Source organism: Balaenoptera ricei, chromosome 15 (genome assembly GCF_028023285.1).
Source record: "Balaenoptera ricei isolate mBalRic1 chromosome 15, mBalRic1.hap2, whole genome shotgun sequence".
NCBI classification, from domain to species: domain Eukaryota; kingdom Metazoa; phylum Chordata; class Mammalia; order Artiodactyla; family Balaenopteridae; genus Balaenoptera; species Balaenoptera ricei.
In genome coordinates this window covers 74,331,530-74,445,816 of record NC_082653.1, presented here as the reverse complement: position 1 = coordinate 74,445,816, position 114,287 = coordinate 74,331,530, and the positions used below count along the sequence as shown (strand labels likewise).

Genomic DNA, 114,287 nt, shown 5'->3' with positions numbered 1-114,287 from the left:
ACCCCCTTTTTCGCTGAGCTAACTCCCTTTCATCTTCCAAGACTCAACTCAGGAGACATCTCCCCCAGAATGTGGAACTTCCAGGGCAGAAGTTCAAGGGCCCCTAAGGCCAGAACCCCGCTGTCTATTTTGTTGAATAATTAGTTAATTAATCGCGTCAGGGAACCCTTCCCTGAGTACCCCAAGATGGACGCCCCACTCTGCGCTGCCCTCTGTGCCCCCTGCACGCCTTATCCACGCTTTGTTAGAGCTTCTTGAGGCAAGCATCATTTCTTATGCTCACTTCCTTTTCTTCAGTGTCTAACTCTGTACCTACCACAAAGGAGGTGCGGGTACGTGTTTTTTGAATGAAGGAATGATCGGGCGTGGCTTTTCACCTTGTGTCTCCTGTGAGGCCGCCAGGCCCGGCCCAGTGTCCTCTATCCCTAGCCCGGGTCTCCCTCCAGTGCCCGGAGCAGTCTGCAGCCTTGATCACTGCCGCCCTGGCACCACCCTCACAGTCCCTACCGCCTCCTTAGGGCCGCTCAGCCCAAAGCCGCTCCGGAGACGGCTCCGCCCACAGCTGGGGTGGGAGGGCGGAGGCAACGCCCACCGGGCCGGGCCGCCTGGGATTGGTGCGGCCGCCGATAGGAGGCGGGGACAGCGCCGGGCTGCTGTTGACGCTCTCCCGGCCGGAAAAGTCCAGCCCCGCGGCTGTGGAGAGACGCACTGCGCGGCCAGGCGGTGGTAAGTGCTCGGCGGCCGGACAGGCTGGACGGGCGGGACTGGCGGGACCGACGGGAGCGGAAGACGCAGAGGACCCGCGCGAACGCGCTGGGCGCTGCCCACGTCCGCCTCCGCCACAGGCTGCGCTCCGCCAAGGGCAGTGCCCCAACCCGGAGCCGGCCCCGCCCGGGGAACACCGCCCGGTGGCTGACAAGGTCGTCAGTCCCGCCCTGTCTTCCAGACCCGGAGGACCTAGGCTTCCGGACGGCAAGGAACCGCCCAACATGGCATCGGAGGTAAGTGGGACTTCGAGGACGCCGGTCCTCCAAGCCTCCAAACGAGGGGGAGGGGCGCCCTGGGCGCCAGTCGGGACAGTGACCTGCGCACGCGATCTCCCCGAGCCAGACCTGCCGCCCTCCATCCTCCTGGTAATTGTCCTCGCTGGCTTCAGGCAGTGGGTACCCCCTGGCGCACCTGCCAGAGCCCGAAAGAGAGCTTTGCCCCAACTTCCCGGTGTCCCCACCACCATCTGCTCTCCCCCGTCCCTCACCCCTCCCCAGGCAGCCTTTGTGGCAAACGCACCAACCCACACTGCTGGGGAAGGTGGCCCTGACCTGACCGTGATCTAGGCGGGGTAGGAAAGGTGTGGCCCACTCATTCAGCACCCTCACCTCTTCATTCCTTCCTCCCCGCCCCCTGCCCCCCGTCCTCCTGTCAGTCCCCATCCTCCTGTCAGTCCCCATCCTGTGCCCCTCTCCTACCATAGCAGTTGTCCCTGTGTATCAGAGTCCACAGGACTCTTGCGTGTGCTAAGAGCCAGGAGGTAGGGGACCGTGCCGTGTGGCCCCAGGACCTGGTGGCTTCCTCATTGGCCTCTCTCCCTCAGAGCCAGAGGACTCCTGGGTTCTCTTTCTGACTGAGTGGCAGGAGTCTGAGGCACAGGTTCCTTTCCTTGGGCCTCCGTTGATTTACCCGGCAGATGGGGATAATATTAGCTGTCTGCCTTCTCTGTAAGGTACTGGATCATGAGGTCATTGCTTTGAACTCTTCAGGTAAAAGGGGCTGTTTGCTTGATGCCAGAGAAGGGAACCCTGGGGCTGGGAAGCAGGAGGTGTGGGCTCCAGTCCCTCCTGGCCCCCATTAGCTGGCAAGTCACTTCCTCTCTGGGCCTCAGTTTGTTTATTGAATAAATGCGTTAAGACTGTCTGCCCTGCTAGCTTCTGGGTCATGGTGGAGGGCCCGTGGCAGGGCCTGGACTTTGGAGCCAAACAGACTTGGCTTCTGAAGCAGTCACTCGACCTCCCTGAACGTCTTTCCTCATTTGTAAAATAGGGGTAACCTCATAGGGGGGTGTAAGAGCATCTGGAGAATGCCTGGCACAGGGTGAAGCAATAGTAGGTGCTCAATAAATCATGGCTAGCGACACTAAGAGGGACAACGCCGGTATTTCCCGTGTGTTCTAAATTGGCTGTTGCTCTTTCACCCCAGCCCGAACCAGTGTCCCTGTCCCCTTGCCCCAAAGGGATCCTTCTGGCCCAGATGTGCCCTGGCTCACAGCAGTGCCCTCTCCCACCACCTGGCCCCTCCCTCAGTGCCCAGGTGGTGGCACGTCACTCTGACATCCTCCTGGGGTCCTCTTAAGACTGCCGGCAGGGTAGGAGCTTGGCCCCAATGTGGAGTGGGCTGCCTTCAGGAAACCAGGGCGCCAGGCGACCTCTGCTTGCCCCAGGCCATCCTGTGGGTTGGCACTAATTGGTTTGGCTGCGGCCCCACTTGTTAAATAGTTGTTATTACTAACAACCCACGAAGCGAGTCCAGGGGCCTGCTGGGGGAGGTGATGACAGGCCCCTGGCTGAAGGGCAGCCTGCCTCCCCATCCTGACTCGCTGGCCCTGACCCTCTGGCCCCGGTGGTCAGGACCAGGGCCCCACGTGGTGCTTTGCTGGAGATCTAGGCTTGGCGGGGCAGCAGGGGGTAAGGGGCAGGTCCAGCTCAAAAGGCTGAGTGGGGGCAGAGGCTACATCTGCAGGGCAGAGTCCTCTGGCAGCCAAGGCTGCTGGGCACTGAGGGGTCAGCTCACAGCCTGGGGCCAGAGCACGGTGGAGGGCCCGGGGGTGCACACAGGAGTGAGGAGTGGAGCTAAGGCACACCCTGACCCTGGCAGCCCTCGGCCCCTCCCTTAGCAATACCTAGAACTTACTGAGTACCAGGCACTGTGCTATGTATGCAGTTAGCTTAATCTAATGGCTTAATCTAACAACTCCATCAGATAGATGCTATTATTATTTCTATTTTATAAAGGGGCAATCCTGAAGGTTAGAGAGGTAATATAACACCCCTATGGTCAGGTGGCTAACTGAGGTCTGGGACATTGCAGGGAGACAGAGGAGAACATATGTCCCCAGTGGCCACTGTAAACCACCCTCCACAGAAAAGATGCCAGTGAAGTAACATTCCCATCTCCACCCCAGACCACTCCCCTCCTGTCCTTGGCTCACTGGGCACTAGGACTGCCCCTCAGGCATTCTGCGCTCCCTCCCCCATCTGTCCCATGCCCTGACCTATGCCCTCTTTCAAAACAGAGGTGTCTCTGTCCCATCCCTCTGCCCTTGGCTCCTGGGGGGCAGAGGGTCAGCTAGTGACCTCCTAGAAGGCCAATGATAACGGTGTGTCCGGGGTGCTCTCCAGAGGAGTGGGGGGTTGGGACCTTAGGCCCCACCCCAAGCTGGGGGAGGGAGATGCAGGTAATTTGAGACTGATGGGGCCCCTCAAGTGCCTCCTCACTTGTCCCTGCAGCAAATGTTCAGAACAGCGGAGCCAGCAGAGAGGTCCTGGTGGCCTGTGGGGTTTAGAGCAGGGCTTCGACTTCCGGCTGCCGAGGTGCATTCCAGGCTCTGCCACTCTCAGCAAGGGCAAGGTACAGATCTGCTCTGTGCCTCAGTCTTTCCTCTCTGTAGCAGGATAGTATTGGTGCCCAGTTCACAGCGTTGCTGTCTGCATGACAAGCAAATAATGGTGCCTGGCAGACAGTGAGAATGCGACATATGTTAGCCAGTATTATTGTCATTATCCCTGGTACATCAGAGCTGGATTCCAGAGTGACCTCTCACTTTGGTCAGTGGCAGGAAGGGTCCTAGAAGTTCTGCTCTGGTCTCAGGGGTGCCTGCCACCATCTCCCTGGAGCAGCGCCCCATGGTGGGAAAGAACCTAACTTCAGTGTCCAGCCAAGTTCCCACATTCACTCCCTCAGTGACTCTGGGCAAGTTCCTAACCCTCTCTGAGCCTCAGTTTCCTTATCTGTCCAGTGAGAATAACCCTGCCCGCTGGCTCCCACTGCCGTCAGATTTGATAACTCTCCTCAGGGCCCTTTGTGGGAGGTACTGTTCTCAAGCGGGGAGGAGACTAATTGCTCGTGCCCTCCTGGCCAGAGCGGGAAGCTGTGGGGTGGCCGGTTTGTGGGCGCAGTGGACCCCATCATGGAGAAGTTCAACTCGTCCATCACCTATGACCAGCACCTCTGGGAGGTGGACGTGCAGGGCAGCAAGGCCTACAGCCGGGGCCTGGAGAAGGCGGGGCTCCTCACCAAGACCGAGATGGACCAGATACTCCAGGGCCTGGACAAGGTACTCTCCACACCCCCAGGCCCAACCCAGGGTCCCTCCCTGTGGTCCCAGGCTTTCACCAAATCCCCGAGCGAGCGCAGGCTGCGGTATCATCCCAAGCCTGTCCTCTCCCCTCGTAGTGATCATATGCCTAGAGAGATGCCCTTTAACCACATGCTGTGCTGACTGTCTCTCGTCGTCCCTTAATGCCCCTGTGGTCCTGTGGCTCCTGAGCAAACGTGCTCTTGGCCTGTGATGCTCCTCGGGCGGGGAGCGCTGCCAGGACTCAACTGCTGATGCCCGCCCACCTGACCCCCGTGTTGCTGCTGTCTGCTACAGGTAGCTGAGGAGTGGGCCCAGGGCACCTTCAAACTAAACCCCAATGATGAGGACATCCATACGGCCAATGAGCGGCGTCTGAAGGTGAGGCCACCCCCCACCTCACCCCCCGCCCCTGCCCCTCCCCTCTCTGGGCCGCTTGGAGCATAAGCGCCATCATTCTGTTCCCTTCGTCACTGGGACCTCAGAGCAGGAGGCCTGAGCAGAGATGGCAGAGATCGGGCAGAACCAGGGGACCCTGGGGCAGGGAGGGAGGGCCACAGGCTGGGGAGGCTGTGGCCTGGGCTGACCCCACTGGGCCACAAGCAGGCAGACCCCGACTGCGTGCCTCCCTCCACCCCCAGGAGCTCATTGGTGAAACCGCAGGGAAGCTGCACACAGGACGAAGTCGGAACGACCAGGTGCCGCCAGCCTGCCCGGCTCCCCGCCCTGGGCCTTCCCAGCCTTGGGGGGTCCAGGCAGCAGAGCTGGGGCTCAGCAGCGGTCCTGGCTCCCCAGGGAGGCAACACATCTGTGGTCCCTGAGTGCCACATCCTCCTCCCAACAGGTGGTCACGGACCTCAGGCTGTGGATGCGGCAGAACTGCTCCACGCTCTCTGCCCTCCTCCGGGAGCTCATCAGAACCATGGTGGATCGGGCAGAGGCGTGAGTGTATGGAACACCAGGTGGCAGAGAGGGGGGCACGAGGGCAGCCAGGGTCTCTGCTCCCCCGAGACAGGCAGCCTGAATGCCAGACCTAGGTGGCAGGGGTGTTGAGGGTAGGGGGCCAGGCTCTGGGGTACAGGGGTACAGTCTGGAACTCCTGGACTGAGTGAGGCAGAGCAGCCAGGAGCAGGGATTTCTTGCAGCATCCCCGACCCCCAGCCAGCCCAGCTCAGCAGGCAGGGGGAGCTCACCCTTTGAGGGTTCACAGGCCAGAGGCTAAGGCACTAGGCAGATGGCCCGAAGCCTGAGGAAAGGGGCCAGCTTGCCTGGCAACCAGAGTCACTCCTTGGCCTGCCTGTGCCCATGTCCCCCGTCCCCACACAGCATGGCGGGCAAAGGACAGAGCTGAGGGCTGCCTCCCGCTGGCGTCATCCCAAGCTTTGGCTTCTGTGACATGACTGATGAGAAGTCTCTATTTGGTGTCAGAGACAGGGTTGACCCCTCCTCTTCCCCACCTCCCTGTGACCCCTGTTTCACTGACTTCACTGGGGGAAAACAAGGGCCCCAAAACTGTCATTCTCGGGGCAGGGTGGGTGTTGGGAGGATTAGGGAGTGACTGCTAATGAGGACAGGGTTTCTTTCCTTTTTTTTTGGCTGCGATGGGTCTTCATTGGTGCACGCAGTGAGCAGGCTTCTCACTGCTGTGGCTTCGCTTGTTGCAGAGCACGGACTCTAGGCGCGCGGGCTTCAGTAGTTGCAGCACGAGCGCTCAGTAGTTGTGGCGCACAGGCTTAGTTGCTCTGCGACATGTGGGATCTTCCCAGACCAGGGATTGAACCCGTGTCCCCTGCATTGGCAGGCGGATTCTTAACCACTGCACCATCAGGGAGGTCCCAGGGTTTCTTTCTTGGGGTGATGGTTGTACACTAAATGTACACTTTAAATGGGTGATTTGTATGTGAATTATATCTCAATAAAGCTGTTTATTTAAAAAAAGTAGAACCGTCACTCACAGCACCTCTGCCACCGCCCTGCCTACTTTAAAGTGCCCCCAGCTATTCTGGGCTCCTCTGGAGCTCCTCTCATGCTCACAAACTCAGCCTCTCACTGCCAGGTGGTACCTGCCGTGCACCTCCCTCCTGCCCTGGCCCCTGCCCAGATCTGCTGCCAAGGTGCAGAGGCCCCAGCTGAAGGTGTAATCTATACTTGGTCCTACGCTCACCCTCTGGACGCTCCACAGCCATGGCCCAGTCACAATGCCCCACCTCCTGACCCTTCCCTTACCCCATGTTTGTCCCCAGGAGATCACTTGGTCCCTTGTGCAGGCAGATCCTTGGTGAGCCTGCCCTGCTCTTCCCTACAGGGTCCCAGGGCCCCAGGCAGGCCTCGCCTGAACCCCCTGAGCCCCTCAGGCTCCCTGCCGCTACTCTTCCCCCACAGGGAACGTGACATCCTCTTCCCAGGGTACACACACCTGCAGAGGGCTCAGCCCATCCGCTGGAGCCACTGGATCCTGAGGTGAGCGGGCAGTGATGGAGGGGCGTGGTGGAGGGGAGGGGCCCAGCCCAGGCTGCCCTGACCCTCCTGCCTCCTGGCTTCCCACAGCCATGCTGTGGCACTGACCAGAGACTCGGAGAGGCTGCTGGAGGTGCAGAAGCGGATCGACGTCCTGCCCCTGGGGAGGTGAGTGAGGCCCAGTGCTCCAAGGGCGGAGTGGCTGCCACACAGTCAGCGTGGTCCTTGGGCTTCCAGAGAAGAGGAGGGGCCGGGGAGGGCGGAGGGGGCAGAAGCCAGGCAATCAGCCTCCCTAGTCACGGTGGGAGGGGGACCACAAATGGACCCTCAGCTCTAAGGTGGGGACGATGAGTGTGTCACAGCCAGGCCAGGGCTCTCCAGAGAGCCAGCCAGCTGCTCACATCGTGCCGTTTCCCCTGCGTGGGGACAACTGTCTGGCACCCAAGCCGACCAGGCCGCAGCCCTGGCAACCAGAGCTCGGCACAAGTGTGCATGCAGGTACGTGCCAGGGCGCGCCTGCCGGGAGCCCTGGTCACTCAGAACCCCTCCCGTCTCTGCAGCGGGGCCATCGCAGGCAACCCTCTGGGTGTGGACCGGGAGCTGCTCCGAGCAGGTGAGGCACCTTGCCCCTCCTTTCCCAGGAGACCACCCTCCGCACTTGCCAGGTCTCGCAGACACACACCCAGAGAGGGCAGGGGTCCGGGTAAAACTCTGGTCTATTATCTATGGACAGTGAGGCTGGAGAGGCAAGGGGAGGCCACGGGAGAGGTGCGTGGTGCCAGGGAGACTCAGGGCTCCCGCCTCCCTCCTGGGACCTGTACCAAAGACCTTCCCAACCTCCTGCCCCTCCCTACTACTCCTCCCTGAGAGGGGGTCGTGGGGGGGGGGGGCTGGGCAGCCTGGTTGGGGGGTGGGGGTGGGGAGAAGGCCCCTCCTCGCACTCCAGCCCAACCTTATTGCCTTCCCCTTCCCGAATTGGCCAGAACTGAACTTTGGGGCCATCACTCTCAACAGCATGGATGCCACCAGTGAGCGGGACTTCGTGGGTGAGTCCTGGGCGCTAGCCCGCCCGCCCTCCAGGGCCAGTCCCCTGCAGTGTGTGCTGCCTTTGTCCCCCGGCCCTGCCTCCTCTCCAGCTTCCTGCCACCCCCGTATGGCCCACCGGACCTTCTCCAGGCTGGGTGAGGGGCGAGGCCTGGTGACCAGACAGCCTGCTCTCCCTTTCCTCCCACAAGCTGAGTTCCTGTTCTGGGCTTCGCTGTGCATGACCCACCTCAGCAGGATGGCCGAGGATCTCATCCTCTATGGCACCAAGGAATTCAACTTGGTGCAGCTCTCAGATGCCTACAGGTAAGGCTGCGCCTGCCCTCCCCCAGCTCTGCGCCCACCAGCATGGCTTCTTTCCTCCTGACCCCAACCCCTGGGCAGAGCTGCCCAGCAGACCAGCCAAGGGGCACCGGAGCCCCTTCAGCCCCGGCATCTCTGTCTCTAGCACCGGAAGCAGCCTGATGCCCCAGAAGAAAAACCCAGACAGCCTGGAGCTGATCCGGAGCAAGGCGGGGCGAGTGTTTGGGCGGGTAAGCAGGGCAGGGAGTTGGGGCAAGGCCTCTGCGCTGAGCCGGAGGGTCCTGAGGGCAGGTTCAGGACAGGCTCCGAGGCCCAGCCTCTTGATCCTCCCTGTCCCCTTAGTGTGCTGGGCTCCTGATGACGCTCAAGGGACTTCCGAGCACCTACAACAAGGACTTACAGGTGCGAGGCTGGGCACCCCGTTGCATACGCACCACATACCAATTCTCGGGGTCCTGCCTCATCTGGGCAGGGGCCCCACAGAACTGCCACCTCCTGTCCTGCGCACCCAGCCCTGGGAGTGCTCTCCTCTCCCTTGGTGCGGGGTGTACAAGGTGCTGAGTGTTCCCAGTGGAAGGCAGTGGGGAGGCCTCACTGGGGACCGGGCTACTGGGCCCTTACCTCCTGCCACGTGCCTCCCAGGAGGACAAGGAAGCTGTGTTTGAAGTGTCCAACACCATGAGCGCCGTCCTCCAGGTGGCCACTGGCGTCATCTCTACACTGCAGGCAAGACACGCCTCTTCTCCCCGAGGCCCCTAAGCTCAGGGCTGGGATGCCAGGAGGGTGATCTTGAGAGGAGGCAAGTGTGGGTGGGTCCAGAGGCCGTGGGGCAGAGGGAGGGGGTATGTGCTTGTTCCTGCCCTGGGAAGAGCGAAGAGACACACTGCAGTAGAATGGAAGTGGGTTAGACTCAAGGAGCCCCATCAGCTGGCCTGGCCAGATTTCTTCTTTAACCATTTACTATGGGAAATTTCAGTATACAACAGTTGAGAGGCTGTATCATGAACCCTTACGTACCAACACTCGGCTTAAACAACAATCAACCCATGGCCATTCTTGCTTCAGCTGTCTTTACCCACTGCCCCCTCCGCCGTTGTTTTTAAGCAAATCCCCCTCATCATTTCATTCCTAAATAGTTCAGGATGTGTCTCTAAAGCAGTGGTTCTCAAAGTGTCGTCCCGAGACCAGCAGCGTCAGTATCACCTGAGAACTTGACAGACCTGCAACCCTAGGCCCCCCTCCAGACCTGCTGAAGCAGAGACTCTGGGTTAGGCCACAGAGATCTGTATTCATTATAAATCCTCCAGGTGATTCTGATGCTAAAGATAAGGAGGCAACCCCAGCAGCACAGCTAATAATTATCAATAATTATGAAATGATGGTTCAAGCAGAGGAAGCAGAAGAGGGTGGGTAAGAGGGGATCTGCCCAAGGCAGGGGACTTCCTGGCTGAGGGGGGGTAGGCCTTAGGCTGGCAGCTCCAGGACCAAGGGCCCCCCAGATTCACACTCGCCTGGCCTGCTGTCCCCAGATTCACCGTGAGAACATGGCACGGGCTCTTAGTCCTGACATGCTGGCCACTGACCTCGCCTACTACCTGGTCCGCAAAGGGGTGAGTGTGGGGCGGCCAGGGTGGAGGGGCGAGGGGGCGGGGATGTTCCTCAAGCTGGGGGTGGCGGTGGTCATGGTGGGGGGCGAGCGCCGGCACCCCCATCAGAACAGGGAGCTCAGGAAGCCTGCGTCAGCACCACTCTCCCCCCGCGCCCCCAGATGCCATTCCGCCAGGCCCACGAGGCCTCCGGGAAAGCTGTGTTCATGGCCGAGACCAAAGGGGTCGCCCTCAACCAGCTGTCGCTGCAGGAGCTACAGACCATCAGGTGCGCTCCCCTCCCCTCCCCTCCCCTCCCGGAGGCCAGCCTGGGCCCACCCCCTCCTTTCCCCCCAGCCCCCTGTTCTCGGGAGACGTGAGCCACGTGTGGGACTACGGACACAGCGTGGAGCAGTACGCAGCCCTGGGGGGCACCGCGCGCTCCAGTGTCGACTGGCAGATCGGCCAGGTGCGAGCTCTCCTGGGGGCGCAGCAGGCCTAGAGCCCTCCCCATGCCTCTCCCAAATAAAGTGGGCCCGAGAGGAGGCTGTGTGTGTTTCCTGCCCAGCCTGTCTGCCTCGGTGGGTGGGGATGCAGTAGGGGCCACAGAGGAAGTGGAGGAACTGGAAACGCATGGCTAGAGTCAGGGATGGGGAAGGGGGGAGGGGATGCGCATCGAGGCTCCACCCTGCGCAGGCCCCACCCCCTTCACCGCGGGCCTCACAGTGACTTCCTGCCTTGGGTGTCTTGGCGGGACTGGCTTCCTGGGAGCCCTGGTGGGAGCTGATGGGCTTGGTTAACCCAGTAAGCCCCTGTCCATCCCCCTTCCTTCCAGTGTCCTTCCTAGGCTGCCCTGCTCACATTCTCCCCTTGCTTAACGCACCCTTCCCCCGACCATCAGGGTCCTGTACCCTCTGAGGGGAATGGTGTATCTGGTGGTAAAGTCAGTTGTCCGGCTAGCATGTGATGCCAGGCACTAGGGGAGCTACATACACAGGTGAAGAAGACGCTTCCTCCACCCTGAAGAGTAACGTACAAATTCCCAGACACTAACCGTGAGGTGAGGGCCACGGACAGGTGGTGCCAGAGGGGCCTGCCCGTGCTGCAGTCAAGGGAGGGATGGTCTCACTGAGTCTGCAAAGAGCCCGAGGCCAGGCCTAGGACATGTAAGCATTCAATAACGGTGGGTGCCCAGAGCCAGCAGAGATGCAGAGGCCTCGTCTATACAAATCTCACCAAAATCCTGACAATAAAACATAAATTTCAGACGTTTCTTAACAACAAAGGTAAGCAAGCTAAACACAAAGAAGAATGAATAATTCCTCCTGAGCGATTCTGGGAGCAATGAAAAGACTTTGTAAGCTAAAGAACCAAAACTCCAGCAGTGGGGACACTACACCAAATTCCCCAAAGGGTGAAAGCTGTGGGTCACACATAGAATCTTCTAGAGTGGTGGTTCTCAAAGTGTGGTTCCTGATTATTATCATCATCATCTTCAAACTTGTTAAAAAGAAAATTTTCAGTCCTCACCAAGACCTACTGAATCACACTCTGGGTGGGCCCAGCAGTCTGTGTTAACAAGTCCTTCAGGAGATGCTGACGTGTGCTTAGGTTTGAGAGCCACTGATCTTCAGAACCTTGTTACACAAAGTTGCTGCAGACGAGCAACATCAGCCTCCTTGGGCCCCTGCCCTGACCTGCTGACTCAGAATCTGCAGCTCAACAAACTCACCAGGTTATTCTTGTGCACATTTAGAGTCAGAAGTGCTGATCTGCAGATAAACAACAAGGACTTATTGTATAGCACAGGGAACTATATGCAGTAACTTGTAATATCCTATAATGGAAAAGACTCTGGAAAAAAAAAAAAAAAAAAATATATATATATAAAACGAATCACTTTGCTGTACACCTGAAACTAACACAATATTGTAAATCAACTATACTTCAATTTTTAAAAATAAAAAAAGAAACCCAGAGGGGTCAAACAGAAACAAAATTGTAGGATTAAAAAAAAAAAAAGTGCTAATCCAGAGAATGCCTAAAATCTAGTCTCCGAAATGAAGGAGGGCCTCAGCCATCCAACAGCAGACAGGATTAAAATAACTAATACATTTAGCGCAAGGAGAACTGGAATAGAGGGAGGCAGGAAGTTGCTGCAATGCCTCCCTCCATCTCTACCGCCTCCATTGAGGGGGCACACCCCAGTCTAAATGGGGACTCTTTCCAGACAATCCTGTTAAAAGTGCCTCCTTAATTGAATTGCAGTCAGCCTCGCTGGGCTTCCCAATCATGAGACTGGCCTGACCAGAAGGAATGGCCTGTCCTAGCTCAGGAAGGGCAAGAGTTTGTGCAGCTTTTCTCCCAGACTCTGTCCATACATGACTGAGCTACTCCCCACATCTGCCTCTTTCTGTTCTGCTACAGACTGGCTACATACTTTCCTCTTGTCTACTGTGTTTTTAACCTCAGAAGCTGTTTACACCAAAGCTCAGTGTGACCTTGTATTGATTTCCTATTGCTGTAACAAAGTACCACAAACTTCATGGCTTAAAATAACATAAGGGACTTCCCTGGTGGCGCAGTGGTTAAGAATCTGCCTGCCAATGCAGGGAACACGGGTTTGAGCCCTGGTCCGGGAAGATCCCACATGCCGCAGAGCAACTAAGCCCGTGCGCCACAACTACTGAGCCTGCACTCTAGAGCCCGCGAGCCACAACTACTGAGGCCCGCACGCCTAGAGCCCGTGCTCCACAACAAAAGAAGCCACCGCAATAAGAAGTCCACACAATGCAACGAAGAGTAGCCCCCGGTCTCTGCAACTAGAGAAAGCCTGCACGCAGCAATGAAGACCCAACGCAGCCAAAAATAAATAAATAAATAAATTTATATATATAAAAAAAAACAAACACTATTTTATAATTCTTGAAGTCAGAAGTCTGAAGTGGGTTTTTTGTTTTAATTTTTTTAATTTATTTTTGGCTGCGTTGGGTCTTTGTTGCTGCGCGCAGGCCTTCTCTAGTTGCGGCGTGCGGGCTTCTCATTGCGGGGGCTTCTCTTGTTGCGGAGCACGGGCTCTAGGCGCGCAGGCTTCAGTAGCTACAGCACACAGGCTCAGTAGTTGTGGCTCGAGGGCTCTAGAGCGCAGACTCAGTAGTTGTGGCACACGGGCTTAGTTGCTCCGCGGCATGTGGGATCTTCCCAGACCGGGGCTCGAACCCATGTCCCCTGCACTGGCAGGTGGATTCTTAACCACTGCGCCACTGGGGAAGTCCCTGAAGTGGGTTTTATTGAGACAAAATCAAACCTCAGCAGGGCCATGCTTCTTCCAGAGACTAGAGGAAAATCTGTTTCCTTGTCTTCCAGTTTCTAGAGGCCATGTGCCTTCCTTGGCTTATGACCCTTCCTCCATTTTCAAGGACAGCAATGTAAAATCGTCAAACCTCTTTGACCCTCTGCTTCCACTGTCACATCGTTTTTTTTTTTTACTTTTTATCGACGTGTAGTTGAATTACAATGTTGTGTTAATTACTGCTGTGCAGCAAAGTGACTCAGTTATACATATATATACATTCTTTCTCTTTTCCATTATGGTTTATCACAGGATATTGAATATAGTTCCCTGTGCTATACAGTAGGACCTTGTTGTTTATCCATTCCAAGTGTACCAGTTTGCATCTGCTAATCCCAAACTCCCTCCAACCCTCTCCCATCCCCCGCCCCCTTGGCAACCACCAGTCTGTTCTCTATGCCCCTGATTCTATTTCTGTTTCACAGATAGGTTCATTTGCATTGTCACATCTTCTGACTGACCTTTCTACCTCTTTATAAGGACCCTTGTGATTACATTGGATCCACCTGCATAAACCAAGATAATCTTGTCTCAATATCCTTAACTTAATCACATCTGCAAAGTCCCTATTTATCATGTTAAGTAACATAGTTACAAGTTCCAAGGATTATTATTCAGCTTACTACATTCTGTCTGGCTCTCAAAGATCTATGTCCATCCCACATGCAACATACATTCACTTGATCCCAAGGTCCCCCAAAGTCTCAACTCATTACAGCATCAACTCAAGTTCAAAATTTCATCTAAATCTAATCAGCTCAAAAGTCCCATATCTCATCATCTAAAATGGGTATGACTGAGATTCTGGGTATGATCCATCCTGGGGCAAAATTCCTCTCTATCCATGAACCTGTGATTGTGCTGAGGATTAAATGAGTTCACACACAAAAATTCAAGACATAAGTTATCTACTCACTTTCTAAAGTAAGATGCTGGTTTAGGTACAGTATAACAGTTATAGACATTTCAATTTAAAAAGGAAGAAAATGGGAATTCCCTGGTGGTCCAGTGGTTAAGACTCAGCACTTTCACTGCCATGGGCCTGGTTTTGATCCCTGGTTGGGGAACTAAGATCCCTCAAGTTGTGTGGCGTGGCCAAAAAATATAAATAAATAAATAAACAAATAAATAAAAGGAAGAAAATAGATAACACAATATTGTAAATCAACTATACTTCAATTAAAAAAAAAAAAAAGGAAGAAAATGGAAAGAGAAAAGGAGTCACTGGTTCCAAGCAATTTTGAAATCCAGCCTAGCAAACTCCATTAGGTTTCAAGGCCTGGAAATAATCCTCCATGGCTCTCAGCTCTACCCTCTGGACCTGCACCTCTGGACCTGCACCTCCATCCTCACAGTCACCACTCCTTTTTCTTGAAGGGTAGCACATGTTTGTAGCTGAGTAACATGTAAGCATATTAGCATATTTCCTAATATTTTGAGAGAACTTTTAGACCTTTCTTTAATTTCCCCCTCTCTTGTTCCTTTTAGTCCTTGCCGGCAGAGTTTTTGCTGATATAACATCCTCAAGAACTTTGTGGGTCTCCTGTGTATGTCACAGGACACTTCACTGGACAAGAGAGTCCTCTTTCCTAGATAATCCCATCTCTATTCCTGGCTTCTGCTGAAATATCTGGAGGGATCCATGAGTCATGTGCCAAATCTCTTAAAGAGCACCCTTAACAGGATACTCCGGCCTTCTGATCCTTTCCAGGCAGTAGCAAAAGTTTGTCCAACCACACCCTAGGCTTTCTCTCTAAAGCATGTTTTCCTGACAGTGAATCTCCTAATTTTAACATCTTTTTGCAATCTAGATAGGCTGAGCATTTCCCAAATCATCAAGGCCTGTTTTCTTCTTGCTTACCAGTTCTTACCTCAATTTATGTCTTTATTCTTGCATTTTATACTCAAAGCTGCAAGAGATGCTGAGGAAGCAAGTACCTGGCAAAAGGGAATGAGGTTGTCTTATTGACTCTTATACTAAACTTTAATCATCCCTTGGGGACTGGGGCAGGGCCCACTTCACTGTGCCTGTTGTCTCTGAACAATATTAGGGTCCATAACTAAGGAAGAAGGGAGAGGAGCAATGACTGTTCATTTAGCAGACAATGGAGTCCAGAGTGGGTGATTACTGTCCTGTTGAAGCACCAAGATGGCACTGACATGTTTGGCAATCACAAAGTTGGTAGACTTCACAGGACCGGGGTCCGGTGTGGAGAGCCCTTCATACAGGGACACAGGGCACGGCTGGAAAGGCAGCCACCCCCTTGCCCATCACGTACTGCACGTTTGTGGGGACACTGGTGCTAGATCATTCGTAGACGACCTGCTTCTGGGCCGGGGTTTTGTACGTAGCAGAGCAGCTCCCTTGCTGCCAAACTTTTTTTTTTTTTTAACTTGTGATTTTTTTCTTTTCTTTTTTTAAATAAATTTATTTATTTATTTTATTAAAAAATTTTTGGCTGCGTTGGGTCTTCGTTGCTGCACACGGGCTTTCTCTAGTTGTGGTGAGCGGTGGCTACTCTTCGTTGCGGTGCACGGGCTTCTCACTGCGGTGGCTTCTCTTGTTGCCGAGCACGGGCTCTAGGCGCACGGGTTTCAGTAGTTGTGGCTCACGGGCTCTAGAGCACAGGCTCAGTAGTTGTGGCACACGGGCTTATTTGCTCCGCGGCATGTGGGATCTTCCCGGACCAGGGATCGAACCCACGTCCCCTGCGTCGGCAGGCGGATTCTTAACCACTGCGCCATATCTTTTTGAACTATAGTGTTGTCTGGGTATATACCCAGGAGTGGGATTGCTGGATCATATGGTAATTCTATTCTTAGTTTTCTGAGGAAACGTCACACTGTTTTCGGTAGTGGCTGCACCAACTTACATTCCCACCAACAGTGTAGGAGGGTTCCCTTTTCTCATACCCTCTCCAGCATTTGTTATTTTATAACAGCTCTATTGAGCCGTAATTCACATGCCATAAAACACAACATTTTAAAGTGTTCAGCTTAATGGTTTTTAGTATGTTCACAGAGTTGTGCAATCATCACCACAATCAATTTGAGAATATTTCATCACGCTAAAAAGAAGCCCACAAGAAACTTGCCCTTCAAAGGAAGCAAAAAGACACACAGAACAGGTGTGTGTAAATCATATACCTGATGTGGGTCTCGTATGCAGAATATAAAAAGAAACTTTAAAACTCAATAATAGAAAAGACAAATAACCGAATTAAAAATGGACAAAATATCTGAATAGGCATTTCTCCAAAGAAGATATATAAATGGCCAATAAGCACATGAAAATATGTTCAATATCATTAATCATTAGGGAACAGCAAAGCAAAGCCAAAATGAGAAATTACTTTATACCCACTAGGATGTGAGTTAATTTTTGTATATAGTGTGAGGAAAGGGCCCAACTTCATTTCTTCTCCATGTGGAAATGCATGTGTCTCATCACCATTTGCTGAGATGACTGTTTGTATCCAGTTGACTTGTATTAGCACCCCTGTCAAAAATCAACTGACCAGGAATTCCCTGGCAGTCCAGTGATTAGGGCTGGGCACTTTCACTGCCAGGGCCGGGTTTGATCCCTGGTCAGGGTTCTAAGATCCTGAAACCTGTGTGGCACAGCCAAAGAAAAAAAATCAACTGACCAATATAAGTGAATTGTATGGTATGTGAATTATACCTCAGTAAAGTTGATACCCTTCCCCTAAACTGATTATTCTTTTATTTTTAACAAATAAGTGTTTTCTACATGTGCCAGATGCTGTGCTGAAGGCACACTAGTTTATTAAAATATTTGTGGGATTCACCTTCTTCCCATTCGTGAAAACTTAACGGTCCTTCCAGCCTACCCTGGCTCACCAGCAGCTACCACCACACTGCCCACAGTAGTTCTGAAAAATCATCAGCTTGTCCTCAGTTACCCTGATCTCTTACCAACTCCTGTGGCCGTCTGAATGTACAAGGTTGGGCTTATAAGCTCAGCCAAACATTTAGTTTTTCACTTATTCTTGCTCAACTTTTCCTGCCCTCCCCTGAGGGGAGCTAATCCAAAGATTTCACACCTTCTTCAAGCTCCCAACCTGATCCAAACATCTTCCCCAAACCCCCGGAAACTACTAATCTACTTCCTGTCTCTGTGGACTTGTCTATTTGACTTTCATATAAATGGAAAATTTGAATTGTTTATACTTTTTGGCTATTATGAATAGTGCTGCTAAGAACATTCAAGTACAAGTTTAACAAAAAACCTCTTAATAACAAAATCCCCTTCAGTCCTTCCCCTACTTGACCTCTCTGAGTTTCCTGACACTGCTGACCATTCCTTCAAGAAATCTTTTCTTTAAAAAAAAAAAAAAATGCAATATGCCACAGTTTTAAAAATAACAACATTAAAAGGATTATATATCATGACCGAGTGGAACTTTTCCCTAGAATGCAAGAATGGTTCAACATACAAAAATCAATCAGTGTACTATACCACATTAACAGAATGAAGGGGAAAGAAAACCACATGAATATCTCAATTGATGCAGAAAAAGCATTTGTCAAAATTCAACACCCTTTCATGATAAAAATACTCAACAGACTAGAAATAGAAGGAAACTAACTCAATATAATAAAAGCCGTATATGAAAACATATACACAGCAAACATCATACTCAATGGTGAAAGAAAGTTTTTCCTCTAAGATAAAGAACAGGATAAGGATGGCTCACTCTTGCCACTTTTATTCAACATAGTACTGGAAGTCCTAACCAGAGCAATCAGGCAAGAAAAAGAAAGAAAAGTCATTCAAATTGGAAAAGAAGAAATAAAATTATCTCTGTTCACAGATGTTATGATCTTATATGCAGAAAACGCTAAAGATTCCACAAAAAATCTGTTAAACCTTATAAACAAATTCAGCAAAGTAGCAACCTACAAAGCAACACACAAAAATTCAGTTGCATTTCTATACACTAACAATGAACAATCCAAAAAGGAAATTAAGAAAATAATTCCATTTATAATAGCACCAAAGAGAATAAAATATTTAAGAATTAACCAAAGAGGCAAAAGATTTATACCATTAAAACTATCAAACGTTGCTGAAAGAAATTAAAGACATAAATAAATGGAAAGACATCCCATGTTTGTGGACTCTAAGTGATCTATAGGTTTGATGCAATCTTTCTCAAAATCCCAATGACATATTTAACAGAAATAGAAAATCCCATTGTAAAATTCATAATGGAATCCCACGGGACCCCGAATAGCCAAGCAATCCTGAAAAAGATGAACAAAGTTGGAGGTCTCAAGCCTTCTGATTTCAAAACTTACTACAAATCTACAGTAATCAAAACAGTGTGTTGAAAGATCATTGGCCTAAAGACAGACATATGGACAATGGAACAGAGTCCAGAAATAAACACTTGCAAATATAGTCCAGTGACTTGCAACAGGGGTGTCAAGACCATTCAGTGGGCGAAAGACAGTCTTCAATAAACGGTGCTGGGAAAACTGGATATCCATATGCAAAAGAATGAAGTTGGACACTTACCTAACACTTTATACAAAAATGAACTAAAATTGATCCATGACCTAAATGTAAAATCTAAAACTATAAAACTCTTAGAAGAAAACGTAGGGGAAAAACTGCATTACATTGGATTTAGCAATGATTTCTTGGATATGACACCAAAGGCACAGGCAACAAAGGAAAAAATAGATTGTACTTGATGAAATTTTAAGAATTTTGTGCATCAACAGGCATAGCAACAGAGTAAAAAGGCAACCCACAGAGAAAATATGGGAGAAAATATTTGCAAATCATATATCTGATGAGTTAATATCCAGAATATATAAAGAACTCCTTAATAATAGAAATAAAGTGCACAATAAATGTAAAAAAAAAAAAACTCCTACAACTCAACCACAATTAAAACAAACAAACAACCTGATTCAAAAATGGGCAAAGGGGACTTCCCTGGTGGTCCAGTGGTTAAGAATCCGCCTTCCAATGCAGGGGATGCGGGTTTGATCCCTGGTTGGGGAAGTAAGATCCCACGTGCCGCGGGGCAACTAAGCCCTCACGCCACAACTAGAGAGAAGCCTGAATGCGATGTAGAGCCTAAGCACCACAACAAAGACCCGACACAGCCAAAAAAAAAAAAAAAAAGCCAAAATACATTAAAAAAAAAATGGGCAAAGGAGTTGAATAGATATTTTTACAAAGAAGACATACAGATTGCCAATAAGCACATGAAAAGATGCTCACCATCACTAATCAATAGAGAAATGTAAATCAAAACTACAGTGAGATACCACATCACACCCATTAGGATGGCTACTATCAAAAAACAGAAAACAGCAAGTGTTGGCAAGGATGTGGAGAAATTGGAGCCCTTGTACACTGCTGGTGGGAAGGTATAAGAACACTAGTCGGGCTTCCCTGGTGGTGCAGTGGTTAAGAATCTACCTGCCAATGCAGGGGACACAGGTTCGAGCCCTGGTTGGGGAAGATCCCACATGTCGCAGAACAACTAAGCCCGTGCGCCACAACTACTGAGCCTGTGCTCTAGAGCCTGCGAGCCACAACTACTGAAGCCCATGTGCCACACTACTGAAGCCCACATGCCTAGAGCCCATGCTCCGCAACAAGAGAAGCCACCAGAATGAGAAGGGCACGCCCTGCAATGAAGAGTGGCCTCCGCTCGCCACAACTAGAGAAAGCCCGCGCGCAGCAACGAAGACCCAATGCAGCCAAAAATAAATAAATAAAAATAAATAAGGACACTAGTCATTGGATTTAGGGCCCATCCTAATCCAGTATGATCTCACCCTAATCCATTATGACCCCATTTTAACTATAACATCTGCAAAAACTCTATTTCCAAATATGGTCACTGTCATGGGTTAAATTGTGTCACCAAAAAAAAAGGCGTTTGAAGAGGAAAAAAAAAATCAATGAAACAAAAAGTTGGTCTGGCTTCCCTGGTGGCACAGTGGTTAGGAATCCGCCTGCCAATACAGGGGCCAAGGGTTCGAGCCCTGATCCAGGAAGATCCCACATGCTGCGGAGAAACTAAGCCTGTGCACCACAACTACTGAGCCTGCGCTCTAGAGCCCGCAAGCCACAACTACTGAAGCCCGTGCGCCTAGAGCCCGTCCTCCACAACAAGAGAAGCCACCGCAATGAGAAGCCCGCGCACCGCAACGAAGAGCAGCCCCCGCTCGCCGCAACAATATAAAGCCCGCGCGCAGCAACCAAGACCCTACGCAGCCAAAAAAAAAAAAAAAAAGTTGGTTCTTTGAAAAGCTCAACAATATTAACAAAGTTTTAGCTAGACTGTCTTACTCTGGTCAGGCTGCTATAACAAAATACCACAGACTGGGTAGCTTATAAACAACGGAAACATTTCTCACAGTTCTAGAGACTGGAAGTACAAGATCAAAGCGCCACCGTGATTAGGTGAGGGGCCTCTTCTAGGTCGCAGACTCTCATTATCACATGTGTAAGGAGCCAGGGATTTCTCTGGAACCTCTTTTATAAGGGCACATATCCCATTCGTGAGGGCTTTGCCCTTATGACTTAATCACCTCCCAAAGGCCCCCACCCCCTAATACCAACACATTCAGCATTAGGATTTAATAGACGAGTTTTGAGTGGACATAACATTCAGAATATAGCACATACTTAGAAAGGAAAAAGAGAAAGCTGCAAATAACTGAAATCAGAAGTGAAAATGGGGGGCTTCCCTGGTGGCGCAGTGGTTGAGAATCTGCCTGCCACTGCAGGGAACACGGGTTCAAGCCCTGGTCCGGGAAGATCCCACATACTGCGGAGCAACTAAGCCCATGCGCCACAACTACTGAGCCTGCACTCTAGGGCCCATGAGCTACAACTACTGAAGCCCACGTGCCACAACTACTGAAGCCCAGGCGCCTAGAGCCCATGCTCCACAACAAGAGAAGCCACTGCAATAAGAAGCTTGCGCACCACAATGAAGAGTAGTACCCACTCGCCACAACTAGAGGAAAGCCCGCGCGCAGCAACGAAGACCCAACGCAGCCAAAAATAAATAAATAAATAAAATACAGCTAAGAACATAGTCATAAAAAAAAAAGTGAAAATGGGGACATTATTACTGAGCTTTTTGAGATAAAAAGGGTTTATAAGAGAATATTCTGAACAATTGCACACCAACAAATTAGATAACCTAGAAGAAATGGATGAATTCCTTGAAACACACAAATTACCTAAACCAACTCCAGAAGAAACAGGAAATCCCAACAGGCCTATAACAAGAGATTGAGGGCTTCCCTGGTGGCGCAGTGGTTGAGAATCTGCCTGCCAATGCAGGGAACACGGGTTCGAGCCCTGGTCTGGGAGGATCCCACATGCCGCGGAGCAACTGGGCCCATGAGCCACAACTACTGAGCCTGCGCGTCTGGAGCCTGTGCTCCGCAACAAGAGAGGCCACGATAGTGAGAGGCCTGCGCACCGCGATGAAGAGTGGCCCCCGCTCGCCGCATCTAGAGAAAGCCCTCGCACAGAAACGAAGACCCAACACAGCCAAAAATAAATAAATAAATAAATTTATTTTAAAAAAAAGAGATTGAATCAGTAATCAAAAACCTCCCAACAAAGAAAAGTCCTGGACCAGATGGCTTCACAGGTGCATTCTACCAAACATTTAAAGAAGAGTTAAAACTAATTATTCTTAAACTTCAAAAAAACTGAAGAAGAAGGAGCAGTCCCCAGCTCATCCTATGAGGCCAGCATTACCCTAATGCCAAAGCCAGATAATGACATCACAAGAAAATAAGATTACAGACCAATTTCCCACATGAATATAGATGCAAAAATCCTCAATGAGATATTAGCAAATTGAATCCAATAACATATTTAAAGAATTATTCACCACGACCAAGTAGGATTTGTCCCAGGGATTCCAGGGTGGTTAAACATAAGAAAATCTGGAAATTCCCTGGCAATTCACTGGTTAGGACTCTGTGCTCTCACTGCCGAAGGCCCGGGTTCAATCTCTGGTCAGGGAACTAATATCCCACAATCTGCGCAGCGCAGCCAAGAAAAAAAAAGAAAGAAAGAAAAAGGAAATTCAATCAATGTAACATATCACATTAGCAGAATGAAGGAAACAAAACTGCATGACTATCTCAAACGGTGTAGAAGAGGCATTTCACAAATCCAACATCTTTCTATGATAAAAACTCTCAGAAAAGTAGGAATAAAGGGAATATTTCTCACCATGATAAAGGCTATTTATGAAAAACCCACAGCTAACATCATACTGAAAGACTGAAAGCTATCCCCTTAAGATCAGGAACATGACAAGGATGCCTGATTTCACTGCTGCTATTCAACACTGTACGGAAGGTTCTAGCCAGAGCAAATACAGTTGACCCTTGAACAATGCGGAGGTTAGGGACACCAACCGTCTGAGCCATCAAAAACCCACACGTATAAGTTTATAGTTGGCCCTCTGTATCAGCGGTTCTGAATCTGCTTGTTAACATTTTATCTCCTTTTTTGTGTGTGTTTTGCCCCTCTCATGCTCTCACTACAAGCCAGGTCTCCATTTGGCACTGGACCTTTGTTTCTGTCATCCCTCTACTCCAGCTCAGCCAGAACAATTCCTTTCCCCACCCTCGGCTCACTTGAGATTGTCCAAGTAGAATCTGGATTTTGAGGTCTCCAGTGCCATCCTCCTCCTTAGAGTATCTACTTCACACCACGAGTTGGCACTGCAACAGGCGGTCACCTTCTTTTTTTCAGGATCTTAGTTCCCCAACCAGGGACTGAACCCACGCCCCCTGCAGTGGAAGCGCATAGTCCTAACCACTGGACCGCCAGGGAAGTCCACAGGCGCTCACTTTCAGGTCTTGTCCTAGAGTCATACGATTCCTGCCCAATATTTGAGACAAAGGATTGTCATTTTTGCTGGGTAAAGGGGCTATGGTGGAAGCAGGGACTTGGTTGACCTTCCCTAAAGGTGAAGTCAGAGGGAGGGGATCAGTTTGACGAGTTCCCTCCTGAGGGTCAGGACCCAAGCAGAGCTTCCACGTACCACCTTAGCAGATGTCCGTCCTGTGGCTGACCTTGAAGGACACCCCATCTGCTGAAGTACGCTGGGGCCCCCCTAGGCAGGCTTGAGAGCTGGTTGGGCCTGTTGGCAACTGCCTCATCTTCAGCCCTTGCTCTGACAGTGTTCCCTCCTCCAGGCAATGGGACTTTCACCTCTTCTCCACTCTCGTCTCTCTGCATGTCCGCCTCTAAGGTGTCCTCGGGCACTCCTCCTCCGGCAGGCAGCGCTGCAGTCTGCACGTGGGGGAGGAGAGGCAGCCCTGACCCACCTTCCAGCCTTTGCACCATAAAGGTGGGCTCAGACCCCATAGCAGGCAGGGCCTGGAGATCAGGGGTCTGGATGATGAGAAGCTCAATAAAAATTCAAAATGTCCCAAATTCCCTGGGTTGTTATTTGTCCTTCTTTTCATTTTGTTTCCCCTAGAACGATCTCCTAAAGAAAGAGTCTCTGGGCTTTCCTTCAGAGAAGGGAGAAGAAAATATAACTTACGGGTTTGCTATTATGTTCTGCTAATCTTGAAAAACGTGTAAAATCACAGAGCTAAAAGCACTGTTTCTGATGAATTCTGGTATAAAGCAGAATTACAGTGTAAACACATTTAATTTAAAAACATTAAGAGGCAAAAGAGCACATATTACATAATTTACATAAAACATCCAGACTAGCCAAATCCGTGGAGACAAAAAATAGATTAGTGGTGGCTTAGGGCTGGGTGGGAGGGATAGAAGGATAGATAACTAAAAGGCACAGGGTTTCTTTTTGAGGTGATGAAAATATTCTGAAATTGATCGTAATGATGGTCATACATATACACAAATATACTAAAAATCATTCAATTGTACACTTTAAGTGGATGAATTATATGATATGTGAATTATATCTCAATAAAACCGTTTAAACACAACATTGTAAATCAACTATACCCCAAGAAAAATTTTTTTTAAACTGCTTAAAAAATAAACCTTAAGGGGACTTCCCTGGTGGCCCACTGGGTAAGACTCTGCACTCCCAACGCAGGGGGCTGGGAGGTTCGATCCGTGGTCGCGGAACTAGATCCCGCATGCACGCCGCAACTAAGAGTCTGCATGCCACAACTAAAGAGTCCACATGCCACAACTAAAGATCCCGAGTGCAGCAACTAAGGAGTCCGCATGCTACAACAAAAGAGTCCGCATGCTGCAACTAAAGATCCCACGTGCCGCAACTAAGACCTGGTGCAGCCAAAATAAATAAATAAATTAATTAATTAATTAAAAAAAACAAAAACAAAAAAAAATACCTTAAGATGCTCTCTTTTCTGAATCCACCGTGAGAATGAAGACTATTTTCAGCAACCAGACTGTCGACATTCCAGAAAATGTCAACATCACTGTGGAAGGACACACAATTATTGTGAAGGGCCCCAGAGGAATCCTGCAGAGGGACTACATCAGTATAGAACTCAGCCTCCCTGGAAAGAATAGGAAGGGACTCCAGGTTGACAAACAGTGGAGAAGAGAAAGGAACCGGCTCGAGTTCATGCAGTCCCAAGTCCAATACAACACATGATCAAGGGTGTTCCACTGGGCTTCCATTACAAGAGTACGTCTGTGTATGCTCACTTCCCCACCCAGGTCTTTATTCAGGAGAGCAGGTCTCTTGTTGAAACTGGAAATTTCTTAGATGAAAAATCTGCAGGGCTCATATGAGGCCAGGCATTGCTTATTCAGTATCTCAAGCCCAGGAAGTGATTTGCACTGACCTTGCATCAAATTCAGCTGCTTTGATTCAGCAAGCCACACAGTTAAAAATAAGGATATCAGAACATTTTGGATGTTATCTATGTCTCTGAAAAAGGAACAAATCATCAGGCTGATGAATAAGATCTAAGAGTTGTCTTGCTATGGAAACAAGAAGATACCAAATGATTCCCAGGACCTCTATGTGATAGCTTTAAAATGCAATGAAACTTATCTATTGGAAAAAAAAATGAGAAGTCTCACACTTGTGCTCTGATCAGCTGAGTGTCCTGTGACTTGTTATGCTCAAGGCTGGAACCCTCACATCTTTGCAGGGACATTTTGTGTTGAGGCACCTCACCACCAGGGGGAGCTTAGTCTATCAATATTATTTTCTGTCCTAGACATTATAAAGTCTTCTGGATGCAGGGTAATTTGCAGGAAGGAGAGGAGTGAATGTGCCAGCAACAATGGTAAATGTAGGGAATTCCCTGGCAGTCCAGTGGTTAGGACTTGGCGCTTTCACTGCCAGGGCCCGGGTTCAATCCCTGGTCTGGGAACTAAGATCCCGCAAGCTGTGCCAAAAAAAAAAAAAAAGTCAATGTATTTTGGGTGTGTTTCCTTGAGCAAGTCATTTCATCTCTCCTCTCAATTCAGCCTCAATTTCCTCATCTGTAGCAGAGAAAGAATAACTCCATTTTACAGTCTTTCAGAGCTGTAAGAATCTCTTAGCAGAGTGTCTGCTGGCGGGGGGCAGTGGGCTGCTGATACTACTGTTATCAAGCGGTAGGAGTCCAGTGGGCACCCTATAGGCCCCAGGTCACCTGTACCCAAGTGATACTCTGAATGCTGTCACCTATGGCATGAGGCCCACATCACTGTGGTTACGAAAGGAGGATCAGTTGCCAGAGAGTCACAGTTTGGCTCAGGCCAGGCGGCCAGGAGTCCAGTTCAGGACCCTGACTACAAATGCAGTGACAGCTGCTTATCCTAGGAGGAAGTCCTGTCCCCATCAGGAAACAGAAGAGCTGGCATGTGAGCCAAGCTTAGAAAAATGACCCAGAGAAGACGAGAAAGAACTATGCCGCCTTCAAGACAAGCCTGGGAAGGTATTTCTGGGGCCAAGGAGCAAGTATACCAGTAGAAGGGCGCCCAGGGATGGGGGAGATGCATAGAAAAGTCACTTAGGACAGACTTACAGTCAAATAGCATCATGACTCCATGCTTCAGACATATAATAAAGACGAACAAAATACAAAAAGAGAAAAGACCCAGAAAGATCTAGTCAAGATAAAAATAAGCAAGACCTCTTTGTGAACCAGACACAAGCAGAAGTGGTGAAAGGGGAGACACAGGGGCCTGTGCGGGGTCCAGCGAGGGGCTGGCGGCTGGGTGATTTTCTTCATCTTCCACGGGGTAACTGGGAGTAAAAGCAACTGGTGTGCACAGCCCCCGTGGAGAGTGCGCTCAGCCATAGTAAAGGGGAAGATGCACAGGGCCTCCAGCCTAGCAGCAACACCCCTAGGAAACACCTGGGGAAAGTCTCACGTGTGAGCACAAGGTCAGGAGGTACATGAGGAATGTGTTGATGGAAAGTGAAAAAGGGCAACAACCTAAATGCTCAACAGGGAAAAGGGGTGAAATCAGTGGTGGTGTATTCACACAATGTAATACTCTCCAGCCATTAACATGGATGGGCCTGAGCCACATTTGTCAGCACGGCTAGAGCTGGCCAAGGCATGCATCTGGCTATGCCGGCATTCTGGAAAGGAAATGGGCATGGTCGTTTCAGATTGTGAGAAGTGTCAGGGGTAGATCAGGGAGAGGTGAGAAGGTGATGGGAGAGGTGCTAACTTCTATCAGGTGTATCTTTTTCTTTTTTCTTTTTTTTGGCTGTGCTGCCAGCTTGCGGGATCTTAGTTCCCCCGACCAGGGATCGAACCTGCCCCCTCAGCAGTGAAAGTGAGGAGTCCTAATCACTGGACCGCCAGGGAATTCCCTACCAGGTGTATCAGAGAAGAACGTTACATGCCCCTTATTCCTCTGACTTAGAATTCTCTTTTGCCTTTTTCCTTTCCATTGGGTGGGTTTGGAGCTCCCCGGAACTTTATTTTCTCTAGGTGCTAATGGAAAGCTGGTATTGAGTTTTGAGAATGTTGCAAGAGAAAAGGAATTTCAGGAACTTCCTCTTTCCAAGCAGCAGAGGGTAGACACCATTCCAGGTCATAAAATTGGTTCAAAGACTCTTATCTGAATAAAGTATGGAATTGAGAATAGTTATGAAAGTTCTGCCCAGAACCGAAACTTGTTCAATTTTCTGTTACTAAAAACTGTCCTTGGGAATGACATATTGACATGTGCAATAACATGGAGAATCTCAAAAACATTTTACTTAATGAAAGAAACCAGACACAGAAAAGCACCCTATATCATTCTGTTTATGTGGCACTCTAGAAAAGCCCAGTCTACTCTATGGTGACACAATGTCGATCAGTAGTTGCCTGGGGCCAGGGGTGGAGGCAGGACAGACTGGACAGGGTCAGGAGGGAGGTGCCTGGAGTAATGGAACTGTTCTGTATTTTGATAGTGCTGGTAGGTACTCAGGTGTGGACATCTGTCAAGCCTTATCAAACTGTACACTTAGAATGCACGTGCACTTCATTATTTGTAAACTATACATCAAGAGAGTTTGTTCTAAACAATTAAAAAAAGAAGTCCTTGGAAGTATTTCTACAAGGTGGGGGAGAGTCTTTTTAAGACACTCAAACTTATTTTCAGATCTTGTAAAAATAACCTTTAACTTCTAAAATATTTGTTATTCTAGGGAATTCCCTGGCGGTCCAGTGGTTAGGACGCCGTGCTTTCATTGCTGTGGGCCCGAGTTCCATCCCTGGTCGGGGAATAAAGATCCTGCAAGCCACATGGCGTGGCCAAAAATTTTAAAAAAAGAAAAAAAATTTGTTATTCTAACTGGTTGCTATACTTGATAATTGTTGTCCTGGTATTGATATTAAAATAGCAATCAATATATCAAGTGACATCCTTGTATTCCTAAAAGATACACACACACACACACACGCACACACACACTCACATTCTCTCTAAGGATGAAAACTGGCAGTTCCCTTTTCTCTATATATGTATGAATATGTAATAAAACTCATGACTCTGTCAATTCCTTGTTCAAACATGAGTTTGAACGTCTTTTAGAGGCCGTATAGCAGAGTGACCAAGAGCATAAATCTCTAACCAGGTTCAAACTCTACCTCTGCCCTTTACTTAACTTTTCTCACTCACTGTATTAGTAACATGGGAATAATAATAGTACCTACTTCATGTTGTGAGAAGTGAATGAGTTAATACATGTAAAACACCCAGATAAGTACCTGGCCCTATAGTGTATAAGTCTGGATAGGCTAGTTATGCTGTAATAGCAAACAACCCCACAATCTTAGTTGTTTGAAACAGTAAAGGTGTTTTTTATTTTTTTTACCATTTTATAATTTTTTTGATTAGAAATTGCCAGATTCTTGATGCATACTTCTCAAATAAAATTAGATTATAATCATTAGCATGATTCTAAACATGCTAATTTATAGATAAAGTAATGCCAAAGTTAAGACAAATTTGAGACCTATCATTGAGAAGAAATAGGAAAGGATTTTGAATTTATAAAAGCACAAGTTCTACCCCGAATTTTGCTACAGGTTTTTCTCTGATCTTGGCAAGTCACTAGCTCTATTTGTCTTAGTGTTCCCATCTGTAAAACTGTGGTCATGATCCTTGACACTGCCTTTCTTAAAAGAGAATGTTATGAGGATGAATAAGGTAATGCCTTGTGGTAGAAATAATAAAGGTTTATTTCTCACTCATGCCACACATCCATCACAGGTTGGAAGGGAAGCATTGATCACCCTCAGTCACTCAGGAATTCAGGCTGATGGAAGCTCAATTTGGACACATGCTTCCATGATCGCCAAGGCAGGAAAAAGGGATGTGGCAGATCAGCACTGGCTTTCAAATTTCTGCTATCAAAATCTCATTTGGCAAAAATAGTCACATGATGACACCTAACTTCAAAGGGGCAAGGACCATGTGTCTAGAAAGGGGGAGGACCAGAAAAACGTTTGGTGAAAAGCACTAACGACTACCATGGTTAACTTTTTTTTTTTTTTTTGGCTGCACCTTGTGACATGTGGGATCTTAGTTCCCCCGACCAGTAGAAGCGTGGAGTCCTAACCACTGGACCACCAGTGAAGTCCCATGGTTAACTATTATAATTGAATTTTAAAGTAGGCAGAGGAGGAGAACTCAAAGAAGAAGTGACATTTAAGCCAACGCCTGAATCACAAAAAAGGGGAAACTATGAGAGCATTGTGTGCAAAGTCCCTAAAGCAGGAATGGGCTTGAAGCATTTGAGGAATAGGAAAATGGCTCAAGTGTTTGCAAAATGGTGAATAAGAGTGAGAGCTGGCAGGGCTGGGTCACACGGGCCCTTGAAGGCCATGGTAAGGAGTCTGAATTTTACTCCAAAGTGTACTGGGAAGCCACTGTTTAACCAGATAACATGGTATAATTTTTATAAAGACCACTCACTCTGCTTGCTCTGGTGGGATGGGCAAGTATGGGGAAAGGGAGATCAGTGAAGAGGCAACAGTCCAGGTGAGACGCCTGTGGTCTGGGCCATACTGGTCTGGGCCAGTATGATGTTGTGTGGAACGCCCAGTCCCTGTAGACTATACTGACAGAGGATTAAGAGAGCGTAGGCCTAGGGCTAGACAGTGAATGTCTACCACTGCCCCATATAATTACGACCTGCTTTTGATCCTGTCTCGTTGCTGAGGATTGAAAAGAACACATTTACCACATCATTAGCCACATATCAAGTGCCAGAGGCTGTGTTGATATATTCTAGCAAAGAAACAGCTTCTGAGGGGCTTCCCTGGTGGCGCAGTGGTTAAGAATCCACCTGCCAATGCAGAGGACACAGGTTCAATCCCTGGTCTGGGAAGATCCCATACGCTGCAGAGCAACTAAGCCCGTGTGCCACAACTACTGAGCCTGCGCTCTAGAGCCCACGTGCCACAACTATTGAAGCTGCTCGCCCTAGAGCCTGCGCACTGCGACCGCAACTACTGAGCCCACGTGCCGCAGCTACTGAAGCCCGCGCGCCTAAAGCCTGTGTTCCGCAACAAGAGAAGCCACCGCAATAAGAAGCCCGTGCACCGCAACGAAGAGTAGGCCCTGCTTGTGGCAACTAGAGAAAGCCTGCGCGCAGCAACGAAAACCCAACGCAGCCAAAAATAAAAAATTAAAATTAAAAACAAAAAGAAAATCAACTTGTACTAACTAAATATATATAGGTTGACTCGCAAATGGAAAATCAATTTATTAATTTATAGAAGCACATTGACCTTTACTTATTTATTTTTGCCCATTTGCTAGTTTTAAAAGGCTCATTGGTTTGATTCTGATTATAAAAATAATGCATGTTCATAATAGAAATTTTCACAAAATCAGAAAATACGAAGAACAAAATGAAAATCATCTATATCACCCATAATAACACTTTACAACTATCTAGATCTGTGTGGATATAATTTTAGCACTATTGGGATCATACTGTATATACTTTTGCATCTTACTTTCTCTTATTTTTATATGGTAAGCATTTGCGGAAAAGAAAAACCTGTAGGCCTTGTCATTTCTTACAATATGTTTATTTTTACCACCCTGGGAACTACTTTGTTTACGGCGTCAAGGTGCATTACCAGAAGGTTGCTTTGGTGAACATGAAATCAGAGCAAAAATTAATAAATTAAAAATAGAGTAATTGTACGAACAATTGCATCCAGGCCAGGTTACCGGTACCATAGACCCCCTCTCCTTGCATCTCTGTGTGCCCGCAATGCCAAGAGGGAGCGCCGGGCCCCTGGGTAGGGGTTCGGGGCCCAGGGGACCGCAGGTGGAAGCCCAGGGTCAAGGCTATAAGCCAGGTGGGCCTGCGCGAAATTCACTAGACATGTTGAGGCTTCGTCTGAGCTCACCGGTGTCCCGCAAGCATAAGCGAGTGGAGGTGTCCCAGGTCGGCCTCCTTGAAGCATCGTGGGTAACCCGGCCGTCTCCCGGATTTCGCTGCGGCCCGCGTCCCTGGACCAGCCGCCCTGGGCGCTAGCAGCCGGGGATGGGAGGGCGGGGGAGGGCGGCGGACGGCAGTGACCTCGCGGGCGCGGAGCCTGCGACCACCGCCCTTCGGGGCCCGGGGTGGAGCTCGGGCTCCCCGCGGACCCTCCCCTGCCGCCGCTCTCGGTCAGGAAGGCGGGCCTGGAACGGCCTGGTGGGAGCGGGCCTCCGGCGGAAACCTGGCCGCGGAACCGCCTTCAACGAAGATGGCGCGGGGGCGGGACACGTGACTTCAGGCTCCACCCCGGCCCCGCCTCCCGCGCTCACGGCATCGGGCGCGGGGCTGCTGGCAGCTAGGGGCCCGCGGGAACCATGCGCCGGGGGCTGGCGGGCGCCTGGGCCGTGCTCGGCCCGCTGCTCTGGGGCTGCGGGCTGGCGCTGCTGCAGGGCGGGATGCTCTACCCCCGGGAGAGCCGGTCGCGGGAGCGCAAGGAACTGGACGGCCTCTGGAGGTTCCGCGCCGACTTCTCCCAGAACCGGCGCCAGGGCTTCGAGCAGCAGTGGTACCGGACGCCGCTGCGGGAGGTGCGGGCTCTGGGGACGGGGACCAGGGCAGGGAAGCTCCTGGAAGCCGGGTCGGGGGTGTGGGGAGACTTCCCCTGAGCCCTCGGAACTGCCGGCCAGGAGGCGGTTAAAGATGGACGGGCCTGTGGGGCTTGGGGTCGACCCACCCGGAGAGTGACCGGGAAGGAGGAAATGGGCGGGCCCGATGTCGGTGGGGGAGGCGGAGCCGGAGCAGTGTCCCGGCACCGACCTGGGGGCGGGTGGCCGCGCAGTGGCAGGAGGGGAGGCTTTGGACGTCTTGGGGCCAGCTCTGCCCTGGCAGGAAGGACCTTGGGTTCCAAGGTTCAGGTAGAGGACGGGGCTTGGCATCCAGCCGAGGACCCCCCTCTAGGTCTCCCCTCTGACTTGGATCGGGTGGGAACTGAGAACTGGGGCAGGGGCAGGCCTGTGTGCCCATCCGACACTCACCTCCCTTAGATCCTCTTTTTTCAGTCTTTGCCGCCCAGCCCTCATCGGCGGAGGAAGAAAGGGGCGGGCGGGGGCTGGTGCCAGGCACTTGCCCCACTCAGAGTTTCCGCAGGGAAGCGGCCCATGCGCCCCGGCCAGCCTCCCTCCCTGGGGCAGTCAGTTGATCATCTTCCTCTTAGTCAGGGTCTGGTTTGTCTCTGCAGATCCTTCTTGCCCTAGGCTGGTTGCGGCCATAGGCTCACCCCATTCCATGGACACCCTGGTGCCTGCTGCCCGCTACCCTGAGAAAGAACTTATGGCCTCACCAGACCTTGGACACAAAGCATCCTAGCAGTTGGTCTCTCATCAGCAAGTTATCCATCCATTCATCCAATATTTGTTGAGTCCTTACTATGTGGCAGGGCTTGTGCCAGAAGCTGGGCAGACAGCTGTGAGGGACAGGAAATCCCTGCTTCCTTGGAGGTCACATGTGTCTTCAGGAAGCTCTTCCCCAGGCTGCTTCCAGACTCCCTGAGCTCTCTGCCCCACTCCTGCCTTGCCTTCTCCCTGAGGTGTTCAAGGGTGCGGAGGTTCAGGGGAGTCCCTGCGGGGCTCCGATTCACCTGGTTCTGCCGGGACGTCCAGAGGTCGTATCTCAGGGGCCCTGGCCCCCAGAGGCCTTCCCTGGCCCCTACGATAGTCCCCCACCATGCTCCATGCTCTCTTCGTAGAGCTGCTCGCCTGGCAGCAGAGGCCTTGTTCACTCTTTCACTCCCAGCGCCTGAAACAGCACGTACGCGTTCACTGTGCGCCACTGAGTGAGTGAGTGCGTGCGTGACTGGGTCTACTTCATGGAGTCGCGAAAATTAAATGAGTCAGTAAAAAACATTGGTCAGTTGCCGGTGGGGTGGCCTGGAATCCGGGAGGGTCTGGGAGAAGTCATCTCGTCCAGCTTCTTCCTGTAAGTGGGGTTGCCGGGGGGGCCCCTTAGCTTCCCAGGTGATCTGGACCTGATTCCAGTCCTTGTCTCCTCAGTCGGGCCCCAGCCTGGACATGCCGGTTCCCTCCAGCTTCAACGACGTAGGCCAGGATGGGCGGCTGCGGAGCTTCGTTGGCTGGGTGTGGTATGAACGGGAGGCCACCCTGCCCCAGCGATGGACCGAGGACCTGGGCACAAGAGTGGTGCTGAGGATCGGCAGCGCCCACTACTACGCCATCGTGGTCAGTGCAGCAAGCGGCAGGCGGAACGAGTAGGGTGCCTGGATCCCAGCCGTCACCTGACAGCCTGCCTCCTGCGGTGCCCGCGGGGTGGGGGGCACACTCACGCCCCGCACTGGGGTTCGTGCCCTGGGGGGGGGGGAGGGTGGCCTCATCTGTTCCCCCGGAGCTCCCTTCCTCCACTTCTGAGGCGGGTGGCAGCTGGCAGCCCATCCCGCCTGCTCCCCCCATACTGCACTTCTACGTGAGGGAGCGCCTGAGATGGCAGGGCCCCCTCCTCATATATCCCTGTGTCTGCAGTGGGTGAATGGGGTCCATGTGGCAGAGCACGAGGGGGGCCATCTCCCCTTCGAGGCTGACATCAGCAAGCTGGTCCAGAGTGGGCCCCTGTCCTCCTGCCGCATTACCATCGCCATCAACAACACGCTCTCCCCCCACACCCTGCCGCCAGGGACCATCCTCTACAAGACGGACACCTCCAAGTGAGCAGCACCTCGCCCCCCTCCCCGCTCTGCCCAGTGGTCTTCCCGTCACGGGCAGGGTGGCCTTAACAGAGGTGAGGCCCTGGCTCTGGGAGGCCAGGGAGACGTGTGAGCTGAGGTCGAAGGACCCAGGGCAAGGCCACTGCCCTCCCATCCTAGGTACCCCAAGGGTTACTTTGTCCAGAACACAAACTTTGACTTCTTCAATTACGCGGGACTGCATCGGACTGTGCTCCTCTACACCACGCCTACCACCTACATCGATGACATCACCGTCACCACCGACGTGGACCAAGACACTGGTGAGGCTCCTGGCAGGGTCTGCCGTCAGCCAGGCCCCCAGCGGCTTTGTTCCCTGTTTGGAAAGATCCCCTAGGAGAAAGACTGTCCCATCCACCTCAGCAGCTGGAATCCAGCCTGTCCAAGCTGGCAGAGGCTGCGGAAATCACCCATCTGCTCTGACTTCACTTTGGGAGCAAGTGGGGCTTGCCTCAAATCATAGCTCGTGGTGAATAATAGCCCAGGATGCAGGAGAACCCCGTGTCCCTTCCCCACTGTGCCGCCCTCACTTCATCTCCCCTCACTGCAGATTGAGCTCAAGAAATAAACGGCTGTCAGCTAGGGGCTCCTCAGAAAGGTGGCCTCAGGGCACTCTCATCTGTGTGACCCCAGGTCACATCCCTCCCTCCTCTCTCTTGTCTGATCTGTCTTGTCTCCTGCAGGGCTGGTGAATTACCAGATCGTCGTCCAGGGCAGTGAGCACTTCCAGCTTGAAGTGTGTCTCCTGGATGAGGAAGGCAGGGTCGTGGCCAAGGGGACAGGGGGCCGGGGCCAGCTGCGGGTGCCCAGTGCCCACCTCTGGTGGCCGTACCTGATGCACGAGCACCCTGCCTACCTGTACTCGTTGGAGGTAATGGTGGTGAGGATTGGGCTGTGGGAGGCCTTTTCCCCCCATCCAGCAGCCCTGGCTTCAGCAGGCATGGTCCTCTGATCTTCCTAGTCAGTTGGATTGAAGAGTCCCCAGCCTGCTTTTTTCCAACCCTTGGTGGGGAGGCCCAGTTTGAAGAGCAGGCCCCAGGGGCAGGGTGGGCAAAAGTTCCTTCTTTTTTATTTAAATTTTTTATTTTTTAACATCTTTATTAGAGTATAATTGCTTTACAATAGTGTGTCAGTTTCTGCTTTATAACAAAGTGAATCAGTTATACATATACATATGTTCCCATATCTCTTCCCTCTTGCGTCTCACTCCCTCCCACCCTCCCTATCCCACCCCTCTAGGTGGTCACAAAGCACCGAGCTGATCTCCCTGTGCTATGCGGCTGCTTCCCACTAGCTAGCTATTTTACGTTTGGTAGTGTATATATGTCCATGCCACTCTCTCACTTTGTCCCGGCTTACCCTTCCCCCTCCCCGTATCCTCAAGTCCATTCTCTAGTAGGTCTGCATAAAAGCTCCTTCTTGTTCATGGCGGATGCCTGTACTTCCTGCATCTCTCTACTTGCCGTCCCAGAGGTGGGCTGCCGTGGTTTGCAAGGGGCCATCCTGCCGAAGTGCGGGCTGCGTGGGGTTCAGGCTGTCCAGGATGCCTCATGCCCAGTGCTTGGCTTTTGCAGGTGAAGCTGACCGCACAGACGGCTGCTGGGTTTGTGTCTGACTTCTACACCCTCCCCGTGGGGATCCGCACTGTGGCTGTCACAGAGAGCCAGTTCCGCATCAACGGGAAGCCTTTCTATTTCCACGGGGTCAACAAGCATGAGGATGCAGACGTGAGTTGGGGCTCCTGAGTCCCTGGGGGGGGCCATTTCTTGCCATCCCTTCCTCCGTGTCCCTTGAAGTGGTTGAGGGCAGCTCAGAGCAGTGAAGCAAACCGCTCAAAACCACTGCTCAAAACCACGATGGGGCCTGTGCTTGGCCTGGATAGCGGGCTAACGGGGTGACTCTTGAGGGGCCCAGCTCTAGAAGGAAGCGCATCTTCAGCGGGGACAGGGGGCAGGGGCTCACGCTGCTGTGCTGTCCCCTAGATCCGAGGGAAGGGCTTTGACTGGCCGCTGCTGGTGAAGGACTTCAACCTGCTGCACTGGCTGGGCGCCAATGCCTTCCGCACCAGCCACTACCCCTACGCAGAGGAGGTGATGCAGCTCTGTGACCGCTATGGGATCGTGGTCATCGACGAGAGTCCCGGCGTGGGCATCGTGCTGGCGTGAGTGCCCGCCGCCCGCACAGCCCAGCCCGCCCAGCTTGGCGCCCTGTGACCCGCTCCCTTTCCTCCCCCTGCCCCGCAGCCAGAGCTTCAGCAACGTGTCTCTGCAGCACCACCTGGAGGTGATGGAGGAGATGGTCCGCAGGGACAAGAATCACCCGGCTGTTGTGATGTGGTCTGTGGCCAACGAGCCTGCTTCCTTCCTGAAGCCGGCTGGTTACTACTTTAAGTGAGTGCCCCTGCCTTCCCCGGGTCAGGGGTGAGACCTCAGCCCGCTGGCCCAGCTCAGCCTCGGCTGGCAGCTGCGGGCGAGCTGCAGTGGGCCCTGGGGTGGGTGTGGGCTGTGAGAGGGTCAGCACCTGCTCCCAGCCCAGGTGCATCCATACCTGGTCAGTTGAGGGGACCAAGTACCCACCCACCCAGATCGTGATTTTAACCCAGTGTCTTCCTTGACACACCTGAAATGAAACCCAGAGTTAACCTAACCTATTTATATACATAACTTCAAATTAAGAAAGAAAAAGAAATAGTGACGTGGCCTAACCATAATATAAAGGAGAGTCATTTGTAAAATAATCCGTGAATGCATAGGCCTAGACTCCCCAGAAGATCCAGTGAAGGGGCAGGAGCTTGCACCTAGATGTGGCATCTCCCTGACAGCACAGCTACAAAAGCTGATGACGGGGGCTGGAAAGCATAGCTGGTGACTCTGATACCGTGAGCAGCGTTTTCTTCAGTGCTGCCCTTTTCTAAAACACTGAGCCACCCCAGGTAAAGTTGCAACCAAAACCAAGTATAGTCTTCCCTCGATTTTTATGGTATCTCCGTTCCTGGGAAATTTAGTGCGTGTTTTGTTAAAACTGCACAAAACCACTTTGTGATGCTTCGGGTTCATCTGTAAAGGGGAATTAAGCTTTATAAAGCCGGCTTACCTAGGCATGTAATTATAAACAGGTTTTCCATGACGTGCATGTTCTAACCATTCTAAGTTACATTGTTGGATGGGACCAGGCCATCTAAAGTTCATGGTCCATTCACTGAATGCGAATAGCTTGTAATTTGTTACATTCGCCTGTGTGGCTTCACTCCTTGGAGCTTCACAGCTATTTAAGTCTCTAGTGAGTGCCCAGCGCACAGCCTGCCTCCCAGCCCCCGACTTAGGTGTTAATATCCATCCTAATCCACACCCCGTCCTATTTTCAAGAGCTTCGCCAGAGATGCAGAGCCCAGCTTTTGGCAGTGCCCAGCCCAAGGACCTCTGCTCTGTGCCTCCCACCCCTGGAGGATGGTCCCTCCTCTGGGAGGGATGGGGGACTAGGATCTGGGGAGGGAGGAAGGAGGAAAGAATGATGTCAGGGAACGTGACGCCTAGAAGAACATGTTTGCTTACCTGAAATACACTGGAAGGCAGGGAGGAGAGCGGTGTCTTGGGGCTTTTTTTGGCTGGGAAGATGGGAAGGAGAGGATGCGGGATGAGAGCCCTCCCTGGACTGACTGACGGTGCCCTGTCTTCTGCCCTCCGTGGACAGGACGCTGATTGCCCACACCAAAGCCTTGGACCCCTCCCGGCCCGTGACCTTTGTGACCAACTCCAACTATGAAGCAGACCTGGCGGTGAGCCTGGGGGTCTCCATGCCACGTCTCCCCTCTGCCTGTCCTCTCATCCTGCCCGGATGCTGGCTGACATGAGCCGCTGGGAGGGACCACGAGCAGCCAGTCCAACCATTTCCATAGATGGTCTTTAGGTTAAAGAGGACTGCCCGTCGATTTGCCAGGCAGTGTGGCTTCTTGAATCTAAGGAGGCTGGGCACAGGGAGGTCGAATTCATTCTCAGTTCAGACTCATCAGTTTTTATGCACCTCAATTTAATTTTATGCCCCTCAGTTTAATATGCTCAGAAAAGGGTAGAGGTTTAAGGGAGCCTAAAGTCATCTTTGTCCCGTGTTTCTCAAACCTGGCTGATCGTCAGAACCACTAAGGGAAGCTTTCTGAAAGTGTAGATATCTGGATTCTGAGATTCTGATTTAGTAAAGTCCAGGGTGGGAATCTGGGTTTTAAAAAAACTCCTCAGTGATTCCCGTCATCAACCCAGCTTTGGGAACCGGACTAGACTAAACTAGATCCAGACCCTGGGATTGAGAATCAAAGGAACAGGCCACACAGCCGGCCAGACCCCACGGCCACCCTCACGGTCCCTGGGCGCAGCAGCCCCTCGGAAACCGTGTTGAGTTGCACAGAAGCTGTAAAACATGGGAGCAAGAAGATGCTCTTCCACTAGAGAACTGAGGCCAGTACTTAAAAGTGCTCCAGAGAGAGGAATCATCTAAAGGAGAAAGAATGGATGAGAAAACACTATGCACAAGAATAAATTGTGAGCACTGTCATTTTGACACGGATGGGACAGTTTGTAGCCCTGGTGTTCCTGTGCCATCCCTCGACAACGCCCCCTTGAAGGAGTGCGAAGACTGTGGTCAAATACCAGTGTGACACAGGCAGACCTGGACTTTCTCAGAGCCCAAGTGGTGTTCCTTCCCGTTCTAGTGGGCAGGGGAGCCTGTGCCGGTCCCCCCAGAAGGTTGCCAGGCTCACCTGGTGGGGGGTGTGTGAGCCACAGTCATGGTCACGTGCCCACCCAGAGGCACCGCTTTCCACCTGCATCTTTCCGCCACCAGTTCGGAAAGGTGCCGAGGTCACTTGGGAAAGACGGACCACGACAGTCACAGTGCAGACTTTGGAGGTGAGTGTGGGTTCAGGTGAGCTCTGCTGCCCACTGCGCACCACACTGTTCAGACTCGAGGCAGTCCCACCCCATCATCCGGGCTACCCTCCTAGGAGGGAATTTTCCAGCCACTTTATGGCCCACAGTCCTAGCTCAGGAAGGTGAATCAAGAGCCTTTGTGAGGAGAAAAACTGCCTTTGTCCCTTAGTTGGGAACACTTTTCCAGGGCCAGGGGGACAGCCAGTGACAGGAGCACAACCTAAAGAGGAACACAGTCGGGTTGGGATGGGCCCTGGGCTCCCACTGGGGCCAGCACGCTGGGCACCCTCCCCTGAGCCCAGCTGCAGCCAGGTCAGGGGCACCAGCCCAGAGTTAGAGACTTGTTCCATTCAAGTCTCTTCTAACTCCATGTCCTATACGTGTGAGCATCCAACTCATTTCTTTTTTTAAATTAATTAATTAATTAATTTTATTTTGGGCTGCGTTGGGTCTTCGTTGCTGCACGTGGGCTTTCTCTAGTTGCGGCAAGCGGGGGCTACTCTTCACTGCAGTGTGTGGGCTTCCCATCGCGGTGGCTTCTCGTGGCGGAGCACGGGCTCTAGGTGCGTGGGCTTCAGTAGTTGTGGCACGTGGGCTCAGTAGTTGTGGCTCGTGGGCTCTAGAGCTCGTGGGCTCTAGAGCGCAGGCTCTAGAGCGCAGTAGTTGTGGCACACGGGCTTAGTTGTTCCACAATATGTGGGATCTTCCTGGACCAGGGCTCGAACCTGTGTCCCCTGCGTTGGCAGGCGGATTCTTAACCACTGTGCCACCAGGGAAGTCCCCTAACTCATTTCTGCATCCCCTTCTTAACTGCTGTGCCAGAAGCGCCGCCCCCCCGCCCAACTGTAAGTCCGAAGGCTATCCTACACTCTCCTGGTTCTTGAACACGTTTTAACACTCTTCCAGGTGCCGTATGTGGACGTCATCTGTGTGAACAGTTACTACTCCTGGTATCATGACTACGGGCACATGGAGGTGATTCAGCTGCAGCTGGCAACCCAGTTTGAGAGCTGGTATAAGACCTACCAGAAGCCAATTATTCAGAGCGAGTACGGAGCAGAAACCATCACAGGGTTTCACGAGGTAAGTAGTGTAGAACATTCGAGTTATTTTTTCACTCTCCTGGACCGTGATGTCATTCACTGCCCCGGGCTAGAAAGGTGCCTCCTTCCCGGTCCCTCACTTGTCCTGATGACCTCCTACAGCTCACCAGGCTCACCTTAACCTACCCCTCCACACGGCTACCCTGGACTCCGCCTCTGCCTCACTTGAGTGGTCCTCAGACAGCCTCCCCCTAGCTGCCCAAATGGTCTTTGGAACAAATCCAAACCTTGGGAGTCCCGTCACTGGCTTCTGGCCCACAGGACGAAGCCCAAATCTGTGGTCAGGGCTGTCAACATCCTTTGCCCTGTGCCGTCTCCCAGGTCTTCATCCTCCTCTGCCTTCAGTCGTGGACCCTGGCCTGTTTTCACTGTGCTCACTGGCTTCTGCTCTGGCTTGGCCTGTTCCTTCTGCCTAGAATGCCCTTCTTAGCACCATAATCATCAACTAATGGATTCTGTTTTTTTTTTTTTAAGGGATTATTTATTTATTTATTTATTTGTGTATTTATGTATGTATTTATTTATTTATTTTTGGCTGCGTTGGGTCTTCGTTGTGCCGCAGGCTTTCTCTAGTTGCGGTGAGCGGGGGCTACTCTTTGTTGCGGTGCGCGGGCTTCTCATTGTGGTGGCTTCCCTTGTTGTGGAGCACGGGCTCTAGGCACGTAGGCTCAGTAGTTGTGGCGCACGGGCTTAGTTGCTCTGCAGCATGTGGGATCTTCCTGGACCAGGGCTCGAACCCATGTCTCCTGCATTGGCAGGCGGATTCCTAACCACTGCACCACCAGGGAAGCCCAACTAATGGATTCTTACTCAGCATTCGAGCCTCAGCTTAGGTGGCCCCTCTTTGGTGAGGTTTACCCCACCTGCCTGGGCAGAGGAAACTCTTCCCCCTGCTCCGTCTCTGTCTCAGCATTTCTCAGTGTGCGCTGTCATGATCTCTTTGGCTCTCTCCTTGACCAGACCGAGGGCTCCAGGAGGGAGACTAAATCCTATTTATTGTTGCTTCCCAAGCACTCAGCAGGGTCCGGCACACAGCGGGTGCTAAATGATACTTGTTAAGGGAATGAGTGAGATCTTGGAGCAAGATTTTGGTTTTTTTGGGAGTTTTTTTTTAGCTGCGTCACACTGCATGCAGGATCTTAGTTCCTAGACCAGGGATTGAACCCACGCCCCCTGCATTGGAAGCATGGAGTCATAACCACTGGACCACCAGGGAAGTCGTTGGAGCAAGGTTTAATCACTAGCTTTTTCTCATTGTTTTGTCCATTTCCTCACCAAAGATAGGCTGTTTTGTCTTGTGGGGATTGTTTTCATGTGGATTCTTGAACCCCAGCCAGCTGACACTCACCTGTCACAACGGCTGGGGTTCCTTGTTGACACATTTCTTCATTTGCTGATCCTTCGTAGGTTGAACAGTAACCCAAATGGACTCTCTTATTCTGTTCACACCCTTAAATTCATCTTGCCTACACAGAGTGCCACTTGGACAGACTGCTAACGTAGGGGGAAGTATCTTATGAAGACAAAGTATGTACATTTGTCCTCCCTCTTTAAAAAGGTGACCAACTCTGAATTTTTAACAAATTCTGAAAAGGACTTCCCTGGTGATCCAGTGGTTAAGACTTCCCCTTCCAATGAAGGGGGTGTGGGTTCGATCCCTGGTCTGGGAGCTAAGATCCCACATGCCTCCTGGCCAAAAAACCAAAACATAAAACAGAAGCAATATTGTAACAAATTCAATAAAGGTTTTTAAAGAAAAAGGAAATTCTGAAAGAGTCTGGGTCAGCACTCTCTGATAGCGCCTTTGTGGTGATGGAAATGTTCTGGATCTGCACCGTCCAGAAGGGGAGCCACTGCCATGTGTGACTTCTGAGGACTTGGAACGTGACTGGCGTGACTGATATAGTTTAATGTAGTTTTAAATTTAAATAACCTCGTGTGGCTAGCATTAGACAAGGCAGGGTCATTTCCATTAAAACACAGTAAGGAACTCGACATCTTGCCCTGCCCTCAAATTCCACTTTGGAACTGCAACAAAACAGGGCTCAGTGGTACAGTTGTATCTTTGGTGTATAGTAGCTTTCACTGTTGTCGTTGTTCTGTATCTTTTTTTTTTTTGTGGCTGCGCCACAAGGCATACAGGATGTTAGTTCCCCGACCAGGGATCGAACCTGTGCCCCCTGCAGTGGTGCAGTGGAAGCACAGCGTCTTAACCACTGGACTGCCAGGGAAGTCCCTATAATAGCATTTTTTTCCCTATAATAGCATTTATATTTATCCTCACTGTGGCACACGGGATCTTTAGTTGCGGCATGCGGGATCTAGTTCCCTGACCCTATCTTTCTAGTTTGTCACTTTGTCTCCAATGCCTGCCATATAAGCAGATACTAAATAATTATTTGTTGAATGGATGAATGGGCTAAACAGCAGCTATTTACCCAGACGAGATACAGATGAATCTGAGGCGAGTTAAATCTGAGTCACACTAGTTCTCAAATTATACACTGGCAGCTACTTCAAACTTGAGTTTTAAATTTATTATCCAGAGACATACTTTTACTCCTAGTGTAGTTCAGCTTTAAGACTGCACTGGGGAATAGAGATGTTAAAGATAAAGCAAATATTAAATTCTGTTTATGGGAGTTCCCTGGCGGTGCAGTGGTTAGGACTTGGCGCTCTCACTGCCGTGGGCCCCAGTTCAATCCCTGGTCGGGGAACTAAGAACCTGCGTGCCATGCAGTGTGGCCAAAAAAAACCCCAAAACAGTTACTAATTAAGGTTTTGTTTTTTTTTTCACCCTGGGCTATGTCATACCCTGGCTGTGTCCCTACACCAGCATCAGCAAGTCCTGCAGTCACTATAGCCCACCATGAGGACAGATATTTTGGTCATCACGTGGATCTTTATTTTTATCTAACATTTACAGTCCTGCTTGTTCTGAGTCCTAAATTCTCTTTGCCTTGACTTCCAGGATCCACCTCTGATGTTCAGTGAAGAGTACCAGAAAGGCCTGCTTGAGCAGTATCACGTGGTTCTGGATCAGAAACGAAAAGAATATGTGGTTGGAGAGCTCATCTGGAATTTTGCTGATTTTATGACTGACCAGTGTAAGTGGCAGTTCGGTGCATGGAATGTACCGCTTCTCCTTTTTTCAGGTTGGCATTTCAGTTCAGGACATTTGGTTGTAAGAACCCTGGAAACAAGAGGGGGGAAAGCTGATGTAATCAATGCAGGCTACATAGAGGATTCCCTAGGAAAAGTAAGTTGTGTTTAGCAAGCAGCCATCACTTGCTGGCTGCCTAAATCATTTTATGGTAAACAAGCAAATGGGAGAGGCTACCGTCTCAAGGCAGAGATGGCTACCTTACCTCTGTTTCACCACAGTACGAGGAAGAAGTGGACCTCGTACTGGATTTATTTGTGGGATATACTCGTTATTCCAGAATAAGGTGCAAAGCCCGAGAAACTTCAGATATTTCAGTCTGTTTTATATTATTCACTTACAAAAGGCAAGTTCGCCAAATACAGGTAAGTGTCAAAGGGTTTTGAATGTGGGAGTGTTTAAAAGCCTTCAAAGTGAATACGATCTGTACTTTCTCAAGTGGGGATAATGAGGGCTACTTCACAAAAGTTCCAAATGAGTTTCCCATTTCTTTCTACCCCTCTAGGTAACTAGCTTCTTGATATACCATAAACTTAGGATAGCAATCTGGGGAGGAAGGGAAGGATTTGGTAGTAGTGGGAATTACATTACATTACTTATGGGGAAAGGCAGGTTTTTGGAAGGTTAAAGTTTTGTTTTGTTTTGATATATTTTTATTTATTTATTTGGTTGCACCGGGTCTCAGTTGTGGCAGGCAGGCTCCTTTGTTGCAGCTCGCCGGCTCCTTAGTTGTGGCATGTGAACTCTTAGTTGCAGCATGCATGTGGGATCTAGTTCCCTGGACCGGCATCAAACCTGGGCCCCCTGCATTGGGAGCACGGAGTCTTAACCACTGTGCCACCAGGGAAGTCCCTAGAAGATTAAGGTTTAATTAAAAATCCGAATGGGAGAGGTGAAGAAGAAAAGAGAGAGCATGAGCCTCCACTCTGCTTGGCAAATGAGATTCACAGCTCCTGGAAATAAGCTTGGATGGAAGTCTAGTTCTGTGACTAAGTGCACTGCTTTGTGTAGTAAGGAATTAGCTGTGTGACCTTGTACAAGGTACCTACCTTTTCACAAGCCTGTAAAGTGGGGCTAACGCCTACCACCTTGCAGGTTGATGCAGGGATTCCATTTGACGAAGCGCTTGGCACAGTGCCTGGCGTTTGCTTTTAGTGGAAGAAATTATTGTTGTCTTGAACTTTTCAGTGGGAAAGACCTGCTTTCCATTTAGCAGAAGCGGTGGTTTCTCTAGGAGATGGAGGGGTTCGCTGGGAGTGCAGCTGCTCCCTTCCCAGCTCCAGCTCTGGCGGACCTGCCACCAGGGGTGGGGACCCAGCTGGAAGTCTGCCCAGCAGGACTTTAAAATCTACGAGTAGCTCCCACTTAGGCGCCTGTGACTGGTCAAGACTCTGGCTCCCACTAGCACAGTTGGCTCCTCAGAGAGGCGCAAGCCTTTCCAAGGGGAACTTCATCTCAGCCCCGGTCCAGTTACCAGGCAGGTGGGTACCCATAATGTCTTAAACCTTATTTTGCAAGTAAAAGATAAATAATTTTGGATTATTTCCCTAAAAGAAGAAAAACTAACACACCAGGGAGCTCAGTGTTTTGGGGGAGCAGTGGTGTTTTAAATCTTTAACCCGTTAAGGGGCCACTTCATCAGATACCGCTGCAGACCAAGCATCTCTAAACCATGAGGACCTCACTGTTTAGTGCCCAGCTTGGCTCCAGGCTGGTTCTGATTTGGCCCATCAGAAGTCATCTGAAATACCTTTTGCCTTGTTTCTAGCACCACAGAGGGCGATAGGGAATAGAAAAGGGATCTTCACTCGTCAGAGACAACCGAAAAGTGCAGCATTCCTGTTGCGAGAGAGATACTGGAAACTTGCCAATGAAACCAAGTACCGCGGGTCAGCTGTGAAGTCACAGTGTGTGGGAAACAGCCCGTTTACTTTTTAAGCAAGAACTACCTCTCTGCCGACACGGGCTCTGTCAGCCCCTCCTTCCCAAGCAGGGGGCGACTTCCACAGGACACAGAGCAAGCGCTTCCTGGACAGTGCATGGCAGACCGGGAGGTTTCTGGTCTGGGTTTTGTGGTCATTTGCTAGAAGGGAGCGTTAGAGGTGAAAACAAAGGCTTCTGGAGTATGAGAATAAAGAGTTGGCTTAAAAGTGACCATCCATAAATTCAGTGATCTGTACCGCTGAAGCATCTGAAATTGTCCTCCTGTGTCAGGCTGTTTTCATGGCCTTAACCGAGTACGGAGTCTTGAGAAACCTCTGCTTCAGCACTCGCCACAATCAGAGTCGCTGGATACAGACTGTGTGCTGCCACAGGAACAGCCCTGCCGCTTTAGGGCCACCTGTGCTTTAGGCCAGCCTTGACTTGAGTGGGTGACAGTAAAAGACAAGTGCTAGTAACTCCACAGATAAGCCGAAGTCCCAGCAAATTCACAGAAAGTAGTATCATGCTGGAATAATGCACAAGGTCGAGGTACCAGTGTCCAGAGTTAAGCTGACATGTAAGCATAAGAAAGGTAAGAGTTGAGGAATGTCAGAATTGGAAGGGAGCTGAGAGGTTACCAGTTCTTCTGGGACGTTCTTCCAACCTCAGCCATAGTTTTTTCTGGACTGAGAGGGACAGATGGGCATAGAAGCCCACTGGGCCATCACACCTGATTCCAGTGAATGTGATAAGGCCTCTTTAAACGGGCTGGGCCTGCAGACAAGTAGGACAGGCTTTTGTACCTCTGGGTGACGCCACCCGCTCTGCTCCTGAGGATGGTCTTTCCTTATGGAATCTTTCCTCCTCCTCCTCTTCCACAGGCTCCATTAAGGCAAATAAGGCACACTTTGTAAGAGTTCAGTGTTCACCTATCTTGGTTTAAAGCTGAAAGCTTTGGAAAAATACTGTCCAATCAAATAGAAGACCATGAAACAATACAATTCTTAATACAGAGCTTGATCTACTTCACTTGCGGGGGATTTCACATCTCAACACATGCCCTTTTTTACCCTTCCTTTCCAAGCTCCATGAAAGAAACAGTACAGATAATTTAACCTCATTTTAGTGGCCATCTTTAGACCATTTTTAAGAAATGAGAGTGTAGTCAGTTCAAATAATAAGTTAGGAATTCTAGTGGTTACATATTTCTTTCATTACCACTAAACTTAAGTCCCTTGAAGTAATCAAGTTTTGTGTTCCAGTTTAATGTCAAGGAATAATATATAAAACTCTTTACTTGACAGACATTTAAAAAAAAAATTAAACATCACAAACACACTTAAATGTTTTACAAATTAGAGGTAAGGTCCATTTCTTAAGTCCTAAGGTTCTAACACAGGGCACATTTGTTCTATTCAATAAAATATGGCTAACTGCATTTCAAATGGAATCATCTTTCTTACAGAAGTTAACTTTTTAGAAGTTTATAACAGTGGAGTGTTCGAGGTGAGCTAAAGTAAAGCAGTGGGAAAACAGCTGATTAATACATTCTATGTGCTTACAGAACTGTAAGCAGTAACATCTTTTTCATTAATTCTCGACAACCACATACATCATAAATCAACAGGAATTCCAAGAACTAGACTCTCTGAGAATTCTGCTGTGTCTCCTCTAAGTTACATATAATTTAAGAGAAGAAGAATCAACTCAGTACACCTGTAGAAATGAAGCTACAGAAACAATTTCAAGAATAATTTATAAGACTGAATTCATTTCTGTTGCTTTTTTGAAATGCAATACTGCAGTATAAGAATGAGGGCAGCACAACTTCCACAGGTAACTTCTACATTTATTTTATACCAAAAAGTTATGTGCAACAAATAAACATTCTTACATATTTACATTTGTTTTTACCAGTTAGCAAAACTGTGTCCTAAATCTCTGATAAAGAATATTTCTATCTATATTAAAGGGGAAATCTGCCCAGTGAACTCCATTTTAAATGAATGTTTACTCTGGAGCTTAAAGCACTAGTAATAAATATTTTTGATGGAACGTACTATACAGATCATACACCTAATACTTAGGCCATGCTTAATAGTTTTATAACAAAACATTTCACCTTTTCTGGGCTAATTTGTCGAAAAAAATGTTTAACCAAGTAGCCTGGACGCCTACCCCCGCCCCCTTTGATTTATTGAAGGGTAGCTCTCACAAATTAGGAATCATAAGTGCTGCCTAAAATATCTGAATAGAAATGTTTCACCAGTGCTTGCCTGTTGGGGAGAAGTACACGAGGACAAAGACTGAATATTAGGTATTCCTTCCCAAATAGGTTACCAAAAATGATAGTGGGCTTCTTGTTGGCATTTGTTCAATACTGATTTTTCAGGACAAGATCTGTCAGCATTCATTGGTGTCAAGCTTTGCTGAAGACAACTTTGCACTTTTGCTGATAGTCTTAAAAATAAACGAAATACAAGAAAACTAAAGCCAACTAACAGTTTTAATTTCACTGTAGTCTTGGTCCTGTATCCTACCTAGTAGGTCCAAGGATCTCTTGTACCAAATGATAGATCTTTGTCTCTTTGTAAGAAAATAGTCAATGCTTTCAACATCCTTAGAAGTAATGGATTTAAGGAGAGGCTCTATACATCAAGTAAAAGTAATTCCTGGCACACAGCTAGTTAAACCTGAGTTATTTCACCAGACGTTTACCCTCACTGATAGCAACTAGCTGCAGTGAAAAATACCAAACCCTCCAAACCACCTAGATTCCCTAGAATTTATCATCTAACCACAACTTCTCTTATTTCTTCAAATGACAGGACTGTCAAGTAGGTAAGAGGCTTCATTGTTACAAATCATTTTGAAAACCAAGAAGCAGAAATTCAATTTCTTCCCTAATCTGTTCTTCCACATTGGTGGCTAATAATGTTGCAGTGTTTAAATATTCTGTCTAAAATAGTCAAAATAGCCCTCAGATTTTATAACATGGGGTTTTCCCCCTCTTCTGGGATGTAATTGAGGATGTAGAAGGAAGCCTAAATTCTTCCCGGGCAAAAATACCAAATCACACGCATGGGGGGGGGTGGGGCGCGGGGGACAGGGGCAGGTCCTTTGCTTACAGCGATACGGGTGTCACCACGCTGGTATTTCAGGCAGCACGTGGTCATCACCCAGTGAAAAGAAGGATATTAATTCTGGGGTCATAGGAATGTGGCAACAATTTTTTCTACAACTGAAACAGTGGTTTCCCCAAGGCTTAGAAAAGCAAAGGAAAAACTCGAAGGGTCTGGCTGAACACTGACGTTCTCTCACGTAAGAGTTGAAGATGTTCGCAAGAACGCAACATCAAGACAAGCTTTAACTCTACTCTGCTGATTGATACAAAATATGGTGAAAAACAATTTTAAATTGGGACACGAGGAACTTGTTTAGCACGACCAGAGTTATATATACCACGAAGTCTTCACCGTGAAGCCAGTTCCACTCTAGCGGAGAAAAGAGAAGCAGTAAACTGCTGGGTAGGCGGGAAGCACTGCTACAAGACGACCTTGTTGCACGGTTCTCCAGCGTTAGGACTTGTTTCTCCATAAATATCAGACATCTAATCAATGCTTTCTAGAGTTCTTTAACTATAGAAACAAGAACAATACATAGATAATAAAACAGGTATTGAAATATTCACATTCTTGGGAGAACATAAGCCTTGATGAAATCTGAATTAAGCTATCTTTTACAAAACTGGTTTAAACTGGTTGAAAGTACATTACAACTCAGATTTTATACCTGCCTTGGGCCAGAAGAATACATTGCATCAATTATGACAGTTAGTTGGAAACTGCTGAACAGTTGCTGACTCTGCACGTTACAGTTTACAGAGCAGAGCCTGTCCCCTCCCTTCAAAAGAAGGCAAATAAAGCACTCAGAAGTTACCGGTCTCTTTTTAACATAATGATGAATGGAATTGGAAGCAAAAACATGGCTACTACTTCTCAATCTAAGGAATAAAATGATCATACAGAACCTTTCTATAGAATGCAAGTTTTCTACTTCATGCTAAGAAAGGAAGGAAGGACACTTCTGCCCAAGTTCAACACACAAAATATTTGGTTTGAGATTTAAGACAGAAGGCACTTTGAACAATCTGATATAAGATGTTAACCATAGAAACATACTGTCACTATTTCATTTGGGTTTATTCAGATCACTTTCAAAAACTCTGCATTTGGGTAGTTATTAGAAAGAGTACTGTATTTCACCTTGAGATATTTCTACCTTTAGTACTCCTCCCAGTTAAGCAAACTGAGCAGCATGTCAGCCCTAAAGTTTACAAATCCAGTATCTGACTCTAAAACAATTAAACTAGACGTCTGGTTAATTAGTGTAGAAAGAAACAGGGAAAACACTACAGAGTTACCCAAGAGCAATCCTACTCTGGAGCGACTGGGCTTATACTGATGATTTCAAAGTCAATACTGTTTGGTTGACTGGCACCAATGTTAAGGAAAATAATCTGCATGAAAATTCAACTGTTGTAAGAGATTTTACCTAAAAATGCCATATTAATATTTCCAGCTTTTCTCCAAAGAAATCTACCCATTTTCCCATCTTTAGTATCCTGAAGGCCTTGGACTTGAAAGTCTGGTCACATGACTCATTCTGTAATGTTATAATTGATCCAGTTTTATGACTAGGTACAAGCTTGACTTGAATGTCCAAATTTAGTTTCCTCCTTTCAGAGGAAGGAGATGAAAGGGAACCAATCACCCTATTATTTTTGCTGTCAATGCTAGACCCACAGCTCTCAGTGCTTTTCACAAGATGCTCTGTATGGACTTAACTATTTTCACTATTTCTTCAGTCAACGTTGAGCTGACATTTCTTCATTGCTACACTTCAACTAAACTGTACAGTAAGTTCTGCAGGGATGGATCCAATATTTCTACCTTTATTTACAAATATCACATGAATGGATTCTAGTTGAATCTACATGTTTAAATCCATCAGCTAAAAACATTACATATTGTAAACATGGCAATATTTAATACAGTATCTATTCTAAAATATTTTCATGTCATGATCACATTTGTTATAGCTGAAATTTAATTTATACACATTAGAGAATTACTAGCAATGGTTGCTCACTTTACAATTGAGGGAAGGAGGCTAGGGCTACATTTATTATTTCAGAAACATCTCCAAAGTAAAGTTAAAGCTTGTCTTTGATTGGCTCGGCGTATCCTCTTTGTTTTTTTGTATCCATATTTAAAATGAAGATTGACACAGAAAATAGCTAGAGCCCCTTCTAATTTACAGGATTTTAAAAAATCAGTTTAAGATTCTTAGGGAAAGTGTCTGTTGTGAAGAATTAAAAACAAAAAACAAAAAAAAACCCAACCAAACTGCTGCAAAATAAACTTAATGGAAAAAGGGACTTCAGACTGTCAGTTAAGAGTTCGTCAGGTGGTTAGTCCTGCTTGGGCTGCAGTTGCCGTTTCCAGGCCTCATTCAAGTAAACTAGTCGTTTGTAGTTGATGATAAGAAGAATGAAGTTCAGCACGTATGTGATGACGCAGATTATGCAAAACTCCTTCAGCACAAAGTACAGGATGTAGGCCAGGTACAAAGACCCCACTACAGACATGATGGAGGACGTCATGAGGATTAAAGCTGCAACTGCACTTGCTGTCAGGCCTGCAAGAGAAAGAGACACGTGGCTCAATCAGACCTTGACACTGGAGAGAGAGTTTCTGAGTTAAAAGGTAACATTTTGTGATTTGCTGCAGTGTTGGAATACTGATCTTACAACAAAACATTCTGAAATTGGAGGACAAAAACTACAGGTCTATTTTGTTAAGATTATGCAGGTTGACTCTGCACATAGGATACCAGTTTTATAGCTGCAATATTTTTGACTTTCAATATTCTAGATGAAATATTAACTTATTTCATAAACCAGCCTCAGTTAAGGCACACAAAGAAAATATGCAGTCTCTCAATCACATTATGCAATGAGCAGATTTGTAAAACTGACAGCCCTACCTCCTCTAATGAATAAAGTAACATGAGGACCACAACCTTCTCATCCAAGCAGGACACATTTGGTGAGACCCTCCCCCTGGCCTTTTCGCTATAGGTGGACTCCCCACCTGTGGAAAGTAAAATTTGCTTTCCCATGTTCAGACAAAAAAAAAAAACCCATAATGGGAGATGATTACACCAACATGCTGCTGACGAAAAAAAAAAATCATGATAAACATTTCAGAAAGGGCTCACCCTGGGGCATAACGGAAACCGCATTTGGCCAGTTGGCCACATGTGGATCAAACCAGATCAAGAAAAAAGGCAGTTATGTGTGCTAAGCTTGGTTCTCAAGACAAAGGCTTGCCTGAATTTTTGATGCTATCTGACATCTTCACATGTATTGTTTTGTAATTTCCTGTAGCCAACAGTATTGAGAACATGTGCATTTATTTTCAAGGACAGAGGAGACAGCAGAGCATATTAAACTACCTATACCCTCCTACCCAGCAAGTAATGGATAAGGATCACAGAAACAGGAAAAAATAAGAAAAGGTGATAGTGGTTTGAAAAGGTTAATTAAGAAGCTGAAATCCCCGCTGCAAGTAGAATGAGAAGTTGCCTGTGGGCTGCAGCTTGGCCATGGGGGCCGACTTGCTCCAACACCAGTCAGTACTAGAGAATATGATGCTTTAACAAGGCTGTTTAAGACTAAGATGCTGTTGCATTACTTATGCCACCTGCTTTTGTAAATAAAGATTTATCGTAACCCAGCCACGCTTATTCATGTATGTAATGTCCATGGCTTCTTTTGCACTAGAGTGACAGAGTTGAGAAGTTGCAACAGTCAGAAAAGCCTAAATTATTTCCTATCTGGCCCTTTACTAAAAAACATAGTTTGCTGACCTCATCTATGCTAACATCTAAAACCTCAGAAATTAATGCTGTCAGGGACTTCCCTGGCGGTCCAGTGGTTAAGACTCCGCACTTCCACTGCAGGGGGTGCGGGTTCGACCGCCGGTTGGGGAACTAACTAGAGTCCCACATGCCGTGTCATATGGCCAAAAACTGGAAAGAAAAAAAAAAAAATTAGTGCTGTCACCTTAATTTTATCTAAGAAAGTTAATTTCAAAATGATATGGGCGAGTTATTTACTCTCTCTCTGCAACTCTTTTCCTTAACTGTAAAACTGTGATGATAATCATGACTGCCTCCGAAGACTGTTGTGCAGATTAAAAGAGCTAATAGGATGGGAATTCCCTGGTGGTCCAGTGGTTAGGACTCGTCGCTTTCACTGCGGTGACCTGGGTTCGATCCCTGGTCGGGGAACTAAGATCCCGCAAGCCGAGAGGCGTGGCCAAAAACAAAAAACAAAACAAAACCAAAAAAGGCTGTATCTCGAACAACTTAGAAGGGAGTGAAGATGATGTGCTCTGGAAAACTATGTTTGAGGAGTTCAAATGTGCCACAGTGGTAAAGACACTGACACTAAAAATGCATATGAATGCATAAAATGTGAATAGAAAAGATACATATGGGGACTTCCCTGGTGGCGCAGTGGTTAAGAATCCACCTGCCACTGCAGGGGACACGGGTTCGAGCCCTGGTCCCGGAAGATCCCACATGCCGCGGAGCAACTAAGCCTGTACGCCACGACTACTGAGCCTGCGCTCTAGAACCCGCAAGCCACAACTACTGAAGCCCGCGTGCCTAGAGCCCGTGCTCCCCAACAAGAGAAGCCACCGCAATGAGAAGCCTACGCACCACAACGAAGAGTGGCCCCCGCTCGCCACAACTAGAGAAAGCCCGCGCGCAGCAATGAAGACCCAACGCAGCCAAAAATAAATACATAAAAATAAATTTAAAAATAAATTTATAAAGATGCATATGATACACATGATTTAAAATGTGTATATAATGAAATTAACAAATTAAATATTGTAAACAGAAATTTGTTTAACCCCTATCTCCAAGAATTAACATAGTCAAAGCTTTTCTTAGGTTATTTTAATATGGGCTTATACTTTATATTCTTTAGAAATCCAAACAAAACAGTTAAATGAAATAAAAAGTGAAAGTCTCAACCCTGGCCCCCAACCACCACACCATTTTCTGTGCATTTACATGCATATATATAAACATATACTTATCCTACATCTATTATACCACAATTTGCTTTTTTCACTAAACTAGTCTGTATCTTCCAGGGTTTGTACACCTACTTTTCCCTTCAATGGCTACATAGTATTTTCTAGTATGCTTGTAACCTAATTTATTCAACCATTACGTTTTGCTAAGCTACTTCCAATTTTTTGCTATTTTAAACTGTACTGCTGTGAATATCCTTGTGCATATTTTCATATTTCTGCAGGATATACAGATATGGAATTGGGCAAACATGAGGGAGTATTGAGAAAAATTGATACACAATTTGCCTTGTAATAAATCTACTGCAGCTAGACAGAAGACCTGGCAGATAACAGGATAAAATATTAACAATTGAAATGCAAGGACAAAAAAGGATGGATTTAACTCTAAAAGTATGAAAACTTTTGTACAATCAGAACTCACGAAACTAACCTTAAAAAGGATAAAGAATGGGTAAAATGTCTGTAACAAATATGAAGTGTACTATTATCAGGATCCCAATAACTAAATTGGCAATAAAAGTAAATTAAAATACAGTAAAATTAAAATAATGGCTACTAATATATAACTACCGAATTAGAAATTTTACAGAAAAAACTTTAAAAAATGAGGATGGATGAAGCTTTGGGGAAACCTGACAACTGAGGGAAGAGCAGTTTGGTTATACCTATTAAAATCCATACCAAAAAAAAATCTATGTTTGTTGATTCATTCATCCTACAGTTAGATATTTATTTTGCAGAAATAATTCAAAGAGGGAAGGGGGTATGAGAAGGGGACTTTAAACAAATTTGATCACTGCAGTGTTATTTAGGATATTAAAAAATCTGAAGCCTTGATGTTCACAATAACAAAACACTTAAGAGGATAGACAATATAAAAGAGTTCACATACAATTAAGTGAAAAAAGTAGACTACAATGGCAATAGTGGCTATGTAAAGGTGATGGAATTATGACTGAATATCATATACCATTAATGTTTTCTCGATGCATAATATTTTAAAATAGTTACAGAGTATACAAAATAATAAGGGAAAAGGTTTCCAGGGCAAACTGTTTGGAGTAATAATTTCCCTGAATGGGACTTGTTTTTCTAGGCATCATGGGATGCTGCTATCCTTGATTAAACACCAACAGATACCAAGTTCAGCATAAGCTTCGTCAAAATCTTAGTGAACCAAGTTTTCACAACACCAAAATGTATTACAAACCAGTGGTTCTATCACTAACATATGCTTTTATTTAATATAAAGACACACATCAGGGCAAAGACACAAAGTACTAAATGAAATATAACAAACTTATTTTTGTATTGCTGTATAAATACTTACCAAGTAATAACTGTAGTATATAAAATATAAGTCCAAAGACACTGTTTGGCTGGTTTAATACACCATCCTTTCCAAAAATGGAACCCAAAAGACCAAATCCTCGACCCCATCTGTAAAATAAAGAAAACCAGTAACCCTATACTTGAGTTTTCCTATTTTAAAAAATGTAGAATTATCTGAGTATATCATGCCCACATACCCATCTGAATCTCTAAATTGCCCATTTCTATATAGTCTCTTTTCCTGACAGCATTAGTATTTGCAGAGGAAGGGCTCTTTCGATTTAAGCCAGGGTCTCTTAGCAGCAGCACCACTGACACGCTGGGCTAAATGCTTCTTTGTGGTGGGGGGCTATTCAGTGCATTACAAGATGTTCAGCAGTATCCGTGGCCTCCACCCCGCTGCCAGTTGTGCCTCCCAAAATGTCGTCAGCCATTGCCAAATGTCCCCTGGGGGCAAAATCACCACCAGTTAAAAGTCACTGATGTAAGCTCTCCTATTTCTTCATTCAAAGTACATAGACCATAATGTTGCTTCCTGACCGGGACATGCATGAGGAAACATATCCTGGGAACATACCTTTAAATGTACGATAGAATATCAGAAACTAATGTCTTTCCTAGAATCTTATCTCAAGAGTAAAAAGTTGATACGTTATTTGCCCCATCAGTTTTTATTTGCAGTTTAACTGAAAATTTTGCATTTGACTTTACATTTTCAGAATCTTATTTTCTTATTAAAATTTAAATTCTGATTTAATAAAATTTGATACTAATATCAAACTAACATTTACTTTGGATAAAAACCTTTGAGAATAACTTTAACTCTGAATGAAAGTGCTTTTTAAAATACCAAAAAGAAAATGTTTTCAGTCTGTAGCAAATTACTCAATAAAATCTAAACTTGGGTTCTGAAGACAAACTACCTGAAAATAAGGATAAATAAGTGATTCTTTACTAGTCACACGACTTTAGTGTCTAAGAAAGAGAGTGAAACCTCTTCATAATGATGATGTTGGGAGATAACCCCAATTTTACAAGCAAGTGAGAACCATGAAGATTGTTATTATACAATTATATGTGTCAAGGAACACAAAATAATCTCGATCATATTTGTATATTCTTTTACACATCAAATACTCATTGAGCGTGTTCCAGGTGCAGACAGTGGGTCAGGTGCTGACTTGTCCAGAGTGAACAAGTCAAAGTGGTGCCCTTGTGGGGCTCATATTCCATTTAGGGAAAAGTAATAGACAAGTAAATGACTAACTTATCTTCAGAAATGGATGCACTATTAACAGGAAAGTTGAGAAGGTGGGTTATTCTAGATCAGAGCTTTTGAAAATTTTAAGCTGCATGCAATCACCTTGGAGTTTTGTTAAAATGCAGATTTTACTGCAGCTGGTCTGTGGTGGGGTGGAAGACTGCATTTCCAAACAAAACAAAATAAAATGCTCCCACGTGATGCTTATGCTTCTGGTCTGAGGACCACACTCAGCACCACTGCTCTAGACGGAGAAGGGGTGGAAGGAGCTACTCTAGCTAGATGGTCAGGGAAGGCCTTTTTCAGGAATTAAATCCTGAATGAAATCCTGAAGCAGCCAATCTCATGAGGAATGGCAAGTACAAAGGCCTGGAAAGAGCTATGAGTGTGTAAAAGAAGACCATCAAGGCTGACACTGATGAGGGAGAGTGGCAAGAGAATGAGGCACCGTTCCATCATTTATATAATTTATAGCCTTGTTTGTAGGCCATGATGAAGAGTTTGAATTCTATTCTAATTGCAATGGGAAGGCATTCAGTGGCTTTTAAACAGGAGAGTAATATAAGCTTATTTATGATCACTCTTGACTATTGTGTAAAGACCAAACTGCAGGAGGGCAGGGACAAACTATGCAATCACACTTTGAAGCTCTGCTCATCTGAAGTAGGAATTCAAATGTAAATCACCAACTTTGGCACTGGAAATAACTGGGCATAGTGCCAGAATTATCGTACATAAACATAATTTTTATGTTCTAAGCATTGGTCTATGCCTAATTATTCACATATGATCATGTGGATATTTTCCTTGAAAGCAAAGCAGTAATCCATAGAATGAATGCATCATTTTATCAAAGTAATACATGCATAAGGTTTAAAAATCAAGTAACACTAAAAGCCTTATAAAACAAAATAGAGCTATTTCCTACTCCAGGCCTCTCCACACTCAGCTCTGATCCCCATAGCAACCACTTTGATGCCTTTTAACTGTTTTCCCCTTCTATTTACTTCCACGTTTCTAAATAATATGCTTACACTGCTATTTCGTGATTTATCAGTTCTAAATGCTATCTTTTGACCTTCTAATATGGTAGACCAAAACGTTGCTTTAAAAAAAATAAAAACATTTTGACATGGAAAGCTTCAAATGTATATACATAAAGTGAAAAGAACAGTGTAATAACCTCAGGTCCCTATCACCCAGTTTCGAAAATTGTGCCTTTCTTGTTTTATCTCCACCTCTACCCCCAACCACCTGATGATTATTTTTAGATTTTTTTAAGGTAAAATGTACATACATTTAATGCACAAATCTTAACTGTATAATTTTGACAAATACATACACCTGAGTAACCCTGGTATACAAATTGTAATCCTGGTATACTAGTCCTGGTACAGCAATTCTGGAGTGTGAAGTAATTCCAGGAGTGTGCAGTGAGAATGTAAGTACCTTTCATAAAAAAAAAAACAAACAAAAAAACACCTCAACATTCTATAGAGTGCTTCCATCTCCCAAATTAAATTGTTAGTCACTTTCCAGCAATCCACACTCCTCTCCACCCATGAGCAAGACGCATGTGGCTGCCTAGGCTTGTAGGAATCCAGTCTCGGAACCAAAATTAGATCTCTGGTCTCCTGGATCACAGTGCTGTGCTCTTCCTCTCATGTTGCATTAAGTTATAAAATGCAGTTACCATTCCAGCATTTTCAACCGAACAGAATAATAGCTTAATTCCTTAATAAATACAATTAATAAAGTTGAATAACGCTTAATAAACTTTGATAAGGCTGATGGAATAACTGTTAGCAAGTGAAATCACTAGCAAAGTAGACTGGCGTTACGTAAGATTATTTTCCTAGGAAAGGTGAATAAGAGCAGATTTTCATTAATGACACTATACTTCACAATTGCTAAGGATGTTGTGAGTAATTAAAAACCCTTAGTGAATCTTTTTTTCAAGTTGGAACATTTGAAAATACTGTAGTTTTCTCCTACTTCTAAAAGCTATACAAAAGTGTATGAAATAAATTTTATGTGCTAACTTTATGCTTGGCTTTATCTTAGTTTCTAACCTTTTTCTTCTTGTCCCATCTATATTCAAAACTCTGTTATACTACTTATCTGCAGAGTTGCCCCAAGTACTTTACAGAACAAGATGGCATATTAACCAACGGTGCAAAAAGAAATGTTTTCTTAAAGTACTACTTATACAGATGTTCATTTTGCTTCAGTATAGTATTGAATAACATCAATGAAGTGATTATGCAAATGAGAACTCCTCTTTAATCTCTGACTCTAAAAAAAGGTTCATCTTTGACCCAAATAGTAACTTCCTTGGATATTCTGTATTTGAGTGCATAAACAACCCATACCTCTTCCCTAAGGTATTATGAGAAATTGTTGAAAGGTTTCTAAACACTCCTAATTTTGCCAGAAACAACAAATCTTAAAACTAATTGCTCTCCAACTTGGGTATCCTAGGTCCCTGAGGATAAATCTAAGACATTATTTGCCTCCTTCATTATCATTCTCTCATAAGTGTATAAGGGAGTTTTCCAAAGGCTACATGCATCACATGTGATAATGCAATAGACTGAATATAGGAGCTGATGTGAGAATCCAACAGTCTTATCTTATGGCAGGCTTTAAAGAGATTTGCAATAAGAGAAACTACGCAAGTCTTTCCACTATTTTGTGTGTGTGTGTTTGGAAAAAGTTATTATTCATGAAAATATTTTGTTAACATGTAATGGGTTTATTACGTTTCAATGAATGAATACATATTTAAATAATTTCTCGGTTTGTAACTTCTAATACAGTAAATACCAAAGATATAGGGGCTTCCCTGGTGGCACAGTGGTTAAGAATCTGCCTGCCAATGCGGGGGACATGGGTTCGATCCCTGGACCGGGAAGATCCCACATGCCGTGGCACAACTAAGCCCGTGTGCCACAACTGCTGAGCCTGCGCTCTAGAGCCCATGAGCCACAACTACTGAGCCCATGCACAACTACTGAAGCCCATGCTCTGCAACAAAGAGAGGTCACCACAATGAGAAGCCCGCACACCACAACGAAGAGTAGCCCCCGCTCGCCACAACTAGAGAAAGCCCGCACACAGCAACAAAGACCCAACGCAGCCAAAAATAAAATAAATAAATAAATAAACCCCACAAAGATATAACCCACAGAAACAAAACCTTTTAGCGGTATTCAATAATTATTAAAGATATAAAGGGGTTCTGATATCAAAAAGTTTGAAAATCACTGCTTTTGACCAATTCTCCCCCCCCCCAACAAAAAACAAATCACAGGTCAGACAAAATTTTAAAAACTGGGGTGAGATAAAGTATAAATAGAACAAACAATCCTAAAATTTTTGTGAAATCACAGAAGACCCTGAAGAGCCAAAGCAATGTCGAGAAAGAAGAACAAAGCTGGAGGCATCACAGTCTCTGATTTTCAACTATACTACAAAGCTACAGCATTCAAATCAGTATGGCAGTGGTATAAAAAGAGACACATAGATCAATGGAACAGAATAGACAGCTCAGAAATAAACCCACATATATAGGGTAAATTAATTTATGATAAAAGAGCCAAGAATATAAAATGGGGAAAGGATAATCTCTTCAATAAAGGGTGCTGGGAAAACTGGACAGCCACATCAAAAGAATGAAACTAGAGCACTATATACACCATACACAAAAATTAACTCAAAATGGATTAAAGACCTGAATGTAAGAACTGAAACCATAATACTCCTAGAAGAAAACATAGGCAGTAAGCTCCTTGACATTAGTTTAGGCAATGATTTTTTGGATTTAACACCAAAGGCAAAGGTAACAAAAACAAAAATAAACAAGTAGGATTATGTCAAACTAAAAAGCTGCTGCAGCGCAAAAGGAACCATCAACAAAATGAAAAGGCAACCTACTGAATGGGAGAAAATATTTGCAAATCATATATCTGATAAGGGGTTAATACCCAAAATATATAAAGAACTCATACAACGAAATAGCAAAAAACCAAACAATCTGATTTTAAAAATGGGCAGAGAAACTAAATAGACATTTTTCCAAAGAAGACACAGATGGCTAACAAGTACATGAAAAGGTATTTAACATCACTAGTCATCAAGGAAATGTAAATCAAAACCACAATGAGATAACACCCTCATTACCTGTTAGAGTGGCTACTATCAAAAAGACAAGAAATAAGCATTGGTGAGGATGTGGAGAAAAGAGAACCCTTGTACATTGTTGGTGGGAATGTTAATTGGTGCAACCACTATGGAAAACAGTATGGAGGTTCCTCAAACAACTAAAAGTAGAGCTACCACATGATCCAGCAATTCCACTACTGGGTATTTATCCAAAGAAAACAAAAACATTAACTGGAAAAGATGTGTATTATGTTCACTGTAGCATTATTTACAATAGCCAAGGCATGGAAACAACCTAAATGTCCATCAATGGGTGAATGGATAAAGGAAATGTGCTGGCTGTGTGTGTGTGTGTGTGTATAATATATATATAATAGAATATTATTCAGCCATAAAAAAGAATGAAAGCTTGCCATTTGCAACAACATGGATGGACCTTGAGGGCATTATGCTAAATGAAATAAGTCACACAGAAAAAGATAAATACCGTATGATCTCACTTATATGTGGGACCTAAAAAAACAACAAATAACAAATGAACAAAAAAACTGAGCTCATGGATATAGAGAACAGATTGGTGGTTGCCTCAGGGAGGGAGTGGGCAAAACTGGTAAAGAGAGTCAAAAGGTACAAATCTCCAGTTATAAAATGAATAAGCCCTGGGGATATAATGTATAGTATGGTGACTATAGTTAAGAATACTGTATTGTATATTTGCAAGTAGCTAGGTAAGTGGATCTTGAAAGTTCTCATCACAAGAAAAGAAATTTTGTATACCTGTGTATGGTGATGGATGTTAAATGGACTTATTATGGTGATCATTTTGCAATATATACAAATATCAAATCAATGCATTATACACCTAAAATGATATGTCAATTATACCTCAATAAAATAAATAATATACCTTCTAATAAATTATATTTTTATAGATTCCATGGCTATAACTTTTTAAAAAAAAAAAGAAAATAACAAATGTTGGCGAGGATGTGGAGACACTGGAACCCTTGTATACTGCTGGTGGGTAAAATAGAGCAGCTGCTGAGGAAAACAATTTTTTGGTTCCTCAAAATGTTAAACATGGAATTACCATATGACTCAGCAATTCCACTCCTAGGTATATACCCCAAATATTTGAAAACAGGTATTCAAGAAAGTACAAGTACTTGTTCATAGCAGCACTATTCACAATAGCCAAAAGATGGAAACAACTCAATGCCCATTAACTGATGAATGGATACACTAAACACAGTATATCCATACAATGGAATATTATTCAGCCATAAAAAGGAATGAAGTACTGATACATACTACAACATGGATGAACCTTGAATACATTATGCTAAGTGAAAAATGCCAGACACAAAAGATCACATTTATATGAGAGTTCCAGAACAGACAGATCCATAGAGACAGAAAGTAGGTTTGTGGTTGCCAGGGGCTGGGGGAGGGGGCAGTGAGAAGTGATTGCTTAATCGGTACAATATCTCCTTTGGGGGTAATCAAAATGTTTTGGAACTGGATAGAGATGATGATTGCACAACACTGCAAGTATACTAAATGTCACTGTACCCTTTAAGATGGTTAATTTTGTGCCAATCTTTCTCAAAGTCTTCCAAAAAATTTGAAGAGGCCAAACTCATCTTATGAGGCCAGCATGATCCTGATACCAAAGCCAAAAAAGGACACTACCAGGAAAGAAAATTACAGGCCAATACCCTGATGAATATAGATACAAAAACTGTCAATAAAATACTACTAGCAGGGGCTTCCCTAGTGGCACAGTGGTTAAGAATCCGCCTGCCAATTCAGGGGACACAGTTTTGAGCCCTGGTCTGGGAAGATCCCACATGCTGCGGAGCAACTAAGCCCGTGCGCCACAACTACTGAGCCTGCGCTCTAGAGCCCACAAGCCACAACTACTGAGCCCGTGTACTGCAACTACTGAAGCCCACGCACCTAGAGCCCATGCTCTGCAACAAGAGAAGCCACCACAATGAGAAGCCCGTGCACCGCAATGAAGAGTAGCCCCACTCGCCGCAACCAGAGAAAGCCTGCATGCAGCAACGAAGACCCAACGCAGCCAAAATAAATAAATAAATAAATTTATTTTTAAAAATATTACTAGCAAACCAAATTCAGCAGCATATTAAAAGGACCGTTCACCATGAGCAAGAGGAATTTACATTCGGGATACGAGGATGATTCAATATATGCAAATCAATCAATGTGTCATCACATTAATAGAATGAAAGAAAAAATCATATAATCTCAGTAGACAAAAAGCATTTGATAAATTTTACTGCAAACAATCTCTTTCATCATGGAAAATCTACCAAGGTTCTAATATCATGATTAAAACATTCAGGAATACAAAGTTAGTAAAGAGAAGAAGTGAATAAAAATATAGGAGCTCCCCTGGTATTTTCCTTACTCTGAGGAAGAATTTGTTGAGATGCTTGCTTACACATACCACTTAAAAATATTCTCTTCTGGTTGGGGAACTAAGATCCCAATCCTACATGCCGCACAGCATGGGCAAAAAAAAAAAAAAAAAAAAAAAATTCTTTTCACTTGTAAATATATGTAAGGACTTCCCTGGTGGCGCAGTGGTTAAGAATCCACCTGCCAACGCAGGGGACACGGGTTTGAGCCCTGGTCCGGGAAGATACCACGTGCCATGGAGCAACTAAGCCTGTGCCCCACAACTACTGAGCCTGCGCTCTAGAGCCCACAAGCCACAACTACTGAGCCCGTGCGCCACAACTACTGAAGCCCACGAGCCTAGAGCCCGTGCTCCGCAACAAGAGAAGCCACCACAATGAGAAGCCCGCGCACCGCAACGAAGAGTAGCCCCCACTCACCACAACTAGAGAAAGCCCGCGCACAGCAACAAAGACCCAACGCAGCCATAAATAAATAAATGAGTAAATAAATAAATAATTTTTTAAAAATCTATGAATTGCATTTTTCCCCAGGAGACATCTTCCCTGTAACCCTTGACCTTCCTGATCCACTCTAGAGGACTTGATTTGGGCTGGCTGCTCTCTGGGCTTCCTGCACAGCTGTCATCCTAAGACTTCCAATCTCTTCCTTACACTGAATCTTTCATTTCTTAGGTTTGGCATGCTCCTTTCCCCCTTAGTTTAATCACCTGTTTTGGTGAAACAATATTCTAATAGCTTCCTTGAGAAAACACATACTAGAGGTAAAATTTCTGAGATGTTGAAAGTCTAAAAATATCTTTCTAGGGAGCTCCCTGGTGGCCTAGTGGTTAGGATTCAGGGCTTGCACTGCCGTGGCCCAGGTTCAATCCCTGGCTGGGGAACTGAGATCCTGCAAGCCGTGTGGCACGGTCAAAGAATATATATATATATATTTCTTCTATCATCACACTGGACTGACATTTTGTTTGGGTATATAATTACAAATTTAAAATAATTTTCCTTCAGGATTTTTAAAGACATTGTTCCACTATCCTACTTCCAGAGTTGGTCCTTGAAAAATCTGATGCCACTCTGACCGTTGAATATGACCTGTTTTTGTCCCTCCATGAAGCTTTAAGAAACTGCATGTTAATTCTAGTGATATAAAATTTCACAAAGGATGTGCCTTGGTGTGGGTCTTCAGTCATTCATTGTGAAGGGCCCTTAGTAGGCTCTTTCAGTATAGAAATTTGTGTTCTTCAGTACAGACAATTTTCACATATCATGATTTAGACAACTGCTGGACTTGTAAAACAGAACCTCTAATTTTCTTTTACCTTTCCTTCTATTTGCCATCTCTCTTTCCTTTGGTTCCATTTTCTAGGAGATTAACATGATGTACTCTTCCAAGCAATCTTAATTCATTTATTAAACTTATTGCTACCATACATTGGATTCTTATTCTCTGATGGGTCCTTTTACATAAATAGCATCTTGCTTTGTTTATGGGTAACCACTTTTTTTTCTTAGATTTAAGGAGATAAAACCATTTATGTTTAAGTTTACTTCAGGCAGCTTCATTTTGTTTCCTCTGAGTTCCTTGGTGTGTGTCTATGTGTATCTGTCTCTCATATTGAAGACTTTTCTCAAATGTCTGAGGACCCTTAACTGTCAACTCATCTGTAGACCAAGGCATTAAAAATATGAATGCTGGGACTTCCCTGGTGGCACAGTGGTTAAGAATCTGTCTGCCAATGCAGGGGACACAGGTTCGAGCCCTGGTCTGGGAAGATCCCACATGCTGCAGAGCAACTGAGCCCGTGCGCCACAACTACTGAGCCTGTGCTCTAGAGACCGTGAGCCACAACTACTGAAGCCCTTGCACCTAGAGCCTGTGCTCCGCAACAAGAAGCCACCGCAATGAGAAGCACGTGCACCACAACGAAGAGTAGCCCCCAACTCGCTGCAACTAGAGAAAGCCTGCGCGCAGCAACGAAGACCCAACACAGCAAAAAATAAATAAATAAATACACAAATTTATAATAAAAAAATATATGAATGCCAATTCCAGTGCTGGACAAAATAGATTATACCCACCATAGCCTCTCTCTCTTACTGATTACAGCTGAAAATTGGAAAGAATATGAAAACCAACCACCTGAGAACTCTAAAAAGTAAAAACAGTAAGTGAACAGGGGAGAGAAGTTGAAACTTGAACAACCAGTACTGTGGAGTTTTCTGGGGGTTTCCTCCTCTTCTATCTTCTGCCTTTGAAGCAAGAGTAGCTCAAGTTTCAGAATTGCCCAGGGGTAGTAGACAGCCAAAAAAGCCCCTCTTTCTGGCTAGGAGATGAAGAAAAGGGACCCATGTGAGCTGAGTAGTGGGGGGGGGGGCAACCACAGTTTGTTTTCATATTATTTTTTCTCTCCTGGCCTTGCTTAAAGGTGAGCAAGAGTTCTGAAACTGCATCTCAGGGATGACAGTCCAGGTACCTCAAATTGAGAGAAAACCTGTCTCTGCCTGGAAGAAATGAGAAAAGGGGCCCCTGTGGTCTTAAGCAAGTAAGGGGAATCCTGTCATTTTTGTTCTCTTTTCTCTCACTGCTTTACCCTGAGGGTGAAATCTGTCATGTGGAACTATGTGACAGCAAGGGGAGTAAAATGCTCTGTGAGAAACCTGTCTATCTAGCTAGAGGAACTGGAAAAGAGGCCGCTGGGAACCAGAGGTTAGGAAGAAAATCCCAGCAAGGAGGAAGCCAAAGAAAGGATCTCCTAATTCTGTGTAGCAACTAACACAAGTCCCAGGCTCACCCCTGAGCTGCAAATGCATGGAACAGAACCAAAGAAGCCCACCAAAGTCTTTGAGAACTAAACACCACTCAAGTTGCAGACTGACTGTTGAATGGGGCATGTGAGGGCAAAGGCTTTGAAAATGGAAGTGATATGGAAACTATCGCCCACAGAGGAGATAGAACTTGTAGTCTTAATCTAACTGGGTTGATTGTATGTTAAAACAAAAATCAATATTCTCAAGATTTTAACAGAAGCCAGAGTCTAAGAGCAAAATATTCAAGATACATTCCAAATGAGTTGAGGATATATTCCAAAATTATATGACGTACAATGAACCGAAAAAAGAAAAAGTGACCAATTCTCAGGGGGAAAAAAAATGTCAATCCTAAAATGACATAGATATTGGAGTTATCAGAAAAAGATTTAAAACAGTTGTATCTATGTTCCACAAGGTGAAGGTAATGAAAAATGACTGGAAAGATGGAAGTTCTCAGAAGAGAAAGAATAACTATAAAACAGGAACCAAATGGAAATTATGTAACAATGAAAGATCTGAAATTAAAAATTCACTAGATCAAGTCAAAAGCAGAATGAAGATGGCAAAGGGGAAGATTCAGTGAGCTGAAAGATTGATCAATAGAAATTATCCAACCTGAAGAACAGAGAAAAAGAAAAAAAAATGAACAGGGACTTAGGAACTTGTAGGACAATACCAAACAGTCTAACATTCATGTCACTGGATTCCCAGAAGAGGACAGAAAAAGAGATTGAGGCACAAAAGTTTTTTAAGAAATAGTGGCTTAAAACTCCTCAAATTTAGCAAAATACAAACATTATGGGTTAAAAAAAAAAAAACTGAGGGACTTCCCTGGTGGCACAGTGGTTAGAATCCACCTGCCAATGCAGGGGACATGGGTTCGATCCCTGCTCCAGGAAGATCCCACATGCTGCAGAGCAGCTAAGCCCGTGTGCCACAACTACTGAGCCTGTGCTCTAGAGCCCACATGCCACAACTACTGAGCCTGAGTGCCACAATACTGAAGCTCATGTGCCTAGAGCCCGTGCTCTGCAACAAGAGAAGCCACCGCAATGAGAAGCCCACGCACCGCAACGAAGAGTGGCCCCTGCTCGCCACAACTAGAGAAAGCCCACGCGCAGTAACGAAGACTCAACACAGACAAAATTGATTAATTTTTTAAAAATTTAAAAAAAGAAATATTAAAAAAAAACTCAGTGAACATGAAAGAGTTGATAAACTCAAAGAACATCATACCCAGACCAACCTGATCAGACATCTGTAGAACATTCCACCCAACAATAGCAGAATATATATTCTTTTCAAATACACATCAAGATAAACCACACTAAAAACAAAACACAAACATATTATATACAAACCTTAACAAATTTAAATAATTGAAATCATACAAAGTATACCCTCTGACCATAATGAAAATTAAACTAGAAACCAGTAACAAAAATGTATCTTAAAAATGCCCCCAGTTATTTGGAAATTAAACAACACACTTCTTAAAAAATAAAATCCACAGGTCAAAGACAAAGTCTCAAGGAAATTAGAAAATATTTTGAACTGAATAAAAATATAACATATCAAAAGTGGTGGTATGCAGCTAAAGCGGCGCTTAGAGGGAAATTTATAGTATTAAAAGAAGGAAGGAGGGAAAATAAGATTAGAGCAGAAATCAATGAAGTTGAAATAGAAAAACAATAAAGTAAATGAAATAAAAAGCTGGTTCTTTGAAATGATCAATAAAAATTGATAAATCTCTAGCTACACTTGACAAAGAGAAAAAGAAAAAGAGACAGAGAAGACAAAAGGTATCAATATCAGAAATGAAAGAGGGGATATCATTACAGACAGGTACAGACATTAAAAGGATAAGGGAATACTATAAACAATTCTATGCCCACAAATTTGACAACTTAGATGAAATGGGCAAATACTTTGAAATTCACAAATACCAGAACTCACTGAAGAAGAAAAAGAGAATCTCAATAGCACTATTAATAGTTTAGAATCTTTCAAGAAAACAAAAACTCTCTAGGTCTAGATGGTTGCACTGGCAAATTCTACTATATACATATATACATATACATATGGAAGAAATAATACCAATTCTACACAATCTCTTCCAGAAAACAGAAGAGGATGCAATACTTCTCAACTCAATTTATGAGGTGAGCATTACATTGACATCAAAACCAGACAAAAACATTACAAGAAACAAACAAAAACAAAAAAATATTATAGAACAATATCTCACTCATGAAAATAGACACAAAAATCCTCAACAAAATATTGTAAATCAAATCCAGCAATATACATATAGGATAATACATCATGACCAAGGGGGATTAATTGTGAGAATGCAAGGCTGGTTCAACATTCAAAAATCTATCAGTGTGATTCATCATATTAACAGACTAAAGAAAAAAAACCACATGATGATCTCAGTAGATACAGATAATGCATTTGACAAAATGCAACATCCATTCATGATTTTTAAAATGCTTAACAAACTAGGAAGAGAAGGGGTTTTCTTTGATCTGATAAAGGTCATCTACAAAAAACCTACAGCTAACATCACATCCAATAGGGAAAGACTAAATCTTTTTTTCCCTAAGATCAGAAACAAAATTAAAGATGTCTGCTCTCACCACTCCTATTCAACACTGTATGGAAGTCCTAGCCAGTACAATTAGGGAAGAAAATAAAGGCCTACCAATTAGAAAGGAAGAAATAAAACTCTATTTGCAAGACCACAGGATTGTCTACATAGAATATCCCAAGTGAGAGACTGAATATACAAACGGACAATAGCCAGACCACATCCAAAAACAACTCTGACCCACAGCCTCTGCAGCAACCAGTCCAGGAAGCCAAACCACAACTTCTGTAGCAATCAATTCCAAACAGCCAGGCCTTGATCAATAACTGCCAGCTTCCCTAATTTTTGCCCCCACTTCCAATTTAGGACCAACCAGAGAAAGCCAAATATGCTCCCCCAATCAATCACACAGGATGCCCTACTTCTAGTTAGGCCTGCTTCCAGCTTCCCCATGCCAACAACTTCCAATTAAGACAACCTGAAGCTTTGCCTTTTTTCCATTCTAAAGCTTTTATACTCTCCTTTTAGATTTCCTTTTGAGTCTGTGCCAAATGCAAGTAATGGTGGCTGGTGCCCTACTCGTTCTTATTTGGGTGGTCTTCATTTATTTCCATACCATGAATCTACTAAAAAGCTCCTAGAATTAACAGGTGAGTGAGTTTATAAGGTTATACAACACAAGGTCAGTATACAAAAATCAACTGTATTTCTATATACTAGAAATGAATTATTGGAAATAAAACATTCAAAATTATCATTTACAATAGTACACAAACACACAAATAAAATACATAGGTACGAATCTAACATATGTGTAGTATCTGTATGCTGAAAATTAGAAAACGCTGATAAAATAAAGAAGACCTACACAGATGGAGAAAGACTGGAAGACTCAATATTGTGAGGATACTAACTCTGCTCAGACTGCAATGCAGACTCAATGCAATTCTAATCAAAATACCAGTGGGATTTTTGGCAGACAGTGACAAATATTTACATAGAAAGGTAAAGGAGGGAATTCCCTTGCAGTCCAGTGGTTAGGACTCTGCACTTTCACTGCCAAGGATGCAGGTTTGATCCCTGGTCAGGGAACTAAGATCCTGCAAACCACGTGACTCACCCCCCCCCCAAAAAAAAGGTAAAGGAACTAGAAAAGCCAAAACATTTTTGAAAAAGAATACAGCTGGAGAAAACACTAATTTCAAGATATTGTAAAGCTACAGTAATCAAGATAGTGTGCTACTGGAAAAAGGACAGACTCAGAGATCACAGAGCAGAATATAGAGCTCAGAAGTAGATACAATTGGTGATTTTAACAAAAGTGCAAAGACAACTTAATAGAGAAAGAAACCTCAAGCACTATTCTCAATAGAGAAGATTAGAAAGTGGACTTTGAAACTTAAAAACATTTGCTTTGTGAAAGGCACTGTTAAGAAAATGAAAAGATAAGCCAGAGACTGAGAGAAAATACCTGGACATTACATATAAAACAAAGGACTTTTATCCAGAATACATAAAGATCTCTAAAACCTCAACCATAAAAAACAAAAAAATAGGGGCTTCCCTGGTGGCGCAGTGGTTGAGAATCTGCCTGCCAATGCAGGGAACACGGGTTCGAGCCCTGGTCTGGGAAGATCCCACGTGCCACGGAGCAACTGGGCCCGTGAGCCACAATTACTGAGCCTGCGTGTCTGGAGCTTGTGCTCCGCAACAAGAGAGGCCGCGACAGTGAGAGGCCCGCGCACCGCGATGAAGAGTGGCCCCCACTTGCCGCAACTAGAGAAAGCCCTCGCACAGAAACGAAGACCCAACACAGCCATAAATAAATAAATAAATAAATAATTTAAAAAAAAAAAAAAGTTAAGGATGTACCTCACATATCTTAAAAAAAAAAAAAAAAAAAAAAAAAAACCCAACTTAGGTTAAAAAAAAAAAAAAGCAAACGATTTCAATAAGCACATCACCAAATATATAGAGATGACATATAAGTACATGGAAAGATGCTCAACATCTTCAGTCATTAAGAAAAATGCAAATTAAAATTCCAATGACATACCACTACACACCTACCAGAATGGTAAATATACACAATAAAACAAAACATACACACCTAAGTGTTCATAAGGATTCAAAGCAAATGGAACTCTCATACATTGTTGGTTGTCATGCAAAATGGTATAGTCATTTGGAAAACAAACTGGCAGTTTCTTATGAAGTTAAACATACACTTATCATATGACCCAGCACTCCCATTGGTTGTTTACCCAAGAGAAATGAAAACTTATGCTCACACAAAAATCTGTCTGTAAAAGTTTATAATAACTTTATAATGGCCAAAAATTGGAAACAACCCAGTTGTCCTTCAATAGGTAAATGGATGAACAAACTAGTACGTATCACGGACTATCACTCAGTCATAAAAGGAAATGACTACTGATACATGCAAAAACATGGATCAACTATAAATACATTATGCTTAGTTAACAAAGCCAAACTCAAAGCTAGATACTGTAAAATTCCGTTCAAATGGTATTTTGGAAAAGGCAAAACTTATAAGGACAGAGAATAGATCAATGTTTCCCAGGGGTTAGGGATGGAAGAGGGCTGACTAAAAAGGGGAACTGTTCTGATGTTGATGGTACTGGTGGCTACCTGATTGCATCTGTCTAAACTCAACAAACTGGAAACCAAATAGCAAATTTCCTTTATGTAAATTTAAATTAATTTTTAAAGTAATTTAGATTTTAAAAGCAGAATGGAATTTTTATTATTGTGTATGGTTTTGTCACCATTAGATGTTACTATAGGTGGGTTATTAGGTAGAGAGCTAATCATATCATTAAAGGTCCCTGAATGTCAGTATCTGTACTTTTTTTTTTTTGAAAAATAAATGTTTCTCTAGGGAAAAAAAAAATCCACCAGTCTCCTACTGCTAGGGGTAGGGATATGGCTGAAGATGCCTGGCTGCTAGTGTTCTTAGAGCTGTGTCTACTTTCCCATTCTTTTTGTCTTTGTGGTTTTATACAATTTCTTTTATTCCTTTACTCTCATTTCCTTGGAATTTCCTGAGGGTGTAGAGATAAACACATGCATAAAATCCATTATGTTTATCCAGAAATCTAAAATTCACTTATTCAAATTTTATCAACTTTATCAAAGCAGTAGGTGTTTGAAGCAGTAAGGCTGTGAAGTTGGACATATAAACGCATGAAGCACAGTCCATACCCTCAAGAAGCTTTGTCTTAAAGAATAGAGAGAAAAATGACATCCAGAAACATAATGCAAACTAATAAACACTGTAAAGTACCTACGTTCCTAAGCGAAGAAGGTTTAATTCTGCCTGAGAGGGTTAACAAGGGATTGTGGCACTGGTATATAGCACAGACAGATCCAAGGGGTCAGAATTTGAAATAGTGAGACCAATTTGTAAACTACTGTAATAATTTAGGGGAAACATGAAGGTCTGAACTAGAAGTAAGAGTACTAAAGATGGATCCAAAGGATCGTTAGGAAGTAAAATTGAGAGGATTTGATAATGTACTGAATTATGGAGGAAGGATGACTGACTCCCAAGTTTCCAGGATGACTGGGTAGACGGTGAGGACATTCATGAGACAAACACAGGAGGAAGAACGATGGAGGACAGAGTTGAGTTTTGACATTTTGAGTTTTCATGTCTCTGAGCCACACACATAATTGTGTTTAATAAGCAGCCAAAGATAAAAATCTGAAGGATTATAAATCGGTCTAAAATGTGGATTTAGAAGTGCGGTTCTAAAAACTACAGCCACGAATAAGATGGCTCAGGGAGTCAAGTTAACTGGGACAGATCATGTGGCCCACAAAACCTCAAATAATTGCTATCTGGCTCTTTAAAGAAAAAGCCACAGAGAAAGACAAATATCATAATCTAAAAAAAAAAAAAAAAAATTATACAAATGAACTTATTTACAAAACAGAAACAGACTCACAGACTTAGAGAATGAACTTATGGTTACCAGTGGGGAGGGTTGAGAGTTTGGGACTGACATGTTCACACTGCTATATTTAAAACAGATAACCAACAAGGACCTACTGTTAAGAAAAAAGAAAAAGTCAGCCAATCTTTGTATTTGACCAGAATAATGTCACTATTGATAAAGATTATGCAGTTACAGAATGTAAAGATAGACTGTCCAGACTAACAGAGGGTAAAAACTAACCAAAAAAAAGAAAAGAAAAGAAAAATACCAATTGTGAGGCCGTCAGAGGTCTCACAAATTGGTATTTAGCTTGGTGTATTGGTCATGGTCAAGGGCCTCACTTTGGGTTTCAAATCTCAAAACCCTGAAAAGCCTTGAGAAGCTATTTCCAGCCTCAGTAAGCCATGAATGAAGATATTAGAGCATTGAGTCTCCACTGGGAAGCCTGCCCTCGCTAAGTCACCCTATCCAATAAACTCATAAGAACCAACACATTAAAGCTCTAGGAAGGCACCATCTCATTTCCCCATACCTGAAGGGGAAGCCTTCATAATCAGGAGAGGAAATCCGGTAGGCCGTCTTTATCTCAGAAACTATCAGGACCCTTCTCATTATGCCTCATGTCATCCCTTTTACCTGTCACTGCCAGAAGGTCAGACTTCCTACATCAGGCATCATCACGTGAATCTCACACTGCTCTGTACTTCCCATTAAAATCTAGTATCTCATTCTTCTCCCCTACCTCCCAAACTTCTCAGTTATATCTTCTGAAATCCTGTTCACTGACCCGTAAGCTCTTCACTTTTAAAAAACCCTCTTCTGCCTTCTTTAGCCCTCTGACAACATGAATTCCTTTACAGCCCATTCAAATGCTGACACGTTTTTGTCTCATAGGCATTTGTCAGAGCCAGGAAGGAAAATATGCTCCTTCCTTCTAATTTTTGCTTTCAAGTCTTTACCTCTCTTTCCCTCTTGCAAAACTCCCTGCTCCTTGCAGTTGTGTTTCAATATACAAGCCCAGCCACCACTTTCACTGTTGCCACCTACCAACCTTGTAATCACATCGACAGTCATACTCTCACATCCTTATATTCAAGGAAGCCTTTGGCTCCTGCTTCGTAGTCTTTCTCTCCTCCCCAACTCCCATAATCTTTTTGAGAGACTTCAACATCACAGAGATGAACCAGCCAACCACATCAATTACCCACTTAGTAACTCCAAGTCAGTCATCCATTCCCATGATCAAACCTTCCACTCTGTTGTCACCAGAAACAGAGGAGAGAACAGGACAGAAACAATATTTGAAGAAACAGATAATGGTTAAGAATTTTCCAAAACTGAAGACAAATACCAAGCCATAGATTCAAGAGGTGCTGAATCCCAAGCAGCATATCTAAAGAAAAACACACACAGGAATATCATAGTAAAACTCCAGAAAACAAAAGAAAATTAGACATCTTAAAAAGCAGCCAGGGTGGGGCTGGTGGGCATAAAAGGACACATTACTCTTAAATCAACAACAATAAGACTGACAGCTAACACCAACAGAAAGGGAAGCCAAAAGACAATGAACTGCCAACCTACAATTCTATATCAAGTCTAAATATCATTTGAAAATGAAGGGAAAATACTTTCTCATACGAGTAAAAACTGAATGTGTTCACTAGAAGACCCACACTAAAAACAGTTCTTCAGGCAAAAGAAATATGACCCCAGACAGAAGCACTGCAAACTGGAAGAATGAAGACAAAAAGGAGAAATATGAGGGAAGAGCTAAATGAATATGGACTATGTTATTAAACAATGTTAATATCTTGTGGGGTCACAGATATGTAGAATTAAATGACAGTAACAACATAAAAGGTAGGATTGTGGTAGATGAAGCATAAATATTCCAAGGTCCATGCACTGACTGAGAAGTGATAAAACTATTAATTTACACTAGACCTCAATAATCCAAGGATGCATGGTATAATCTGTAGGGTAGTGACTAAAAGGATATTAATGAATGTACATGAATAAGATAACACAGTGGGGAAATGGAATAATAAAATGTTTGATTAATCCAAGAGAAGACAAGAAAGAAAAATAAACACAACTGGTGGGAGAAATAGAAATTGTTAGATGTTATTTTTAAATTCAAATATATCAGTAATTAAACTGACCACGTAAAAAGTCTGTTAACATACCTACTAAGAATATCACTACCAACAGTTGTGGGTTTTAGCTAACACTGTTTAAAGGGAATTTATAACCATAACTGCATGCATTAGTGATATAATTATTAATTTCAGAAAGTTAGAAAAATAACAGCAAATTAAACCTCCCCAGAGTGGAGGAAACTAATAAATGTAAGATAAGTAGTCAATGAAATAGGAAGCAAGTATAATGGCACAAACCAAAGATTAATAAAAGGGATCAATGCCTATAAAGGCCCATCTTTAATTAAAAAAAGAGGAAAACAGTTTCAGGAATGAGAAAGGGTAAGCCACTTATAGAAACTACTTAACTTTCATCTTTCAGATCCCAGCTTTTGACACTTGACCAGGGAAGCGCCTCCCCACCCCTCTTGTCAGCTTCCTAGGTTTTATACTCTCATACAACCAAGCTCCTTTCCTGGAGAGCTTTTATCTCAGATTCTGTACATACACTGATGTGCTAATTACTGTGTTGCTGTACTAGTCTATGCTCCATACTCCATGAGGAGACGGATCACTCACTACTGACTACCCAAGGTCTAGCACAGTGTACAGCATGCCATAGGGTAGGCACTCAACACCCATTTCCACAAATACTGAAAGCCCACCATGTGCTTGGTACTGTTTTAGGTGCTCAGAATACAATAAGCAAAACAGACAAAATTCTATGTCCTCATGGAGTTTACATTCTCATGGAAGGAGAGACAAGCAAACAAGTAAAATATATACTATGCCAGATGGGGATAAACAGAAACAAAGTCGAGATGAGTTTAGGGCTGAAAGAACTGCAATTTAAACTTCACATTTAAATTGTGAAGTCAGGGGGGGTCAGGGAAAGCCTCCCTGAGGTGAAAAAGCAAACCATGCCCACCTGGCAGGTTTGAAGAACAGTCAGGAAGTATGGATGGAACAGAGTGAGCAAATGAAAGAAGGTAATAGGAGATAAAGTAAAAAAAAAAAAAAAAAAAAAAAAAAAAAAAAACCAGGGCAAGGGTCACAGAAGATCATGTAGGGTGTTTAGGCCATTATTATGACTTTGACTCTTACTCTGAATGAAACAGGAAGCTAATTTGCGGGTTTAGCCACTGTTTATATTTTTAAAGGATCACTCTGACTGCTGTATTTAAAACAGTCTACGAGGGAGAAAGGTGGAAATAAGGAGTCCACTTATGAGATTACTGCAATAATCCCAGAAAGAGATTATGGTGGCAGATGACGGCAGTGGAGATGACGGCAAAAAACGGTTATTCCCAGGATAAATTTTGAAGGTATAGCCACCAGGACTTGCTCACAGACTGGTTGTGCAGTGTGAGACAACGAAAATGGTCTAAGATGATACGAGGATTTTGACTTGAGCTGCTAGGAAGCTGGTTATTTTGAGATGTGAAAGAGAAGACTTTAGGGAAATGATAAGAGAGAGAATCCAGTTCTAGAAACATCAAGTTTGAATTGTCTTTTATATATCCAAGTAGAGATGTCAGGTAGGCAATTGGATTTATGAGTTTATAGTTTAAGAAATTTGGGAGTTGTCAGCATATAGGTGGTATTCAAAGTCATGAGACTGAAATGACATCACCAAGTAACTTTTGACATAAATGAATCAATTCATCAATCAATGACTAATAAACATGACTATTAGTCATCAGAGCTGTCAAGGATGAAAAAGTGGTGGTTAACTTGGGAACCAGGGCTTCCGTTGGAGTGAAAAAAACTATGCTATTTGTTTTGGTTTTTAAAGAATCTTTCTTTGCCTTCAGATATTCTCAAATACCACCTTCAAGGAAAAAACTGCATAGCCGACATTAAGGCAAGGCAAGTTTCTTCTTATGTGTTCTCCAAAGTTGGTAGATTTCCCCTTAACTGGCACCATGTTATCTGCACTCTGTATATACCTTGAAATGGATGCTGTACATGTCTTATCAAATCCTGGCTGCAAAAAGTACCCTTTGTGGGGAGTGTTTGAAGATCACCCCAAACATTCATCTGTGGATTTTAATTTGAAATCAACTTGGACCATCAGAAATCTATGCTTTTGGACAATATTGTCTCTATGTAAAGTTGCTTGCAGTGAGTTTCATGTTGGCATTATGTCTTGGTAATTCCTAAAGGAAACAGTCATATGAATGAACTCCTTTACAACTGACCCTTGAATAACACAGGTTTGAACTACATAGGTCCACTTATATGCAGATATTTTTCAATAAATACCTATAGTACTACATGATCTGAGATTGGTTGAATCCGAGGATGTGGAACCATGAATACGGAGAGAGCCGACTGTGGGCCTTGAGCATCTGTGGATTTTAGTATCCACAGCAGGTCCTGGAGCCAATCCCCTGTGGATACCGAGGGAATACCTGTACTTTGTTTCCTATAGGAATGCTGCTGAAAACACTGTCTACATGTCTCTGTGTCCTTTATGTGAAACCCTGCAAGACATTTCTTATATAGTTAATAGGGAAAAAACTGCCTCCCCTGATGAGTTACAGGCAATGTTTTGTTTTGGTTTTTTTAGACAAGACTGCCATGAAGTATATAATGTATGGTCCCATTTATATGATATTCTAGAACAAGCAAAACTATAGTAGAAAAAAATCCCCACACCAATGGTTATCTCTGGAACGTTGGGGGGTAAGGGGGGGATTGACTGGCCAGAGAAATGATGAAACTTTCCAGGGTTATGGTAATGCTCTACATCAAGATTTCTCGAAAGTGGCATTACAGACACAGAACTGTAACTAGACTCTACCCACTAGGTGTCAGCACTACCCCATCCTTACCCTGCCCAGCTTGGACAACCAAAAATAGCTCCAGACATTGTCAAATGTCCCCTTGGAGGCAAAACTGCCCCTAAATGAATACAATCGCCCTATATCTTGACAGAGTTTTGGCTTACATAGGTGCATGATTTGGTAAAACTCAGAGAACATACACTTGTAATCTGTGTATTGCATTGTATGTGTATTTTAGCTCAAAAGAAAACAGACTGTAAACTAACAATAAACTCTAGTTAATGATATGTATGCTGACGTTTTTAGAAGAAAGTTTTTAGTGATAGTTGGATAGAGGTATAGATACCTGTATAGGCATGTAATAATGCAAGTATAGTAAAATGTTAAAGGTAGAATCTACGTGGTGGGTATAGAGGCACTCTATAAAATTCTTTAAACTTTTCTGTATGCTTGAAATTTTTCATAACAAAATGTTGGGTTACTCTTACACATTTCATCACACATTCTCATCCATTACATAAATCAGAAGATACCCAGTGGTGCTAGTTCAGAAACATGGGGGTAAGTATGCACTGAAAAGTGTCAGCTGTAAGCACTGTGATCTTGGAAAGAGCCACAAGTAACACCACACAGTGGTTCTTTTCTTGATGGCTTCTTGGGGAAGAAACAATACTGTACAGCTGCACCATCACTAATAAGTTACATTTGCAAATTCACATCTCACAAACATTTAAGAACAGCTCAAATCTACTTTAAATGTTCTGAAATTCCAGTTAAAACAGTAGATGCCTGCACATTTTTTCACAAAAGCACTGTCAAATATTTGAAAATTAAAGTATAATAATGACTAAATATAAGTATGGCATTTCTTATTGTTTCTAATAAGATATTCTTTTACCTTAATATTATCTTATTATGGAATTATATCTCAATAGTGTGTAATGTGCTCTGTTATGTCATGTAATAGGTATCAAATAAATCCTTTTAAAAGATGCAGTGAAACTGATTATTTCCTATAGATTTAAGTACCAGTGCACATAAAGCACTACTCTATTGGTAGTCCACTGCCATTGAAAGCATGGATCGCACACCAGGGATGGTCTATGAACTATTTGTTATAGATCCATGATGAGATCAGTTCAGAAACTGAAACTAAGCACTTGGAAGCTTTTACAGACATTTGACATTGCCATGACATTAAAGCACATGATTAGTGGATTTGTCTTGTTGAAGAGCATACAGATAGATCCAAGTGTTATCAAACTTATCAATTCAATAGTGAATTGCATCTGGCATGACGTGCTAGTGAGGCATCGTAGAACAAAGTTACATGTAATATTTTAAGGTTATTTTGTCAACTACCTAAAGGTGTATAAAAATCTGAGAAAAAACACAGGTTTGGGGCTTCCCCGGTGGTGCAGTGGTTAAGAATCCACCTGCCAATGCAGGGGACACGGGTTCGAGCCCTGGGCCGGGAAGATCCCACATACCGCGGAGCAACTAAGCCCGTGCGCCACAGCTACTGAGCCTGCGCTCTAGAGCCCGCAAGCCACAACTACTGAGCCCACGTGCCACAACTACTGAAGCCCGCAAGCCTAGAGCCCATGCTCCGCAACAAGAGAAGCCACCGCAATGAGAAGCCCCCGCACCGCAACGAAGAGTAGCCCCCGCTCGCCACAACTGGAGAAAATCCACACACAGCAATGAAGACCCAACACAGCCAAAAATAAATAAATTAATTAATTAAAAAAACAAAAACAAAAAAACCCACAGGTTTACTCATTTTTAATAACTAGTTAATTTTACAGACATTTTAATCTTAATCATGCCTGCTTTTTAATTTATAATTTAATATCATTAGCTAAATGAGAGAAGTGAAATTTATATTATTTTTAACCAAATTTACATGGGGACAAACAAGCTTCAGTGGATTTTTCAGCGTTGTTTTAGTGGAAAAGACACACTTTTTCTGAATGCACCAGCAGTAATAAACCAAATAAGGGTAAAGGAAGGGATTCCAAACAGAGGAAGACCAAAGAGGCCTTCTTTCATTCAGGAGTATGATCCCTTGTATACTGAGTTCAGTTTTGTAGCCATAATTGATGGTGAAGTGCTAACATCAGTGTGTTAACTGCAGAGATATACTAGTTAATGGAGCAACAGAAACATCAAAATTTAAGGAGCATTCACTTACAAAATGTACACAAAAATAAGCTCACAGACAAAAGAATTTTTTGAAAGAAAGAGCACTGAATTAAAAAGGCTAACGGAAGCAGATATTCAGTATTTCATCAATAAATGTTGGTTTTACAGGCTTCCTATCCTTGCACTTTGGATTGCAAGACTAAAGTGCTAAATACAATTGTTAAGAGACAAGTGAACAAGTACATCAAAGATATTTGCTTGGAAATACTGGGTCAATCTGCACTTTCCAATGATAGCACAGCTCACCACATTTAGAAACTAATGACATGGAAGACCAACTTTCAAAGTATTTTTCATTGCCCCTTGACAAGCACACAGATATTGCTATTTGAACATGATGGTGATATGGAGGAAGAACACTTGTTCTCAGTTTTATAGCCAACAAACACAATCCGCTCTGGAAAACTATAAAGAATTACATCATCAACAAAGGTTGTCTGGAGTTTTGTAGAGAAGAATGTTCTGATGGCACAGCTGCAAAGACAAGAAAACATTCTGGAGAAATTCCCCAGATTAAGAAGGAGCACCAGAAAGTAAATCAACACAGTGCTTCTTTTGTTGACAAAGTCTTGGTACAAAAAAAGTCAGTTGAACTAAACAGCATGTTTAGTGTCACAATAAAAATCATCAAAATGTTAATACTAAAGCATTAAGTTAGAGATCATTCTCATTATTATATAATAATAAAGAAGTATCTTATAAATGACTGCTAATGAATTAAATGTTAAAACAATGTCAATGTTAAAACAATGGTTTTTTTTAAATTTATTTTTATTTTTATTTATTTTTTTAATAAGTATTTTAATTAATTAATTAATTTTATTTTTGGCTGTGTTGGGTCTTCGTTTCTGTGCGAGGGCTTTCTCTAGTTGTGGCAAGTGGAGGCCACTCTTCATCGCGGTGCGCGGGCCTCTCACTATCGTGGCTTCTCCCGTTGCGGAGCACAGGCTCCAGACGTGCACGCTCAGTAGTTGTGGCTCACGGGCCCAGTTGCTCCGCGGCATGTGGGATCTTCCCAGACCAGGGCTCGAACCCGTGTCCCCTGCATTGGCAGGAAGATTCTCAACCACTGCGCCACCAGGGAAGCCCAAAACAATGGTTTTAAGGGGGTAAACTGGAATTACAGAACACACTCTTAGTGTTTCTACAAGACAAAAAACAGGCTGCTTCCAACTTTAAAAGATGTAAATTGGATAACCAATTTGTCTAATATCTTCAGTACTTTTTTTTTTTTTAACAAATTAGATTTTTTTTTTAAAGATCAAATGTATAGAGAGAATGTTTTGCTTATCTCTTTTAAATTTTATTTATTTATTTATTTATGGCTGTGTTGGGTCTTAGTTTCTGCGCGAGGGCTTTCTCCAGCTGCGGCAAGTGGGGGCCACTCTTCATCGCGGTGCGCGGGTCTCTCACCATCGCGGCCTATCCCGCTGCGGAGCACAGGCTCCAGACGCGCAGGCTCAGTAATTGCGGCTCACGGGCCCAGCCGCTCCGCAGCACGTGGGATCTTCCGGGACCAGGGCTCGAGCCCGCGTCCCCTGCACCGGCAGGCGGATTTCCGACCACTGCGCCACCAGGGAAGCCCCTCTTCAATACTTTTAACAACCTTAAGACTTTCTCACAAGGAAGAAATGACGCGTGCTTTTCAGTGACGGGTAAGATTAAAGGGAAAAACAAAAACTGGAAACTTGAAAGAACAGTTTCTACAGATTACCACCGTACATCTTATAAATGTCATAGACCATTTTGAAATTTAATTTTCCAGCCAAATGAGATTCACAGATAGTAAATGTAATAGAACTAAACCCATTTCTTTCATTTAAAGATAATATAACTATTCACTATATAAACTGTTGGAATTGGCTACTGTTCAATGGTAAAGGATACATTTGAGACTACAGCACCACTTTTTTTGAATAAAATTCTAAATGAATATACTGAGCTTGAGGAAATTGCTTTTAGTATCTCTTCTTCCAATCCCATCAGCATAACTCAGTAAAGATAGTTTCTCTACTTGAGTATTACTAAATCAAAGCACAGCAACAGTTTAGTTATGTTATTACCTGAAAGTAGTGCTGTCTTCCACCCAACCTACGTAAGTTAACAAGCAAGAAGTGAGCCTGTCACATCAAAACTTTAAATAGTGATAAAACAGTGTTTGTTCAAGTGTGTTAGGTGTTTAGAACACCTAATTGCTATTGCATAACTTTATTTAGTTACAATCACAAAATTACATTAAGAATATATCCAAGAAATTCACCCTAGTAATTGACTATACATACATAGTGGTTTTTTTTAGTTTTTGTAACTCTTTGTATTCTACGGTTATTTTACTGATTATATTAATCAGTAAAATGTAATTTTGTGAGATGACTAAACTACTTGAGCTTGTATTTAGCATGTCTGTTGTTTTCACCTATTTGTTAATAATTCATTTTATAAATATACCCGTCCATAATGGACTGGAAATTTCACTCTTCCTTCATCACAGTTTGAGAAACACTGGGCTAGCCTCAAACAGTGAATCCAAACTTGTATCCTGAGTTTGTGTCAACAGAGTAAATTCATGTAAATCCTGAACACATCTTTATTGAGATTTTGTGAAGTAAACCTAAATTTTTAAGTATCTAGAAATTTGACGGGTCTAGGAAAACATCTTAACCAGTTGTTGGTATTTATATGCAGAGTACTCATGGCCCCCAGGTAGCGGAGGAGTTAACAGGCCTCACATATTGCTTGCTTGTTTTCACAGTAAATAATGAAAGCTCAGACTAGAGCACATTTTCATATTTAATCCAGTGTCCTATCCATTGAAACTGTTGTCTCTGATAGGAAAAAACAAAAAACAAGGAATATTCCCTTAAGAACAAAACTTATCTAGTTTAGAGTTTAACAAACTGAAGAAAATTGTCTTTCGAAATATCAAAGTGTTCTTATTTTAATGTCAGACCCCCTGAAGTTTAAGTATATTTCAACTTGAAAACCAATTAAACACCTGGTTTGGAGATCTGCAGATCATTAGCCAGCTAGTATTGATGAGAATATTAGACCTTTCCACCACGATTAAAATAAAAAACAAAAAACAAAACCAGTAGTATTCACAGTGGCATATTTGGCAGTCACCAAAACTGAACACTAGGAGGTCTACTGTGGTCATTCTGTAATGTTAAAGCAAATCTAAGCCATTCTTTCAAGACAGTAATCAGTGTTGGGAAAGAGGATGCCAGAGGCCATCAGAAATACTGCTACCATGAATAGTTTTCAGGTATGAGGAAAAACATTTTAAACTTCCATTTTAACTTGAGGTTTTAGTAATTAATTTCACATTAAATATGAAAAGTAATGAGGATTCTAGCAGTTATATGCACAAAACTGAGTTTGATTGTCAAGCACTTTGTTGCTCAGTCCCATTTTCCTCCAAATCACCCTATCGAGTCAATACATTACTGTCATTTTCTACCCCTACATGAGGACTCACACTACTAGAAAAAAAAAAAAAACCTTAAGCATTACTTTGTAATTTTTTTACTCATCCCAGGTTCAAGTCTATTACTCCAAAATGCAATCTCAAATCTCCTTCACTCTGCATAAACCTCTCCTGGCCTCTCTCAGTAGAAAATGGAAACCAAGAATTATGGATCTGCCTCACCATCTGGTACACCACCACCACCACCACCACCACCCTTCTGTCTAATGCCAGACAAAGGTGATGGACTCCTTGAGAACAGAACTCTTATTCACCTCGGGGTCCCCAGGGTCAAATTCCAAAGTGTATGTAAAGAAAAGGAATAACTCCAACTCTTTCAAGTTCTGAATATGTGGTCTTCTCAAAAATAGGTAGTTTGTATTCAAACTTTCTTTGATCACTTGTTTCTTTGATCCAGTTCTCTACCTTTGGAGGTCTCAAAAAATAGCTCAAAAAGTAGGTGTTTTCTAGAATACTCCCACATGGAAATATTTGCAAATAAGAACTCTTGAGCCTAAATTTCTACTACTAAAAATCTTGTGATACCACATTTAAATTGTGCTGAGGCGGTTGAAGTAAAGGAAAAAATGACAAAACTAATCAACAAATGGACACTCCATTTTCTTTTATTTCCCATTGAAGTTTAAATTCCCTAGAGCTGACAAAAAGATATAAAAAACTGAGTCTCAAAAAGCTGGTATAAATTGAGGAGAAAATAATAAAATGCAGAGTACTTAATGTTTTAAAAGAATTTGAGGGGCTTCCCTGGTGGCATAGTGGTTAAGAATCCACCTGCCAATGCAGGGGACACGGGTTCGAGCCCTGGTCGGGGAAGATCCCACATGCCGCAGAGCACCTAAGCCCACACGCCACTACTACTGAGCCTGCGCTCTAGAGCCTGCGAGCCACAACTACTGAGCCTGCGTGCCTACAGCCCGTGCTCCACAACAAGAGAAGCCACCGCAATGAGAAGCCCGCACAGCACAATGAAGAGTAGCCCCCACTCAATGCAACTAGAGAAAGCCCGTGCGCAGCAACAAAGACCCAACACAGCCAAAAGTAAATAAATAAATTAATTAAAAGAATTTGAGAGAATTCTGCCTATGTAAATCATCACAAAGTGGGAATAATCTAAGATGAGGAAAGATTTCACAGAGATGTAAAGATTTTCCAAGATGAAAAACATGATTTGCCAAATTTGAAGTAACAATAGAAGCAGTGAATGGCAGATGAAATATTACCAAGTGAAAATCAGTGACATAATAAAATAAATGGATAAATTATCCCACAACTCTAATCAAAAAGACAAAATAGATCAATAAAATGAAAGAAAAAAAGTCAGAATTATACAGATCAACCTTACCAATAATAAGAGTTGTAGAAAGAAAAACAGTATTTATTCTTCTACAAATTTATTGAGCATTTAGTATACTATAGCCAGGCACTGAGGAGACAACAGTGAACAAGACAGACATGGAAAAGTTCACATTCTAGAACAAATGAGGCTGAAGCAACAACCAAAGAAATGAAAACTCTACTGCTGAAGAAGAGAGAAAGGAAGAAAAGAAGGAAGGAGGGAAGGAAGGAGAAGGAAAAATGTCCACATTTTGTCTTCTAGCTAAATTTAATACAAAGACATTCTGGTAGAATTTCAAACTTCAAAGATAAAGTATCCTATAAGCATTCAGAATGGAAGTCAAGTTACCTACAATTAAAAAAAGAAATCTGATTGGCAATGTTTAACTAATATTACACGTGGACAAGGATGAGGTTAAATTGGCACTCCTATATGCTATAGAGGGAACGTAAATTGGTAAAATTTTCTAGAGATAAATTTGACAATTCCATTTCCAGGAATATAGCCTAGAAAATAACCAAGGAGGTAAAGATTTACATAAAAGCGTACAAGAGTGCTCATCACAGCATTATTTAAAATGGCAAATTAAAAAACAACCTAGGACTTCCCTGGCAGTCCAGTAGTTAAGATTTGCGCTTCCAATGCAGGGGGCGCAGGTTCGACCTCTGGTTGGGGAACTAAGATCCCACATGCCGTGCACCACAGCCAAAAAAAAAAAAAAAAAAACTACATGGCAAACAATCTAGGATGAAACAAATCACATTTTGGCCATTCAGTGGAATACCATGCAGACATCAAAAGCTGTTTTCAAATATTTTATTACATGTCAAAATGCTTACAATTCAAAATTAAATGAAAACAAAGAGCACAGTCTCAACTTTGTTTCTTAAAAAAAGCACATATTTATGTGTATACGTAAACATTTGTATGAATATACATATTTACATGTACATATGTATACACATACATATGTATAGACAAAAATCAACTGGAAGGAAGTGCACTAAAAATGTTAATCGTGGTGACACTGGAGATATTTATCTTCTTTACTTTGCAAATTTTTAAAAAACCAGAATAAAATTTTCAAGACCATTTACACTCAATGTAATGACAGACCAATACGTCTGGGTTTAAGTCTACCATCTTGCTGTTTTCTATTTGTCCCATTTGTGCTTTGTTCCTTTTCTCCTCAATTCCTGCCTTCTTTCGGATTAATCGAGTATTTTTTAGGATTCTGTTATATCTCCCCAATTAGTTAACTAGCTATACTTCTGTTTAATTTTTCTAGTGGTTGCTCTAAGCTTTATATTATACGTATTTAACTTCTCATTCTACTTTCCTATGGTATATCTCTTCATGTATAATGTAAGAACTTTACAACTGTATGCTTCCATTTACCTCCCTCCCAACTTTTGTGCTGTTGTCAAATGTTTTACTTCTACGTGTTGTAAAACCTATAATATGTCATTATTTTTGTTTTAAAAACAGAGCATCTTTTTTTAGCTACTCTCTAATTCCAAAACATTTCCATCACCCCAAAAGAAACCCCTATACCTGTTGGCAGTCACTCTCAGTTCAATCGTCTTTTAAAAGGATTAAAAAATAAGAATAAATTTCTGTATATTTGCCCCCACATTTACCACTTCCAGTACTTTTTAATCCTTTGCAAAGATCCAGATGTCCATCTTAAATAATCTTCCTTCTGCCTGGAAAACTTCTTTTAACATTTCTTGTGTGGGTCTGCTGGCAACAAATGATTTTGGAATTATTAGCTTATTCAAAAAGTATTTTGCTCCCACTTCTGAAAGGCATTTTCCTAGGTAAGGAATACTAGGCTGTCAGTTTTGTGGGTTGTTTTTTTTTTAAGCACTTTAAAGATGTCTCTTCACCATCTTCTTCTTTTTTTATTTTTTTTAAATTTTATTTTTGGCTGTGTTGGGTCTTCGTTGCTGTGCTTTCTCTAGTTGTGGCCAGCAGGGGCTACTCTTGGTTGTGGTGCGCAGGCTTCTCATTGCAGTGGCGTCTCTTGTTGTGGAACACAGGCTCTAGGCGTGCACGCTTCAGTAGTCGTGGCACGCCGGCTCAGCAGTTGTGGCTCTCGGGCTCTAGAGCTCAGGTTCAGTAGTTGTGGAGCACCGGCTTAGCTGCTCCGCAGCATGCGGGATCTTCCCGGACCAGAGATCGAACCCATGTCCCCTGCATTGGCAGGCAGATTCTTAACCATTTGCCACCAGTGAAGTCCCTCTTCACCATTTTCTGATCTGCTAAATTTCTGATAAAAAATCTGCCGACATTCTTATGTTTGTTACTCTGTACATAATGTGTGTGGTTTTTTTTTTCCTACCTGCTTTCGGGATTTTTCTCGTTATCACTGGCCGTCAGCAATTTGACTATGATGTTCCTTGGTGTGGTTTCTTTTATATTTATTTTCCTTGGAAATTTATTGAGCTTCTTGGGTCTGTGGATTTGTAGTTTTCATTAAATTTGGAAATTTCCGGTCATTATTTTTAAAAGTATTTTTTGTCCTCCCCTTTCCCTCTCCAAAAAGGGCTCAAATATATGTACATTAGACTGTTTTTTGTTCCTGACTTCTGTCCGTTATAGTCATTGGTGATCTATTAATTTTCCCAACATTTTTCTTCTTCTCATTTCAGACACTTTCTATTGTTACATAAGTTCACTGATCTGCTGTGCCTCATTGTTGTCAGTTCCATCAGAGTTATTTTTTCATTCCATTTCCATCTCTAAAAGCTACATTTAGGTCTTTTTTATATCTTCCATTTCTCTCCCCATTATGTTAATCATTTTCTCTACCTGCCTGAACATACAGAACATATATATATTTTTTAACATCTTTATTGGAGTATAATTGCTTTACAGTGGTGTGTCAGAACGTATTTATAACAGCTGCTTTAACATCCTTGTTTGTTAATTCCATCATCTCTGGGTCTATTTCTACTGATTGATTTTTCTGATTATAGGTCATATTTTCCTGGTTCTTTGCATGCCTGGTAATTTTTGATTGGCTTGTGAATTCTATGCTTTGGGTGCTGGATTTTGCTATATACCTTTAAATAGTGCCTGACTTTGTTCTGGTGTACAGTTAAGTTTCTTGGAATCAGTTGGATCCTCCAAGGCTTGCTTTTGTGCTTTATGAGAGTGAGTCCAGAGCAGCCTTTAATTTAGGGCTAATTTAGCCCTATTACCGAGGCAATACCTTTCTGATGCCCTGTGCATGCTCTGGCAAGTGAGAACTTAGACTCTTCCCAACCTGTGTGAGCTCCCACCTACCATTTTCCAGTGAAGTTATTTCTCTGGCCTCAGGGGGTTTTCTCTCATGCATGTGCAGATCAGTACTCAGCCAGACTCAAGGCGACACCTCTGCATATCTCTGGAGTTCTCTGTGCAACTTCCTCCTCTCTTGTCTGCCCCACAAATCACAGCTGCCTTCAAACTCCTGTCTCTGTCTTCTCAACTCAGTGAGACCACTGGGCTCTATTTGGGTTCCCCATTCCTGCTCTGCAGCCTGAAAACCACCTCCAGATAATAAACTGAGGCAACCATAGAGCTCAGGTTTGCTTCTCTTCTTTCAGTGATCACAGTTCCTCTGCTGCCTGTTATCCAATGTCTCTTAACTGTTATTTCTTACGTTGCCTAGTTTTCTAGTTGCTTAAGGTAGCAAGGTAAATGCAGTCCTTGTTATTCCCTCATTGCTGGACAGAATAACTTTTGTAAATCAACTAACGATTTTACAATTTCCTATCTAAAGCCTTTTTCTTAGTTCATTCAGCTCTACCTCTTTTTAAAAAAATATCTAACAATGCTAACTACTCCTTTTTTTTCTTAGAATCTGCTCCACTCTCAGTTTGACACTAAACTCTTTTAATTCTGCTTCTCTGATTATGATTTATTCTTGAATCCTCAAATACAGGCAAGTTTCCAAAGTTCTGTCCTTGCCACATTTTGTTCTCCATCTGTGCAGGATCTCACCATGTGTAATTTCAACAAGCCCCACAGTTTCCTTTATGACCTCTTTTGCTGCTGACTCTTAACACAACAGAAGCACCATATGTAACTGGCCTTGGACTTCTTCATTCATGAATAGAACACAAAGAAAAAAAAGGCAGAATACAAAATGTAAAATCTCAACTGTATCTTAAAATGTGAGTTGATTTATGTACATTTAGATGTATGTAACCATAAAAAAACCCAGGAGTTAATTCAATTAAATGTTAAGAATGATTATCTGTTTTATGAATACTTTTTATTTTATATATTTTTCTGTATTTTCTATACACACATATACACATAAACAATAAATTTATAATAAGAAGTTTATTTTCTAAATCCCCATGTCTAGCTCACAGCTCCTGCTATTTCATAGGCCAGCATCTCAAACCAAAATTTTCAAAAACCAGTCACATATCTTCCACCTAGAGCCTGCCTGTCCCCCTCTGTTCCATTTAATGGTACAAAGTCCTCCCATAAACTTCAAAGCCACTTCAACTTGTTCCTTTGTCTCCACATCAACCCCCACAGTCAACAATTCCAATGAAACAATGAGTTTCAATTCACAGGAAACAAGATTACAGCAGAAGGCTCTAGACTAATGATCTCAAGCAGTACTGAACAGCTAGGAGAATGAGAAACCCTCTTAAACAGGTCAGAGATAGAGGAGAAATCTGCAAAGAGGAAGCAATGCCCTTGGCAGAGAACCAGGCTGTGCCCGGGGTAAAGAACTAGATTTTGAGAAGACCAAAGTTGGACAATAAGCCCAGGGGAAAAACTACTGAGCAGACTGAGGGTCAAGAGACTGGGGACTTGATAAGCCTGCATTTTGGTTGGCACCTACAGATGAAAAAAGGAGAAACATGAGGTGAAATAAAGCTTCAAATGGCACGTTGGCGTAAAGTCGTTTTGCTGACAAAACTGGCATTAAATTTTGGTTAAGGTGAATAATACACAGTATCAATTTTTTACCATATAATTAGCCAGCTCTGAATAATAAGCTCATAACTTTTTATTTTAATGATCTTTTAAAAATAAGTAATAAATGAACAAGGTATAGAATTCAAAGGTCACAAAATAGGTTAAATGAACCTTGAGGACATTATGCTAAGTGAAATAAGCCAGTCACAAAAAGACAAGTACTGTGTGACTCTACTTTTATGAGGTATCTAGAGTAGTCAAAGTCATAGAAACAACAAAAGTAGAATGGTGATTGCTAGGGGTCAAGGTGAGGAGGAAATGAAGAGTTATTTAATGGGTATGAAAAGGTTCTGGAGACTGCTTGCACAAAAGACGTGAATATACTTAACAGTAAGTACTGAACTGCACACTTAAAATGGTTAAGATGGTAAATTTTATGTTATGTGGATTTTGCCACAATTAAAAATTTTTTAAATTTAAAAGTCACAAAACAGTATGCAGAGCAAGTATCTCCCACTTTGCCCCCAGCCACCCACTTCTCCTCAGAGAAAGCCAGCATTAATATGTTTTTCTATCCTTCTAGAGATATTCTATTTATATATGCTTGTATGTACATGCCTTAAAAGAAAATACCCAAATGGAAATGGTAGCATACTACATATAGTGTTCATGCACATTGGTCTTTTCATTTAATGCATCTTAGAAATATTTCTAAAGGAGTTCATATAGAACTGCCTTACTCCTTTTAAGAGCTACTACTAATTCATTGTATGACTATACCATTAGTTATTTTACCAGTTCCCCACTGATGGATAAATAGGTTTTGTCCAAAATTTTACTATTACAAACACAGCAGTTAATATGCTCATATTATTTAACCCCCATATATACAAATGTGTATGTGTGTGCTTACAAGCATAGAAGGGAATTGCTAAAACAAAGGTATATGCTTTATGACTATGTATATACACTTATTTTAAAATTGTTATTGAAGTATAGCATACATTCAGGAAAGTACACAAATCCTAGGTTTATAACTTGATGAATTTTCCCAATGTAAACACAACCGTGTAACCAGCACCCACATCAAGATACAGGACATTACAAGCCCCTCAAAGCCCTTCTTGTGTTCCCTTTCAGTGAACTCCATCAAGGGTAACACTACCCTGACTTCTAACACCACAGATTAATTTTGTCTGGTTTTGAACTTAGGTGTCTGGCTCTTCCACTCAATATTACGTTTGTGAGATTCATCTATACGGTGTATGAACTGTCATTCATTCTTTTTTTTTTTTGCTGTGTCACGCGGCATGTGGGATTTTAGTTCCCCGACCAGGGATCAAACCCGCGCCCCCTGCACTGGAAGCACGGAATCTTAACCACTGGACCGCCAGGGAAGTCCTGTAATCATTCATTCTTTCTCTCTGTAATATTCCATCGTGTAATACATCACAATTTATCCATATTACCCTTGAGGTACATGCATTCTTAATTTTAATGGATATCGTCTGCCTTCCATAGTTTACATCGAAATAGACAGTGATGAGGAGCCCAGGGGTGAGTTACTTTCTCTTCAGGACATTGAACGCCTTCATAAAAAGCCAAAGTCTGACAAGGAGACAAGACTAGCAACTGCAATGGCTGGAAAAACAGACCGAAAAGAATTTGTGAGGAGGAAAACCAAAATGAATCCATTTTCCAGTTCCACGAATAAGGAGAAGAAAAAACAGAAGAACTTCATGATGATGCGGTATAGTCATAACGTCTGGTCAAAAAATAAGCGTTCCTTCCGAGAAAAGCAGCTGGCGTTACGGGATGCTCTCTTGAAAAAGAGAAAAAGAATGAAGTAACTTCCAAGCAAGTTTTCCATTCCAAGGAGAATGCTAAATTCATGTCATTACTCTGAAAACTAGTACATTAAGAATGTTTACATTAAAAAGTCCAAAAGCAAAAAAAAAAAAAAAAAGAATCCTACCATTACTAAATGGAAGTAGCTATTTCTCTAGATCTTAGCTACATTAATCAAACTTTTTTCTCTTTGCCAATCATATATATTAAAAATGCTTTCAATTTGCTTTTCTCTTATTATGATTGAAACTGGGGATCATTTCCTGTTTAAAATTATTTGTTTTTACTTTCAACTATCTTTGAATGTCCTGTCCCACTTGTCTATTGAGTTGTTGGTCTTTTCTGAATTGATTTAAAAGGATTCCCAGGTTTTTTGTTTTTTTGTTTTTTGTTTTCTTTTTAAAGAAAGTTAGCTCCTTAAATATGATGCATGGCAAATTTTTTTCCCAGTTTATCTTTGGAGTTCCAACTTTGTTTTATGCTAGTTATTGCCACGCATAGGTTTTGTTTGTCTTTATGTGAATTCATCAACTGTTTTTTCTTTATGGTTTCCGGGGTTCTGCAACACTTAGGGCAACTGGAACTGTCATATGTTGCTGATGGGTATAAGCTGGTACAGTCACTCTGGAAAACTGTTTGGCAATATATACTAAAATTAAACATACACATATCCTATGACCCAGCATTTCCACTCAATTCCAACAGAAAATGAGCACTTCTGCTCCCCCCACAAACATGTACAAGAATGTTCTCTACAGTTTTATTCATTTTATCCCCCAAAATATAAACAACCAAAATTTCTATCAACAGTAGAATAAAGTGTGGCATATTAACACAACATAATACGACACAACAGTAAAAAAAGAACTGCTACATGCAACATAAATAAATTTCACAGACATAATGTTAAGCAAAAGAAGCTAGACACAAAAGAAGACTTACTATATGATTCGCTTTATTTGAAGATCAAAAGCAGGCAAAACTAATCTATGGATAGAGGTCTGAATAGTGGTTATCACTGGTGGAGGTGGTATTGACTGGGAAGAGCATAACGGAGAATTTTGAGATGTTGGAGATAGTCTATATCTTGATTGAGGCGGTGAGTACTTTGTGTATACATACATAAAAATTTGTTGAGTTGGTCCCTTAAAGTATGCGTACTTTCCTGTGAATTGTATCTCAATAAAAGATTTTCTTTTTTAAAGTGAGATAGCAAGCTAGCTTTTTTTTCCCAAATGGCTACTCAGCTGACCCCATACTATTTACTGAAGAATTGTTTTCATCCTTATCACATATAACATTTCTATAAATGAGGCCACTTCAGTACTCTCAACTCTATCCGGTGATAACTTGTCTACTTAGGTGCTCTTAATTACTTTAGCTTTAACACAGACTTTAATAGCATTAATACCTCCTTCATGAACACTGGTTTTCATAATTCTTATGAAAAATTCCACATATGTCCTTTCATATGAACTTCAGAATCAAGTTTTGAAAACCCTGTTTGAGATATTGTTATTACACTGAGTTTACAGATTATATTTTATAAACTTCAAGATACCTTCCATGTGAAACTAACACAACACTGTAAATCAACTATACTCCAATAAAAACTTTAAAAAAAAGATACCTTCGATGTAAGATTTACAATTATTTTATGTAGCACTAAAAAATAAGACATTGCCCAGCTATGACATAATGCTGAGGATTTTTATTTTGCCTATTGTTAAATTACCTTTTTCTCTTCAAAAATTCTGTTAGGAAGATATACAAAACCTCTATTTAGAAATCTATAAAACATTATTGAGAAAAAAATTAAAGAAGACCAAAACACATGGAGAGAAAATATTCATGAATTGGAAGACGCATCGGTGTAAAGATTTCAATTACCACTAAACTTATCATTGTGGAACCTCACAAGCTGATTCTAAAATGTATATGTAAATGCAAGGGGCTCAAAATAACCAAGAATTATCTACTGCATGTCAAGATTTATAAAACTAGAGTAGTAATTCTCCAACTTTTTGGTCTTATACTCCTACAAGTTATTGAGACTCTAAAGAGCTTTAGTTTATGTGAGTTGATTTTTTTTCACATTTGAAACTGAAGCAGAAAATTCTGAAATATTTATTTATTCATTTAAAAATAAGAAACCCATTACATGCTAACAGAAATAACTTTATGAAAAATAACTGTTTTCCAAAACTAAAATATTTAGCAGGAAGAGTGGCACTGCTTTACATTTTTATAAATCTCTTTAATATCTGGCTTAATAGGAGACAACTGGATTCTCAGATCTGCTCCTTTATTCAATCTATTTCAATATCACATGTCATGCATCCTCTGGAAAACCTACTGTAGACTCATGAGAGAATGAGAGTGAATAAGGCAAATAACATCTTATTATTACTACGAAAATAGTTTTGACCTCAGAGACCCCCTTAAAGGGTCTCAGGGACCCTACATGGTCCCAGGAGAACTACTGAAATAGACTATTTAAGACAATGGCACTTTGGCATAAGGACAGACAAAATAGAAAAATGGAAGAGGAGAGCCCAGACAAATCCTTGTACATACAACCAGCTGATTTATGACAAAAGTGACTCTACAGAGCAGGGGAGAATGGACATTTTAAAAAGTGGTGCCACAATAATAGTAATTGGACAGTCATATAGGAAAAGAATTAAACTGACCCCTATCTCACACCATTAAAAAAATTCCACATAGATTGTTGATCTAAATGTGAAAGGCAAAACCTAACAGAAAATAATATAGAATATATCTTCATCACCAGGATACAAAAAGTTCTAATTATAAAGGAAAAGACTGACATACTTAACTACATTAAAATTAAGAATTTCTGTTAATCCAAATATACCTTTAAGAAAATGAAAAGGCAAGGCAAGCCAGAGTGGAAGAGGATATCTGCAATATGAGTATCTGAATACACACACACACACACACACACACACACACAAGACAAAGAACACCAGATAGAAAAATGGGCAAATGACTTTAACGAGCCTTTCAAAAAGACGATGGTCAATAAACATATGAAAGGCTGCTCAACCCTACTGGTAATCAGGGGAATGCAAATTAAAACCAAACAGGAGTGTTAAATAGTACAACCACTTTGGGAAACTGTTCTGTAGCTTCTAATGAAATCAAACACCTACCTGATGACCCAAAATCCACTCCTCGATATATAGTCAAGAGAAATGAGTATGTATATATAGAAAGATGTGCATGAGAATATTTATAGCAGCTTAATTCACAATAGCCAAACTTAGAAACAATAATCAATAAGAAAATGATAATCATAAAATGGGACTAAGCAGTAAAAAAAGAATAACTAATAAAACCAACAACTTGGATGAATTGCAAAAATATTATTATACTGGGCAGAAGAAGCCTGACACAAAAGAGTTCATACTGTTACAAACCAATTTACATGAAGTTCAAGAACAGGCAAAACAAATTTATAGTGGTAGAAGTCAAAACAGTTTTGTCAGAATAACAGCTTCCGACTGGAAAGGAGTATGAGAGAACTTTCTGGAGTGATGGAAATGTTCTATATCTTCATCTGGATATGGTACATGCATATGTAAAATATTCTTCAAGCTGTACATTTAAGATTTTTGCAACTTATTGGATATGACATATACCTCAAATTATACACAAAACTCCATTACATATAAACCAGAATGGTTACTTTAACAGATTGACAATTCCAAGGCTTGGCAAAGAGGTGGAATAACAGGAATTCTCATACATTGCTGGTAGGAATCTAAACTAGTGCAACCACTTTGAAAAATAGTCTGGCATTACCAACTAAAACTGAAGAATCACAAAAGTGTTCACAGCAGCATTATTCATAATTGCTGCAAAGTAAAAACAACTTAAATACCCATCCAAAAAAAGAGCAAAAAAATCAACCGTGATATATCTGTATAAAAGAACATTCCACAATGACAAACTACAGCTCCATCACACACAGATGAATCTCACAAAATAATGTTGAATGAAAGCAGCCACAGTAAAGAATACAAAATGAATGGTTCACTTATATAAGGTTGAAAAAGCAGGCAAAACTAAACTACCAAGCTTGGGTGCAACCTTAGGTAGAAAAGTAAGAAAGTGATTATCATAAAAGTCAGGGCAGAGATTATTCTAGTGAAGGAGTAGAAGTATAGTTCATAAGAAGAGTTTAAGGAGGGCTTTCTGCAGTGCTGAAAATTGTCTGTTTAATGACCTGAATGTTGGTTACAAGGCTTATGCTTTATAACCACCACATCAAAAAAAGATGCACAGATGAATGATTTTTCTGTATGTAAAAGAACAAAACCAAAAAGGTTACAAATCAGAAAAAAGGTTTAAAAAAGTCAACTGGACCTGGTGACTGATTGGGTTGGGGTGGGGGTTAGTAAAGGCAACCAAGGAAAACACCCGGGTTGCTGACTTGCAGAACTGTTTGGGTGGGATGCCTTTCACTGAGATAAGAAACAGCATTTCAGGGGAAGAATATGAATTAAACTTTGGACATGGTGAATTTAATAGTACCTTTGAGACATCCAAGCAGAGATGTCCAACAGGCAATTAGATATGCAGATCTTGAGCTCAAAGGAGAGGTCCAGGCTAGAAATATAAATTTTGGATTCATCTATAAGTGAAATCATGGACAGGGATGTGATTGTTTAGGGAAAGAAGGCTGACGAGAGGGTGTACGGCTGATCCCTGGTATGTCAACATTTAATGGGCAGGTACAGGATGATAAACCGGTAAAGAAAACTGAGAAGGAAGCAAGCGGTGGGAGGACGATCAAGAACACGTCATGAACCATTAAGCAAGGGAAGAGAACATCTCATGAGTAATTAGTCATTCACTGCAGGTTGATGCATAGTTAAGAAAACATACGGGTTATGTGCAATACTCAGCAAGCCAGTTTTTACTCCACCTCTCTCTGGCTGATTTGAGAGAAGCAACACCCAGAGAGAAAGCCAATGCTTCTGAGAATGGTTGCAAGTTTTTGTGTTATCTTTAGAAGCGAGGAATTTAGGCCCCTCTCACTCTTCTCCCTGACTCTCAGGAAGGAAGAAGACAGATTTGGGAGCACTGACAGGTCTCTGTGCTACTGGGTAGAATCACCATGAAAAGGTCAGTACACACGTGTGGGCTCATTTTTCTGCTTCTTCCATGTGACTGAAGTGGTATGAGACGCCTTCAAGAGAGGACTTCCTCTATTCCAAGTGAGAGCCAGGGCCAAACCTACTACTTGGGCAGAAAAGGCCAGAGGCAGGTGGCCAAGACCAGATAAGCAGTCAGCCAGGGCAAATGGGCTCTCTCTGGTTACAAGGCCCTGAGCACTGATAGGAATGAGTTAGGGCAGCTTTGCCCACATCACAAGGGAAAGATCTAGCCACGTTTGAAAACTGGGGAGATGGAGGGTGTCCATCCCATGGCCTGTTTCAGTTTGAAACAAATGAAGCTTAACTAAATTGAGAAAAACAGCATCTCCACATGAAGCAGCTGGGTTCATTCCAGTCTTCTGTCTTAGATTTTGATGCCCAAGTCCTACTCAAGAATAAGATGCAAAGTATTTTGGTTTTTCATTGCCGGTACAAATATAAATCTCTCCCTTAGGGACCCTATAGACTTGAAAATAATGGCTGTGGACTGGAGGGAATTCTAGTATTCCTGGATCCCACCGGAATACCATCATAAAACTTCTCAATTTCTAGCACCACATAAATCACATACAAAACAAAACCAAACCACAATGGGCATTTGGTTAAAATGGCATCAGATTAGCAACTCCAGAATAAGTAGAAAGTCACAATATGTTTGTTCCTTGATGTAAAGATTTTAGTGAAGGTTGTCTCCTTCCCAAATCATCTATAAATTCAGTACAATTCTAATCAAAATCTCAATGGGATTTTTTTTTTAGAGCTCATCAAAATAAATTCTAAAATTCACCTGAAACAATACATGCATGAGAATAACCAAGAAAAATTTGAAAATGAGCATATTTGCTCTATCAGGTATCAAACTGTACTATATAAAGCCACAGGGGAAAGGGGGACTGTGGTAATGGAATTCTGCAGAAACATACACAAACAAATCACTGGAACTGAACTGAGAGCCCAGAAAGAGGCCTTATATATATAAAGAAATTCTTGCACCATTTCAAATGTGGACAAGTCAATAAGTGGAATTAGGCAAAAGCCTATCAATTTAAAAAAAAGTACATTAGATCCCTACCTCACATCCGACAAAAAAGTAAATTCCACACAAACTAAAAGAGTTAAATATGAAAAAACAAATTTCAAACATAACATATGAGAGTTAAAAAAAAACTCTTGGGGGGACTTCCCTGGTGGTGCAGTGGTTAAGAATCCGCCTGCCAATGCAGGGGACACGGGATTTGAGCCCTGGTCCGGGAAGATCCCACATGCTGTGGAGCAACTAAGCCTGTGCGCCACAACTACTGAGCCTGTGCTCTAGAGCCCGCGAGCCACAACTACTGAAGCCCACGCACCTAGAGCCGGTGCTCTGCAACAAGAGAAGCCACCACAGTGAGAAGCCTGCGCACCGCAACGAAGAGCAGCCCCCACTTGCCGCAACTAGAGAAAAGCCCATGCGCAGCAAAGAAGACCCAACGCAGTCATAAGTAAATAAATAAATTTATAAAAAAGGAAATCTTGGGATTTCCCTGGCGGTCCAGTGGTTGGGACTTCGCCTTCCAATGCAGGAGGGTTTGATCCCTGGTCGGGGAGCTGGGATCCTGCATGCCTTGCAGCCAAAAAACCAAAATATAAAACAGAAGAAATATTGTAACAAATTCAACAAAGACTTTAAAAATGGTCCACATCAAAAAAAAATCTTAAAAAAAAACAAAACACACTTGGGATGGTAGAGATTTTGATAAACAAGATTAAAGAAAAAACAAAAAAACTCAAAAGCTACAAAGAAGTTGAAGATGGGACCACATAAAAAGTTTAAACTTCTGTATGAATAAAAATACCACAATGAAATTTAAAGACAACTGAGGGCTTCCCTGGTGGTGCTGTGGTTGAGAATCTGTCTGCTAATGCAGGGGACACGGGTTCGAGCTCTGGTCTGGGAAGATCCCACATGCCGCGGAGCAACTAAGCCCGTGCGCCACAACTACTGAGCCTGCGAGTCTGGAGCCTGTGCTCCGCAACAAGAGAGGCCACGAAAGTGAGAGGCCTGCGCACCGCGATGAGGAGTGGCTCCCGCTTGCCGCAGCTAGAGGAAGCCCTCGCACGGAAACGAAGACCCAACACAGCCAAAAAATAAATAAATAAATAAATTAATTAATAATAATTTAAAAAAAAAAGACAACTGAGAAACTAGGAGAAAATATCTGTAATACATATAACAAAGGATTAACTACTGTGATATCTAAAGAATTCCTGCTAACCAATAAGAAAAAGAGACTACACTGAAGGGAAAAAATGGGCAAAGGCATGAACAGGCAATATCCAAAAGGAATACGAATGCCCATTAAACATATGTCTGTACAAAAATTAGGTTACAGACTCATCTAACACCTGATAAGCTACATTCTAGATGATTAAGAAATTAATTTTTTCAAAACTAAGAGAAATTATAAATTCATCTGATATCAGAATGAGAAATGCCCTTCTAAACTTAAACCTATGAGAAAAAATTACAAAGAAAAGTAATTAAATTTTATATACTTTAAAAAACCCCATAGTATTGCAAAAATTAATGAAATAGAACTAAACTGGCAAAAACATTAACAAATATAATAAAATATTCATATCCTTTAAGTATATAAAGCATTTGTCTAAATCAATATAAAAATTCTAAGATCTATATAGGCAAGACTGGAGAAGAAAGGCAAAGAGTTAATAAAATGTGAAAACCATTAAACCTTACTTATACCTTGGGGAGAAATGCAAGTCAAAACAATGAGATGACATTTTTCATACATGAAACTGATAAAGGTCTAAAAAATGAGAATGCCCAATACTGGCAGGGGTACAGGGCACTTGACATTCTCTTACATTACTGGTGGAATTTTTAATGACATAAGAAAATAGTTGTGACATGTTAGATGAGGAAAAAAGATATAAAATATGTACAGTATGATCCCAACCATATTTTAAAATAAGAGCTAAGTTTTATGAGCACTTACTTCTGTGCCTAGCACTGTGCTAAGACCATTTACAGGTATTGGTGCATTGGTGCACTTCATACAATAATCCTGAGTTAGACGCTATTATTATCCTCATTTTATGGAGGAGGAAACTGCGACAAGATCAAGTTATGGAACCAAGGTTTCAACCCAGTTACACTTGCTCTAGAATCTGTGATCGTTAACTATTAGCACAGTGCAGAGGAGGAAATAAATCAAACTCCTAAGACAAAGTGATGTTGAATATACTCCACTTAATTCCTATTTTGTCATGGATTTTCCATTATTTTACTTCTCAAACACAGCAATGGTTTTTAAAAGGTCAATAATCACACAACAGTGACAACAGCATCCTTGAAATGCTCCTAAGTTACAGGTGCTAACAACAAAAGAAACTTTATAGATCATAATCCAGGGGATTTAAAAATGTTGTTTAGCAAAAGAACTTTTTTGTAAATGAAAATTTAAATGGATCTATGATATGAGAAACAGATTAAAGCAGTACTGCATTGTATGAGTGTATTTGAAAAGCTCAAATTTATAACATTTACAATGAAGCTCTTCTGGTGAATACAAACTTCAAATTATGAATGATTAGGGCAGTTGAATTTGTTTTGTTTGATTGCCCAGTATCAAGAAAAACCTGATTCACAGAGAGTAGCAGTTGCAAATAAGAGTTTTTGTGATTCTTTAAAAAACAGCAAAAAAAAACAAACAAAAACAAAAAAAAACCCAGCACATAGGGCTTCCCTGGTGGCGCAGTGGTTGAGAATCTGCCTGCCAATGCAGGGGACACGGGTTCGAGCCCTGTTCTGGGAAGATCCCACATGCCGCAGAGCAGGTGGGCCCGTGAGCCACAATTACTGAGCTTGCGCATCTGGAGCCTGTGCTCTGCAACAAGAGAGGCCGCGATAGTGAGAGGCCCGCGCACCGCGATGAAGAGTGGCCCCCGCTTGCCACAACTAGAGAAAGCCCTCGCGCAGAAACGAAGACCCAACACAGCCATAAATAAATAAATAAATTAATTAATTAAAAAAAAAAAGCACATAAATGCTATCTGAGGATTTTATTACACCTGTCCGGAAGTCCAAGCAGAACATTTCTAAGTTAAATCTCTAATAATATTAGGAATGAGAATACTTGGTAACCACAAATATTTTGGTAAAAAATAAAAATCTTAAAATATATACTAATCATGACATCAAGACATTATACATAAGGCAGTCACATGTTATTGCACAATGCAATGAGAGTTGTCTACAGGAGCAAACTTGCTCATGTAATTTTACATAAGCAAATAAGGACTGGTCTGAATTTTTAAAAGACCAGTATAAAGCTACAATCTTTCCAATCAATAAAAATTTTAAAAATTCAAGTATATGCACAAAGAAAGCAATAAACACTATTATAAGTATTGTTATCTGGCTGTTGGCATTATGGATAATTTCATTTTTTCTTTTTGCTTATTTCCCCTCTAACACCCTAAATACACTCTTTTTTTTTTTTACTCTTTTACTTTTATTTTAAAAATAGTTATAAATCACAGGAATTTGCAAAAAAATGTACAGGAAGGTCCTGAGGACCCTTCACCTAACTTCCTTCAATGGTAATATCCTACATAACTCTAGTGTAAGATCATAACCAGGAAACTGACCTTGGTACAGAGTTTACGCATATTTCACCACTTCTACATTCGTGTGTGTGTGTTCTCTGCAATTTTATCACATTTGACATTTGTAGCTTCGAGTAACCACATTTGAGATACAGAACTGTTCCCTCCCCACAAAGCTCTCTCATGCTGCCTCCTTAACCACCCTTTCCCCCATTCCTAACTCCCAGCAACAACTAAGGTATTCTCCATCTCTATAATTTTGTTATTTCAATAATGTTATATAATGCAATCATATAGACTGTAACCTTTTAAGACTGACTATTTTTTTTACCTAGATAACCCAGCAGTACAAATCAGCAGTTTCTAATGTAAAATTTAGCATGAGATACATCTGAGTGTATATAAATGTTTATAATGTTTTAAAGTTTACAGTGTTAAAAATGTGACTCAAATGCTTATGAAATCCCTGTTGTATCACCACAGAACTAGGATTCTGGGGAATTAATTTTTAAAATTGATAATCTGATACAAGTCTAGTGCAATCTAGTACAAACACAGTACAGAAGAGAAGCCCAAGGCACAGTGCTCGTTAAGTTTTATCTATGTTTACAAGAACACGTGGCTTACAAGAATGCCTGGTTTTGCATTTTTCTGGCCAAGCTCTAGATTCCAGTCCTTCCCTAACCCAGGTAAATCTATATTACATTCAAATATGACCATTTGCTATTCCCCTCAAAATGGTCAGCGTTTTCTGCCTTTCCTCATGTTGTTTCCTAGAATCCTTCCAAATCATCAAGGAAATGAATCCCTCTTAAATTCCTGGTTCTGGTGATTTAACCCCACCACACCCCAGGCCCAATTCTTCTGTCTCTATATGCAGTAGGTCCTTATGACTCAACACCTCTCTCAGGAAGGACTACCCCACCCCAGTACAAATTCATACTAACATTTTCCCCACCCCTCTACACCTCCAGGTACCTAGATCCACTTTATCTTTCTTCCCTCGGCTATTCTGTTAGGTCTTCCTGATAGCTCACCCCACTGTATACCTGTTCACTCACTAGGTGTGACAAATGCCTTATCTTCACAAGTTTAGACTTTGAAGGCAAACACTCCAAGGATTTACTTCTTGAATACCGTGCCTTCAGAGTAATGTCCTTGCTTTTCCAAAAAGATTGCTCCCAATAAGTAAAAGCTAAAACACAAACATACAGATGCAAAAAAAAAGCATAGATGTTTGCATATTTTTAAAAATTTGGCTGATATGGGTATCATTATATCAAAATCAGATCAAATGGAATTTAAAGTAGTGGTAAAGAGCCAGACTGCCTGGGTTAAAATGTGGCCTCTGCCACTGTACTATCTAAATCAAGTTTCATTTACATTCTGTGTGACTCAATTTTCTCATCTGTAAAATGGTGATAAAAGTGCCTCACAGGACAGCTGTGAGAATTAAATAAACTGCATTTAGAACACTGCCTAGTACACAGTAAACATTATCCAAGTATTAACAATTATCTCTAATGCATGGCAATCCAGGTTCACCTCTTTGTGATATCCCTCTATTCCCCTTACATTCTTTGAAGTCCATACCGCTTCTGAAATTTCCATACCAAGAAACAATGGTCACATGAGAACCTGTATTTTATTGATTAAATTCATCTTGGTCAAAACTAACCAGTAGAACAAATTGTTTTTTACATAATGGTAGCAGTTATTAACATTCACCAAATATGAATGTAAGCACTTAAAAGTATGGTGGTGATGGAAAGAATGCTAGCTAGCAAAGAGTAAAGTACAGATCAGAACATAGAATATGGTAGTTTTATGTGTAAAAAATGGGGAGACTAATATGGTCATATTTATGCTTGTATATGCATAAAATGGCTCTGTAAAGTTTCATGTCTGCTTAAGGAAAGGGAGAACTACAAGTCTGGGGGCAGGGTTATGAAGGGGGCGGTTCACTATATATGCTTTAGTATCTTTCAAACTTGAAGCAGTGAATATATTACCTATATAAGAATTTAATTTTAAAAATGGAGGTGGGTGGGGGGGTGGTCCCTCTAAACAAGTACTCTGGAAGCCAGGCTTCTAGTCCCAATCTGCCACTAACTGTGTTACCTTGCACAAGTCATTTAACCTCTGAGTCTCGCTGAACTAAGCAAGGGGCAGCACAGATTCCTAGGTTCTATTCTAATTCTAAAAATGTATCTCAAAGAGGGGGGTAGTAAACAGATGGTACTATTTTTAAGACATGAGAGGGGTACTAGTCCAACATTTTGCGAAATAAGGCAACTTTTTGAGGACATGAATTGTCAAGCCTCTTCATTTCAAAATCATTTTTTTCTTACATAAAAGCTCTTCTTAGAAGGGGTCTAATGCAACGTATAGGAAATACCTATAAAGAATATTCTACACATTATTTTGTGTCTCTTGCCACACTTTTGGAGTTGTTTTAAATGGATTTTAAGTCTTTATACTATGCCATGGAGTGAGCAATAAAGTACTCTAAAACAATTTACATTTAAAATACATAAATGACTACACCTAAGACAAGTAACTTGTACTACTTAAAGGCGTTTATGATCAGACACTGCAAAAAAATAATCATACCACCTCCAGTCAATAACAGCCATAACTAATGGAGTACATACTTTATTTCAAGTATCATCCATTTATTTATTCCATGTATCCTCTTTAATCCTACCCATTCATCTGGCAAAGTCGGTTTTAACATCCCCATTTAACCGAGAAGCAACTGTAGCTCCATGAAGATGAGTGACTAGCTCGAGGCCAGCTAACAAGTGGACGAGCTAGGAGTCCACCCAGAACCTTTGGATCTGAACTTAGTGCACTGGACAGGGATTAGCAGGCAGGCTGGTGCAGACTTGCAACAAAGTTTTTAGTAATTTAAATAAAAATGAGGAAAAATAAGAAGTAAACTTTTTAATAAAGCTAAGTGATTCAATTTAAAGATCTTTCATACTGAGATTCAGTTCTTTCTAATTATTTGAGTTAAAATATCCTTATTTACAATGAAATGACAGTGACAGTAGACAGTGGTACGGGTTACTGTTGCTGTTTTTATTGACTATAGCCAACAGGACAAACTGGCACCTCTAGTGCAGCCTCCCAATTTGGGGGGGAAATACTTCTTCTGAAATCCAAAAATCTGGGAAGTACTTCCTTAGACAATGATGCCTCCCAAAATAATAGAGGACTTACACACACACACACACACACACACACACACACAGCCCTCAAGATTCTCGTATTAATCTCTACTTTATTTGGATTAGAACTCTTAAGGATTAAGAAATGAGAATAAAGTGAGTTTCAGCAATCCAAAATCACATGAGTTAATGTTGGATTCTGGCAAAGAACTTTCCTCAGGATTTCCTTGGTTAATTTTTCTCATCCTTTATCTTTAATTCTACTCAAACCTGGGCTCAAACTTTCTGTTCCTAAAATAGTCACACTTATGGACTTCCCTGGCGGTCCAGTGGTTAAGACTCCACGCTTCCAATGCAGGGGGCGCGGGTTCGATCCCTGGTCAAGAAACTAAGATCTCACATGCCCCTGTGGCATGGCCAAAAATAATAAAATAATAATAATAATAAATATTTTAATAAATAAAATAGTCACATATTTTACTACTGCTGCTAACTAGCAATCAATACTTAAGTCAAATAAAAAGAACTACTACTTGAGGTCTCCAATAATCTGCTTTTATTTAAAGCCTTTTTCACTTTGACAAAATGAAAACTTTTAATTATGTTTAGTCTACCCACTTCCAAAAGAAAACTGATCTATAAATCAGACTCAAGCCACTTTAATTTCCAAATTTCTGTGTCTCCATCATATATATATAATATATATAGTTTATATATATATAGTGTATATATGTATTGATATATATGGTTTTGCAAGCAGTTTATAAACAGGTTGGTCAAACTAAATTTCTTGAATTTTATTGCGTACACAGCAAATAAGCTATTTATTCCTCTTATTAGCATGTCTTATTTCTTACCTATCTTCCTTTAGTGAGCATCAAATTTAAAATATTCTATGTACACAGCTACACAATTAAACACTAGTGTCAGTCACAACATATTAAGTTCACATTTAAAACTATAAAGAGATCCAGATATTTTTAGTCTTACACATATACTTTATATATAATCTCACTTGATGTTATTTATATTATCTTACGGTGCTTTATTAAACAGAAATCAGAGCACAAAAACCTGGACCTTGCAGGATACATAACTGAAAATATTTATAATCTATACTTATTACATGGTTCAAAAACACTCTTTTTTAAAGGAAAGCCAATTTTAAGAACTTAAACATACAGTCTGGATAACATAAAGCACTCTTTCCAAGTCCAAATGTTAAAAGGTCTAGTTAAATTTATGATAGAATACAGTGTTTCCAAAAGCTAGAAGTGGCAATAATTCTGCTTAAATTCCATATTAATCTAATATCAAAAGTTATTTTTATTCCTTTTTTTCAAATACCTGAAATATACTGCTGCTTAGTCTTTTCATTATATATTTAGTTAGCTAACTTTGGGTGCAAGGTACTTTAAGTATAAAAGTCCTTTCCAATGGATAGTGAAAATAATATAAAAATGTTTGTATAAAATACACTCAGTGGTTCTCAAAGGATATCTGAGAGTCTGTTAGGTCTATTAACTTGGTTCAAAATACCCAACAACAAATGTGAGGTTTTGTCACATTGACATATTTTAACTGTTAACTGGTATCTACATTTTAAACACATTATGTCTAATGTAGCAATAATGATGACTATTTTCCCACTAAAAAGCTAAAGGATTTTGGTTAAAGGGCAGATGAGAAAGAGTACGTGGCTCACCAAGAAGGCGGTCTAAGTGGAAAAGATCAGCAGCCTGAAATTTGCAAATAGTAACAAGACAAACTCCAGTGCTAGGTCGTTCATGTAATCACCAATATGTAGGTCAAAATAAACTAGTGAGCTATACATTACTGTCTACCTAGTAATTTACAGATCAATATGAGAGGAAGAAACTGCTCAAATGTGACTACTGTTAACAAACTCAAAATATTAGGCATAGTATGCCTCTATTAAAATTATAACCTATCAATTGTGAAATAATTGAAATAATTTCTTTCACTGTTGCTACTTTTAAAAAATGAACCCTCCTCAATTAAAAAAAAAAAAAGAGCAGCCACTTTTAAGATGTAAATTCCTCTTTTTTTCAAAGTAACGTGCCCAGAAAAATCTAATGCAGAAAATAAAGTGTAACAGATAAATCGACTACAACATTTTAAAAAACCTAAAAGTATCAGTAAAACAAACCAATCCCTCCAGTTTAGCAATGCGTGTATTTTTAAGCTTCGGTGGGTATTCCATTATAATAACCAACAACATTGAAGAGGCACCCTAATGCCCCAAACATCATCATTACACATGACATACTCGTATTTTACTCAAATTATGCTTAGACCAGATCCAAACTCAGGCCATTCCCCCCTCGCGGGCACACTGAAATATACGAGGGGGAATCCAAGAAATCAGATATGTTAAGTGCAGGTATCTCCTTCCAGAGTAGGGTCAAATTCTTGTTTGCCCGCAAATGTCACTCTCTCAAGAAGTCTGCAAATTCTCATTAGCGCTACAGAGTACAAAGAGGCCTGACCACGGAAACACCTGTCCTAGCACCGGGAAGACAGTGGGAAATGCAAACCCCGAGCCCACGCCGGCCGTACAGCCTTGGGCAGCAGCAGCGACCCCAGACGAGGAGTGGACACTGACCTCATGGCTCCCTCGGGCAGGCTCCCACACCCCCGACTCGCCTCCCCGGGCGAGAACCACGAAATCTGTCAAGCCGGCCGGGACCCACCCTCCGCGAACCCCGCTCGCTCCCTCCCAGCCCGGCCCCAGCCTGCCCAACTGCCCCCGGTCCGCTCCGGCCTCGCGGCTGCACTCTGCCACCTCATCCCTCCTTGCCGGTCTCGCGGCCCCGCCACCTCAGCCTCGGCGGCCTGCACTCGGGCCGCCCCACCCCGGCCGCCGCCCCCCGGCCCCGGCCGAGGCTCCCGGCCAGGCTCACGGCGCCGTCGGTCCCTTCGCGGCCCGATCCCCGCCGCCCCCCAGGCCCGAGCTCCCGCCGCGCGCTCCCCACCCCCAGCCTCCGCCCTCGCCCCGCTCGGCCGCTCCCGGCCCGCTCCCCCTAGCCGGGCTACCTGGAGGCAAGGGCGGCAGAGCACTTCACCCAGGGCCCCAGGTCGCAGAGGGCCCGGTGCTCGGGGTCCCGCTCCTTCTCCCGCTCCACGTGGTAGGCGTAGATGGAGAGCAGGATCCCGGCGGCGCACACTGCATACCGGGCCACCCGCTCCCAACGCGGCACCGACACTCTCAGCAGGACGGGCGCCGCCATCTTCCCCCCTCCGCCGCCGCCGCCTCCTTCGCCGCCGCCGCCGCCTCCCTCCGCCTCCACCTCAGCCGCCGCCGCCCGTCGGGGCCCGACCCAGCCGCCGCCGCTACCGTTACCGCCTCCGCCGCCGCCGCCGCCACCGCCGCCGCCGCCGCCGCGCCCCATTGGCTCGACCGCCTCCTCCGGGCCCCGCCCCCACAGGCGCGCGGCCCAACCGCCCCAAAAGGAGAGATCCTGGCGGGGCGGGGAAGGCGCGCGCGGGCGCGGAGTGGGGGACGGAGCGCGCAACCGGCCGGGAGGCCGGCCGGGGGGGCGGAGCCAGGGGTAGTGCGGCGCGCGCAGCGGGCGGGGCCGAAGGAGGGGCGGGGCCAGGGGAAGGGAAGGGCGGGGCTCTGGGAGGGGAGGGGAGGGGAAGGGTGGCGCGGGAGGGGAGGGCTGGCGCGGGCGGGCCCTAGGGTACCCGGTGCAAGGAATAAATTTCAAAGATACCAACCTGTGTGACTGGATAAGCCCTTGGCACCACCTCCTGGGGGTGGTAATCAATTGCCATACTTTCTGCTTTTTTTTTTGTCATTATCACTTGATATTTTCTGACCCAATCCAAATTAGCCTTGGCCATTTCCCAGAGCTCCAGAGCCAAGCTCCAGAGCGACGTTTACATTACCTGATCTTCCCCATCACCACCTCCACGCACTTCGTGTTCAACAAGTGCAAACTTAACTATTTTTGAAACATTATTTCTGAATGCCTTGCTTCCCTGTAAGCTGAATTTGAGATGGCTTAACATAATTCGTGTAATATAGTAAAGTATAAAAATGAACTAAAAAATCAGGACGAAGAAAAAGACAAATCAAAATAAAAGACCAGGGGCTTCCCGGGTGGCGCAGTGGTTGGAAATCTGCCTGCCAATGCAGGGGACATGGGTTTGAGCCCTGGTCCGCGAAGATCCCACATGCCACGGAGCAACCAAGCCCGTGCGCCACAACTACTGACCCTGCGCTCTAGAACCCGCGAGCCACAACTACTGAGCCCACATGCCACAACTACTGAAGCCCACACGCCTGGAGCCCATGTTCCGCAACAAGAGAAGCCACCCCAATGAGAAGTCCGCGCACCGCAACAAAGAGTAGCCCGCCGCAACTAGAGAAAGCCCACCCACAGCAACGAAGACCCAACGCAGCCAAAAATAAAAATAAATAAATTTATTAAAAAAAATAAAGACCAGGAGTAAGAACACAGACAAGGGACTTTGCTGGTGGCACAGCGGTTAAGAATCCGCCTGCCACTGCAGGGAACACGGGTTCGATCCCTAGTCTGGGAAGATCCCACATGCAGCAGAGCAACTAAGCCCATGCGCCACAACTATTGAGCCTGTGCTCTAGAGCACACAAGCCACAACTACTGAAGCCTGCGTGCCTAGAGCCGGTGCTCCACAACAAGGGAAGCCACAGCAGTGAGAAGCCTGCGGACCGCAACGAGGAGTAGCCCCCACTCACCGCAACTAGAGAAAGCCCACGCGCAGCAACGAAGACCCAACACAGCCAAAAATGAATGAATGAATGAATGAATAAATAAATAAATAAATAAAATGCCTTAATGGCTCAGACCGATTAAAAAAAAAAAAAGAATACGTCTTGCAAAAAAAGAATCCTTCTTGCAATGCAGGGGACTTTGGTTCATCCCCAGTGGGGGAACTAAGATCCCACATGCGGTGGGGCAACTAAGCCCTCACACCACAACTACTGAGCCCGCGCTCCTCAACTACAGAATGCAAGCGCTCTGGAGCCCACACACCACAACCAGAGAAGCCCGCATGCCACAACTAGAGAGAAGCCTGCGCACGCACTGCAATGAAGCGAAGAGCCCACCCTCCACAGCAAAAGATCCCGCGTGCTGCAACTAAGACCCGACGCAGCAATAAATAAATAAATTAATAAATTAATTATCAGCTCTGTGCTTTGTGACCACCTAGAGGGGTGGGATAGGGAGGGTGGGAGGGAGGGAAATGCAAGAGGGAAGAGATATGGGAACATATGTATATGTATAACTGATTCACTTTGTTATAAAGCAGAAACTAACACACCATTGTAAAGCAATTATACTCCAATAAAGATGTTAAAAATAAATAAATAAATTAATTAATTAATTTTTAAAAAAAGAACACAGACAAGCAGGCCATAGAGTATCACATAATTATTAAAACCGAGCCATAAATTTGGCTCTGAGCTTCCTGGTGGCCAAAACTAAAAGAAAAATACATGTATGTTATTCTCACTGTCTCTAAGAAGAAACACACTGTTCTTGGAGATTGCTAGATTTTTCCTGGTTGCCACTGGCCAAGAGATTTCAATTTTATATAGTGATTTTGAGTAATTGATGTCCTATTAGTTATGTATTGTTGGGTAACAAATTACCCCAAACTTGCAGCTTAAAACAACAACAGCAAAAATCTCTTATTTTCTCATAGTTTCTGTGGGTCAGGAATCTGGGTGTTATTTAGCTGGGTCCCCTGGATCAGGGTCTCTCACAAGGATGCAGTCAAGATGTTGGCTGGGGCTGCAGGCATCTCAAGGCTGGAGAATCCTCTTTCAAGCTCACTCACAGGGCAGTTGGCAGGCCTCACGTCCTCTCCGGCTGTTGGCTGGATCCATCAGTTCCTGGCCACTTGTACCTCTCCATAAGAAGCTGCTAGCTTCCCTTAAAGCAAGGAATAAGACAGAGTGAGGGAAATGGAAGTCACAGTCTTTTTTGTAACCTAATCTCAGAAGAAACAGCCCATCACTTTTACATATTCTGTTACTTAGAAGCTAGTCCACCAACCTAAGTGTCCATGGATAGATGAATGGATAAAGGAAATGTGGTATGTACCCACAATGGAATATTATTCAGCCACAAAAAAAGAAGGAAATCCTACCATTTGAGACAACAAGGACAAATCTTGAGGGCATTATGATAAGTGAAATAAATCAGACAGAGAAAGACAAATACAGTTGACCCTTGAACAAGGCAGGGGTTAGGGGCACCAGCACCCCTGTGCAGTCGAAAATCCAAATATAACCCTCCATATCCAAGGTTTCACAGCCACAGATTCAACCAAGGATCGTGTATTACTGTCTTATGTGTGTATTGAAAAAAATCCACATATAAGTGGACCTGTGCAGTTCAAGCCTGTGTTGTTCAAGGGTCAAGTGTACTATACAATCTCACTTGTGGAATCTAAAAAAGCTGAAATCATAGAAACAGAATTGATTGGTAGTTGGCAGGGGCTGGCAGGTGGGGGAAACGGAGAGATGTTGGTCAAAGGGCACAAACTTCTAATTATAAGATAAATAAATTCTGGAGATCTAATGTACACTATGGTGTCTATAGTTAATAATATTGTATATGTGAAAGTTGCTAAGAGAGTTGCTAAATCTTACATGTTCTCATTCCCTCCCTCCAGGCCAAAAAAAAAAAAAAAACGGTAATTATGTGAGGTGATGGATGTGTTAACTGATCTTATTGTGGTAATCATTTCACTACATATGTATATCGAACCATGCTGTACATCTTAAACTTTCACAATGTTATACGTCAATTATATCTCAATAAAACTGGAGGAGAAAAAGAAGCAAGTCCCTAGGTCCAGTCTACACTGAAAGGGAGGGGATTACACAAAGGCATGAATACCAGAAGGGGAATCACTGGGATCATCTTTTTTTTTTTAATAAATTTTTTTTTTTTTATGGTTGCTTTGGGCCTTCATTCCTAGTTGTGGCGAGCGGGGGCTACTCTTCGTTGCAGGGCTTGGGCTTATTGCGGTGGCTTCTCTTGTTGTGGAGCACGGGTTCTAGGCACGTGGGCTTCAATAGTTGCAGCATGCAGGCTCAGTAATTGCAGCACGCGGGCCCTAGAGGGCACGGGCTTCAGTAGTTGTGGCTCGTGGGCTCTAGAGCACAGGCTCAGTAGTTGTGGCGCACGGGCTTAGTTGCTCCGCGGCATGTGGGATCTTCCTGGACCAGGGATCGCGTGTCTCCTGCATTGGCAGGTGGATTCTTAACCACTGCACCACCAGGGAAGCCCTCATTGGGATCATCTTAAAGCCTGCCTACCACTGTCCTCAAAAAGATCGACTCTCTAACTCTCTGGTGGTTTTCATATTTCTGAGTGGACTCATTCTCCTGTAGCCCCCCACCTTCTGGATTCCTTTACTTACTTGATAAGATCTATTGATTATCTGGTTTCTTTTACTCATCATTATGTCTGTGAGGGTTTTCCTATGTTATTGTACACGGCTGTGTAATAGTCCACTATATAACTAACCACAGTTTTATTTATCCAGTCTGTCCACTGTTGATGGACATTTGGCCAGTTTTTAGCTATTATGAATAAAGCTGCTGTGAACATTCTGTAAACGTCTTTTGGTGGCTGTATGCAGTCATGTCTACTGGGAATACATCCAGGGGCGGAATTAGAGTCAGACAGTATTAGTTATACTGCCTCAGCCAATTTAGGTCCTCCAAGGAGGAGATGCCAAAGTGAAATCAGATGTGTAAGAGACTGACAGGGGGCAATTCCTGTGAAGGATAAAGGAGACAGGGAACAAGAACAGGCATGGAGAGCCTCCAGATCATCACAAAGCAGGTCTGACCACTATGAAAGCTCTGCAGTCTCATCCAGGCTGACAGGGAGCAAGGCAGGAGTAGCCCCTATCTAGTAGCCCTGCCAGGCACAGTCATGTGCTCCCAAGGCTGGGAGCAGCCTGAGACTGCATGGTCTCAGCTCGAGAGCATGGCCTCAGCATGAGTGCTGTGATCAATCCAAAGGTGTAGCCAGCCACTGGAGGCTACTGGCCAGCTAGCCTCTTTGCAGCAGACTCTCTTGAAGGGAGACTGACTGGTGTACCACCAGGGCCACCACACTACCAAACAGTCTTCCAAAGGGGTTGTACCAATTTAAGCTCCCATTAGCAAAGTATGAGAGTTCTGGGTACCCCACATCCTCACCAATCCTTGGCAAGGTCAGTGCTTTCCGTTTTAGAAAATCTGGTGGCTCTCTAGAGGGATCGTGGTGGTTTTAAAATTGCCTTTCCCTGAAGACCAACGAATTTGAACTCCTTTCATATGCTTTTTGACTACTTAGATGTTCTCTTTTGTGAAGTGCCTATTTAAGCCTTTTTCGCACTTTAAAAAATGGGTCGTATTTTTCTTATTGGCTTGTAGAAAGAAAGTCTTTATACATTCTGGATACAAATCTTTGTCAGTACGTGTATGGCAGATATCTTCTATGCTTTTTTAAAAAAAATATTTATTTAGGCTGCACCAGGTCCTAGCTGTGGCAGGCAGGATCTTCACTGCGGCATGCAGACTTAGTTGCAGCATGTGGACTCTTTAGTTGCAGTATGCGAACTCTTAGTTGTGGCATGCATGCAGGATCTAGTTCCCCAACCAGGGATCAAACCCGGGCCCCCTGCATTGGGAGCGCAGAGTCTTCCCACTGGTCCACCAGGGAAGTCCCACCTTCTCCTATACTTTGGCTTGCTGTTTCCCCCTTTTTTTTTTTTTAATTTTTATTTGCCTTTATTTTTTTGCAGCATTTATTCCTGGGCCATAAGTTTCTGTTTCTTCAGTTTCTTCTGGGAACGTCTTCTTTTTCTTCTGTGCAACGTCCTCTTCTGGTTTAGGAACAATCTGTTCTTTTTTAGTAAGGATCATCTCAATGTGGCAGGGAGAGCTCACGTATGGTTTGATCTGACCGTGAACTCTGTAAGTTCTGTGCTGCATCTTGGGGGCTTTGTTCAGCTGGATGTTCTCAATGACCAGAGAATCTGCATCTAAGCCCTTAAGTTCAGCATTACTCTCTGCATTTTAGAGCATGTGCAGTAAAAATTCAGCACTCTTTTTGGGTCACCGACCCTGCGTCCAGCCCCACTGTTTGGCCTGGGCACACCTACCAACTCCACCATTGTAACGATGGAATGGCACACGTTGCTTCTTTAAAGTGACATCCTTCAGATACTTGGTGGCTTTTTGGATACGCATACCCTTAACGGCCTGGGCAGTTTCACGAATGTTCTTAAAGTGAACACGAAGAGCTGAACCTCTTGATTTGCATGATTTTGTGGGGTTTTCTGGGTCAAGTGAATAGCACACCATTTTTAGAGGTCACCTCAGGCCGCTTACCGGAAAAAGTGCCCTTTCTCCTTCTTAATGGTGTTTTTTACTGAACAACTGAAGAGACTTCTTTGAATTCCTCATACACATTCTACCACCTTCACCTTGGAGCTTTCAAACTCCTACTTATCCACATTTTAGATACCTCTTTCTCCTTGAAGGCCTTCCCACTTCTATTGTACTAATCGGGCTCACTAGGCCAGGGATTCAAACCCCCTCAAGACTCTCTCTGTCCACCTCCTACCTCTATGTGTCAATTTTGTTCTCTCAGGCCAGTTTTTTGCCTATAGAAGGAAAAGTGGTCCCATAGTTCCTCCATTTGCATCTTTGTTTTCTCCTGCCAGTAAGGGACTGCCTCTCCTCCCTTAAATCCAATTTTTAAAATCCTGATGAAGAATTCAGACAGCTCGACCAGCCTCAGGTCACTCATGAGCCCTGTAGCTAGAAAAGAAAGAGTGCTGGAGATGGCAGCCGCCCCCCCAGACCTACAAGAGAGTCTATGCAAAACCAGTTCTCCTAAAAACAAGAAGGTGCTGTTCCCAGAAGCAGGAAGGGGTAGCTGGGCAGACCCAGCAGGAGGACGCTGGGGGAGGACGCTGGGGGAGGACGCTGGGGGAGGACGCTGGGGGAGGATGCTGGGGGAGGCTGCCACTGTTGGGGGCTCACAGGGAACAGCCCTTGTCTCTGTCCAGAAGAAGCTCTTCTGCTCTGTAAAGCGGTTCATCAACATTTCTGTAGTGCCAAGAGGCAGCTGAGGCCTTCTGTACTTGGTGGGCACAACTCTGGGAGGTCACTTTGTGCCAATCCAAGAATGTGAACTTCAAAACTTGTACATAGGGAATTCCCTGGCGGTCCAGTGGTTAGGACTCTGAGCTTTCACTGCCGAGGGCCCTGGTTCCATCCCTGGTCAGGGAACTAAAATCCCGCAAGCCACGCAGGGCGGCCAAAACAAACAAACAAACAAAAAAACTTGTACATAGATGGAAACTTCATACATTGCTGGTAGCAGTGTAAAATGGTGCAGCCCTTCAGAAAACAGGTTGGCAATTTCTCAAAATGTTAAACATAGTTACTCTATGGCCCAGCAATTCCACTCAGGGCTATATTCCCAAGAGAACTGAAAACATGCGTCCACACAAAAACTTGTACATGAGTGTTCATCACAGCATTATTCACAATAGTCAAAAATGCCCATCAACTGATAAATGGATAAACAAAATGTAGTATATGCATACAATGGAGTATTATTATTCAGCCATAAAAAGGAACGAAATGGGGAGCTCCCTGGTGGCCTAGTGATTAGGATTCTGGGCTTTCACTGCCATGGCCGCGGTTCAATCCCTGGTTGGGGAACTGAGATACTGCAAGCCACACAGCGTGGCAAAAAAAAAAAGGAATGAGGGCTTCCCTGGTGGCACAGTGGTTGAGAATCTGCCTGCCAATGCAGGGGACACGGGTTCGAGTCCTGGTCTGGGAAGATCCCACATGCCGCGGAGCAGCTGGGCCCGTGAGCCACAATTACTGCGCCTGCGCGTCTGGAGCCTGTGCTCCGCAACAAGAG

The 114,287-nt window shown here is 43.5% G+C and overlaps 3 protein-coding genes, 1 long non-coding RNA gene and 2 pseudogenes across 9 annotated transcripts; 3 read left to right on the top strand and 3 right to left on the bottom strand.

The window, feature by feature from the left end:
• Positions 1-619: 619 nt before the first annotated feature.
• Positions 620-10,283, top strand: ASL (argininosuccinate lyase). Of its 4 annotated transcripts, none has more exons than XM_059898247.1 (17): positions 620-726; positions 947-1,001; positions 4,217-4,327; positions 4,646-4,729; positions 4,990-5,046; positions 5,193-5,290; positions 6,731-6,808; positions 6,896-6,973; positions 7,366-7,418; positions 7,789-7,851; positions 8,041-8,155; positions 8,298-8,382; positions 8,495-8,554; positions 8,795-8,878; positions 9,682-9,762; positions 9,921-10,027; positions 10,096-10,283. In XM_059898247.1, exons 2-17 carry the CDS (start codon positions 990-992, stop codon positions 10,238-10,240), a joined length of 1,311 nt encoding a protein of 436 aa, XP_059754230.1. In that variant the 5' UTR covers positions 620-726; positions 947-989; the 3' UTR covers positions 10,241-10,283. The 4 variants fall into 4 exon arrangements, with proteins under 4 accessions (XP_059754230.1, XP_059754228.1, XP_059754229.1 ...); XM_059898245.1 differs by having other exon boundaries at positions 4,133-4,327; XM_059898246.1 differs by having other exon boundaries at positions 684-726; positions 846-1,001; positions 4,133-4,327.
• On the bottom strand, positions 2,636-31,571 carry LOC132349673 (uncharacterized). The gene is made up of 4 exons (XR_009497717.1): positions 30,947-31,571; positions 10,793-10,981; positions 8,774-9,013; positions 2,636-3,723 (listed from the first exon to the last, which is right to left on the bottom strand). It is a non-coding gene; the product is annotated as an uncharacterized LOC132349673 (long non-coding RNA).
• Positions 24,496-25,043, top strand: LOC132349068 (large ribosomal subunit protein uL6-like; annotated as a pseudogene).
• GUSB (glucuronidase beta) lies at positions 31,354-76,305 on the top strand. Of its 3 annotated transcripts, XM_059898242.1 has the most exons (13): positions 31,354-31,607; positions 33,069-33,254; positions 33,552-33,733; positions 33,893-34,035; positions 34,456-34,643; positions 35,347-35,499; positions 35,755-35,933; positions 36,016-36,162; positions 37,463-37,547; positions 39,598-39,774; positions 42,766-42,901; positions 68,191-68,312; positions 75,580-76,305. In XM_059898242.1, exons 1-12 carry the CDS (start codon positions 31,395-31,397, stop codon positions 68,301-68,303), a joined length of 1,902 nt encoding a protein of 633 aa, XP_059754225.1. In that variant the 5' UTR covers positions 31,354-31,394; the 3' UTR covers positions 68,304-68,312; positions 75,580-76,305. The 3 variants fall into 3 exon arrangements, with proteins under 3 accessions (XP_059754225.1, XP_059754224.1, XP_059754226.1); XM_059898241.1 differs by lacking the exons at positions 68,191-68,312; positions 75,580-76,305 and adding an exon at positions 44,726-45,111; XM_059898243.1 differs by lacking the exons at positions 31,354-31,607; positions 33,552-33,733; positions 33,893-34,035; positions 68,191-68,312; positions 75,580-76,305 and adding an exon at positions 44,726-45,111 and having other exon boundaries at positions 33,188-33,254.
• VKORC1L1 (vitamin K epoxide reductase complex subunit 1 like 1) lies at positions 46,225-106,606 on the bottom strand. The gene is made up of 3 exons (XM_059898258.1): positions 106,384-106,606; positions 54,388-54,497; positions 46,225-50,580 (listed from the first exon to the last, which is right to left on the bottom strand). The coding sequence occupies exons 1-3, from the start codon at positions 106,575-106,577 to the stop codon at positions 50,354-50,356; spliced, it is 531 nt and encodes a 176-aa protein (XP_059754241.1). The 5' UTR covers positions 106,578-106,606; the 3' UTR covers positions 46,225-50,353.
• A 5,526-nt stretch (positions 106,607-112,132) lies between these two features.
• Positions 112,133-112,708, bottom strand: LOC132349900 (large ribosomal subunit protein uL22-like; annotated as a pseudogene).
• Positions 112,709-114,287: the final 1,579 nt, after the last annotated feature.

Excerpts from the sequence above, each read along its gene's own strand:
- ASL (XM_059898245.1), top strand. Across the intron at positions 5,047-5,192 it reads GACGAAGTCGGAACGACCAG|GTGGTCACGGACCTCAGGCT; the intron begins GTGCCGCCAGCC and ends TCCTCCCAACAG. Across the intron at positions 10,028-10,095 it reads CAGGAGCTACAGACCATCAG|CCCCCTGTTCTCGGGAGACG; the intron begins GTGCGCTCCCCT and ends CTTTCCCCCCAG.
- GUSB (XM_059898241.1), top strand. The coding sequence starts at position 31,395 with ATGCGCCGGGGGCTGGCGGGCGCCTGGGCCGTGCTCGGCCCGCTGCTC. Across the intron at positions 33,734-33,892 it reads TACAAGACGGACACCTCCAA|GTACCCCAAGGGTTACTTTG; the intron begins GTGAGCAGCACC and ends CTCCCATCCTAG. Across the intron at positions 34,036-34,455 it reads CGACGTGGACCAAGACACTG|GGCTGGTGAATTACCAGATC; the intron begins GTGAGGCTCCTG and ends TGTCTCCTGCAG.
- VKORC1L1 (XM_059898258.1), bottom strand. The coding sequence starts at position 106,577 with ATGGCGGCGCCCGTCCTGCTGAGAGTGTCGGTGCCGCGTTGGGAGCGG. Across the intron at positions 54,498-106,383 it reads TCTGCCGCCCTTGCCTCCAG|ATGGGGTCGAGGATTTGGTC; the intron begins GTAGCCCGGCTA and ends TTTATTTTACAG. Across the intron at positions 50,581-54,387 it reads TATACTACAGTTATTACTTG|GCCTGACAGCAAGTGCAGTT; the intron begins GTAAGTATTTAT and ends TTTCTCTTGCAG.